General features: G+C 43.9%; 2 protein-coding genes across 4 annotated transcripts in view; one reads left to right on the top strand and one right to left on the bottom strand.

Moving 5' to 3' along the window:
* Positions 1-31,743, top strand: part of LOC117510473 (junction-mediating and -regulatory protein-like) — a 133,026-nt gene extending 101,283 nt beyond the window's left edge. The window contains exons 4-10 of the mRNA XM_034170196.1: positions 3,498-3,667; positions 3,883-4,048; positions 4,152-4,321; positions 14,194-14,268; positions 15,674-15,763; positions 15,860-16,400; positions 30,677-31,743. Coding sequence (XP_034026087.1) covers positions 3,498-3,667; positions 3,883-4,048; positions 4,152-4,321; positions 14,194-14,268; positions 15,674-15,763; positions 15,860-16,400; positions 30,677-30,984 — 1,520 coding nt within the window. The 3' untranslated portion in view covers positions 30,985-31,743. The remainder of the gene's footprint in view (positions 1-3,497; positions 3,668-3,882; positions 4,049-4,151; positions 4,322-14,193; positions 14,269-15,673; positions 15,764-15,859; positions 16,401-30,676) is intronic.
* Positions 31,744-36,383: 4,640 nt separating this feature from the next.
* On the bottom strand, positions 36,384-123,109 carry homer1b (homer scaffold protein 1b). Of its 3 annotated transcripts, XM_034170194.1 has the most exons (9): positions 123,009-123,108; positions 86,183-86,339; positions 76,311-76,442; positions 72,059-72,151; positions 53,150-53,298; positions 43,821-43,977; positions 43,572-43,682; positions 43,387-43,467; positions 36,384-38,841 (listed from the first exon to the last, which is right to left on the bottom strand). In XM_034170194.1, the coding sequence occupies exons 1-9, from the start codon at positions 123,011-123,013 to the stop codon at positions 38,650-38,652; spliced, it is 1,077 nt and encodes a 358-aa protein (XP_034026085.1). In that variant the 5' UTR covers positions 123,014-123,108; the 3' UTR covers positions 36,384-38,649. The 3 variants fall into 3 exon arrangements, with proteins under 3 accessions (XP_034026085.1, XP_034026084.1, XP_034026086.1); XM_034170193.1 differs by lacking the exon at positions 123,009-123,108 and having other exon boundaries at positions 86,183-86,497; XM_034170195.1 differs by lacking the exons at positions 36,384-38,841; positions 43,387-43,467; positions 43,572-43,682; positions 43,821-43,977 and adding an exon at positions 52,623-52,842 and having other exon boundaries at positions 123,009-123,109.
* Between the last annotated feature and the right edge of the window lie 21,070 nt (positions 123,110-144,179).

Here is a 144,179-nt window from a genome sequence, read left to right as displayed (position 1 = left end):
AGTCAACAGTCCTGAAAAGGTTTAACAAGTTTAGCTGGTTGTTCAGAATATAAATGCAGAGAATATTACCTCAGTCTTAGGCGATATCTCGGCACTGAGGTGGAGACGCCGTCCTCCAGATATACCTCTGTGCTGAGTGGAACAGCTGTGTCTGGTGATGGGTGACAGCTGTCACCCAGGCTACTCCCATAAGGCGGCAGCGCCCTCTGGTGCCTGGAGCCCGCACTCCAGGCAGGGCGCCCTCTGGTGGTGGTGGGCCAGCAGTACCTCCTCTTCAGCGGCCCACACAACAAAATTCATAGAATGGAAATATTTTTTCTCTCAATTTGGAGGTTCACATCATAGTCACTTTTACTTTCTATGTTCTACTAATATAAGAATATACAGGAATGTGATTAATTTCTCTATGATATGCTCTATATTCCAGTGAAGTGTTTTCATATTTCTTTTAACTTGGTCCAGAAATTATTGAATAATCTTACTTTCACCCTGGCTGGCGTGGCCGTTTCATTTTATTTATTTATATTTTCGCAGAGAAGCGCTCTGTAAAAGCGGCGCTGCAGGTGGGTTAAGAGTAGTCTTTAATATTAATATCTTTATTATGATGCGAGCGTGCAAAGCTCTTACTTTCACCCCTGATTATTTCCCATCTTTAATTTAACTTCATAATTAAATTAATTAAGGATCAGACTAGTATCTGGTGTTGTGGCAGACATAGTGTGTTTGACAAACTGATGGTATTATTTTCTATCTGGACTGGGACGAACAAATTCATTCAAGTCTGTTATACAAATCTGATCCTATTCTGTATTTGTTTTGATAAATATTGCCTGTACAAATGTGGGACTGAGTTTGAATAAATGTAACGGCACAGTAATAGCACGGAAAATATAGATTTATGGTGACACTCTCTTAAAAACACTGATCATGTCCACATTGATTTCTATTTATGTCTGGTTGTCAGACGCTAACCAAGATGGCGGCACTCTGGCAACAGCCAGCGAATGAGTGGATTGCCATGGTCCTCCATCTAGTGAGTAAATAGAAAACGATGTGTTTACTGCGCCGGTGTAATCGGCTAACGTTGGCTTAGCCTTAGCTGAACAATTAATGGGTCCCATGATTTACCCAGACGGACCCAGACTGACTGCAAATATGAGTAAATTAAGTACTTTTATTTAATATTATTAGTTATTTATTTATTTTGTGTCATTTTGTACATGCCAAAATGTGTTCCGCTGTACCCCTGTGAACAAATCAAGTGCGCCTCTCTTCTTCTATGGCGGATAATGTTAGCCGGGATCCTTATTGTTGCATTGCTGCCACCTTCTGCATCAGTCTGTTATAGCAGTACTAAATCCTCTCTGAGTCCAGTACCTTTCAAGTATTTAAAAAGCTAACACTTCCCCTCCTACTTGACCTTATGGCTAAAACTCTGCAGATCACCTAAAAAAAAAAAAAAATACTTATTACAATATTCCATCATACATACCCTTTACTTCACATTAAAAAAGAAATCAAACCAGATTGAGCCATCAAACCACTTTTAAAAATCATCTGTTGCATTAGTGTTTTTGGTTTTCCCTGATGGTCAGAAAAGCAAAACGCACCAGTAGTAGTACTTTCACATTAGTGAAATGGGTTCAACTACCTACAATGTCCTTGCTAAAAGCCAAAATATATGAAAACACAGTAATTATCAATCAAGCCACACATTTCACAACAAACCCAAATGTCCCAGACTCACATTGTCAATAACTACTGTATTCACATCCATATGTTTGTGCTTCATGTACACTAACTATTTATTCCTTCCTATATCTGTATGTGTGTGTATGTATGTCTGACAGTGTTGGATGAATGTTAATCTTTTTCTTAAAATATCTGTATTTGAGTGTCTTTTTGTATCTCAATGTCAACCATGTCTTAAGAAACATACACTTTGTCTGTTAAAAACTATGTAAGAGTAAGTACACCTCTTTGTACATCTCACCTTCAAACACAGCCTCATACGACCATCCATGAAAAATCTACTTAAGCTCCTGATTTTCTATAGAAATACAAACTTCTACTTAAGCTCCCAATTTTCTATAGGAATACAAAGTTCCTTCAGGCACTGCACTAGTAATAACAAAATAATATGTATTTGATGAGAAGTCCATACAGGGGGTTATGCCACAGGCAGGGATCATCCAGCAGTCCTCATGCCGTCAGTGGACCTGTTCCTGCATTAATCTCCATTTCAAATGCAGACTGCAGTGTGATATAGGTAAGGTATAATTCATCAGCAGTAAGTTGACAGGAAAGCAGAGAAAATACTAAGGTGATCACCAGCGGCTAGTCCTGAGCGTCACCTGTGAACTACTCATTATATTGTCATTTACTATATTGTCAGCATTTTTCTTGTAACCATATGTGGGAGACGGCTGCACTAGGGGCTTGTGTATTAAGGATATGTGCAATATGCATGAACCATCTGTGTGAGACTGCTGTGCTGAAGGGGTGTGTGCAGTAATGCTGTGTGTATTAAGTTATGTGCAACATGCATGAGTTATGTAATTATGCCATGGCAGCTTTATTTGTGGAGTCCAAGACAAATTTCCCAGAAGGGACAATAAATTGTATCGTATCATATCATATCGTATCATATCGTAACTACATGTGCTACTGGAGAATTCCACCAGGGGGTGTACTAGTGGGCACACCAAGGTCCTCAAACATGCATGCTGTACACAAACTTAAAATTTGACTGAACTCTTGCCAGGTGTTTTGACAAACATATTTGTTGCTGTGCAACACCAATGACGCATCGTGTAAATGTGGGAAATTGTGGTCTTGTTCACACAGATCCTTTTAAAAACTTTCTGCCATTGTCTGTTGCTGCTGATTATCTTGATACTGCCCCTACCGTTCATATGTATACTGCATTCATGCATATTTATTAATTTCTGAGGATGTGCACAATTAATTCACCAAATCGCTGCACAGTTCCAGCAACTCACGTGTACTTTAAAGCACATCTGTTTCCGTGCTTACATGACATATCCTGTCATCTGTGTAATTTATTGAATTCAAGACTTTCATTCATTAATTAATTCAAGACTTCATTTGCATGCATCTTTGTCAAACACATAGGGTGCTGCACTCACTGAGTGCCCATTCTTGTGTTATTAAGTGATCAGCTGTCTTTGTGCTGTTATTTAAAGTCAGTAACAGTGAAAAATGGATCAAAGCAACAAGAACATTGTCAAACCTGTTAGTGGGCATCTGCCTGTCGTGTGGTCCAGATTGTTTGCTCAGTGTGCAGAGCGTGTGGTCCTGCTGCTCTTCTGCAGCTCAAATGTGACCACAACAGTTTGCACGTGTTACATAGTACAGCCCCTGTGTCCTGTACGTGGCACGTCCCTTCACTGTGCCTGTCTGGGACTGTAACTCACTGTCACATGTGCATGTTTATGGAAGTTTGACTGTGGCGCTTCTTGTGTTTGTGTGCACAGGATTGTACGAGCGCATGAAAGTGGATCAGCGTAAGTTCGGAAAGGCGTCATGGACGGCGGCTGTGGAACGCATGGAGAGACTCCGTTACATGGTCACCAAGGAAACCCTACAGCTGCAGAGAGCCAGGGAAATTTGTCTGGAGCAGAGAAAGCACACACTTCGAGAAGAGGTGTGGTGGTAACACACATAATGCCACACACATACATCTTGTGTACACTTCACCATATTAAAATGTCAGTTCTTCTGGTCTGCTTTTCAGGATTTTAGAGACGAAACACCAAGCCAAAACTAAATTCATGTAATTAAAGTTAGCAGGAGCTCAGTGTTTGAGGGGTTGATTAGTGAATCTTTCAGTTAACAGGTTTGTTTTGTGCCTCCCCACAGATGCAGAGTCTGTACAGCAGCGACGATGCCATGGTCCTGTTAGACCACATGGAGGCGCAGTACTACGAGCTCCAGCTCCAACTCTATGACATCCAGGCGGACATCCTGCAGTGTGAGGAGCTGCTCCTCACCGCACAGCTGGACAGCATTCGGAGACAGATGACAGGTCTGACAGAGCTGCTTCGGTGGATGAAGACAGCATGTTCCTGCAGCAATACATGGAATGCGTGCACCTGCTTGTTCGTATGAATGTGTTTACGTGTTTTCAGAGCGGCAGGATGAGGTGGTTTATTACGACACATACGAAAGTCCAGATGCTATAACGGAGGACGATCCTGCAGACAGGGAGGAGGTGCGGAGACTTCAATCCAGTGCGCGGCAGCTAGAGGCCAGAAGAGGGCGCATCGCTGCCAAGCGCTCCTATCTGAGGAACAAGAGGGTGTGTATCTTCAGCAGATATTTTCACACTCAACTCTGGTGTTCATAATTTTGAAAGGGCAGCTGCGGGCAATTCTGTTTCCATGGCAACTGTCAGTGCAGGTCCCCTTTACTCGATACGCTTTGAAACGTACAATGGGGAATTAGTATAAGTGCGGTCTTATGAAGAACATGATAACAAATTTAGCTTTGATCATTTAAATCGGAGACCGATGTTCTTCCACAGCTTTTTGTAACCTCCATCTAGCCTGTTACATTTTTGCCTTTTATTTATTCTTTTATCATTTATTTTATTTTTATTTATTCTTTAATCTAAAAAAAATGATTGAAAATAATTTTACATAAGATGGTGAGCAGGTTGATCCAGTCAGGAACAGAAACCAGTAGATATTGGGTTAAATCATTAAAGGTCACAGAGCCACAAAATGTCAATTCGTGCGTTCATAAAATAACTGTTCATGGCATTTGTTGGACACAGTTTAGAGTAGAGCCACAGATTCATATGTTTTTATTCATGTTTTTATTATGTTGTATGACGCGCCTTGAGGCGATCTCATCTTGACTTGGCGCTATATAAATTAATAAATTTAAAATTTGAATTTGATGACTTCATGGGGAAAAAAAATCTCTCGGACCCACTCACCCATGTGCCATCTGTACATAAAACATCTCATTTTTTGGAAGAAAATCTGTCTCTGTTACACTCCATGATGCCACACATAAAAGGTGTTCTCCAGTCACAGCCTCAGCAGCCTATAATGCCTTCAGTGTTGGGTAGCGTATTTAAAAGAATAGTATTTAATTAAATCTTTAATTAAATACCTCGTAAGGGGCACCACCCATGATGAAAGTGGGAAAATACCAAATTGATCAGTCTTTAATTTGAAAGTCATAAGTTCTGAATATGAATGATTAAACATCCTGCTGTCCGGTCTGAGGTCCAGTCCGGTTTCCTGGTCAGCCGTTTGCTGGCCTCCCTTAACAACCTGTGTCAGGCTAACCTAGCGGGTCTCCCAGATGACTACAGGTGTGAATGTTTTCTCAGCAGGACCAAATGTTGGAATTCGGCAACTCGTTTGAAGTTAGAGGTTTGAGTCACCAGGCCAACCTGTCGGTGTTTACTGTCAATTATTTTGACAGCAAACCCCGATAGAAGGAAAATCAATCAATGTGTTTGTAAAAAAAAAAAAAAAATTAAAGTTAACTTAAAGCTTTTGGCATTGAGCAAAGAAGAATTTGGAATCTTGAAAATTTGCTCTTATTTTTAAAAACTCACCTAGGAAACTGACTTGAAAATGCAGATTACTTGACTTATACCATAAAGTTACTTGGAAAAATAAATTTAAACCCTCATGCCATTGAAGAAGAGTGAGGTAGTGCTTTTTTTATCATTTATCATTTTCTTCACCACCAGTAAGCAAATGTGAAGTAATTGAACTTAACTACTAATTTGAACTTAACTAACTTAACTGAACTTACTAAACTAATTCCAGATAGTTTATTGACATTAACGGCAACTCTGTCATTTTTACAAAGTGAAAATATCGCACATATCTTTTAAAAGTAACGGAGTGGCTATACGCCCAACTGTTGGTTCAATAAAGTAAATACACAAGCATATACGCCCAACCACAGCCGACCAATGAGCGCGCTTGTAAGCTTACTTCCGGTTTCAACGCGGGGGGGGGATTTTATCTTCGGCTGCGGGAGGGTTTGCAGTCCATGGAGGGGCTGTGATCTAAAGCGGTTCTGTTTGGCTCATCACACCCAAGGAACTGTGTCAAAGTAGCACCATGTTACAGGCAACAAGCAGCATTTTGTTCATCAAAACTGTTTTGTCGTCGTTAACAGGCTTCCGTTCAAAACACTTTGTCTGCTCTCATCCAATGCTGTTTTTTTTTCGCAGTAATTAAAGACGGCGCTGTTAAATGTGTCAAACGTACGCCGCTTTTCATGCCGCAATAGAGCCTTAAAAAGTGTAAAAAAAAAAAACGTAGATTAGATGCACAAAATGTGTCAAATACACGATTAAGGTTGGGCAAATAAGGTAAGACATTATATTTATCTGCCCAACGGTTGAGCAAATAGCCTTTGCCTTAAAGTAATGCGCTAATTCTGAAGGTTTGAGTGTTGACCGGCACATGAGCCAAAAGGCATGGCGCATGTGTCCACCACTGGTGTAAAGTAAATGGCACGTTTTTGCAGCAGCCCACAGCTGCCCCGCCCCCTTCTGCAGAGGGAGGGCTGAGCTCCTTGCAGCAGTCTGACTGTTGCAAGACACACAAAAGACAGGATTTTAGGGTTTACAAACATTTTTGACTGTTAAGCTTTACTCACTATGCCAGCAAAAAAAAAAAAAGTTAGCAGACAGAAAGTTATCCAAACTAAATTTTGCGAAGCTAATTGGTCCGCTAATGGTTTTCAAAGTTCGCTGAAAAGCTAATCCGCAAATGAAAAAGTTAGTTTTGCTAATTAGCGGTGAGTGAATTAGTGGAACTGTGCCCACCACTGCCCGTGTTGGTGCTCGGCGAGTCTCACAGTTCTTGCCGCTAAAAAAACATCCCCACAACATGATGCTGCCACCTCCATGCTTCACTGTAGGGATTGTACCTGGTTTCCTCCAAACATAACGTTCAATCTTTGTCTGATCAGACCAGAGAATTTTGTTTCTCGTGGTCTGAGAATCCTTTGGGTGCCTTTTGGCAAACTCCAGGTGGGCTGCCATGTGCCTTTTACTAAGGAGTGGCTTCCATCTGGCCACTCTACCATACAGGCCTGATTGGTGGATCGCTGCAGAGATGGTTGTCCTTCTAGAAGGTTCTTCTTCCTCCACAGAGGACTGCTGGAACTCTGACAGAGTAATCATTGGGTTCTTGGTCACCTCCGTGACTTAGGACCTTCTCCCACGATCGCTCAGTTTAGATGGGTGGCCAGCTCTAGGAAAAGTCCTGTTGGACCCAAACCTCTTCCATTTATGGATGATGGAGGTCACTGTGATCATTAGAACCGTCAAAGCAGCAGAAATGTTTCTGTACCCTGCCCCAGATTTGTGCCTCAAGACAGTTAACTGCATGCTTGGTTTGTGGGACCTTGTATGTAGACAGGTGTGTGCCTTTCCACGTCATGTCCAATCAACTGAATTTACCCCAGGTGGACTACAATTAAACTGTAGAAATAACACAAGGATGATCAGTTGCTGCAGAATGCACCTATTCTCACTTCTGAGCTTCATGGCAAAGGCTGTGAATACTTAAGTACGTGTGATTTCTTGTTTTTTTTTCTTGTTTTTTTTTTCTTGTTTTTGTTGTTGTTTTCTTTTTGTAAAAAAAAATTTGTTGAAAAATTATTCTGTTTAGAATTTTGTCCTTGGTCGAGAGCCACACCTCCTGCCCGGGCTGGTATGTGGGGGCCGGGGAACGCCGGCGGTCCGCATGGGTCTTGGCCCTCGTCCGGGCCTTTAACAGGGCAGAGCGGGCGGTCCGCCACACCCGGCGGCACCTCCTGAGGTGGGCCTGGACCGAGGGCACACCGACCTCTCCCTCCACCAGCGGGAACAATGGGGGCTGGTACCCCAAACATGCCTCAAAAGGGGAGAGGCCGGTAGCAGACGAGACTTGGCTGTTATAGGCATACTCGATCCAGGCCAGATGGTGACTCCAGGCCGCCGGGTGCGCGGAGGTGACGCAGCGAAGGGCCTGTTCCAACTCCTGGTTAGCCCGCTCTGCCTGGCCGTTTGTCTGGGGGTGGTACCCGGACGAGAGACTCACGGTGGCCCCCAGCTCCTTACAGAAACCCTTCCACACCTGCGAAGAGAACTGGGGACCACGATCTGATACAATGTCCGATGGTATCCCATGCAGCCGCATGACGTGGTGGACCAGGAGGTCTGCCGTCTCCTGGGCCGTCGGGAGCTTCGGGAGGGCCACGAAGTGGGCCGCCTTGGAGAACCGGTCCACTATCGTGAGAATAACGGTGTTGCCCTGGGACGGCGGGAGACCCGTGATGAAGTCCAGGCCGATGTGAGACCAGGGGCGATGAGGCACCGGCAGGGGTTGGAGGAGTCCCGAGGTCCTCCGATGGTCTGCCTTGCCCCTGGCGCAGATGGTACAGGCCTGGACGTAGTCCCGGACGTCGGTTTCCAGGGACGCCCACCAGAAGCGCTGCTGGACTACTGCCACAGTCCTACGCACTCCGGGATGACAGGACAGCTTGGACCCGTGACAGAAGTCCAATACGGCAGCTCTTGCTTCTGGTGGGACGTACAGTCTGTTCTTGGGGCCGGTCCCCGGGTCCGGGCTCCTTGCCAGGGCCTCCCGGACGGTCTTCTCCACGTCCCAGGTGAGGGAGGCCACGACAGTGAACTCAGGGATGATGGTCTCGGTGGGGTTCGACAGCCCCGCTTTGGCTTCTTCTTCGTGCACCCGGGACAATGCATCTGGTTTTTGATTTTTGGTCCCGGGGCAGTACGTGATCCGGAAGTCAAAGCGCCCGAAGAACAGAGACCAGCGGGCTTGCCTGGGGTTCAGCCGCTTGGCGGTCCGGATGTACTCCAGGTTCCGATGGTCCGTGAAAACCGTGAAAGGCAACGATGCCCCCTCCAGCAGGTGTCTCCACTCTTCAAGAGCCTCCTTCACCGCGAGGAGCTCCCGATTGCCGATGTCATAGTTCTGTTCAGCTGGGGTCAACCTGCGGGAAAAATAGGCACAAGGATGGAGAACCTTATCATCCTCCACACTCTGGGACAGCACGGCTCCTATCCCTGAGTCAGAGGCGTCCACTTCCACTATGTACTGGCGATCAGGATCAGGCTGCACCAGAACTGGTGCAGTCAAGAACCGGCGTTTCAACTCCTGGAACGCGGCTTCGCACCGATCCGACCAGGTGAAGGGGACCTTGGTGGAGGTCAGGGCAGTCAGGGGGCTAACTACCTGACTGTAGCCTTTAATGAACCTCCTGTAGAAATTTGCAAAGCCGAGGAACTGCTGCAATTTCTTGCGGCTTGTTGGTTGGGGCCAATCTCTCACCGCCGCAACCTTGGCCGGATCAGGGGCGACGGAGTTGGAGGAGATGATGAACCCCAGGAAGGACAAAGAAGTGCGGTGGAACTCACACTTCTCGCCCTTCACAAACAGCCGGTTCTCCAACAACCGCTGTAGGACCTAACGTACATGCTGGACATGGGTCTCAGGGTCCGGGGAAAAGATGAGTATATCGTCCAGATATACGAAGACGAACCGATGCAGGAAGTCCCGCAAGACGTCATTTACCAAAGCTTGGAACGTCGCGGGGGCGTTAGTGAGGCTGAACGGCATGACCAGGTACTCAAAGTGACCTAATGGGGTGTTAAATGCCGTCTTCCATTTGTCTCCCTTCCGGATCCGAACCAGGTGGTACGCATTTCTAAGATCCAATTTAGTGAAAATTTGGGCTCCATGCAGGGGCGTAAACACTGAATCCAACAGAGGTAACGGGTATCGGTTGCGAACCGTGATCTCGTTCAGCCCTCTGTAATCAATGCATGGATGGAGTCCGCCGTCCTTTTTGCCCACAAAAAAGAAACCAGCACCCATCGGGGAGGTGGAGTTCCGGATCAGCCCGGCAGCTAAAGAGTCCCGGATGTAGGTCTCCATTGATTCGCGTTCCGGACGTGAGAGGTTGTACAACCTACTGGACGGGTACTCAGCGCCCGGGACCAAATCGATGGCACAATCGTACGGTCGGTGCGGGGGAAGAGTGAGCGCCAGATCTTTGCTGAAAACGTCAGCAAGATCGTGGTACTCCTTCGGCACCGCCGATAGATTGGGGGGGACTTTAACCTTCTCATTAGCCGTCGTGCCGGGAGGAACCAAGGATCCTAAACACTCCCGGTGGCAGGTTTCGCTCCACTGCGTCACAACCCCAGACGGCCAATCTATCCGGGGATTGTGCTTCACCATCCATGGAAATCCCAAAATCACTCGGGAGGTAGAAGGTGTTACATGGAACACAATCTCCTCCCTGTGATTTCCAGACACAACCAAGGTCACTGGCTGTGTCTGATGTGTAATTAATGGAAGCAGGGTGCCATCTAGTGCTCGCACCTGCAATGGTGCCGGCAGAGCCACCAGGGGGAGCCCTACTTCCTTTGCCCATCCGCTATCCAGCAGATTCCCTTCTGACCCCGTGTCTACCAGTGCTGGGGCGTGAAGGGTTAAATCCCCACAAAGGATCGTTACTGGGATTCGTGCAGATTTGCGGGGTTTCCCCGCGTGCATGTTATGACCCACCCTTAGCCCAGTTTCTAAGGACGGGCGTTGTAGTTTGACCGTTTTGGGGCAGTCCTTCTGCATATGCTCACAAGAGCCGCAGACAAAACATTCCCCGCGGGCCAGCCTCCTTTGTCTGACGTTTGTTTTTATTTTGGCCCTGCTCGTGTCCATAGCCTCCTCAGCAGGGGGAGCTGTAGCCACACGGAGCTCTCTGGCAGTGAAGCGTGGGGACGACGTCACCCTTTCGGAACCGGAAGGGGGAGGGACGGCTCGTGCCCGGTCACGCCCCCCGGCCTGCTCCCGACGATGCTCATTCAAACGGTTGTCTAAGCGTATAACCAAATCGACAAGCCCGTCAAAATCCCGCGGTTCCTCCTTGGCCACCAGGTGCTCCTTCAGGACCAGAGACAGTCCATTTACGAAGGCGGCGCGGAGCGCAACGTTATTCCAGCCGGACCACGCTGCCGCGATGCGGAAGTCGACTGCATACTCGGCTGCGCTGCGGCGCCCCTGTCTCATTGACAGCAGCACGCTTGAAGCGGTCTCGCCTCTGTTGGGATGGTCAAAAACTTGTTTGAACTCCCGTATAAACTCAGCATAAGACGTTAGGAGCCGTGAATTCTGCTCCCAAAGCGCCGTAGCCCAGGCGCGTGCCTCTCCTCGAAGCAGACTAACATAAGCCACCCGGCTGGCGTCTGACTCGTACATGACAGGACGCTGTGAAAAGACGAGCGAACACTGCATGAGGAAGTCTGCGCACGTCTCAACACAGCCTCCGTACGGTTCCGGAGGGCTTATGTATGCTTCAGGGGACGGTGGGGGGGGGTCGTTGAACGACCAGTGGAACGTCTGTTACAGGCCCAGGACCAGCCAGAGGAGTGGCTGCAGCAGCGCCCTGATCGCGCGCTTCCACCCTGGCAGTGAGAGCCTCCACCCTCCGGTTAAGGAGAACATTCTGCTCGGCCACTAAATCCAGCCGAGCCGTGAAGGCGGTTAAGATTTGCTGCAGCTCACTCAACACGCCTCCCGCTGACGCCTGCGCTCCTGGCTCTTCCATTGGCCGTTCAAACTCGGGTTGACGCCCCTCGGAATCCATGACGATTGGCCGAGAAATCCTGTTGTGAAGGTGTCGTAGCACGGACCCACAACAGGGGGCGCAAATGAACTGACAATGAGTAAGCCAAAAAGTAACAATTTAATGTTGTGATAATACACAACTAAATTCACAGAATTTGCACAATTTGCATATGTTTTTGTATGTGTTATTAAAAACACACGGTGCCGTGTGTTATACACTGGCTGCTTACTACCTTGCAGATGAAGCAAAAGGACACGCACTTTAACTAAATCAAGTTTAACTATTCAAAAAAATTCCTTTTTTCAGATTCAGTCAGAGCTTTCATCAACTTGGTGATCAGCAGATTTATCGATGCGGCTTTTGCGGAAAAGCAGCACTCCACAGCTCAGTTTTCACAGACTGTGTACATGTTCACGTGCATCCTGACTGACAGGATTTCACAGACTGTCAGTGCTTACAGTCCAGGAGAGCTCGGAAACTCGTAACAACTTGTAACAACAAAGTGAACACCCTAAATTTGAAAATCTGCTTAGGGATATTGATATTGTTGTTTAAAAATGCAAAAGTAGTTTTTATGTGATTACTCAATTAATTGATAATAATTAATTATCAGGCAGATGGTGCAGATCAATCAAAACAAGGACAAATAGATTCAGAGACAGCTTTTACCCCACAGCAATAACCACACTTGATAAAGCCAAAATGTAATATTGCTGCTAGTCCAACTAAGCGATTGTGCAATTAATGTTGAATGTTTAGTTGAGTGTTTGCTGGTTTGTATTCCAGTTATTTATTTAGATATATTTATATATATTTTTTATGCGTTTATAGTTTTAGAGTCTTGTAGTTTTATATGACTTGAATGTTGTTGCATGTTGCACTGACTGGTCTAGTATTTTTAATTTACGAGGTCTATTAGAAAAGAAACCGACAGTTTTATTTTTTAAAAAAACTATATGGATTTGAATCACGTGTGACTACATCAGCCAAGCTTGAACCCTCGTGCGCATGCGTGAGTTTTTTCACGCCTGTCGGTGACGTCATTCGCCTGTGAGCACGTCTTGTGGAAGGAGTGGTCCAGCCCCCTCGTCGGATTTTCATTGTCTGAGAAGTTGCTGAGAGACTGGCGCTATGCTTGATCAAAATTTTTTCAGAAACTGTGAGGCACATCCGAGTGGATACCATTTGAGAAATTCAGCTGGTTTTCTGTGAAAATTTTAACGGCTGATGAGAGATTTTGGATTGTTTCTATCGCTGTAAGGACTTCCCACGGAGCGGGACGTCGCGCAGCGCTCCGAGGCGACGTCGTCATCCTGTTTCAAGCTGAAAACCTCCAAATTTAAGCCTCTGTTGACCCAGGACGTCGTGAGAGAACAGAGAACTTTCAGAAGAGGTCGGAATCAGCAGTTTATCCGGACATTCCACTGTTAAAAGAGATTTTTTTAATGAAAGATGTGCGGACGGATTGGCGCGTCAGCTCGCAGCCGGCGCGGCGCGCCCGCCACAGGAAGAACATCTCCGTGTTGATAACCATTTGTAAAATCCAGGCGGCTTTTGGTGGCTTTCAGTTGAGTGAGTATCTGAGAAATTGTTTAACAGCAGGGCATGTTCCAACTTGTCCTTAAGGCTTCCAACGGAGGTGCAAACTTAGACAAATTTCACAGCAGTACGACGGTGATTGTCTGGAGTCTGTTGTCGTGCCAAGAGCGCGACTGGCCACGAATTTCTAATTGCCATGCGAGCGGTGTTAGGTGTTCGTGCATGTCACCTAGAATTTGGCCAGCACCTGCCGCAAGAGGGTGCGATGGGTTCGCACAGCGCACACTTTGTCTTTCATTGTTACATGGGAAACAAGGTACCAGTAGATTCAGTAGATATTGTGAATACCCCTTTTTCTACTTTTCTTTTACTAATAGCCCAATTTCATAGCCTTAAGAGTGTGCATATCATGAATACTTGGTCTTGTTGGATTTGTGTGAAGGAGCCCTTCTAATCGATGGAATACTCTATTCCAAAAATATTTGATAGCTGCAGCTCTAATGTGTACCACTTTGTCACTTTCTTATTTGGTTCTTCTACAGAGCTGAAAACACACTTTATTACGACGGAGTTAATTTATCAAGTTATGCACTCAGGAGAATAAAAGCTATTGAGAAGGGATAAATTCCATCACAGTCTCAGTAGCTCTTCTGTTAGTTAGGTCAGTCAGAGAGACCTTTGATGCACCTTTGTTATTAAATTTGTGCTGACAGTGAGAGGGTGTTTGGCACTTTTTCATCATGAAACAGCTAAAACATGTATTCGATATTAAATTTGAAAATATGAGCTGCCTCTTGTTCTCTTATTGTTCAGAAAATGTCCCCTGAACTCTGCAGGCTCAGAGAATTATGGGACTGTTTTGACTGCCTTTGAATGTCACAGCACTGAATTAGTTCAGTGACTGTGACACTGCTCTGCTCTGCTCTACATCACATTGTTGCAGGACTTTAGCTGTAGAAGAATAATGCCTCGTGGATCCGAGTGTTGATGTGTTTTCTGTTCCTGCAGGAGATCTGTGTTTCCAGCCACGCTGAAAAACAGCACAAACGTCAACCCATGCAGGACTACCACAGAGTCTTGCAGGTAAAGGTTTTCAGTGTGATTGGGTATTTGTTATCTAGAAATGGACATATTTCTTATGTGGTGCACAAACTGGTTTCCAGAGGTGGAAACCCCTGGCTTTAGTGAGAAAAAGTTCTACCACATATTTGCTCCATCCAACCACTCAACCAGCTGATTGTAATTAGTTCAGCTCTTCAGGCAGGTAGATGAGCTACTCAGTGAAATCACCTGTTTCAGGTGCACAGATAGAACCAATACATGGGAGGACTTTTACTTACTGAAGCTGGACTTTTACACCTCCGTTGTTTTCCAAGCAGGTTTTTGGACAGATCATAGTGTCATTATTACCAAAAAAACAAAACCTTTTCCCTTCTGTATTTCATTGTGGATTGAAAGCTATTCAACTGTGATTCTTTACATTGTGTTAAAGGGGTGCCTGCACCCTTTTAACACATCAGGGTCCACAAAGGTGGTGCAGGGCTGCCGAAGCTGGTTGGTGAGTTGGTATGGTACTAATCTGGGTCCCGCTACACTGCAAGGTGTATGTGAAGATTATAAAACCCTGTCTTTTGAATGACTGTGGGGAAAATTACAGGGACTTCATGGAAAGATCTGTTGGGAAAGACTGCAAGCCAGGATCCTTTCATGGGCACGCAAGACCAACAGGCAAGTTAGGAACTTGGCCAGTTTCTGGGGTCTTTCTGCCTAGTTTACCTATGTTTGTTTCCCAGTAACACTAAACCTTTTTGGTTTTGTGCTGGTGGGGTCTTCTGTGTGCCTGCACTCTTGTAAGACATTTGGGTCCCCAAAGGTGCTGCAGGGCTTCTGAAGTTGGTGAGTGAGTTGGGATGGTACATTTTTGGATTCCATTGCTCTGCAATGTGTATTTAGAGGTTTGTCTTATCATTGTAAGAGTATCCTGTATCCACATTTTCTGTAGACTGAAATGGATAATGTCTCCAGTTTCTCCGGGATAACTTGCAAATTATCACAGGTTACTTTTCCAGCTAAAGCTGCTACCCATTAACTGCTGGGTGGACTGAGACAGTACAGATGAAGTGTCTCATCTAAGGATGCAGACAGCCACTCAACTCTTGAAAAGCCAATCAAAAAGCAACAACAAAAATCTTATTGTGCCTAACATGTTGAGATTAGCAATAGCTGTGATGTTAGCATCTCAGTTTTGTAAGCTCATGATGTTCTTGCTAAGATGTGTACCTCAAAATGCAAACATAGCACTTTTGGCTAAGGGGCGGGCGGGGGGTGCACATGCAGGTTTTGTTTACATATTTTGGTCCACCTTGAAGACTGTATGATGGGAACTTCCCGAGTCGATGACTGTCAAAACATTCTTTAAGACACACGTGGACAGGGGCAATGAGTCAGATCAGTGTCTGTGCTTCTCTAAATCCCAAACATTTTTCAGCTGAATGAAGAGGAAGATGAGGAGAGGCGGAACAGCAGAGTAAGTCAGGAAAGACAGAGAACTCTTGACAGACTGCGCACCTTCAAACAGGTATGTACACTATATGTTGTTAAATATATATTATGTTCTCGTCCTGCTGATCATCTCTCTCTCTCACTGTCTCTCTCTCCATCTGTCGTTCTTTAGCGGTATCCGGGTCAGGTGATTCTGAAGTCCACTCGACTGCGTGCAGGACACTTCCGACGAAGAGAGAGAGGGAAGAGTGTAGAAACGGGTGGCAGAAGAGAAAGAGAGGAACGTGCAGACTTTGTTTGCATCCAGCCGCTGGACAGACCACTATGTTCGAGTACCAGTGTGCAGACGGACCCCAGCACCACGCTCACCATGCAGCCCGTCGCGGCCCTCGCAGTGTCGCTTCCACCTCAGCCAGCGCCCACTACTGCTGAATCTTCATGCTCCCCCTGCTCCTTGTCATCGCTGCTGCCTTCCCCCATCACTCCTCCACCTCCGCCTCCACCTCCCCCACTCGTCAAAGGGGAGCTGTCCCCCTCTGGGAGCCCGGATCAGCAACGGCACAGGCAGATGGCAGAGAGGAAGAGTTCAGCAGAAGACCTCTGTCTGTCCCCTCTCAGCCCATTCATTCCTCGTTTCTTTGACAGCAGCCAGCTGGTGAGCGCGCGCAAAAAGTTGAGGAAGACCCCGGAGTTTGAGGCCAACAGCAGAAGAGGTAACGCAAGCCTTGATCAGAAGGGTGGATTTTTTTTTTCCACCAACATAACACTACTAAGACACTATTACTGCATTCAGGCTGAATCCACGACAGTGATCCATGGTTTTTATCTCATTTACACAGGATGTTACACAGTATGTAAAGTCTCCCATTTGTTCAGTATACTGCTGCTGATGTAGCTAAGGGCCCCTTCACACATAGCATGAATAAGGCCGAATGGCGCACAAAGGCGGAATCACATGCCATTCGTGAAAAATCTGATCTGCCTCTAATGCCTCATACCCTTGTCGCCACAACCATTCACGCACACCAGCGGCCGAAATACAGAGAGTGCCCCGTGACAGCCCATTCGATATACACAATCATCAGCTTTCAAACCCATGATACGGTACGTACATTTTTCCTTCATGAATTGCGGGTCATTTGAGCATCTTTTTCTGACTCCGTGTTGTAATGGCAAACGTAATTGATCCATGTCATCAGCATGCGCACTGTAAAAACGGAGGAGAGGAAGGAGTGAAAACGGAAAAGTGATGAATCACAGCTCTTTGCAGCCTCAGTCATTTAGCAGGTGCACATCAGGATCTGGGGAGGAGCCACACAGAGGGCTCTGATCTAAAGCTCTTTGGTTCACCACACACACAGGGATATGTGTGAAACTTAACACCATATTACAGTGCACGCAACAAGCAGCATTTTGTTAATAATCACTGGCCTTGAATAAAAGGCATGCCTCATTTAGGTGCCGGGTCTGAGCACTGTTTGAAAAAAAATGAATGGCCGGGCTTTTAATTAAGGAAAAACCGCTTTCCTCGAATCAGCGAGTGTCAGTGCTGAACTTCATTTCGTACTTCGTGTTACTGAGCACGTCCAGACTGCGCTGTCTGGTACATGCAAGGGGTTTTTAATGAAAATGCATTGCAGTTGAACAGGACATTTTGTCCATTGTGAGCGAAAATCCATTATATACGGTGTTTATTACATGGAAAACCATACAAAAGTATTGGGACTTTTGCTTTAGTCTAGTGAGTGTGAATATCTGGTTTATACGAGACAGTTTAGGCGAGTTTTACTGTATACAACCTATGGTATACGGACTGCATTTGTATCACACTTTTCCATCTGCATCAGAAGCTCAAAGCACTTTACAATTGTGCCTCACATTCACCCAGACACACTGACACCAGTACACACTGGGAGCAATTAGGGGATTAAGGACCTCGCCCAATTTCCTGGTCTGGTTGGGTATTGAACCAAGGATTCTCTAGTCTGAAGCCCAATGCTTAACCACTTATAGTTTCGAAAATACACTCAACAAAAATGTAAACGCAACACTTTTGGTTTTGCTCCTATTTTGTATGAGATGAACTCAAAGATCTAAAACTTTTTCCACATACACAATATCACCATTTCTCTCAAATATTGTCCACAAACCAGTCTAAATCTGTAATAGTGAGCACTTCTCCTTTGCTGAGATAATCCATCCAACCTCACAGGTGTGCCATACCAAGATGCTGATTAGACACCATGATTAGTGCACAGGTGTGCCTTAGACTGCCCACAATAAAAGGCCACTCTGAAAGGTGCAGTTTTATCACACAGCACAATGCCACAGATGTCGCAAGATTTGAGGGAGCGTGCAATTGGCATGCTGACAGCAGGAATGTCAACCAGAGCTGTTGCTTGTGTATTGAATGTTCATTTCTCTACCATAAGCCTTCTCCAAAGTCGTTTCAGAGAATTTGGCAGTACATCCAACCAGCCTCACAACCGCAGACCACGTGTAACCACACCAGCCCAGGACCTCCACATCCAGCATGTTCACCTCCAAGATCGTCTGAGACCAGCCACTCAGACAGCTGCTGAAACAATCGGTTTGCATAACCAAAGACTTTCTGCACAAACTGTCAGAAGCCGTCTCTGGGAAGCTCATCTGCATGCTCGTCGTCCTCATCGGGGTCTTGACCTGACTCCAGTTCGTCGTCGTAACCAACTTGAGTGGGCAAATGCTCACATTCGCTGGCGTTTGGCACGTTGGAGAGGTGTTCTCTTCACAGATGATGCGAAGGAGATGTGTTGCACTGCATGAGGCAAATGGTGGTCACACCAGATACTGACTGGTATCCCCCCCAATAAAACAAAACTGCACCTTTCAGAGTGGCCTTTTATTGTGGGCAGTCTAAGGCACACCTGTGCACTAATCATGGTGTCTAATCAGCATCTTGATATGGCACACCTGTGAGGTGGGATGGATTATCTTAGCAAAGGAGAAGTGCTCACTATCACAGATTTCGACTGGTTTCTGAACAATATTTGAGGGAAATGGTGATATTGTGTATGTGGAGAAACTTTTAGATCTTTGAGTTCATCTCATACAAAATGGGAGCAAAACCAAAAGTGTTGCGTTTATATTTTTGTTGAGTATATGTTCAGCTTTTTACCTTGGCTAAGGAGGTAATGTTTTCAGTGCTGTTTTTTTTTTCTGTCTTTTGTTATTTGACATATCCAGCTTATTCACCAAATTTTTCACAAGTCGGCATACTCTGGTTAAATTTTCAAGGTGTGACAGGCCTATTAGTGGGATTTCACAAAACCTACAGAACTGAAAATCAGTTCTGAAGTTCTTGGAGTATGGGCCAACATTATGCCTGTTTGCTCACAAAGTGTGTGGGGAAAAAAAAGAGTTGCAGGGTTCTCGGCTAAGAAGGCAAAAACTGACTGAGGATCAAATTAGATGCTAAACAGTTCACTGAATGCTTTAAGCATACATACATATGTACAATAAGTCTGCTGACTGGCTTTTCATTGAGGCCACGATGGGCCATGGTTTGGATAAATCTTTTCCAATCCAGCATTCCTCAAATGAACTCTTTGTACCACCTTCAGTTGTATTGTCAAGCCGAGTGGGCATAGACCATTTGTGTACTAAATCAAAAACACACTGCAACCACTCTAACATCAGCGTTCTAAGTCCTTTTCAAATCTTCCATTGAGTGTTGATTAATGTTGGTGATGAGTTCTTGAATCTGGAATATCAGTCCTTTATGATTTGAATTCAGTTCAAGAATATGGTTGTGTGTTTTTGGGTTTACCTGGAAAATAATTAAATGTCTTTTGTACAATACTCCTAGTCCATAGCTAACAAGAGAAGTAATTCTTAGGTAGGTCATAGATTTAGGATAAAAATATGTCTTCTATGTATAGATTGTGAATCCCCTTATTAAGCCATAACATCAATACAGGGTCTGTACGAGAGGGAATGAACATGTGCTTTGATTTAACCATCAAGAGCCCTAATGATGCTCTCCGGCATCTTGGTAATCTTTTAGTGACCATCCGATGATATACCGGGATTACTTTGTGCACTTCCGTGACCGGTTTCAAAGTATATGGCATTCGCAACAAACAGCAACGGAGACGTCTGAAAACAAAGTACTCGTGAGTACTCAAGTGTTTCTGACAAGTGACGTCGCAACTAGAAGCGTCACAGCATGCGCTTGAATGGAATGTAGCCGCTAACGTTAAGAATGGAGGTGCAGATTAATTCCAGAGTTGACATAAGTGTGATGTTGTGTTATGATGACTCATTTTTAAGTGATAACTATTCATTTTGATGGAGTCACGGTAAAAACTGCAGCTCCAGGGAAGTTTATGTGCACCTGCACGGACATGAGTCATAAACGCAGCCTGTCAATAACCATCTCTGCTCCAGGTTCAGCTTTGTGCACAATTAATTATTAGTGTTGTTATCAATAAAATCTAAAAAAAATATATATCTGCTGTCGGGGGAAAGGAGTGTCTTGTCAGCTGCACAGCGCACGCGCAGACACAGTGAGGTTCGTAGCACACATGCACACATTCCAGCACCAAATTTTCGCTCTCTCACAGTAAAAAAAAAAAAAATAGAAAGAAATGTAGCCACAAAACACAAAAGGGGAACATGCCACACTCACGGTTGTGTTGTGGATTAAGTAAACTTCCAACCTGGTCTGACGGCAAGTCGTGCTTCAGCAGCACAAAGGAGCGCATCCACAATTTATTCTTCAACTTTTGTCAAAGCTATTTAAAGATGTCAATCATGACTCCCGGGACTCTTGTCTGTTGTTGCCAGTGGTGGGCACAGATAACCAAAAAATTAACTTCGATAACAGATAATCAGATAACTGAAAAGTTATCTTCGATAAAGCTACAACAATAAACCACCCAAAAATGTATCGGAAGTTACAGATAACCGATAACAGATAAATTCCAATATTACCTCTGACACATCTACAACTAGTAGTAGAACAAATTTAATAGCTTATAATATTAAAAACAACAACAGACCCCAACAATGAGACCACACTTTTCTTTCAACATTTGGCCCCTGCTGGAAGCTCTTGTTTACTACAGCGCTCCCAGCACAGAGGCACTCCGAGAGCAGCCATAAAGCCAACTCTCTATCAATTACGACACTCCGGTCAGGCACAGGCCATAAGTCATGCTGACTTATGGTTTTGTGTTGTGTGGGCCGCTGAAGAGGAGGTACTGCTGGCCCACCACCAGAGGGCGCCCTGCCTGAAGTGCGGGCTTCAGGCACGAGAGGGCGCTGCCGCCTCAGGAACAAGCCGTGGTGACAGCTGTCACCCATCATCCGTGACAGCTGTCACTAATCATCACATCTGGTATAAAAGAAGGAAGACACCTCCACCAAACTGCCGAGATATCATCTTCATCTGGAAGTAATATCTTCAGCCTTTTGTGATATTTGTAAATCTGTTATTGTGAGTGTTTGCAGGAGTACCGGTCCGTTTAGTGGAGGCTGTGCAAGACAGCGCTCTTTTTCTTCTGAGGGACCGCTGCAAAATGTTGAGTGAGAGGTGGAGGTGGAATTCCCACCAGGATTGTTACTGGGTGTTCACACACCCACCCTTTGACTGTCTTTTGCTTTCTGCCAGCAGTACCAGATCCAACACGCCGGGAAGGTGGCCACCTGGGGACTCCGGGACTTGGCGGCTCCAGTATTCCTCGGGTTCGGTGGTGGTGGAAATCGTGTGGTTCCGGTTCGTTTCCAGACGGGCGTCTCCTATCGTCGAGCCTGCCCACACGACACCTTTATTAATTGACTGTTGCACATTCTGAATCTGCTGTGTTTGGTTGTGTCATTCACAACAGTAAAGTGTTATAATTTGACTCCTTCCATTGTCCGTTCATTTACGCCCCCTGTTGTGGGTCCGTGTCACTACACTTTCCCAACAGGATATCTCGGCCAGCGTCATGGACCCCGAGGGGCGTCACCAGGCTGTTGAATAACCAATGGGAGAGCAGGGAGCGCAGGCATCTGCAGGAGGCGTGATTGGTGAGCTACAGCATATTCTCACCGCCTTTACGGCTCGAATGGATCAAATAGCCGAGCAAAACATCCTCCTGAACCGCAGGGTGGAGGCTCTCTCCGCGCAAGTGGCGGCAAGCGCTCAGGGCGCTGCTGCAGCTCCTCCTCCTGTCGATCCTGTGCTAGATATTAATGTTCCAGTGGTGGTTCAACAACCCCTCCCACCATCCCCTGAAGCATACATAAGCCCTCCTGAGCCGTACGGAGGTTGTGTGGAGACGTGCGCGGACTTTCTTATGCAGTGTTCGCTCGTCTTCGCACAACGTCCCGTCATGTATGCGTCAGAAGCAAGCAAAATAGCTTATGTGATTACTCTGCTTCGGGGAGAGGCACGCGCTTGGGCTACGGCGCTTTGGGAGCAAAATTCACAGCTCCTTCACACATACACTGGGTTTGTGAGGGAGTTCAGAACTGTGTTTGATCACCCTAACAGGGGAGAGACCGCTTCAACCGTGCTGCTGTCGATGAGACAGGGGCGCTGAAGCGCAGCTGCTTATGCAGTCGACTTCCGCATCGCGGCTGCGAGGTCCGGCTGGAATAACGCTGCGCTCCGCGCCGCCTTTGTAAACGGACTGTCGTCGGTCCTAAAGGAGCACCTAGTGGCCAAGGATGAACCGCGGGAATTAGATGGGCTTATTGATCTCGTTATACTGCTAGACAATCGGTTGGAGGAACGCCGTCGGGAACGAGACGAAGGACGTGGCCGGGCGCGCGCCGTCCCTCTTCCTTCCGGGTCCGAGAAAGGTCCGCCCTTCCCACGCTCCCTGGCCTCTACGTCCCGTGGGGCGACAGCTCCCCCTGCTGACGAAGCTATGGACACGAGCAGGGCCACATTTAGACCACCTAATAGACAGAGGAGGTTTCCACGCGGGGCGTGTTTTGTTTGTGGCTCAATGGAGCATCAATTGAGCAATTGCCCCGAACGGTTAAACACCAACGCCCGCCCCTAGAGACTGGGCTTAGGGTGGGCCAAGAAATTCACGTGGGACACACACATATTGCCGCACGACTCCCAGTTACAATCCTTAGTGGGGATTTAACCCTTCAGGCCCCAGCACTGGTAGACACAGGGTCAGAAGGGAATCTGTTAGACAGCAGATGGGCCAGGGAGGTAGGGCTCCCTCTGGTGGCGCTACCTACACCATTGCAAGTGCGAGCACTAGATGGCACCCTACTCCCTTTAATCACACACAAGACACCACCAGTAACTCTGGTAGTGTCAGGGAATTATAGGGAGGAGATTGAGTTTTTTGTGACTCCTTCTACCTCCCGTGTGATTCTGGGGTTCCCCTGGATGATGAAACACAATCCCCGGATTTATTGGCCGTCCGGGGTGGTGGTACAGTGGAGCGAAACCTGCCATCGGATGTGTTTGGGATCCTCGGTTCCTCCCGGTTCCCAGGCTAAGGAGCAGGTCCAAGTTCCCCCCAGTCTGTCGGCGGTGCCGGTTGAGTACCACGATCTTGCTGACGTTTTTAGCAAGGATCGGGCACTCACTCTTCCCCCGCACCGTCCATATGATTGTGCCATCGATTTGTTGCCAGGCGTGGAGTTCCCGTCCAGCAGGCTGTACAACCTCTCCCGACCTGAGCGCGAATCAATGGAGACCTACATCCGGGACTCCTTAGCTGCCGGGCTGATCCGTAACTCCACCTCTCCGATGGGAGCAGGTTTCTTTTTTGTGGGCAAAAAAGATGGCGGTCTTCGTCCATGCATTGATTACCGGGGCCTGAACGAGATCACCGTTCGCAACCGATACCCGTTGCCTTTGTTGGATTCAGTGTTCACCCCCCTGCATGGAGCCAAAATCTTCACAAAGTTGGATCTTAGGAATGCATACCACCTAGTTCAGATCCAGAAGGGAGACGAATGGAAGACGGCATTTAACACCCCGTTAGGTCATTTTGAGTACCTGGTCATGCCGTTCAGCCTCACTAACGTCCCCGCGACATTCCAAGCTTTGGTTAATGACGTCTTGCGGGACTTCCTGCACCGATTCGTCTTCGTATATCTGGATGATATTCTCATCTTTTCTCCGGACCCTGAGACCCATGTACGGCATGTACGTCAGGTCCTGCAGCGGTTGTTGGAGAACCGGTTGTTTGTGAAGGGCGAGAAGTGTGAGTTTCACCGCACTTCTTTGTCCTTCCTGGGGTTTATCATCTCCTCCAACTCCGTCGCCCCGGATCCGGCCAAGGTCGCAGCGGTGAGAGACTGGCCCCAACCTACAAGCCGTAGGAAGCTGCAACAGTTCCTCGGCTTTGCAAATTTCTACAGGAGGTTCATTAAGGGGTATAGTCAGGTAGTTAGCCCCCTGACGGCCCTGACCTCACCAAAAGTTCCCTTCACCTGGTCGGATCGTTGCGAAGCCACGTTTAGGGAGTTGAAACGCCGGTTCTCGACTGCACCGGTCTTGGTGCAGCCCGATCCTGGTCGCCAGTTTGTGGTTGAAGTGGACGCCTCTGACTCAGGGATAGGAGCCGTGCTATCCCAGAGCGGAGAAACCGATAAGGTTCTTCACCCGTGTGCCTATTTTTCCCGCAGGTTGACCCCAACAGAGCGGAACTATGACGTGGGCAATCGAGAGCTCCTTGCGGTGAAAGAGGCTCTTGAGGAGTGGAGACACCTGCTGGAGGGAGCGTCAGTGCCTTTCACTTTTTTCACTGACCACCGGAACCTGGAGTATATCAGGACCGCCAAGCGGCTGAACCCCAGGCAAGCCCGCTGGTCACTGTTTTTTGGCCGTTTTGACTTCCGGATTACCTACCGCCCCGGGACCAAAAACCAAAGATCTGATGCCCTGTGCCGGGTGCATGAACAGGAAGTCAAGACCGAGCTGTCGGATCCACCGGAACCCATTCTCCCGGAGTCCACTATCGTGGCTGCTCTGACCTGGGACGTGGAGAAGACCGTCCGGGAGGCCCTGGCACGGAGCCCGGATCCCGGAACAGGGCCGAAGAACAGACTATACATCCCACCAGAAGCCAGAGCTGCTGTTCTGGACTTCTGTCACGGGTCCAAGCTCTCCTGCCACCCAGGGGTGCGTAGGACCGTGGCAGTAGTCCGGCAGCGCTTCTGGTGGGCGTCCCTGGAGACTGATGTCCGGGCTTACATCCAGGCCTGCACCACCTGCGCCAGGGGCAAGGCGGACCACCAGAAGGCACAGGGACTTCTACAGCCACTTCCTGTGCCTCACCGCCCCTGGTCCCACATCGGTCTGGATTTTGTCACGGGCCTCCCGCCGTCCTGGGGACACACTACCATACTCACGATAGTGGACTGTTTCTCCAAGGCGGCCCACTTCGTGGCCCTCCCGAAGCTCCCGTCGGCCCAGGAGACGGCGGATCTCCTTGTCCACCATGTCGTCCAGCTGCATGGGATACCAACAGACATCGTTTCGGATCGCGGTCCCCAGTTCTCCTCGCAGGTGTGGAGAAGTTTCTGCCGGGAACTGGGGGCCACTGTAAGCCTCTCGTCTGGGTATCACCCGCAGACTAACGGACAGGTCGAACGGGCCAACCAGGAGTTGGAGCAGGCCCTCAGGTGCACGACCTCCGCACACCCGACGGCTTGGAGTGAACATCTGGCCTGGATCGAGTACGCTCATAACAGCCAGGTGTCCTCTGCCACCGGCCTCTCCCCGTTCGAGGTGTGTCTGGGGTACCAACCCCCTTTGTTTCCTTTGGTGGAGGGAGAGGTCGGTGTGCCCTCGGTCCAGGCCCACCTGCGGAGATGCCGTCGGGTGTGGCGCACCGCCCGTTCGGCCTTGTTGAGGGCCCGGACGAGGGCTAAAGCCCATGCAGACCGTCGACGGTCCCCGGCCCCCACATACCAGCCTGGGCAGGAGGTGTGGCTTTCCACCAAGGACATTCCACTCCAGGTCGAGTCCCCCAAACTAAAAGACCGATTCATTGGACCCTTCCCCATCCTCAAGGTCCTCAGTCCTACCGCAGTGAGGCTCCAACTCCCGGCCTCACTGCGGATCCATCCGGTCTTTCATGTCTCCAGGATAAAACCGCATCACACCTCGCCCCTCTGTGCACCCGGTCCAGCGCCGCCTCCTGCCCGTATTATCGACGGGGAGCCGGCTTGGACAGTTCGCCGGCTCTTGGACGTCCGTCGAATGGGCCGGGGCTTTCAGTATTTGGTGGACTGGGAGGGGTATGGACCCGACGAACGCTCCTGGGTGAAGAGGAGCTTCATCCTGGACCCGGCCCTCCTGGCCGATTTCTATCGTCGCCACCCGGACAAGCCTGGTCGGGCGCCAGGAGGCGCCCGTTGAGGCGGGGGTCCTGTTGTGTGGGCCGCTGAAGAGGAGGTACTGCTGGCCCACCACCAGAGGGCGCCCTGCCTGAAGTGCGGGCTTCAGGCACGAGAGGGCGCTGCCGCCTCAGGAACAAGCCGTGGTGACAGCTGTCACCCATCATCCATGACAGCTGTCACTAATCATCACATCTGGTATAAAAGAAGGAAGACACCTCCACCAAACTGCCGAGATATCATCTTCATCTGGAAGTAATATCCTCAGCCTTTTGTGATATTTGTAAATCTGTTATTGTGAGTGTTTGCAGGAGTACCGGTCCGTTTAGTGGAGGCTGTGCAAGACGGCGCTCTTTTTCTTCTGAGGGACCGCTGCAAAGTGTTGAGTGAGAGGTGGAGGTGGAATTCCCACCAGGATTGTTACTGGGTGTTCACACACCCACCCTTTGACTGTCTTTTGCTTTCTGCCAGCAGTACCAGATCCGACACGCCGGGAAGGTGGCCACCTGGGGACTCCGGGACTTGGCGGCTCCAGTATTCCTCGGGTTCGGTGGTGGTGGAAATCGTGTGGTTCCGGTTCGTTTCCAGACGGGCGTCTCCTATCGTCGAGCCTGCCCACACGACACCTTTATTAATTGACTGTTGCACATTCTGAATCTGCTGTGTTTGGTTGTGTCATTCACAACAGTAAAGTGTTATAATTTGACTCCTTCCATTGTCCGTTCATTTACGCCCCCTGTTGTGGGTCCGTGTCACTACACTTTCCCAACAGTTTTGATTATAAATAACATTAATACCGATAGAATAACTCCATTAATGTCAATTATGTAATTTGTACAAAGTTAAAATATAACATATATCTTTTAATGTTGAATAATGCACTAATTCTGAGGTTTTGTAACAGACAGATCACAAAGGATTCTGGGTAAAAGTGCCTCTGCTAAACACTGGCTGAGTCTCTCTTTTTGGAGCGAGGCAGAGGGGAAGGCGAAGGGCTACAAATCCCTCCATTTGGAGGGGTAGGAGGAGCATACTGCTGTCTCTGAAAAAACAAACATGGTGCCGAAAGAGCCGCATAAATGAAGCGGATTTCATTACAAATTACGCTATTTAGAAAGTTATAACTTGCCAAAAAACTTTACAGGCAGTTGCCTATGACAGCAGCGTGTATGCTGCTGGATGCATGTTGGGTATGTTGTCGTTCTGAAGAATATCGTAACGTCGCTCGTGCGCTGCGTTATAATGCACATACACACGAACGCTATGATAAGACACTTTTATATCTCACAACGGAGAAAATCATGATAAAGTGTAAGCACGTTAATTTGTATGTTCATAAATCTTTGGATAATATCAATCCCTGCTGTTGGATTTCAAGGTCTGTAACGTGTGTGTATTTTGTAAACAAACGGAGCCCTGAACACACTCATCTAATAAGCTTTCAGGCAGAAAATGAAAAGTTTCATCAATGGGAATAAGTTGGAAAATATATACACACATGTGTATATGTGTAACACATAACCTGACGTCCTAATTGACTGATATTATTTGTCAAGGAAATTTCTAAAGGAAATAAGGCTGGATGCAAAAAATGGGAGAATTTGAAAAAGAAATAGAGTTGTAATTCCATTAAAGTGAAACTTGTATAATGTATACATTCATTGCACACAAAAAAGCCATTTGCAAAGCCAAAAAGTTGATTTGACAATCATCATCATCCTACCCAAAATGCATTGCGGGTCACAGGATGTGCTCACAAAACCTTAAAAATTAGCACATTACTTTAAAACTAAAACATATATCTGATATTTTCACTTAATAAAACTTCAGACATGACAGTAATTTTAAATAACTTGTCCAAAATTTGTTTGGTTAAAATTTGAACCATAAGTTAAAAATGTATGCCTCTGGATGACTTAGGTGATATCGCCAGCCTATTGGTATGGTGTTAAAGGAATTTTTTTTTTTTTCTTTTGGGGCTGTTTTTCCTTTGTCTGCAGAGGCTTGAGATGCTTTTTATACAAGTGGCTCTCTTCTGTTTGCAAAGGTTATAGCTGTGTGTCTGTCAGAAAAATTTTAACAGGTGAGTGCTAAACTAATTTTAAAAATGCTTGTCGCTGTTCAGCTTTGTTTATTTTGTTTATCGGTTTAAAAGTTAGGAGAACGCAGCTATGGGGAAAAGTTCTCCTGCAGCGTGGGTCTGGCTACAGGCGCGAGTTTTATAGGGGAGACTGGGGGTAACCTTCCCCGGAAAAGTTTTAAATTTATATCTCTCTGAAACGTTGCCTAATATTAATATATTGCATTAGTAGACAATCAGGTAACAGCTCAAAAAACAGTTTTAATAACACTAACCCAAATTGATATTGGATCGAATTGAAATAATCGATTCTGAATCTTAAGAATGAGAATCGAATCTTGAAATTTGAACTGATACTCAGCCCTAGATGAGAACTCCATCTGCAACCAGTCTTCATGCTGGAGCAACAAGGACAAACTGGATGTTTTATCTTTAACGAGTAGGAATAATGGATAAGTGAGATGGATTATTAAGACAAAAACTGGATGTATTTTATCTTTAATGAGGAGGAATAATGAGTTGCCTGGCTTTAAACAGGCAAACGTGAATTTCTGTGTTATTTCAGAAAGGAGCTATTTTATAACCTTCCAGAAAGTTAATTTTTTAAGCTGCCATCAGAGACAGGGTTTCCTGTTTTAATATAACGCCATGCAAAATGCTAAAAGTCTATCTTTCAATGAAATAAATGACTGTGCATGTCGTTATCAATGAAAAATGACAGTGCTTCACGTTGCCACCTGCAGTCTGTCTCTACGTGACAGAAATTCTGCTGTAACGACTGCTGCCAAGCAGAGAAAGAAGGTTGTTTGCTTGACTGAGCACTTTACTGGAGAAGACACTGGCCACACAGAGGTAGTGTGGAAGTTTGACGTCATGATCCCTGAGCTAGCCGGATTCAAATAACATTTGTGTTTAGACAGTGGTGATTCCCGCTCAAATCCGGCTCCACCCACCTAGAAAACAATCCGGCCTAATTCCAACTTCTGCCTTCCACATTCAGAAAAACCTATCTGACTTGAGCCAGAATCAGCCCAAATTCTGCTCAAGACAGATTGAAACCCCCAGTCTGAACGGTTTACATAGGGGAAACTTTCCAATTCAAGACCACCCCTACCCATTCTTCATGCAATGTGAAGTTGTGTCAGGAAAGGCACCCAGTGTAAAATCTGTGCCAAATCAACATGCAGATCTAGCTCACATCTGCTGTGGCAACCCTGAATGCAGAAGGGATTTATTTATTTTATTTAAATTCTTCCTTACCGCTGTTGCTCTGGGGGTTAGTAAGGTTAAACCTTACTTGTGTGAAGCGCCTTGAGGCAACTCTGTTGTGATTTGGCGCTGTATAAATCAAAATAAATTAAAATTGAAATTTATTTTCAGCTAGTGTTAATTTTGTCAGCCGAGACAAAACAAAATATATTCACCAATGACCTTTTTTTTGTGACTAAGGTGATACAATGACAAGACTGCGTCAGTGTTCCAAAACACTGACAAAGACAATATTAACATGCAGTATTGTTGATGAAAAAAGACGGGACTAAAATATTTAGCATGAAATGAAAATGGAAGTAAAATAATTTTTCATCATCTGATAAGCGCTTCAGAATGTTGCTGCAGCCACCCACAGGCAAACAGAATTTCCTGTGCTAATGCTGCCACCTTGTGGCTGTAACACAAAAACTACACGGAGGGAGCAGATCTTATGGAAGAAAACACTTGATATCTGGTCCCTTAAATATCATGCAACTCGCAAGAAAACCCAATGTCTAATTGCATCTGACAGGAAGCCTCGGAGATTTAACTCGTTTATGGCCAGATTCTTTTTTATAAGTGGAAAACGTTGCATTAGTACCTTTGAGATTTTTTTATTGTGAGTAGAAAATGACAGTGAAACAATTTGGCAGCAGTTGTTGCCAGCGAGGCAAAATGGGTTAAAACATTAGGGAAAAACACCACAAACCATCAATTATTCAACAAGTGTAAAGGTAATGATAACATTCATTATTTCAGATGTGTGAAACACTACATTGACCGAAATGGTAATCAGAAGTAATCTAATAGATTTGTTTTTTGTCAAACACTACAATGTCTTGATTGAAACTAGACTAAAATACATGTTGGTGAGTTATGTTTTGACTAAAACCAGACTAAGATAACTAGACTTTTAGTCAACTAAAACCTGACTAAAAGAAAATTATATGTGAATGACTAAATATGACTAAAAATAAAAGCACATTTGAGACAATACTAAGATTAAAAAAAAAAACAGGTGACAAAATTAACTAAATTAATTATCTAGTAGTTATTGGCACTCTGCTTCTGTTGCATCCTCTGTGGATCCACAAAAGCTCTTTGTCATCCATTTAGCCTTATATTTGTTTTTCCCAATACATTTTAAAGAACTGGTAGGTATGTTTACAAAGTTTGGGCTTTTCAAATCAACTTCTTCCATTTTATCAGGCAAACCAAAGTAGCACCAGTTGAGTATCTCAGAACTGTATTCCTTGAGTCTGTTACAGTGTCTAGTCACATTCCTTTCTCTTCTCCCCCTCCTGTTTGCAGTGAGTTCCCCCATGGATGAGGTCCTGGCTTCCTTGAAGAGAGGCAGCTTCCACCTGAGGAAGGTGGACCAACGCCCCCTGCCTCCTCCCTTGGGCGACGATGACCCCAATAGCATCCTGGCCCAGATTCGCAGAGGTGTCAAACTGAGGCGTGTTCCACGCAAAGAGAGAAAAGACCAGGGAGAGCTTCCAGTTTCCAAGGATCCCCTGACGAGGAGCATCCATGAGGTGCTGCGACGTATCAAGGAGGCCTCGCCAGAGTCTGACTCAGACGATGACGGACTCACTGGCCCCGATTGGGAAAATTAGGATTTAAAGCTGAAACACAACAAATAATCTACACAGATGCCTGCACCTTACAGGACTGCACATGATTTACTGTACTGTTCACACACTTAATCACACACAGGCAGTCACACGTACATCCATTGACAGTGCCTGGGCCTAACTCGAAGTATCACCAACTCACCAAATGCTTCAACGGTATGTGGTCAACCTGTTTGTTTACTCACACTATGTTCATCATCGTGATGACTATTGCTGTCCATCTCTACTGTATGTCACACTGTGGTCTTATTTCTATAATCAGGCTGTAATAATGCCATCGGTAACTTATTTTTTGCTGTTGAACATTTAAAGAGCTCTGCGCTGGTCCTCTGCAACCACTTCAATATTCAGAAACATCATACCAGATTTAAATTATAATGGACAAGTTCTCTTTTTACAGCCTGAGTCATATTAAAGCATTGTTAGTATTCAGGCCTCTGAGTGCTCTACTCACCTTTGACAATTACATCATATGAGATAAATCCCCTTTTTCAAAATTTGCTTTAAAAGAAATACATGATTATCAATAGGGCAACTGCAACAGAGCTCTAAATAAACTTGAACTATGTTATTCTGAGCCATTGCATAGTAGAGTTATGAAGGCATCCTTGCATTTTATGACTTCCACAGGGTTTACCGTTAACATCACGAAAATAAGTTACCACCAAAAGCAAAAAGGCACTCCTACTTCAAAGGCAAAACCTAAATATATGTCAGCTCAAAAGTAAAAGGTTGCAAGTCTAAAAATACTCCAATCTTAGGTTTCCAACGCATTAAGCTAAAGGTCAAAGGTCAGTCAAAGTCAAAACTGATTTAGCGATTACTCAAAAAAGGCTTGGAAGAGAGATGGATTACATCAAAACTCTCTGGCAAAGGTGTGAATGACAGCACACCTTGTAAAGAGCATGATTTAATCAGGGACGTGGTTACCGCTGGCACAGGATCCAAAGTTAGCCCCAGAAGAAGAGCTTCATGAGGTAGGTTTGCCTGTTGGAGCTCTCAGTAGAGGGAGGGTGAGGGGAAACCATTACAGTGTTCTCATCAGACAATCCAGAAGTGCAACAAATGGAGAGCAAAAGAGAAACCATTACATTGTTTTCCTCAACCAGAACAGAGAGCTGCGGCAGGCATTTACACCTGGGCAGACTCAGACTGTGCAGGTCAAGTGTCTTGTACAAGGACAAAGACAGGTTTACATAATCTGCAGTCAAACCGAGGTCTATATCTCAGCAGCCAAACTCCTTAGGTCACTGATCTGCACTGCAGCAGTAAATAAAATCATTGCAGAGTGAACTGGGACCAGCATCCAAGCAGGACAGATTATTTCAGCCTTTCCTGTACCACTATTGTGCCGGCGATTTAAAGGTAAGTTACAAATATTATATTGTTACGATTTTGAGTGATTTTATGTAACTTGGGGTGGATGCCTCTTTCATCATTGCTTCAGCAACTAATTTTTCATAAAAAAATTTTTCCTGAAAACACAGCAATTGTCAAAGTGAGTAGAGCTTACAATGTTTTGCTGTGGCCAGGGTTGTAAAAAAAAAAAATGTATCCATTAAATACTCTGCACTGACAGAAACCCATGACCTCAGAAACATATTTGTGCTGTGAGACTATGAAAATTGACCTTTATCTTAGCTGAGTTCATTGGACCCACAGTTCAAGGTGTTAACCCCGACTTTGTGACACCACGTTCCCCAGCATACTGTGACTAAGCAACACACAAAGAACACGGCCTTTTTTTAAAAAATATTTATATTGTTTTTTCTTATTTTCACACGTGGGTTTCTGTTATATTTAACTGCTCGTCTCATCTAACACTTTGCACAGTAAATCCTTCACTGTGTCAAACCACATTGAAGTCCCATCTTTTCCAAACCACAGCCACCTCCCACTCTCACGCTCTGCATGTTTCCAACTTTTTCATCATTTTTTGCCACGTGAGCAAATCTCTGAGCTGAAGTCGACTGCAGAAAGAGTGGATCACAGAGAGAGTGGCGGAGCAGTAGGGTGGAGGTCACCGTGCATGTGGGCATCCTGGTTTGGTAATTCTCCCAGTGAGAGTGTGGGATCGTCACGCTGATCTGAATGATGGATGGTACGTAGGAGGTGAGAATCTCTCTGCGCTGCAGGCAGTCACTGTGGGCTGATTGATGCCGGGTCTCCTGCCGTCTGAGTCACTTTGTCTCTATTGCTTCTTCGTGCACTCTGTAGGCAGTCTTACGTATAGTGCACATGGACTCACAGCCAACACGTGCACGCATATTCACGACAAAGTAAGTCTTCCCTCTCCACTAATAAATCTCCCACCACCCCCCTCCAAAAATAATTTCAGTACTTCATAAATTATGTAATTTTAAATCACTTTTGAGTATATTTTATTTGTTCTGAAGGCAAAATTGGACCCAACTGTGATGTAGAGACACAGGATGTGATTATATAAGCTCCATTATGAGTCAGAAAAGCCACAGCATGCACTGTTAAAAAACTTTAATACAAATATATATGCTTAAAAAACAAAGAAGCTGCTACATGATTGATAGCCTGTTCCCATTCATACATTTATCACCAAGCAGATACCGATGGAAAAAGAATAACTTTGGGCAAAATTGTCACATCATAGAGTTGGGAAACACTCAAGCTCAGAGCTAAAGAGAGTCTATTTTTTTTGGCACTGTCAGTGCAATGTTCTTTCATGTAGCGTCGGCCGAACCTGACATGACCTATGATACTAGTCATGACCTTACCTGGTCTGATAACGCTAGAACAGATCATGCAGTTTCACATTAGCTCTTCATAACTGTTTTTTGCTTCAGAGCAGAATCCGATGTGTGGCCACAGGGATCCCCTTCTCCTAACCACCTGGCCCCCATTGTTACTGAGGAGCATCATAAATTCCATTATTATTAAGAGTGATATGTGTGATGTCACCTCAATATGTAACTGGGATCCACTGTATATCCTAAATTTAACATTTGTATAAGCATCCCTGGTGTATGCGTCATTTCTACATCCTGTGTTCATTCTTGCGATTCCTACCTGTCTTTTAGCGCTATGAGTCCACTAATACACATCAGACGTGGCTATTTATCTCAGAGTTGCTACGTATAACCATTGGAGCAGTATATGAAGAAGACACTACTGGACTGTAACAACAAAAATGGTACAACATCTGTATTACCATTTCAGATATTGATATTGTTTTTCTTACATCAACTGTTTCAGATTATTCACTTATTAAGTTTACAGTTTCACTTGCCTGTCCACTGGAACGAGATATGTGTCACATCAGCTCCGCAAATGAACTTGGAGCCAGACTGCCTGATATCTTAGCACAATTTTGTGGACGTGATTAATGAGTAGATAGCTTTGTGAAAAGCTTAAATTCAGCATTCACAAGTGTACTGGACATGATTGCTGCACCTACAATACTTCACGGAGACAGCACTTACTAAAGTGTTGACTGACCTTCTGCTTGTGATGGGCACAAACACCACTACGGTGCTGCTGCTCAGTGCTGCGTTTGACATGGTGGATCATCTTATACTACTGGATAGGCTCGAGAAGTACTGTGCGATTACTGGTAATGTTCTCTGTGTGGCTGACATCTTACCTAACCAGTCACTCTCAGTATGTCCTGTACAGTAATGTCACATCAAATCTTGTTGCTATGAAGATTGGGGTTACACAAGGTTCCTTTTTAGTCCCCATACCATTCTCTTTTAATATAGCACTCCTTGGGCAGATGTTTTGCGACATTTTTGGATTACTTTTCATTGTTACGCTGACAATACTCAATTGTACCTGTCTAAAGCTACAGATATTTGCACACACACTAGAGGACTGTCTTGCTTCAGTGAAAAACTGGATCTCTAGTAACTTTTTACTGTTAAATTCTGACAAGACCGAAATGGTGGTCATTGGTCCTACAAGACACAGGCATCAGTTTAACCTTAGACTTGTGTGTTATATTTCACAGTGACTAAGTGAAATACCTTGGGCTGACCTTGGATACCACACTGTCATTTGACCAATACATTAGATAAACCACTAGGTCAGCTTTCTTCCACCTCCGTAATATTGCGAAGATTCATCCTATCCTATCTTATCTATGGCTGATGCAGAGACCGATCCATGCCTTTCTCTCTTCTAGATTGGTTTAGTGCAATTTCCTATTTCCTATTGTCTTACTGCAGTCCAACATTAGAGGTCTCCAACTTGCTCAAAACATTGCTGCTAGAATCTCGAGTAGGAGCAAAAGGTTTTACCATATATATATATATATATATATATATATATATATATATATATATATATATATATAATTGAATTAAATTCTATTCTCATTGAACTCATAAGCGAAAAACCAATAACATCACTAGTTACAGAAAGATGAGTGACCTCTGAGATGACTTTATATTCATTTATTCACATATGTAAATTTTTTATTTAAAAGAAAAAACTGGGCATGGCAAGGTGCAAACCAAAGAATGATTGCTTCAAAGAATCTCAAATGTAATTGTTTTTGATTTTTGTTTTTTTGTTTTTGACCTGCATAACCATTTATTTTTCTGAAAAAGTTGAAAATAAGTTTCATATAAAGAAAAATCCAGTGCATCCAAGCTTCTGTCAGAATTTTATGTCAGTTTACCACAAACGGGTGCACCATCGGTTGAGGAAAACCACGCAAATGTGATTGGTGTTAACTTATTTTTGTGGGGAGAGAGGTCACGTGGTTTGGTGTTGTGGGTTTGTGTGTATATATGTGTGTGGTAGGGGGCGGGTCACTGTTCACCCAGCTCTTGGATTTTTGGCCCTTCTTGTGCCCCTCATTTAAAAAAATTCTGGATCTGTCCCTGTCCACTAAACAATGCTTAGGTGTGAAACACTTTTGGTAAAGTCAGCTTGTGGCATTATTTCCATGTCCCATAAAACAAACATTGCTAATCTGTCAGCTGTGATTTGTATTGCATTTCATTACATTGATTGTGCCCTGTTTGTGCAAAGCATTTCCTTCTCAACCGTTGTGTGATGTTTGCTTCTGAATTTGTAGACCTGCTACACCCCACACACTGTAGTGCAATGTCACATATAGACAGAAAAAAAAATCAAAACAGTTTAATTCAAGATTCAGTACCTAATGTTATGGAATCTATAAATAATAGCTATTTTTGCAAATAAATGTAAAATCAGACACATTGTTCTGAGAAGTCTTTTCTGCCTTCAACCCTACTGTTTACATTTATTTTAATTTTGCTATCCCACCTCTGCATTTGAATAAAAACCTCCTGAAGCAAATTTTGAGTTTGTTCGCTTCATTGATAAATATGAGTTAATAATGTGTTCTTAAAAAGAATAAAAGCAACATGCACACAATGACTTCTGCTGTCACTGTATTTGAATATAAAACAGCATTTGTCATTTCACAGAGGTTAAGCCTGCTGACTTTGAGTTCAACAAAGGATTTAGTTTAGCTGAAGCACCAACAGGTGTCTCCTGAACATTTTCACCAGTATTTGGTAAATCCTTTCACCTGCAAACACTCATCTCACCAATCTTCTAACATCGTTTGCCTGAGGTACCTCTTAAATATGAGTTCAAAATTACTTTAAATTGTCAAAAAATATTGCCAGTCTTCTCATACCTCTAAATACAATAATAATCATAATACCTACATTAAATACCATAAGTTACAAAACAGGAGAATGAAAAGCATCTTATCCACTACTGTACAAAGGCATCCATTAACAATAGCATTAAGGTATTCCATCTGGTTTCCTGCTCTTCCAAGTTAAACCGCAAAGAACAAAAGGGGCGTCGCTCTTCAATTTACCCAGGTCTTATTCCAGTGTATTAACCTCTGTCACTATCTACAAAAAATATTCTAAGTACATTAACTATACTGTGCTACTATTTAATGCATATTTCATAATTATATCATGTAGTTACAATGTAATAACACAGTGCAAACAGAGTTGTAATGTAGGATTAGTGATTTAAGAATTTTTGTGATGCTGGGCTCTGTGAAAGTGCTTTTTTTCTTTCTTTTTAGTCTACATTGTGTTGTTTCACGTTCTAATGAACTTTTAGGAGATTTACCTTGTTTAACTACAGATTATATAGTCTATATAATATCTATGTAATACTACTCCATGGGTTAATACACAACAATAAGCCACTGTGTAGGGCATCACTGCATTTGAGTCTTCTTACCCTTCATTTACAAATGCCATCATGAGGAGAAAGTTGTGTGTGTACATTTCTAGAACAGCATCATCGCTGTTGTATCTTGTGTTGGGGGAAAAAACACAACAGAAAGAGTTCTGTATTCACCCGTCAGGAGTGAGAGTGTGGAGATACATAGACGACATTCAAAGCCCTTCACTATGCACTACTTCGACCATACAACGGGTTGCCACACAGGTTCGCGGTCAAAAGTAGTACACGTTCTGTCGGACGTTTGACCTATCTGCTTGAGTCCACTGAGTGGAGTACCTGATAATGTTAGAGAGGTGCTGTACTGAGCCTATCTGGTATTGTTCAGTGTGTGTGTGTGTGTGTGTGTGTGTGCGTCTTAATGTCCAAAACAGGGCGTTTCTCCCGCAGCACATAATGCACACATACTATATACAAACACGTCCACTTAGGTGTGCTTTGAAGGCAGACGTTATGTCGAAGGTCAGGCCTTGTTTGGACACACACAGCACACTGAGTTTGGCAGGAAGACAGCTCAGATGTCTGTGGAAGAAGCCTGGATACGGGGATTCTCAATTCAAATCAAACATTAAGCCTGTGGAAGAGTCAGTCCTGTGGATGCAAGGCAATCAGTTATTTCAACTGGAGAAGTCAGTTTGTGTCAAGACGAACTCCATTTCCCAGCAGCCCCGTGTATCCAGGCAAGGGAGCAGCAGTGATGTCACAACCGGCTAATACGCGACTGGTTCATTGAGAGCTGTCATTTACTTCCCTGACACTCCGTTAGCAAGCTGAGAACATCTACAGGACTGTTCTTCTGTATTCAGCACTTCTGCGGACAGTCACTTTGGATCAAAGCATCTGCTAGTTACACCACAATAATTCGGAGGGATTTGGCAGCTTTGGAGCAGATCTCTGAGTCCTGACAGCAATTATTTCCAACATTCGTCTTCGGGGAAGGGTTAGAGAGGAAGAAAAGGGAGACATTGTAGAACCATAGGTGATACCGCAGGTTGTGTTGTAGCTCTCCAAGTCAGACAGCAGATGGCGCTGAGGCACAGTTCTCAAGTTATCTCTGCATGAACGGGCGTTTGAGTGTCTGGAGGTTGAGGGGCAGTTGCAGTGTGCTACAACAGGCATCTGTGTGACTGCAGAGATCAATTCAGCCGAGGTTACGCCCACACCAGCCAATCAGAAGACAAGATGAGGTAGTCCCTGTGTTGTGTTGAACAACAGGAGTGCCAGCAGTCGGTTGGATTTGGATGCCTGCGAGTTAACAACAGGGGGTTTAGCTGCCCTTTTTAAGCAAGGTCATAAGTGGGGCAGTGCGGTGTCTCAGGTCTAATGTGTCTGCGGTACAGGAGGAGGACGGGGCATGGAAGGGTGGGTGGGGGCGTCTTGCTGTAATTTTAATATGGCTCTGTCTGTGTAGTTTAGGCAGCACTGTCTCTAGCTGGCCTCCTCTATGAGCCGGGCCAGGGTGTCTCTGAGCTCGGTCAGCTCAAAGATCTTGCCGTCCAGCAGCTCCAGCAGTGTTCGCAGGCTCTTCCTGAAATTCTCCTGCTCCTCCTGGTTCTCCTCCAGCCGCTGCTCAGCCCCGGCCAGCTGCTCCTCCAGCACCCGACTGCGCAGCTCCGTCTCCTGGAAAGGAAGCGATGCATTTATTGGTACAAATATGAAGAGATGCAGCAGAAGGGACCAGCCAAAGTGTTATTTTAGCAGAAAATCTTAGGGCCCAATTTCAATTGAATTAAATCATTGACATCAACGGATTTGCTTGCTTCCTGAGATACCTGCTTGTGACATTCAGGTTGAATTGAACTTTGACCCTTGACTTACAGCTCCATTACTCAGTTCTTCAATTACAAACTGAAATGACTCACTGGTCAATATTTGATAGCATGTCACATATAGTGGGTTACATTCTGTATATACTTAAAGTATACAGTGGGGAAAATAAGTATTTGACCCCCTGTCAGTTTTGCAGGTTTTCCCACCTACAAAGAATGGAGATGTCTGTAATTTTATCGTAGGTACACTTCAACTGTGAGAGACAGAATCTAAAAAAAAAAAAATCAGAAAATCACATTGTATGATTTTTAAATAATTAATTAGCATTTTATTGCATGAAATAAGTATTTGATCCCCTAGAAAAACAGCTTAACAATTGGTACAGAAACATTTGTCTGCCATTACAGAGGTCAGACATTTCCTGTAGTTCTTGACCAAGTTTTCACACACTGCAACAGGGATTTTGGTCCACTCCTCCATACAGATCTTCTCCAAATCTTTCAGGTTTAGATTTTCAGCTCCCTCCAAAGATTTTCTATTGAGTTCAGGTCTGGAGACTGGCCAGGCCACTCCAGGACCTTAAAATGCTTCTTACGGAGCCCCTCCTTAGTTGCCCTGGCTGTGTGTTTGGGGTCATTGTCATACTGGAAGACCCAGCCATAACCCATCTTCAATGCTCTTACTGAGGGAAGGAGGTTGTTTGCCAGAATCTTGCAATACATGACCCCATCCATCCTCCCTTCAATACGGTGCAGTCGTCCTGTCCCCTTTGCAGAAGAGCACCCCCAGAGTATGATGTTTCCATCCCCATACTTCACGGTTGGGATGGCTTTCTTGGGGTTGTTCTCATCCTCTAAACATGGTAAGTGGAGTTGATTCCAAAAAGCTCTATTCTGGTCTCATCTGACCACATGACCTTCTCCCATGCCTCCTCTGGATCATCCAGATGGTCACTGGTGAACTTCAAACGGGCCTGGACATGTATTAGCTTGAGCAGGGGGACCTTGCTGCCCTGCAGGATTTTAAACCATGACAGCATCATGTGTTACTAATGTAATCTTTGTGACTGTGGTCCCAGCTCTCTTCAGGTCATTGACCAGGTCCTCCTGTGTAGTTCTGAGCTTTCTCAGAATCAGCCTTACCCCACAAAGTGAGATCTTGCATGGAATCCCAGACCGAGGGAGATTGACAGTCATCTTGTGTTTCTTCCACTTTCTAATAAATAATCATAACAGTTATTGTCTTCTACCAAGCTGCTTGCCTGTTGTCCTGTAGTCCATCCCAGCCTTGTGCAGGTCTACAGTTTTGTCCCTGGTTTGGTCTTGGCTATGGTGGACAGGTTGGAGTGTGATTGACTGAGTGTGTGAACAGGTGTCTTTTATACAGGTAACAAGTTCAAACAGGTGCAATTAATACAAGTAGAGTGCAGAATAAGAGGGCATCTTAAAGAAAAATTAACAGGTCTGTGTGAGCCAGAATTCTTGCTGGTTGGTAGGGGATCAAATACTTATTTCATGCAATAAAATGCAAATTAATTATTTAAAAATCATACAATGTGATTTTCTGGATTTTTTTTTTCCGATTCTCTCTCTCACAGTTGAAGTGTACCTATGATAAAAATTACAGATGTCTCCGTTCTTTGTAGGTGGGAAAACCTGCAAAACTGACAGGGGGTCAAATTCTTATTTTACCCGCTGTAAATTATTGTTTGCACTCAGCTTTAAGACAGAGTGAATAGTACAATTATATTTTCTTCAACTAACTTCTTTTTTTATCCAAGTAGTGACCAAGCTAGCTAGATAAGCTCAGTAGTATTAAAAGCTTGTCAAACCAGCTAGCTGGGCATATAGCTGGGGTGTGCTGACAGTCTACAAAGAGTTTTTCAAAAGTTCTAATTTGTTACATGCTGACTGACAACATGTTGATCTCTGCAAGACCTCAGTGACACTGCTCAAAATTGATGAGGAGGTAACATTTTGGAGGAATCTTCACTCGGCTGAATTCTGTTTGGTCTTTCCTCAGGGCCCCATTTCACACATAGTGCAAATACATACAACTCAGGGCGACTCACGGCGGTAGAGCTCGTATGAGCGCACCACAAAACATCACGCCAACGGGCAGGCGTACGCGATGCTGGTGCAACGGTTCATGCACATGACAGAGTCTTTCGAGCAGGAACACAGTGTGAGCTGCTGCAGATGCTCGCAATGTGTTCCATGTGACGAGCTGCACCACATCACGCTGCTGATGTGGAGGAAAATAAAATAAAAACCAACTGTATAATTAGTGAATATCACAGGGTTGATATAAATAATACATAAAGGGGGACACAATACAGAAGCCTGCGGTTAAATAACCCTGGTTAAATAAAAAAAATACCACTCAAAGGCTTTGAACCCACACGCTCTGATTACCAGACAGAAACTTTACCACTGCACTATAATCACTGTCTTAACAGTAGTGTGAAATGGCTAAAATCAACAAGCAGATAAATGTATTTTCTAAACAAGAAAAAAAGCGCTGTGATAACTGACCAAACGGCATTTGGTATGGCATATTTCTGCTGATACGTGACTGAAAGTGGCGTATTTGTCACACTGTTGGGTTGTCCTGGTTCTGCAGTGCACCGCTCACAGCCCTCACGGCCCGTGTCCTGTCAGACGTGACATTCAGATCACCTGCTGTGTGTCCAAAGGGACTGACGGTTTGTTTTTATATTTTTATACATTTCCACACTAACACACACACGCGTCTGTCAAAACACGGGACATGTGCGGCAGCTGTGTCGTCCAGAACCGGAGATGTCTCAACACCTGTGGGCAGCCAGCCACGCCCCCTGTCCTATCAGCGCACAGACCAAGATCTCACTGTGATCAGATGAGAGATGTCTCGCCTGCAGGGGGGGTGCGAACCAAATGGCCACACATTTTCTAACTGCCAAACGAGCGATGTTAGATGTTAGTGTGTGTCAGCTGGAATTTGGCTGACACCTGCTGCAAGAGGGGTCGATGGGCTCGCACAGCGAACACTCTGTCTTTCAGCCACTGGTGTGTGCAAATAGTTGTAACAACAGGTGTACAAGGCAGCTACGATTTTACATGTTTTGCACACGATTCCTGCTTCATGCACACTTTATGCGCAAATCGACCAAATTCGCACTATGTGTGAAGGGGCCCTTAGTTATGTTCAAACTAGCCACACCAGATGTACTACGAAGCAACAATAGAGTCATAAAGGTACAGTATGTTCCACCCGAAGCCTCAATAGTCAGGGAAAAGAAGGTGGCTGTTTCATTCTGGCTAATTCAAAGTGGTAATTTTTACCACAAACTAAACCTGGTCCAGAGGAGGGTATGTTCAGAATTTCCTTTTAAATCACCTGTATAAGGCATCACACTTCCACTAAACTCCTCTGAGTTGGACAAGATGATCTTCAGAGAGAGCAGTGTATTTTCAAGAGTATAAGGCGCACTTTTTTCTTGAATGTGGAACTTTTTCACACAGCATTTCCCTGGAAGGGTGGGGTGTAAAAATGGATTGGAATTCAGTAGCACATATGCACACCACAGCATGTACCATTACTTAGCATAACAACTTAAATAAGCAATGCTGACAAATAAATGTTTGTTGAACAGCTGGATGTACTGGATGTTATTTGATGGAGTCTGGACAAAAGGAATCATCAAATGGACACAGATGGAGATGTATAGATTTATGCAGGAAGCCGGGTCAAAATCTTGTCAACAGGTCAGATTAAAATCTTGTTCATATTTCAGTTGTGACAAGTAATGCTATGTTGACCATAGTAATCTGTGAGGCCAAAATGTCAGCCTTTGTATGAGGCTATCAGGCTTGTTAGAAAAACAACACAGAGCAGCTAATGTAGTGTAGCTAATGCTATTTATCCCTGCAGCTATGGGTTGCCACGGAGTCACATCACTTCCTGCGAAGTGCCCAATCCGAAGGCGAGAATTCATACTTCCGCAACTGGCTGCCCGATGAACTCAAGCTCGGGCTGCATTGATTGTCTACTGAAATCAGCTGGTTTTGTTTTGTCTCTAACTTGCTTCTAACAGCCAGCTAACAGTTATCACTACCTGGAACGATGAGATTTATCCAGCAAGCTGACCTGAAATGAACCATTGTACATTAAAATTACTTTATGGACGATTCTGACCCCTTTGAAAAGTGACCAAATTACATGTATTTGTATTGAGCTTGGCGATGTTTTCATCGGCCAAAAATGGCCACCAGAGGGCGCTCGATGTAAAGTCTGCAGCAACCCATAACAGTATTTAGTGCAGCACCACCAAGAGTTCTGGAGTAGTAAACGTTTGACCAGAAACATGCACACACTTCTGTTTTGTGAATACATCTTTGTTACACTGTCTCTTACCTCTAGTTTCTGGGTTAGAGTGTTTTTCTGTTCCATTAGATCATTCATGTGTTCCAATTCTTCTTTCAACTTCTCCATTTCCTGATGGATACAAAAACTGATTAAGACACTATATAACACTACTGTAGTCAGCTGATGCATTAGCTATTATTCTCTCTCTTTATCTTTCTTTCAACCTCTCTCACCTCTTCTTTATCTCTTAGCGTGTTCTCCAGTTCCTCTATGGTTTGGTTGAGTTCAGTCTTCTGGGACTTGATGGCTGGAGACTGGTTGCTCTGACACTCAAGTTCTGTCACCTGTGGATCATGATGGAGATCACATTGTTGGTTTCTGTCTCACTACTTTTCTACTATTTCATCTCTTATCTTGTCCCTGCTCCAAATGATCTCTGCTATATAAGCTCAATAAGTGGATGGCGTGTCTCTTTCTCTCACCCGCTTGTGTAGTCTCTCTGCCTCCTCCTGGTATGCAGCCAGCTGTTGTTTCCACTGTTTGACGTTGGCCGTGGACTCCAGCAGAGCTGCCGTCAGTTTGGCATTGTTCCCCTTTAGTGCCTCCAGCTCAGCCTCCCAGTGTTTAGTCATGGCAGGGCTGCAGGACACAGGGACATACAGTATAGACCATCATCTGACACCAGAGCCAGTCATTGCAACACCAGTCATTAGAGTTTACACCTTTACCACAGGCCACAAATCTGAGATTTAGGGTTCTTTTGGTCTTTATCGGGAGCTCGACCAAACTGCAATCATATAAAACCAGTGGCGGAACAAGCAAATTCCATTTAAAAAACAAAAATCAGGATATGTCTTCAAAGTATTCACCAGAATGTTCAAAAACATTTTCTGCTATTTTAAACTTGATAACATATTATCAGGTAAGGCTGGCGTGCCCAACCAGTTGATCGATTGCGGGCTGAGTTCCACTCGATCGCATGACACTGGTGCTGTAACGGACAGTGCTGCTATAATGGACTGATGCAGAAGGTGGCAGCAATGCACCAATAAGAACACCAGCTGCCTATATATGACATAAAAGAAGAAGAGGGCTCCTCCTCCTCCTCCTCCCCCTCTTCCTCCTCCTCTTCTTCTTCTTCTTCTAAAACGAAAATGAGAAAAGCTTTTTTTGAAGCAACATAACACCTTAAAGAGCCGAAATAAGTTACACTATGGACAAAAAACAGTATGTAAACAGCTCAAAAGTCATTATTTTTGTTTATTTATCTTTCGTGCATTTGTTGTGTTGGTGAACGCAAATACGGGTGAGCCTTTAGCAGCGATAAACTGACTATTAATTCTGTGATTTACTGCTTTTGTTAAAGATGATGACGCTGTTTGGGATTTTATTGTTTATTTACGAGGTCTGTCCAAAAAGTATAGGTCCTTTTTATTTTTTTCAAAAACTATATGGATTTCATTCATATGTTTTTACGTCAAACATGCTTGAACCCTCGTGCGCATGCGTGAGTTTTTCCACGCCTGTCGGTGACGTCATTCGTCTGTGAGCACTCCTTGTGGGAGGAGTCGTCCAGCCCCTCGTCGGAATTCCTTTGTCTGAGAAGTTGCTGAGAGACTGGCGCTTTGTTTGATCAAAAATTTTTTCTAAACCTGTGAGACACATCGAAGTGGACATGGTTCGAAAAATTAAGCTGGTTTTCGGTAAAAATTTTAACAGCTGATGAGAGATTTTGAGGTGATACTGTCGCTTTAAGGACTTCCCACGGTGCGAGACGTCGCGCAGCGCTCTCAGGCGCCGTCGTCAGCCTGTTTCAAGCTTAAAACCTCCACATTTCAGGCTCTATTGATCCAGGACATCGTGAGAGAACAGAGAAGTTTCAGAAGAAGTCGGTTTCAGCATTTTATCCGGATATTCCACTGTTAAAGGAGATTGTTTTAATGAAAGACGTGCGGACGGGTCCGCGCGTCGGGACGCAGCCGACGCGGTGCGGCGGCACAGGAAAAACACCTCCGTGTTGATAACCATTTGTAAAATCCAGGCGGCTTTTGATGGCTTTCAGTGGAGTGAGTATATGAGAAATTGTTTAACAGCTGGACATGTTCCAACTTGTCCTTAAGGCTTCCAACAGAGGTGTTTTTCCTGTGGCGGAGCGTTGCGGCGGCTGCGAGCCGATGCTGCAATCCGCCCGCACGTCTTTCATTAAAAAAATCTCCTTTAACAGTGGAATATCTGGATAAAATGCTGAAACCGACTTCTTCTGAAACTTCTCTGTTCTCTCACGACGTCCTGGATCAATAGAGCCTGAAATGTGGAGGTTTTCAGCTTGAAACAGGCTGACGACGGCGCCTGAGAGCGTTGCGCGACGTCTCGCACCGTGGGAAGTCCTTAAAGCGACAGTATCACCTCAAAATCTCTCATCAGCTGTTAAAATTTTTACCGAAAACCAGCTTAATTTTTCGAACCGTGTCCACTTCGATGTGTCTCACAGGTTTAGAAAAAATTTTGATCAAACAAAGCGCCAGTCTCTCAGCAACTTCTCAGACAAAGGAATTCCGACGAGGGGCTGGACGACTCCTCCCACAAGGAGTGCTCACAGGTGAATGACGTCACCGACAGGCATGGAAAAACTCACGCATGCGCACGAGGGTTCAAGCATGTCTGACATAAAAACATATGAATGAAATCCATATAGTTTTTGAAAAAAATAAAAAGGACCTATACTTTATTGACAGCCCTCGTATTTTTGTGTGCTTTTGTTTTGTGTAAGGTTTACAAATGCAACATGGGTTAGGTGTTCCTAACAGATTATAAATATAACACAGAGATAAACTGTGTTTTATTCTCTGTGTTTATCATCTGACTCTCCCTTAGTAACTATTCATTTGGCACAAAGTCATTTCAATTGTCCCTATGGGTCCTCGAAGAGACCTATTACCAAAGACATCTCTTTATTGCCTCAGGTGATTGGTTAGGGTCCATGTCTCACAGGGATACAGTAAGACAGGAAGCACTCGGACCCTAAAAACTTGGACTGTCATTCTCCTACAAAAATATTAGCACCGGCAAACACCTCTGTCAGTATCAAAGGCCAAGGCTCCAGATACAAGAACATCACTGGATAGCAGATAGCATATTATGGAATACTGTATATCTTGATTCTGCATTCAGAAATTCACCATAATTGGGACTTTCCTTGTACAACAGGTAATATTTCCACCCAGGTTTTCTAATGACTGGTTAATTAGAATTCATGTGGTGGAGGTATTAAGAGATGATGACTGTAGGCTTTGCATATGTAATAGCTGATGATGTCATGCAAATTTCAAAAAATGAAGCACAATATGATTTTTTTTGCATGAACACGGCATAATCCCAGTAACAAATCCAACTATAAAAGCAGTAATTATAGACAAATTCTCTAACAAGACCAAAAACACCACATCAAATAACTTGATACTCTCAGCCTTGTTTTAAGGAGTATAAATATAATTTTATGCAAATAATTGTAGACTACAGTGGTCCCACTTAGAAAACCTGAGGTAATAAACCTCAACTCACACCCTAGGTTATCTTAGTATGTGTAGCTCTATTATTTTTGGGCTGCACACTCGTGTTCATTTGCATATGGAGCTGTGAGTGGTCCTGCTCTAATTTGTGATGCAGCATATCAAGCCTGTCCATGCTTATGAGAAACTCACACCACAGCAGAAGACAAGCAGAAAAAACCCTACTATAGTAATAAATCGTGGACAAACATCAGTGCATATAGTAAAACTGACACATCACTGAAGATGTAGTAACCATGATAAAAAAAAAAAACATTTTTGAAATTTTCATCACTCCATCCGTCCATTTAGAATCACATCAACATTTAATAGTCTCTCTTCTAGGCCCAGTCTTTTAACTGCGTTTTGTGGAAAATGACTCAAGTTTTACGTGATCCCGTTACCAACAAACAGACACAAGAAAAACAGTCGTTCTGGTAAACACATGAAGTTTTCCATCTATCATCCATCTGTGCATCTGTCCTTCTCTCCACCCATCCATCCATCCATATAGCTCCATCTCCTCCTTCTTCTTTAAATTTAATTACTAAATGTCTACAACACAGTCAGTGAATGAAAAGAGAACAGGAAATCATCTGTGCCTTTTTGTAATTGCAGAAACAAAATAATCAATAGCATCAGGTCAGGCCTGAGAGCATGTGCTGGGGCCACATGCCACCACATCCACCACATATGGCAACCACCAAAATAGATCTTTCCCCACCTCTCAATAGTGACAATCTATCTGCCATGGCCAAGTGAAACGTGGGCATCCTCTTGTTCTTCTCCAGCCTCTGGGGTCATCAACACTGTGGTGCTATAGTGTGGCATCACCAGGCTGTACCCTGCCTCTCACCCAGTGACCACTAGGATTGGCTCCAGGGCTTGCGCACCCTTCCCTGTGACTCTTATTTGGGAGTCTTAATTGGAATGAGTGAATAAATGTATGTATCAAATTCATGTAACATTTATTTTTGGCCCATGGCCCTGTACCCAGATTAATTTATGGCCCATGATTAAATAACCTGAAACTGAATTAAATGAGTGGTGTGAACAGTCACTGCTAATATAATTGAATCTCTCTATAAGTACCTCTCTTACAATATAAAAATGTGATAATAGTATTATTATTATTGTTGTTGTTGTTAGTATAACACACCAGGGGTGTTCAGTCAAACTATTTAACCACTATTGTGAAAAATATAACACAATGCTAAAAATATAAAAATAGGAAACAGAATGTGACCTTTTGACCTTTATAAATAGGTCAAGGTTCTCTTTGAACTTATCTAAGGTCTGTGTCCCAAGAATGCTCCCTGTGAATTTGAAGACCCTGGCAGTAATAGGACTGGACTTATGCTGAGCACAGACAGACAGATGGACAAAGTCCTCGCAATACCCGATGGCCATATTTTGGTCTCGGGTAATAATATTAATCAAATATCAATTTGCTCTCCATCTATGGCTGCAGTGTGTTCTCACGTTAGCTCTTGTCAGCCAGTTTCTGTGAGAGCAGCTGTCTGCCTCATGGACAGTAATCTGAGATTATAACCTCAGACTGTCTGGAGCCTTATCGGTTACAGCTATTCACGGAGAAAAAAACAAAAAACTAAAATAAGAAGAAAAAGAAGAGTGATTGCTCCTCCTGTTTCTCACATACCGGTTGATTCAGACAGAAGATGTATGTGTGAGACCCTAAATGTTGTCATTAACTCTCACATGCTCACAGCAGCAAAGCAACGGCCGCAAACACACAAAAAAAAGAGTTTTACTTGTTTAAGAAGTGATGAAATAGTGTATTTTCTTCGTAATGTCCACTGTGTGAAGTGTAAGAGAGAGAAAACCCACAGCTAATTCACGCCGGCGTCCCACAGCACCACCGCTTATTGCACAACAGCCACCCCCGCTCAGTGTGTCCGCGTGAGTGACGCATAGGAGGGAGACCACACTTCATCCTACACATGCACACATGCACTGACACGCACGAGCCTCTGCCATGCTGTCACCACGGCGATGTATAAACCCCACACACCAAACTGTGAGAGCAGGAGAGAGCAGGCGAGATATCAAGAAGGGAAGATGCAGACGGATGGAAGTGGCGGTAGAGAGAAGAGAATGTGATGTTTTGACGCCGGTGTTCGTCTTGATTAAGTGAACAGAGCTCAGAGACTTCAGAGGGCACCAGAGCGCACGTACAGCTGAGGACAGCACAACTAAAGATGTGTTGAGGTGAAGGGTGAGTTAGATGCTGCTGGATCACTGCTGATACAAGAACAACCTGATTGTCTTACTAACACTTCTACCTGGAGACAAGTGGGTCTTGCAATTATTTGATGTTTTTGCATCGTATTGAATTTACTAAGAGACATCTGTAGCTGTTTTGTTAAACTTAACTTGGTAGATTTTGAGAAATATTAAACAAATGCAGTTCTATTTGTGCTTTCCACTGAAGGAGAATGTTTCACTGTGAGATTTTAGTTGCTTTTATTGTATTTCAAAAAATCTCCCTGTTGCTGTGGTTAATTTTGGACATAATCTGTATTATGCTTTGTGCATACATGCTGTAGCTGCTGAATAAAACATCAACAGTCTCTTTGGTGTTTTACTGCTTCATAACCATAACTGTCCTCCACCGAGCACATAAATCTGAACCGCACTCAAGGTTTCTTGCAGCTCTCGTGTCCGGTATAGCTTCCTAATTCTCACCGAGATCTTCGCGAAGCAAGGAGCCAAAGCAGTTGCCATGGCAGCGTCAGAGGAACGAAGGCACCCGTGGCACCCTGATGTACAGTACTGCATCGACACCGTCAGACCCACCGATAGACACCCACATCCTCCAACACACAACACCACGCACATAAACCCGAGGCAGTCCGAGAAGTAAAGGTCCGCTAATATTCAGAACATGCCTTCATGTGAGTCCACTGCAGACCTGCCAAGCCCGCCTACATCCTCAGATATTAAAAAAATCCTCCTCTCACACCCAGCTGTCTCTCATCCTCCTCGCTCTTCATCTGCCCTCTGCACTCGCACACAGAGCCGCCCACATGGCAGCAATGCCGTGTAATATGTTAGAGACAAATGGAGAAATGAATCAAGACCATCACCAGTGCAAAAAACACTCCAGAATAAACACATTCAGAAGACACTATATGAATGTTTTCAGTGTTTTTCTTCAGAACCTCATCTGCAGGCGAAATGCATCACACAGAAAATACACCCCAGTGGCGCATGCCGCAGGTTGAAGCACACGGCAGACCTGGGCTGACAAAGCTACAGGGAAAGGTAGTAGATGTGTGAAATAATAATGTTACATAGGATAAGTCCCATGTATAGGCTGAATTGATTAAGTGTACATGTGTGAGTGTGGGGAAAAAATATGAAAAAAGAATTACATGAAAAAACTTCCCTGCTTGCACAGTCCTCTGAGAACAAGACAGAATGAGCTGTACTTGTTAGAGCCATGGTTTCCATCAGGCGTGCAGAGAGCCGACCCGGTCTCCCACGCATGCGGCATTAATAGCCGCCACAGCAGCCAGGCTGCAGCAGGCACTGGATGTCCTCCACTAACAGCGCTCACTGCCAAGATCTGTGGAGCCTCAAACGCTTCAACGTGTTTTTATGTAACTACACGTCCCATTCTCATGGCTTCACACATTTTAACATGCTCAGAAAAACATCCAGTTCAATTGCAAAAAGAATCTCACATCTTAAACAAAATAGGAACAATTGCTGTAAATGTGTTCTTGTGTTAAAAAAAATTTAAATAGTTGATTTTTTTTTTATTGCATTTTTGCAAGCAATACCTGTGTACAGACCTGACTAATTCAATCACCCAAGTAAACCAACATAAACAAGGACAAATACAAAACAGTAAGTAAATCCCTTCGGCTGCTCCTTCTTTCGTTTGCACTTGGTCGCCACAACAAATCCGAGCTGGATCTGCCTGTTGAACTGGCATAAGTTTTATGTCAGATGCAACTCCACACTATTTGGTGAAATGTGGCAGGGGTGGGCTTTACATGACCAAGTGCACTAACCACTTGGTCATGTAAATTTGTATATAAAGCTACATATAAAGGACTATATGCCTGTCAACTTGTGTAATCTTTGTTGGACTTTATACCACATTGAAATACTGGTCATATGGGCTTAATTTTGGCATTAACATATTAGCAAAACACAAGTTTTTATAGGTTCTGATAAACCTGGTTGTCAGACACGAAAGCGTTACCATGGTAATGACCAGAAATATCATAATCCACTCATTACTGAAATATCAGTAACAACTGAGGCTAGAGAGGAACAGAGCTTGGGCTTGGGTTGATATTACATAACCAATGAAATCACCCCTGTGTGATATTTAGAAACCAGTGGTACTTGGGACTAGAAAACAAAGTCTGGTCTTAAATTACTCATAGAACCCACGTTTGTATTTGATTTCTTTCAGTTAATGAAAATGGACTACAAATGTCTGTTTTGACCTTTGACCATGATGAAATAGCCCTTACTTTCATTGAAGAATTACAGTGGTCATGATTTGAAAACTTTATTTTATTTATTTATTTATTTATTTTTTTAATTAACACTATTTGAATGAGACCAAATAACCTCACAATACAGAGTTGAATCAACTGTATTAGCACTGATACGCTGTTCTTTGGGTGCATTTGGTCCCATTCCACTTGAATACTGTTAATGTATCACTGCAAAATGTACTATATTTGTTGCTGGGATTTCATGTTAAACATCCTCAAAGTCCAACAAATCTGTGACTGTGCATGTAGAAAGCCCTGCTCAAAGCAAAATTAAAGACTTTTTTTGTAGCTTTGTGTGACAAATATGTTACTTTTTTATTGTTTTACAACAGATATTAGATATTTTTTTTTCAGTTAGAAGGACATGTGAAGAAAAGTGACCACATCAAATGTTTCTGTGACAAAAAAAATCTCATCTAACTTCCTCTCTCAGGCACCAAAAAAGAAAAAAAAAGAAAACATTCAGCAACTGATTAACATTTTTAATTAATAATCATCCCAGAGCAGAATAATGAGTACCACAAGATTACATTTTTGTTTTCTTTTACAGTACAAAAATCTCTGTATACAGTTGACTGCAGGTTACATATGATTAAAAAAAAAAAAACTTTCTCACAACCAAAAGGCTCACATGCAGACCTCTGTGATAACTATATTTTTTTCATGCATGCATCTGTAGCGGGTGCATGTTTAGGTGTGAGTGACTCATTTATGGTCCTCGGCACTACCCCCGTCATTCTCTCTCTCTCTCTCTGTCTTCTCCTTTCTTTGCCTCCCACTGCCCACAGTATGTTATATAAGTCTTACATAAATGCTTCATCAACACCTTTTTTGGGTGATGGACCTCTCAGAGACGGGACCTTTTCAGAGAGAGGAACAGAGCAAAACCACTGACACAGCACTTTGACCTCTTTATCTTACACATTCTGTCTGCTAACAGGACACAAAGACAGCAGGAAGGTATAAAACAACAGCGGTATGTGCACAGGGAGGACAGTGTCACAGTAAATCCACAAACATATGATTGATTTGAATCAAAAAGCTCTTATTGCATTGCAGTAGGCAAACATACAACTACAAACCAAAACGCATGCTTAGACCGAACACCTTATATTAATAATTCCTCATTCCTGAAAAATGGTGTAAGTTTCAGCTGGTCCGTGTGAAGTGGCAGTGAGAGCGACTCACTCCTTTTTATAATTCCTTGCGCTCATGTTCCTCCTCTCTGGAGACGTGGCATGTTGCAGTTATTTGCTAGTAAGGAGTGCAGTGCATCAGGTTTTGTGAGGGAGACCCTCAGTGTGCCAATTTGTGCCTGAATATTGAGTCATTTTGTGTAGTTATGATGTTGCAGTAGTCGGGACTTGTAATGACACCCATATCTGAAAGATCAGACCCGACAAGTCCTACACTGCTCCCTAGAGAGGAAAAACACCAGAGAACAGATGGAGTGAAGTACCATGATGACTGGATAAGAAAAATGACTGAGAGGAAAATAATACAATGGACGAGATGTGTGCGCCTCACACACACACACACACACACACACACACACACACACACACACACACACACACACACACACACACACACACACACACACACACACAGGTGATTGGTAACGGGTGCATATTAAATATGCCTGAGTGCTTACACTCAGATTTTGCAGTCTGAGTTGCAGATAAACACTAAAGGACAGTGAACACATCACGATGCGGGACGCACCTGTGTGCAAAAGACAGTGCGTTCTGCGTCGGCTCTGGACGGGTGTCTGAGTTGGGAGTCGTGTTGCACAATTCGTCTGTTCCGTTGATGTTTTCCATCGGCGGAGTCACTGGGGTCAAAGGTGACGAGAGTTCACCCGCTGGAGACTCCTAAATGTGAGAAAAAGTTGTTTAGCTGTGATTAAATAATCAAACATTTTTTTACCCAAGGTCATCAAATATGGCCATCGGGTATCCGCCCTCTTCAGGTTTCAAATCCCGCAAAACCTCAGAGAGGTCGCTGCGCTGTGAGATCTCGGTAACATTGAGAACTGCATTGAGACGCTCTGATCATGCTGCACTTTAACCACTGCACACGGACAACAGCATTAACATCGCAACATAAAACTATTTTTATATTGTGCCTAAAACTCTCACGAATATATTCTCTGGGTTTATAGATGTTGTTATTGCATTTGTTTTATGTAAACATGTGAGAATCACAGGCTGTCTCTCCGTTATTTTCAATGTTAGCTGCTGTGAGCTACGCTCACTTCCTGATCATGTCGTTTTGGGGGAAAGTGAAGTTTGCTTTTTAACGTCTTGATTATTGTTCTTTACAACACTGTTTGTCCTCTTTGTTCCAGACTAATATATATAATATGTCTGAAATTTGGTTTGCGTTTATTAAATTCCACGCAGATTAAACATAGCAGACACGGATTATTTGTCATAATTGTTTTAGCAAGTTTTCAGGGTATCATGCAGCAGTCTCTTATTAACGTGATGAAAAGCATAAAAAATACATTTTTGTAGTATAATATTCATTTACAATTGTCATCATGTGGATTCTCTATGTTGTTTTGACTGCAGTGACTCTCTGGCGCGCAAGGTATTATGGGATACGTGAAAACCCTGGATGGCGAAGGCTTTTCATCCGTCCATCGGTCTGTCTGTGCTCAGCATGAGTCCAGTTGTATTACTGCCAGACTCTTGAAATTCACATGGAACACTCTTGGGACACAGACCTTAGACAAGTTCAAAGATGGCTAACCTTGACATATTTTAAGAGGTATTTTAAGAGTGTTTTAAGGGCGACAGCCAATCAAAATAGAACTGCGGCGGGACATTAGTGGCAGGTCTGTCTAAAATTGCTTCATTTATGTGCTTATATAACATGTTTCTCATATATTATATAAAAGCTAGCGAGAAATAAACACTTCTAAAACTGAAAACACTGTTTTTGGAACCTAGTAACACATCTGAAGTGATTTAGAAGGCATTTCACCGACGTTAGTGTGATTACATCAGAGGCTGGTTTAGCTAGCTGCAAAACTCTGTTTCATTTGTCTGTTAATATAACCTCTTTGTCATTTATTATGTAAAAGCTAGCAAGAAATAAACACTTATAAAACTGAAAACGCTGTTTTTAGACCTAATAACACCTCTGGAGCAAAATCACGGATGTTATTGTGCAAGCTAACTTTCACTAACTCAAAGCTAACTTCCTATGAAGTTAAATTTGTCTCATTAATACCTGCAAATGCACAGAGGGTGATCTACAAATATTCCTTGATTTGCACAACTTCCGCTCTTGTCAAAAGCTCATGTACATCCACATGGAAAGCCTCATGCAGACGCCATTAAAACGTAAATATTGTTTTTGATTGATTGATAGAGGAGCTTTATTGAACATGTACAAATTGTACGTAAGACAATAGGATCTTAATAATTAATTAAACAAGTGTAAATGATAAAGAACATAATGCTCATACAGCCGAGGGTATTTTAGCATTGCGTTATTTTTATTATTTTGTCTCTGTGAACCACCACAGCGGTGTTGAAATTAAATGATCAAGATGTGCTTGTAGCCTTTTAGCTTTAATTCAAGGGTTTAACAAAAGTATTGCATTAACCATTAATGAGTTACAGCCATTTTTATACATGGCCCCTCCATTTTCAGAGGCCATAAGCAGAAGTAACTGGATAAACTACATATACAGATTCTTGCTAATAAAAATCATCACTTTTATAGCCAGGTTTCATGTAGTCAGAACATGTATACATGAACATTTCTAAGTCACTGAATATGTTTTGGACCTCATCTGCATCAGCTGTTTAGAAATATAACAATATAAAATAACAGTATAGTACTATATGTAAATCTACCTGGAGTATGAATTCTCAAAAAACTGAGTGGTCATGCAGGGAGACAAGTGAGGGAAGCCACCAAGACACCCATTACAACTCTGAAGGACTTATAGGCAGTTCCCTATGCCAGTCTCTCATGAAGCCCTACAGTTTTTGAATGAGAAGTACTTGCATAAGTGACGATTTGTATTGACAATAATCCTTATATTAAGTTTGTCCAATTACTTATGGCCTCTGACATCACCAGGACTGCGTACAGAAATGACTGTAATTCCTAAATGGTTAATGTAAGATTTTTTTTTTTTTTTTTTGTAAACTCATTGCAATAAAGCTAAAAGGCTACACTATAAGAATATCTCAATTGTTTAATTTTGACTCTACTGTGGTGTACAGAGTGAAAATTACAAAATTTCTCAATGTCTGACTGAAAATTCTTATATCTGATACCTTTTGGGATCAGTTGTGCCAGAAAAGCAGCTTCCAATTTGAGTCAAGGTGTGCACATTGTGGGTTTTGTAGCCCTATGTTAACAACAACAACCACGTAATGGACTTGCACAGAGGGTGCAAGTCCATTTGTTCCAGTGCATTTTCCTGTTTTAATGGTGGGAAATACCGAAGCGTTGGATTTACCATGTTCATTATTCATACAGATACAGATTCTTTATTGTCACTGTAACAGGTACAAGGAAAGTTAAGGATATCGCACAAAAACAAATATTGCACTCATTTCAACTGTGGCATGTGACATGGCTATTTGGTTCCAGTGGCATTCATACCACTAACAGCAGTTGGGTAGAAACTGTTTTTCAATCTATTTGTACTTGCTTTAATGGCCCTGTACCATCTGCCTGATGGGTGTAGCTCAAACAGAGAGTGACCAGGGTGGGATGAGTCCTTTAGGATAGCGTTGGCTCTCTTGAGACAATAAGAGCCATGAACCAGGGTGTTTCACAGTCCAAACATGATAACCAATCAGAGTGGCACCTGTCTTGCTTAAACTGGAGTGCACCAGGCACACGGAGTTGTGGTACCGAGGAAGCGAACGCAAGTAAAACGATTTCAGGGTCACTAACCAATCCAGTCCAACCTGTGACAGCACATAGTGACCACCAAAGCTCCCTGACCTCCAGCATTTCAGAGAGAGAGAGAGAGAGAGAGAGAGAGAGAGAGAGAGAGAGAGAGAGAGAGAAAGAGAGAGAGCACAATACCCTGTCATATTGTACTGGTGCAGGTGGCTGGTGATGATATGTGCAGGCAGAGTGCACGTGTCTTGTGAAAGTTTCTATAGTGTTGAACAGTGCTGGAGTTAACACTGGGGTTTTGGTGATCTGAGGTGCAAATGGTGACAGGAGATATCAATGCACAAGCTCTTCACCCAACTGCACCTAATTTTTGGACCAACATGCCCCCGAGAGCACCAGTGGCTAGTTAAACTAGTACTGACACTCGTACTTTGCACTAGGTGTACAACAGGACCTGAAATGATTTAATATATTGAATTCAATAATGATTTTGAGGTTTGCTACATTTTCAGGCTAAGACCCTGGCTCACTTGTGTCTGAAAAGAGAATGACAGATGACATTCTCATCCTGATACATATTTTTCACACTGCGCCCTCCTTTGCCTTCACATTTCACACCACATAAATAGTAATGCAGGTTTGGATATGCCTTATATGCACTTGCACTATGCACTGTAGATGGTGTGCCATCAATCATCAAAATAGGGTGCAAAGTCTTACACCAAAAGTCAAATACATTGGAAAAACTTCCAGCAGCTGCCAACAACACCCCACTGCCACCTCAATCTGATCCTCAAAAATGATAACCTGTTTTTTTTGCCAATACTCACTTTATAGTCACCCTTTCTTGACTTCAATGAACATAAATACTTGTTTGTAAACAAAATAAAGACATCTTTTTTGACCTCATATGTAACTGTTGACAGCACTGTAACAGTAAACTTACAATTTATAATCTACATTGTTTATAAATGTAGCTATTAAATTCTTTTTAACATTTTTCTAACATTTAAATTCTTTCTCAACATTTTAATTGTTAAAATTATTATTATATTATTATTATTATTATTAGTAGTAGTAGTAGTAGTAGTAGTAGTAGTAGTAGTAGTATGAACTACAGACATTTGTCACAAAATGTGCCGTGCACAGTACTATTTTCCATGTAAAGTGCAGTAATATGTACATGTGTGGGGTAGGTATTTGGTTGAATACTCATGTGTTTGACATAAACTGGGATACACAGTGGAAAAAATGGAGATTGACATTATATTTATTCAGAGGATGTGGCCAACAGTGACCATAAAAAGTCAGTAGCCTTCGAACAAATGCAACTATTGGTAATTTTTTAAAAGTAGGTCAAGGTCACTGGCCTTCGAACTCATGCGAAGTACTCCTCCAAGGCACAAATTTGAAGTTTTTGCATGCAATAGGTGGCAAGGTACATTGCGGCGAACAAATTTCAGGCGAAGGATTTGACAGTTGTGACCACTGGTGACCTTGAAAAGTAGGTCAAGGTCACCAGCCTTCAAACCCATGCAAAGTACTCCTCCAAGGCATGTACCCACCAAATATGAAGTTTTTGCAAGCAATAGGTGCCGAGCTATGTTGCGACGAACGAATTGCGGCCGGATAGATGGACGGACGGACAGACAGATGGACAGATGGAAGGAGGGACAACCCGAATGCTATATGCCCCTCCTCACGGCGCAAACACGGGGCATAAAAATTGTCTTCAAAAGTGGACCTTTAGTTGGGGGGGGGGTTCCGCCTGGATTTGCTCCTGGATGGCAAATCCAGGGGCAAATCCAGGCGGAAGGCAGGAAGAGTTGACAATGTGTATTATGGAAAAAGCACAACCAGATTGACAAGTAGGAATTTTTTTTTTTTTTTTTTTTTTACATTTTTCTGCATTTTTTCACATCATGTCATCACCAGAAAGAGACTTTAGGCACATTTGGGTGGAAAAAAACTGCAGAAAACAGATGAAAAGCTCAAAGCAACAAATGCTTCATGGGCGAGGTGGGCAGTTCAGTTAAACCACGACCTCCACCTGCTGCGATCGACCCACAATACAAAAATAACAGTAACGCACAGTGACTTGGAGAAGTAACTTTAATCAGATTACTGATTTGGAAAGATTAACGCGTTAGTTACTCATTGCTGAAAAAGTGGTCAGATTAGAGTAACACGGCATCACTGGTCACGAGTCATTCAGCTGGCATCACATCTCTATAGAGGGGCTCAAAACTTTTCATCCAAACCTTGTATGTACTGTATCTTTTTAGTGGATTGTACATTTGGACGAAGAGGTTTTCGGGGGTTCACACTGATAAACCTCTCTGTGCTGTGGTGCTAAAACAAGGTGTGCAACTCAGCTTTACAACTTAACTCAAAGTTGAGTTGTAAAGTTGAGCTCAACATCCAAAATTTGTAAGAGATCTTTATGTTAAATGATCTTTGTGTGTGTGTGTGTGTGTGTGTGTGTGTGTGTGTGTGTGTGTGTGTGTGTGTGTGTGTGTGTGTGTGTGTGTGTGTGTGTGTGTGTGTGTGTGTGTGTGTGTGTGTGTGTGTGTGTGTGTGCTGGTCCATGTCTACAGACTATTAAAATGCTCACTATAGTCATGGTAAATTGCAGAATTACAGAGTAGTTTTTAATCTTTACTTCCAAGCACAAATTTATATGAGACAGCTCATTTAGCGGCTGCACACACATCAACAAAGCTGCAAAAACTTAAATCTTCAGCACAATGAAGTTGCACAATGACAGCTCCTGTGCATTCTAAACAGACAAGAAGGTCATGGCAGATACGGGGAAGATTACAGCCGGTGTTACATTTGCACGTTAATCACCAACTGAACGTGATGCAGCTCCACGAGGTGGTCTGCTCTACTGACTTCAACGTAATGCATTTATTGCTGTGTTTTCTTTTTTGTTTCAGTCAATTAAGTGTTTCTTATTGTATGATAGATGGGATGATGATGAAGAAAGGACAGCATGTATGTGGGTAAAATCCTGATCCCAGACTTTAGTAGACCACTGCAGGAGGGCTGCTGTCTTCTCAGTTTTGTCATGGTCAGCCCACATGCAGTTCTCAGCTCTTGATCAGACCAACGTTGTCTACTTGGCTTCATTAAAAACATGGTCTCATGAGAAGCACAAGGTCCTGTAGTTTACTGATCCAGAAATATACAGTGGGGGAGGCTGCTCCTCTCGCCTCCGAAAGAACAGATGAAGACATTAATCTTAACAGCCTTTAGACAGGGGTGAAAGTAAGATTTGATTCTTGCGGGAACCGTGCCACTCAAAAAAAAACAAACATTTTTTTGATTATGATATTAAAGACATTGTTGGCTACTGTAGCTGACTGCAAATGATAACGTTTGTCCAGCGTGCTAAAATTTACTTCAACACGTCACGGGCAGCACATTCTGTTGATTTTTTTCATGTATTCATCAAATTTACATTAATTTTGGAGAAAATTTCTCCGACACCACAGTGGTGGACCTCATCTCCGAGGTCCGGCAGCTAATCGGATGGTGCAGGGAGAATAACCTGCTCCTCAACAGCTCAAAAACCAAGGAGCTGATAACAGACTTCAGGAAGAAAAAACAGACATTACACCACTGATTATCAGCGGAGACTGTGTGGAGAGGGTGGCAGACTTCCACTTCCTGGGAGTCCACATTGAGGAGAATGTGTCCTGGAGCATAAACACCTCTGAGCTGCTGAAAAAGGCCCAGCAGAGACGGCACTTCCTGAGGGTGCTCAGAAAGAACAACATCACACAGTGACTGCTGGTGTCCTTTTACCAGTGCGCCATAGAGAGCATACTGACATATTGTATATGTGTGTGGTACACCAGCTGCACAGTGGCTCAGAGGAAAGCGCTCCAGAGGGTCATCAACACGGCCCAGAAGATCATTGGCTCCACTCTCCTCACTCTGGAAGAACTGCACTGTTCCCGCTGCCTCAAAAAAAGCCAAGAACATTATGAAGGACATCTCACACCCTGGTCACTCCCTGTTTGAACTGTTACCATCAGAGAGATGGAGCAGATCAGTCAAAACAAGGACAAATAGATTCAGAGACAACCAGTACGTAATTTGTAAAGTGGGAGGTCCTGGAGCGCAGTAGGTTGGGTGGCTCCGGTGCAAAAAAAAAAAAGAGAAGGGCGGGGGGGGACTTGCGAACAATGCTGTGCGTCACACTTAAAATAAACTGCACACCACACAAATGCACACACACCTTCACAAATGACACTAACACCCTGCCTTTTACTCAAAAATTACTACATTTATGTTTGCTGTCTGTCTCTGTACTTTTCTGTCGCTTTTGCGCACTTTTTCATACTTTTCCCTCGTTTCAAAAGTCACCGAACGCACTTTACCATAATATATGCAACATATAGCATACTGTTGGAAACCACGGGTTCTTGGCTTGCTGTCAGTGTTGAAGTTTTTCAGATTGAGGGCTTACATGAGAATCAGCGGCGCACTAGTGTGAAACGTCTGTGTTTTTCCTCTGCGTTATGACATCACAGGCTATGTTTACCGTAATACACCATATATCATTGGAAAGCCCTTGGTGTTAGCTTTACAATGCACTTTGAATCATTCGGATTGGACAAACTATGGCGGAGTTACGGTAAAAAAATATGCATATGGTAAATATGGCGTAGGCGCCATCGCCGTAGATAAAGGGACGCGCGCTCCGGCTTGCTCCCCCTCAAATTAAGCCCTGGAGACAGCTTTTATCTCACAGCAATGACCACACTCAGTAAAGCCAAAATGTAATACTGTTGCAAGTCCAACTAAGCGATTGTGCAATTAATGTTGAATTTTTGGTTGAGTGTTTGCTGGTTTGTATTATAATTACTTATTTAGATATATTTAGATATATTTTTTATGCTTTTATAGTTTTAGAGTCTTGTAGTTTTATATGACTTGAATGTTGCTGCATGTTGCACTGACTGGTATAGATTTTTTAATTTCGTTGTACATATTACAATGACAATAAAGATTCTATTCTATTCTATTCATCTTGTGAAAACATGCCTTAGATCCACCATGAACAACAAGAGATCAAACAGAACACTGAGTCTAGGAGGGCAAAAGCATTGAGTCTTGACTTATTTTATTGATCAGTTTGCCAGAAATCACCAAAACCACAGAATACAGTTGCTGTAATATATTACATGGGTGATTCTTAGACTACAGGCACTTATTATGTCCTTTGATCATATTGTATGAAAAACAGAAAAAAGGGGAAATTTCACACTTTTATAGTTATCTTTACAATGAAAGTGTGTTAAGAAATTTGTTCTAGTAGTCTATGATGACTTTTTCACCTTTTTTCAGCATCATTATATGCAAATGTTGCCGTTTTGTGCTTGTCCTACACCCAAACTTTTGATCTTCAATGATAAAAATGAATGGTAAAGAAACATTTTTTCTAATGTTTTAAAATATCTCTGAATAAAATATCAATAAAATAATCAAAACATAATTGGGGTATTCAATGTCATACAACTGTTGTGATTTTTTTAAACAAAATGTAGTTGTCCCACACTATTGCCGTAATTTCCACCACAACACTGTAATGTCCCTTTAAACAGTTTGTATGAAAGATTGTTTGGGTAGTTTCCTTGGAGATAAACAGTGATATCAGAGCACATGTATATAGCGCCAAATCACAACAAACAGTTGCCCCAAGGCGCTTTATATTGTAAGGCAATGGTGTGGTGGAAATTACATTTACAAGGCCAATAGTGCCCGTAGTTAAATAATCACCCACACACACACACACACACACACACACACACACATATATATATATATATATATATATATATATATATATATATATATATATATATATATATATATATATATTAGTATATCAATACAAAATGATACTCAACAAAAATATAAACGCAACACTTTTGGTTTTGCTCCCATTTTGTATGAGATGAACTCAAAGATCTAAAACTTTTTCCACATATACAATATCACCTTTTCTCTCAAATATTGTTCACAAACCAGTCTAAATCTGTGATAGTGAGCACTTCTTTGCTGAGATAATCCATCCCACCTCACAGGTGTGCCATATCAAGATACTGATTAGACACCATGATTAGTGCACAGGTGTGCCTTAGACTGCCCACAATAAAAGGCCACTCTGAAAGGTGCAGTTTTATCACACAGCACAATGCCACAGATGTCGCAAGATTAGAAGGAGCGTGCAATTGGCATGCTGACAGCAGGAATGTCAACCAGAACTGTTGCTCTTGTATTGAATGTTCATTTCTCTACCATAAGCCATCTCCAAAGGCGTTTCAGAGAATTTGGCAGTACATCCAACCAGCCTCACAACCGCAGACCACGTGTAACCACACCAGCCCAGGACCTCCACATCCAGCATGTTCACCTCCAAGATCGTCTGAGACCAGCCACTCGGACAGCTGCTGGAACAATCAGTTTTCATAACCAAAGAATTTCTGCACAAACTGTCAGAAACTGTCTCAGGGAAGCTCATCTGCATGCTCGTCGTCCTCATCGGGGCCTCCGACCTGACTCCAGTTCGTCGTCGTAACCGATTTGAGTGGGCAAATGCTCACATTCGCTGCCGTTTGGCACGTTGGAGAGGTGTTCTCTTCACGGATGATGCGAAGGAGATGTGTTGCACTGCATGAGGCAAATGGTGGTCACACCAGATACTGACTGGTATCCCCCCAATAAAACAAAACTGCACCTTTCAGAGTGGCCTTTTATTGTGGGCAGTCTAAGGCACACCTGTGCACTAATCATGGTGTCTAATCAGCATCTTGGTATGGCACACCTGTGAGGTGGGATGGATTATCTCAGCAAAGGAGAAGTGCTCACTATCACAGATTTAGACTGGTTTGTGCACAGTATTTGAGGGAAATGGTGATATTGTGTATGTGGAAAAAGTTTTAGATCGTTGAGTTAATCTCATACAAAATGGGAGCAAAACCAAAAGTGTTGCGTTTATATTTTTGTTGAGTATACATTGGCTGTTCGACTATAGTCAAACAGCCAATGTATTTATATCATTTTGCACTATATATAAATATATATATATATATATACAGTGGTCCCTCGCTATATCGCGGTTCACCTTTCGTGGCCTCGCAGTTTCGCAGATTTTTTTTTTTGGAACAATTTTGCATGCTTCTCTTTTTTTTTTTTTTAACAGCGCATTGTGTTCTGCGTCCTCATCAGGCGGACCAGTCGGCATCACCGCGATTGTTCTCACTGCCTCCGATGCACTTACCGAGTCTGCTGTGTTGTGTGGGCCGCCAGAAGAGGTACTGCTGGCCCACCACCAAAGGGCGCCCTGCCTGAAGTGCGGGCTTCAGGCACGAGAGGGCGCTGCCGCCACGGACACAGCCGGGAGGGACAGCTGTCACTCATTAATTCCTGACAGCTGTCACACATTCTTCATCATCACACTCCATAAGACCAGACGTCATCTCCACCTCGTTGCCGAGATACGTACTCATTGTAGGTAATATCCTCAGCCTTTTTGTGTTTATCTGTATCTGTACATTGTGAGTGTTTGCAGGCGTACCGGTTCCTTGTTTGTGGAAGCTGAGTGAGTGCAGGACGGCACTCTTTTTCTCTGAGGGATCACTGCAAACACATCAGCATATTGAGTGGAGAGGTGGAGGTGGCCATTACCACCGTTATTGTTAATGGGTGTACACACACCCCACACTTGACTGTCTTTGTTCTCGCCAGCAGTACCAGATCCGGACAGTCTGGGGACGGTGATCACCTGGGAATTCGGGACTTTGGGCGGACTCCAGTATTCTCTGGGTTCGGTTGGCGGTAGGAAATCGGTGTGTTTCGGTTTCATCTCAGGAAAGCCGTCTTCTATCCTCCGAGCCTGCCCACACGTCACCTTTGTGATTTGACTGTAATTATTATCTGAGGTTGTCTGTATATTCATTGTGCACGTTTCACACACTTAAAATTGTTACTTTTGGCTCATCTATTGGCCGTTCATTTGCGCCCCCTGTTTGTGGTCCATGTCACTACACTTTCACAACAGGATATCTCGGCAGCGTCATGGACTCTGAGGGGTGTCACCCGGTGTGTTGAACGACCAATGGAGAGCAGGGAGCGCAGGCGTCTGCAGGAGACGTGATTGGTGAGCTGCAGCACATTCTCAACCGCCTTACGGCTCGGTTGGATCAAATGATCCGAGCAAAACATCCTCCTGAAACCCAGAGTGGAGGCTCTCTCCGCACAGATGGCGGCGAGCGCTCAGGGCGCTGCTGCAGCTCGTCCTCCTGCCGACCCTGTGCAGGATATAAATGTTCCAGTGGTGGTTCAACAACCCCTCCCACCATCCCCTGAAGCATACATAAGCCCTCCTGAGCCATACGGAGGTTGTGTGGAGACGTGCGCGGACTTTCTTATGCAGTGTTCGCTCGTCTTCGCACAACGTCCCGTCATGTACGCGTCAGATGCTAGTAAAATAGTTATGTGATTGCTCTGCTTCGGGGTAAAGCACGCGCCTGGGCTACGGCGCTCTAGGAACAGAACTCACGGTTGTTATCAGCATACACTGGGTTTGTGGGGGAGTTCAGAACTGTGTTTGATCACCCTAACAGAGGAAAGACTGCTTCAACAGTGCTGCTGTCAATGAGACAGGGACGCAAGAGCGCAGCCGCTTATGCAGTCGACTTCCGCATCGCGGCTGCGAGGTCCGGCTGGAATAACGTTGCGCTTCGCGCCGCCTTCATAAACGGACTGTCGTTGCTTCTGAAGGAGCAGCTGGTAGCTAAGGAAAAACCACGGGATTTAGATGGGCTTATCGATCTCGTTATACGGTTAGACAATCGGTTGGAGGAACGCCGTCGGGAGCGAGGCGAAGGACGTGACCAGATACGCGCCGCCCCTCTCCCTTCCGGGTTCGAAAAGGCGCCGCCCTCCCCACGCTCCACAGCCACAGCGTTCCGTGGGGCAACAGCTCCCCCTGCTGACGTTGTTAGAGAAACGCACAGGGCCAAAATGAGGAGGCTGATCCGTGGAGAGTGTTTTCTCTGCAGCTCAACTGAGCACACACAGAAAAACTGGCCCCAAACGGCCAAACAACAACACTCGCCCTTAGAGACTGGGCTAAGGGGGGGGTCATAACATTCAAGTGAGACACACACAGATTGCCATCACAGACTCCAGTTACAATCCTGAGCGGGGATTTAACCCTTCAAGCCCCAGCACTGGTGGGACACGGGGTCAGAAGGGAGTCTGCTAGACAGCAGATGGGCAAGGGAGGTAGGGTTCCCTCTGGTGGCGCTTCCTTCGCCAGTGCAGGTGCGGGCACTAGATGGCACCCTCCCCCTTTAATCACACACAAGACACAACCAGTAACTCTGGTGGTGTCCTGGAAACCATCGGGAGGAGATTGAGTTGTTTTTGTAACTCCTTCTACCTTCCGCGTGATTTGGGGCTTCCCATGGAATGTTGAAGCACAATCCCCGGATTGATTGGCCATCTGGGGTGGTGGTTCAGTGGAGCGAAACCTGCCATCGGGTGTGTTTAGGATCTCGGTTCCCCCCGGTTTATCAGGCTAAGATGAGGTCAAAGTCCCTCCCAATCTGACGGCAGTGCCGGTTGAGTACCACGATCTTGCTGACGTCTTCAGCAAGGATCTGGCACTCACCCTTCCCCCGCACCATCCGTACGATTGTGCCATTGATTTGTTCCAGGCGCTGAGTTTCCGTCCAGCAGGCTGTACAACCTCTCACGACCTGAGCGCGAATCAATGGAGACCTACATCCGGACTCATTAGCGCCGGGCTGATCCGGAACTCCACCTCCCTGATGGGGCAGGTTTCTTTTTTGGGCAAGAAAGATGGCGGACTCGTCCCATGCATTGATTTCAGGGGGGCGGAATGAGATTATGGTTCGCAACCGATACCCGTTGCCATTGTTGGATTCCGTGTTCACCCCCCTGCATGGAGCCAAACCTCTTTACTAAGCGGATCTAGAAATGCGTATCACCTGGTTTGGATCCGGAAGGGAGACAAATGGAAGACGGCATTTAACACCCCGTTAGGTCACTTTGAGTACCTGGTCATTGCCGTTCGGCCTCACCAACGCCCCGCGACGTTCCAAGCCTTGGTTAACGACGTCTTGCGGGACTTCCTGCACCGATTCGTCATTCGTATATCTGGACATATCTCATCTTTTCTCCGGACCCGAGACCCATGTCCAGCGTGTACATCAGGTGCCTGCAGCGGTTATTAGAGAAACGCTGTTTGTGAAGGGCGAGAAGTGCGAGTTTCACCGCACGTCTTTGTCCTTCCTGGGGTTTATCTACTCCTCTAACTCCGTCGCCCTGATCCGGCCAAGGTTGCGGCGGTGAGAGATTGCCCCAACCAACAAGCCGTAGGAAGCTGCAACAGTTCCTCGGCTTCGCTAATTTCTATAGGAGGTTCATTAAGGGCTACAGTCAGGTAGTTAGCCCCCTGACAGCCCTGACCTCTCCAAAAGTCCCCTTCACCTGGTCGGATCAGTGCGAAGCCGCGTTCAAGGAGTTGAAACGACGGTTCTCTACTGCGCCAGTTTTGGTGCAGCCCGACCCTAGCCGCCAGTTCGTGGTTGAAGTGGACGCCTCTGACTCAGGGATAGGAGCTGTGCTATCCCAGAGCGGAGAGACCAATAAGGTTCTTCACCCGTGTGCCTACTTTTCTCGCAGGTTGACCCCAGCTGAACGGAACTATGATGTCGGCAATCAAGAACTCCTTGCAGTGAAAGAGGCTCTTGAGGAGTGGAGACACCTGTTGGAGGGAGCGTCTGTGCCATTCACGGTTTTCACTGACCATCAGAACCTGGAGTATATCAGGACCGCCAAGCGGCTGAACCCCAGGCAAGCCCGCTGGTCACTGTTCTTCGGACGTTTTGACTTCCAGATCACCTATCGCCCCGGGACCAAGAACCAGAGATCGGATGCCTTGTCCCGGGTACACGAAGACGAAGTCAAAACGGTGCTGTCGGATCCACCGGTGCCCATCATCCCGGAGTCCCACTATCGTGGCCACCCTCACCTGGGACGTGGAGAAGACCGTCCGGGAGGCCCTGGCACGGAGCCTGACCCCGGAACCGGTACGAAGAACCATTTGTACTTCCCACCAGAGGCCAGAGCTGCAGTCTTGGACTTCTGTCACGGTTCCAAGCTCTCCTGTCATCCAGGGGTGCGAAGGACCGTGGCAGTTGTCCGCAGCGCTTCTGGTGGCGTCTATGGAGGCCGACGTCCGGGAATATATCCAGGCCTGCACCACCTGTGCCAGGGGCAAGGCAGACCATAAAAGGTCCCAAGGACTTCTTCAGCCGTTACCCGTGCCTCATCGCCCCTGGTCCACATCGGCCTGGATTTCGTCACGGGCCTCCCGCCGTCCCAGGGCAACACCACCATCTTCACGATAGTGGACCGATTCTCCAAGGCGGCCCACTTTGTGGCCCCTCCCGAAGCTCCCAACAGCCCAGGAGACAGCAGACCTCCCTGGTCCACCACGTCGTCCGTCTGCATGGGATACCCACCGACATCGTCTCAGATCGTGGTCCCCAGTTCTCCTCACCCGTCTGGAGGAGCTTCTGCAGGGAACTGGGGGCCACCGTGAGCCTCTTGTCCGGGTACCATCCACAGACGAATGGACAGGCAGAGCGGGCCACCAAGACTGGAACAGACCCTCCGCTGCGTAACATCCACGCACCCGACGGCCTGGGAGTAACCATCTGGCCTGGATCGAGTATGCGCATAACACCAGGTGTCTTCTGCCACCGGCCTCTCCCATTTGAGGTGTGTTTGGGGTACCAGCCCCCATTATTTCCCGTGGTGGAGGGAGAGGTCGGTGTGCCCTCGGTCGGGCCCACCTTCGGAGGTGCCGTCGGGTGTGGCGCACCCCCGTTCTGCCTTGTTGAAGGCCCGGACGAGGGCCAAGACCCATGCAGACCGCCGGCGGTCCCCGGCCCCTGCATACCAGCCGGGCAGGAGGTGTGGTTGTCGACGAAGGACATCCCTCTACAAGTACAGTCACCAAAACTGATGGACAGGTTCATTGGACCCTTCAAAATCCTCAAGGTCCTCAGCCCTGCCGCAGTGAAGCTCCAGCTCCCGGCTTCACTGCGGATCCACCCGGTGTTCCATGTTTCCAGGATCAAGCCTCACCACACCTCACCCCTCTGTGCTCCCGTTCCGGCGCCGCCTCCTGCCCGGATCATTGACGGGGAGCCGGCTTGGACTGTGCGCCGGCTCCTGGACGTCCGTCGAATGGGCCGGGGTTCCAATATCTGGTGGACTGGGAAGGGTATGGACCCGAAGAACGCTCCTGGGTGAAGAGGAGCTTCATCCTGGATCCGGCCCTCCTGGCCGACTTCTACCGCCGACACCCCGACAAACCTGGTCGGAGCGCCAGGAGGCGCCCGTTGAGGGGGGGTCCTGTTGTGTGGGCCGCCAGAAGAGGTACTTGCTGGCCCCACCACAAAGGGCGCCCTGCCTGAAGTGTGGGCTTCAGGCACGAGAGGGCGCTGCCGCCACGGACACAGCCGGGGCAGTGACAGCTGTCACTCATTAATTCCTGACAGCTGTCACACATTCTTCATCATCACACTCCATAAAGACCAGACGTCATCTCCACCTCATTGCCGAGATATCGTACTTCATTGTAGGTAATATCCTCAGCCTTTTTGTGTTTATCTGTAATCTGTACATTGTGAGTGTTTGCAGGCGTACCGGTTCCTGTTTTGTGGAAGCTGAGTGAGTGCAGGACGGCACTCTTTTTCTCTGAGGGATCACTGCAAACACATCAGCATATTGAGTGAGAGGTGGAGGTGGCATTCCCACCGTTATTGTTAATGGGTGTACACACACCCACACTTGACTGTCTTTGTTCTCGCCAGCAGTACCAGATCCGACAGTCGGGGACGGTGATCACCTGGGAATTCGGGACTTGGCGGCTCCAGTATTCTCTGGGTTCGGTTGGCGGAGGAAATCGTGTGTGGTTCTGGTTCATCGTCAGACAGACGTCTTCTATCCTCGAGCCTGTCCACACGTCACCTTTGTAATTTGACTGTAATTATATTCTGAGGTTGTCTGTATATTCGTTGTGCACGTTTCACAACATTAAATTGTTACTTTTTGGCTCATCTATTGGCCGTTCATTTGCGCCCCCTGTTGTGGGTCCGTGTCACTACACTTTCACAACATGCTGGCTCGGTAAGCGCTGCAGGTAAGCGCTCACACCGCCCCACCGTCTGCTGTGTGGAGTTTCAGCCAAAGTCTGGCAACAGATCCAGAGACTACGCTCGCTGTTTTGATGCAGACGCGCTCCGCAGCCCGCAAGGATAGAATTCAGCAGCGCCTGCATTCATCTCGGTAACCGCAGCCACAGAGTTCTGTGGCCACTGAGAGAACTTTGTATCTTTTTAATGACTTGGATTCTTTGCGGGTCCCGCATCCATCCTGCAACGGTAACACCGGAGGCAGTGAGCGAAGGGAGAGCACGCTCATTGTGTTCTGCGTGTGTCTGTTTATAAGAATCTTCTCGCCCAGAAGAAAAAAAGAGTGCCAACAACTACCCATAACTGTGTTCTTCACTCGGAAAAGACACCTGCACCGAGGTGTGACTCGGCGCCAGGATAAAGAGGCGCGATCAGAGGAACTGTGAAATACTGGTCAGTCACTATTAATAATTTCTTATGTGTCCAACCTCGTAGGTTGATCGTTAAAATTAAATTTGTTAGTTCTAAAAGCCATCATAATTATTTATAGGAAAACGTTCTATTTTTATTTCTCAAACAAATGTTTGGGCCTGAAAACATGTTTTGATCTTTTGTTTCATTCTATAATACTGGTCTTATTTTTCTACTAAGGTTTGAACTTTGAGAGTGTTTACACAGGAGAGAAAAGTGAGAAAATGTGTGTAGTGAGGGGTTTTACAGCCTTAAAACATCTATAATAATTGTAAAAAATAACGCTGACTACTTCGCGGATTTCACCTATCGCAGGCTATTTTTAGAACGTAACTCCCGCGATAAACGAGGGACCACTGTATATATATATATATATATATATATATATATATATATATATATATACGAGGGGTGTCCATAAAGTATAGGTCCTTTTTATTTTTCAAAAACTATATGGATTTCATTCATATGTTTTTACGTCAGACATGCTTGAACCCTCGTGCGCATGCGTGAGTTAAAACAGGGGTAACACGGTCAGTTATTTTCATATATATATATATATGTATGTATTTTCATATGTTTAAATGTGTGTATATATATATATATATATATATATATATATATATATATATATATATATATATATATATATATATATATATACGAGGTCTGTTAGAAAATCACTCAGCTCTCTGTAGCCTAATTCCAGAAAACATGATTCCAAAAATGATCCGGGTGAGGTCGCACTAGACACTATTAAAGTGATACAGTGGCTCAAAAAAAACAAAACAACATACAGTCTGGATCTGGAAGATACAAGTTCTTGCATGAAAAACAACAACAACAAAAAACCCTCACTAACCTTCCAAAATCTTTATACTTTTGCTCCTGAAATGTTAAAGATGAGAACAGTACGGTTTGCTTCTTTAAAAAAAAAAAAAAACTGGAACCATTCCGATGTGGCAACAATGATCCTGGTGCACAGTCCTTCAGGTGTTCAATATCTTTTTTACCTTTTTGGTTTTTTTATATGTGTGTATTATTTGGGCTGTGACTGGCATCTGGTGAAAATTTTATGTCAATAGCACCTTTAAAAATATAGAAAATGGTGACGGGTTAAATACTTACGTATTTTACCCGCTGTAAAGGCTGCAGTAGTGCAGTAGCATGTACGTTGCTTGTTTTTGTTCAAAATTATTTAACACATTTATTAAATTTTTTTTTTACATGGTTATATGATCCACCTCAAATTGAAACATCATCTACTGCAGGACCGATTAAACTTTTTCAATACTTTTAATGAATATCAATTATATTATTAGTTCAATTTAGTCATGCTTTTGAGCAGGTAAACTCAAAAGGATATGAGCGCTTTTCATTGAAAGTGGGTGCAAATGTAGGCCTTGGCTCAAAGACGTATCCATTAAACTTTAGTATAACTGTAAAAACTCCTGATCCTGCCTTTGAGCTATAATATTTGATCTCGGGTTCAAATTCTTTTGATCCTGATCACAATATCAAAGCAAGAAATAAACAGCCATCAAGACTTAAGCTTTGTGATCAGGATCAAATGTCAGGATCAGTACATGATCCTGATTCCATTCATTCTGTAATCAACATCAAAGCAGTCAACAACTAGGACCTACGTTTCCCAATCAGAGGGGAGTGGTCAGGGTCCAGGACAAATCAAAGAGGAGTGACTGAGCTCAAAGATCAGCAATAAGGATCAAAACTCTGTGATCATTATTGAAGGTTAATGTTCAGGATGCCAGAATCATAGATTGTCATAGATTTACTTTGGACCACACCCAGTTATTGATTCAGATCTGGTTGACAATATCACATCTTTAGGGAGGGGCGATCTACTGAAGTGGATTAAGGACTGGAATTTGGTTTTGTGGTTTAATTTAAATTAAAGTGTACTCTTTGGTTGTACTATTCCCTCTATCATTCTAGTTGGAGTTGTTATTAATCCTGTAAACAAATTAACCAATAAACAGATACAGGTAAAGAGGACAGTGAGGACTGAATTTACCTGAGAAGGAGAAGTGGCCATCTCCATCTTTTCTTGACTTTTTTCTTTAGCAAGACGTGCTGCTTCTTTATACTCTGCAAACTTCTCTGCAAACTGGACACAGAGGACATCCATCAGAACAAACTGTAAATTATAAAATAGAGGCTGCAATCACTTCTGTCACATGTGGATGCTCACACACATACAGATCTGTGTGTAACAGATCAAGGAGGTGAGGACCTGCGGATGACCCATGAAATTAAGGCCCTTACCCATAATGCCTTTAATAGAAACATGAGACAACTCATGGAGATCTCTGCACCACATACAGTGCATCCGGAAACTATTCACAGCACTTCACCTTTTCCACATGTTGTTACGTGTTGTGTTTATTATTCAAAAATGGAGTAAAGTCATTTTTCCCATCAAACTTCTACTCACAACACCCCATAATGACAACATGAAAAAAGTTTTTTTTTAATTTTTGAAAATTTATTAAAAATAAAAACTAAGGAAACACATGTACATACGTATCCACACCCTTTCTTCAATAATTTGTTGATGCACCTTTGGCAGCAATTACAGCCTCAAGGCTTCTTGAATATGGTGCCACAACCTTGGCACACCTATCTTTGGGCAGTTTTGCCCATTTCTCTTTGCAGCACCTCTCACGCTCCATCAGGTTGGATAGGGAGTGTCGGTGCACAGCCATTTTCAGTTCTCTCCAGAGATGTTCAGTCAGATTCAAGTCTGGATTCTGGCTGGGCCACTCAAGGACATTCACAGAGTTGTCCTGAAGCCACTCCTTTGATATCTTGGCTGTGTGCTCAGGGTGACTGTCCTGCTGAAAGATCTGAGGTCAAGAGCACTCTGGAGCAGGTTTTCATTCAGGGTGTCTCTGTACACTGTTGCATTCATCTTTCCCTCAATCCTTACTAGTCTCCCAGTTCCTGCCACTGAAAAAACATCCACCACGTTTCACTGTAGGGATGATGCCTGGTTTCCTACAAACATGATGCCTGGCATTCACACCAAAGAGTTCAATCTTTGTCTCATCAGACCACAGAATTTTGTTTCTCGTGGTCTAAGAGTCCTTCAGGTGCCTTTTACCGAGGAGTGTCCATTCTGCCATACAGCTCTAGGAAGAGTCTTAGTGGTCTTCCATTTATGGATGATGGAGGCCACTGTGCTCACTGGGACCTTGAAAGAAGCAGAAATGTTTCTGTACCCTTCTGCAGATTCAACCCAGTCTCACGTTTTTTATTTTTTCGTGCGCCCGTCACGAAATGAGTAAAATTTTAGTGACAGAGTTTTTAAAACTCACTATTATTAACCCTACTTTTACCCCAAACCCTAACCTTAACCATAACCTAATCCTACGCCTTCCCTGCAACCCTAACCAACCCCCCCCGCTTCACTTTTAATTTCATGCGTCCATCACAGAATGAATTAGAATGAATTTGTGCTGTCGTGATGAAAATGAGGTGCTTTTCGTCACAATATCAAGAACCAGTAGATTAATGTAGATTTCTTGCTGCTGAATCACGACTTGCCGTGAGAACGGGTTGGGTATTGTGAAAAAAAAGGAATTTCATCCATTATGGAATAAGACTGTAACATAACAAAATGTGGAAAAAGTGAGACGCTGTGAATACTTTCTGGATGCATTGAACATGTACACTGTGCAGTAGAAACACACATCCAGACTGTGTTGTTGTACTTTTCTTCATTCAAAGGCTACAGTTATTTATTGTAGAGCAAAAGTTCCAGTGAGCCAGGAAAAAGTAATCTGAGAGTCATACAGGCAATTAGGGCGTGGTTCATCACCCACACCGCTCCCACAACGTTGTGGAGTCATTTACACAGTACTGCAGAAAGCTGAGCGGTGAGGAAATCAAATTGACATCACTGCTGGAGCTGGACTTGTGTCTGCCATTTGCGGAGGTTCACAGTGTAACTCGATATTGTTTCACTTCAGTGCAACTTAATAGTTCTTATACAGTAATCTAAGTGCATCAGGAGAGTCAGAGTCATAGTTATGTAAGTGCAAAATCTGATTGTTTTATATTTACTGTGTATGGAGGCTAAAGAAAACTCTTAATTCTGACGGGCAGCGAGCTTTCTGATAAACTGTATTTCAGTACATCCTACTGAAGGTCACTCAAAGTTATAAATCAGCTGAACTAAAAGGACGTTGAATTAGCCATTATGTTTTGGAAAACATAAAACACTTAAAAATGACTGACTGATAATTTTCATTTTTCTCAGTTTGATTATCCTGGTGAATGGCTATAATATTCGTACCTTATGATGTGATAAAGGAATACATAAACCTTCTGTCTTATGATGTCATAAAGTTAAACCTACTTCCTACTTGTGGCCCTGTCTTACAATTGATTCATGGGCCAAAAACAAAAACCAGAACCTTTATATTTTATAATGTTCCAGAACAGCAATGATTATATGACATAATAGTAACTGGTTAATAACTTGCTTCTTTTATTACAAAGTAAAATATTTGCTGCTTGCAATAACTTGGTGCCAACTTCACGTCCTGTCATCTTCTGAATGTCATGCATGCCCTTGAAACGGCAAATGTGTCATCTCCCTGTTTCCAGCCAGAGGAGGAAATATTGTGCTATGTACCTTATAAATATTGGTCTTATCCCAGCTTCATTATTGTTTGATGAACAGGCTAAAGAGAAAGATAAATAATGCTGCAACTGGATATCTAGCACCAGTTAGGCTAAACAATATGAAATAAATGATACATCGTGTATTGTGATAACTACATCGTGGCACCTGTATTGAATTATATATTTTTTTAATTGAGTTGATATCGTGAAAAGTCAATGATTGCATGGATGAAACAATTCAACTCATCCAGAAGCATAATAAATGATTTATAAAATATTTTTTCATATTTTTTTCATGTACACTAATTGCTACATAATTACTATGAACAGTGATATGATTATGTATATGATCCAGTATGTATTATGTATCAGTATGTATCTAGTATTAGCTAGAATGTATAGTAAAATACAGCCTTTAACAATAGACGTTTTTATAAAGTCTGACAGATACATACCGTAATGATAGCCGAGTCTCATGCTTTTTTTTTCATACCTTCATGAAATGTGTCACATTTTCGTGACACAGTCAAGTTAACTATTTTTAACCCTACCCTAACCATAACCATTACCCCCCCAACACCGGCATCACTTCATATTTCCTGATGCCATCACAAATTAATTTTGTGGTACGTCACAAAAATGTGATGCATTTTGTGATCGTATCAATTAAATCATTTTTCGTGATGCCATCACGAACTGTTGTGAGATCAGGTTGGTAATGACATGCAACCTTACATGGAATGTTATTAAACAGTGTTTTAATTGGTACTAAGCATTTCAGGGAATGATCCTATTAAGGTGGAAGCCAAAGCTGATAATTTTAAAATACAGACTGTCTTCAGAAGTATAAACAGACTGAAAAAAGTTTTTGGTTTGAAGCCCTCATTGTGATATCATAGAGGCAACTTTCAAACGTATTGCTAACTTTATTCATGTCACAAATACTGTACAGCTTCTTTAGTGACACACATTGTGTTGATTTTGGTGATGATATCAAAAAATAGTGAAAAAAAAAACAAGATAATGGTCTTTGCTAACCACTGTTGAGTTTAAATAAATCAACAAGGTTGGGTAGGATTACATTGAAATAATACATGTGGATTACATGTATGTATGTACATACATTTGGATTACTTGTAATCTGATTACTTTTGGATTACATTTCAAAGTAATCCTACACAACCTTGTAAATCAATTGGGCAATTCTATGGTAACGGAATTACAACAGCAGCAAAATCTGGACATATGGCATCTTAACCACGACAGATTAGCTCAGATTGTAATTCCGTTACTGTAGAATTGCCCATTTATGATATTTGATAGTTTCAGGTGTAATGTAATGAACAGTGTAAGTGAGCATAGTCAGTTCTTATTTTTATTGCAGTGATAATAAGCAACTGCTCAATCATAAGTGAACACAAATATACATACATATGAAACACGAACACATGCACAAAAAGTCTCATTAGACCACGCAGAGACAGAGAGAAACTACAGCCAGTACAGTGAAAAGAAAGTTGAAATGTCATCCTCCCTCAGAGGCTGCCGCAGACAGAAGCCACGCAGTGACTGAGGCTAAAAGGTTTGTAGTAGATAGTGTGTGTGTCTGGGTGTTGGTGGGTGGATAGCAGTGGTACCTTGGATAGATGATGCTCTGTGGAGAATCCCAGGCCGTATACGGTGTTAGCTCGACTGTCCGCCCACTGGCCAAACTTGTGCGAGGTCTTTGTGAACGTCATGTTGGGACTGATGGTGCTGTTGATTATTGCCTGCAGGACAAAGGCAACACACTTAATATGTATCAGATTAACTTTACTACTGCAGTGTGTGTTTCTACAGGTGCAGATGAGTGTGTGTGTATGTGTGTGTGTGGCAGGGTCGGGCTGGAATCTGGAGAAGATGGAGGGACAAATTTAAAACATGGATGTACTATGTTGATTTTAGCTCTTGAAGTGAAATTTATTGGCATTGTTATTTATGATAAATTAAGTTGGAAAACTCACATAAATGATGTTAAATCCAAACTTTAAAAAGTTATTTAAATGTTGTATAAAGCACAATGCAGCTGACATGACAACATTCGTTGGTCACACTGTATCATTCATTACTTGTCCCATATATGACCTATTGAGGTTTGGAAAAACACATATAAAACAAAAAACAAATTCAGTTTTTCTGTTATGAAAGAAAGCTATATGAGTTATAAGTAAAAAAAAAAAACATATTACGAACCAATGAAGTAATTGTTTGCATATCTATGTATTTTGAAATTTCAAGATTTGGTGGATTATTTTACAATACAGACCATGTACAAAGTTAAAAATAATCTTTTTCTACATATCCAGGAGTTGTTTAAAATGAGGGAATCCAGTTACCATTTGCGAGGAACACTGATATTTGAAAGAAGAAAGATTTGACCTACTGTTAAAAGTCATTGTGTTTCTGTAAAAGGTGTTAGAATTTGGAATAATTGTTCTGATAGTATTAAATCATGTGGTTCATTGATAGGTGTTAAAAGGCTCTATAAAAACAATGCAGTTTCTTTTTATAGTATATTAGGCTGATTATTTTTATGGTTCTTTTTTGTTTATTTGCACATCATATTATTGATTGTTCTGTTAAGTTACGCTATTTTCTGATTGTTACCTTGTTCTGAGTGTATTTAAATGTGTATAGTAACTGGTGTAGGGGTGGGCATTTATAAGCTTTTGCTTCAGCCCATGCCCTTTCAGCTGCACCCAATTGGGAAATCGTTTGAGTTATTGTTGTATTTTCTTCTGGGGGTTTTTTTTTTGGGGGGGGGGGGGGGGGGGGGGATTTGTTTTGTTAGTAATAGATTCTTATGTTGGTATTTTGTTTATGTGTGTGCTGAATAAAACTTATTCATTCATTCATTCATATTCATTCATTCAAATGGTAGTTCAACACTCTTGATGTTGAGTCTTCTAAAGTGTTGGAGGTGTTTCTCAGAGCTGATCAAATCAGTGTTGATCCACCTCAATTGAGCATAGCGTTAGCTCTGGCAGCCAAGGAAGTCAAGTTCAGCCCACATCATCTGACAGCTCAGCTGACTCCCTTTTAATGGGCACATCCGGACCCTCATACAGCGCTCTATTTAACTGCCACAGCTGGCACAGCTGCTCCCTACGCATGCTGAATTGCCACCCACCACCGCGCCAACTCCTCCTGTTTCTCCTGTTTGTCATCCAGCTTATATGGTATCATTTTGATGTGTCTCCTGCCTGTTCTGTTCTACATGCTTGGTTGTCTCTGCTGTAGTCTTTCCATGTAGGTGCATGGAGGGACAGGAAGGTGCTCTTTCTGCCTATTGGCTTTTCCACATAGGCACGTAGGAGAGTAGGGAGGTCCCAGAACAGAGACGCAGTGCCAAAGATAACTTACTGCAATGAAATAAAGCTTTCCTTTTGACTAAAAGGTCCAAACTGAACTATAATTGTGTTTTAACTCTCTAATTGTGTCATTTCAACTCTGTTCAGGTGTTGTGCAAAAATAAAAAAAATAAAAATTCTTGCGGCACATGTTTTGAGTATTTCGATGGTGATGCTAGAACAGTGAAACTGTCTCATAGTTTGTAGCTTGTGGGATCAAACTCAATATGGTGAAGTGCTGTTCCCACATGTGGTGTTAACATTACTCTAAAACTGACATAAAACAAGGCTTGGTCTTTGTCCTGGTCATCAACTGTAAATGTGTTTATCATGGATTATAAAGTGATAAGTTCATCTCTGGTCAATAGTCTTTCAAGCCATTGTGATGTAATAAACATGATAGAGTGTTCTCTTAAAGGTGAAAGATCTCACATTTCTGTCTGATGCCTCCAACTCCATTCATCAGTTTCTTATACCCCATTTACACCGAGCATTAAAATGTATTTTTGGGGATCATATTCCAAATGGATTGTTCTCAACCACATGAAAGTGTTATTATGTCCAACATGCCCCACTGAGGACAGACTGTGATCTAAATTGCAAAACCACCTCAGGAGGTGGTCACGGTTGTAATGTGGCCACACTGAACAGCAAATTCAAAGCAAATGCACAGTGCACATTCAACAACTATGTGGGTCCAAATGGTCACTGCAATGATTCATTCATTTATTTATTTATTAAGTGACAATTCTTAAAAAAAAACCTTCTGTAAATTAAAAAAAGGCAAAAAAGTCCTCCTGATAGAAACCTCTTTTTGTGTTGTTTGTACTGCTGTTGTGTTGTGGCTATCTGCAGTGTGTCTATGTTTTTGTGTGATTAAAATTTTTGCATATACTCCTGATTATATTTGTTTGTGTTCTCTGTGTTTGCAAGAATTTTCTCAACTTTTAAGATGATTGTTGATGAATCTACATGTTGTAGAATTGATTTACCGTAGGTGTTTTTTTAAAAAGTGTTTTTCTGTATTTGGTAGTATTGCATTAATTTGGAAGCATCGTGGTCTGTCTTAATATTGTTTAATCCAGAGTGAGAAAATTGGTGAAGACAAAGTTGTTCAGGTTAAGAAATAATGGCAGCACTAAATGTTACATAATGTGCTTCCTTTTGTTAAATAACGCTAATGGAGAACAAATTAATAGTGATCAATAGGTTGTCTTGTGTAATGGCTGATATAGAAGAACGAAACGATACGTAGCAATGATTTGGCGAAAACAGTGAGTGTTGGAGATGTTACATAATAGTTAAGTGTAGTCATAATCAATTATTTTTCGAACGCTGTGTGATACAATCTGCTCAACTGTCAGGTCCATTTATAGAACTGGATTCAAAGATGCTTGAGGTTGAGGTTCTCTTATTTAAGGTGGGTAACCAACGAAAGTCTCAATGAAGGACTTAGTTCCAGAAGGGCCCACGGCACGTGTCTCTCACTCCTCCCCAGCACTGATGTTAAGAGTGCCAGTTGGGAGCGTGGCTGCGATCGAGAAGCGAACCCGAGTCGCTGGCGTCCCAGTCCAATGTGCAAGCTGTTACACCACCACCTCCCTCCCTTTGTTCCAATATCAGTCGTGCACATTTTTCCTATCTGCATTCTCACCTCATTTCACGTGTTTCTGTCTGTGCCGCTCTAATTATTCTACTCTGTCATCTGTTCCTCTCATTAAAGCCACCCCTGCTCTCTGCAGGGTGACTGGACATGTGTCCTTATGAAGAGCTCGGCTCTGCCTGCAGTCACACCAGTCTCCGTCACAGCACGCCCAGCAGAAATATCCCAACTGGAACTCCAACAGGAATATTCTCAGAAAGGAAAGTGGTCACTGGGAGGAGCAGGCTTATGTACACATAAAAAACTCCCTAACAAACTTAGAATAATTTATTATCTACACCACAGGTTGTGTATTCTCCATTTGTTTGTCTCTCTGTTTGCAGGATTTTTCAAAATGATTGCTCAGCTGATCTCCATACAAAGTAATGGAATTATCATTCTTATCAAGTGGAAAACACTGTTCCATTTTACCATTGATAACAATTCACTAATATAAACACTATGCAAAATGTTTCAGTGAAGTAAATTATTGTCTGTGTGGTTAACAATGAAAACTGACTGTGCACGTCATATCACTTTTTTTTTTTTGTGCCAGACAGAAAGTTGGTTAAATGCCCACTCACTCACTCACTCACTCACTCACTCACTCACTCACTCACTCACTCACTCACTCACTCACTCACTCACTCACTCACTCACTCACTCACTCATCTACAACTACTTACCTGGGGTCGGGTCGCAGGGACAACAGCTCCAGTAGGGGACACATACTTCCCTTTCCGACCCAGAATTAAATTATTATTTTTAAATTAAAATTTATTAAACACCCACCTAAAATAAATTAATTCTACAACCCCCGGAATATTGTAGAAAGCAAAAAACAATGAGTTTTCATGGTGTTTTGTGATGATTTCATACCAGAGTTTTCTGCCTTAATATAAACACAAAATGTTTCAGTGACGTAAATTATTGTTTGTGTGGTTAACACTGACAACTGACCGTGCACGTCATGTCACGTCACTTTTTTTTTCCTGCACCAGACATCAGCTGACAAGGAACACATTTAATAAATGGGAAATAGAATAGGGGAAAATCCAGACACACACAGGTGATTATTCTTTATTTGTGAGGAAATCAGATATTTTATTGAAATGGGCGATCCAACAAACATAATATTTGGTTGACTTTGTGCAAACACCCATTTCAAGCAGAATTTTACACGGAAAGCCCAGGGTGCTCAGATACTGGAATATGGTATACATGAACATCATTTCTGAAACACTGAAAAAACACTGAAAAATATTGTAAAAAACTGTGTAAGCAAAAGATCAACTGACTATGAAGATTTAGACATGATGACTGTAAAAAGTATAATAGAAACTGTTATTGAACCATTCACTTACATTTGTAATCTGTCTCTGTCAACAGGAATTTTCCCAGACGAAATGAAAATTGCCAATGTAGTCCCATTATATAAAAATGGAGACAAACATAACGTTTCAAATTACAGGCCAGTGTCATTGCTTCCACAGTTTTCTAAAATTATGGAAAACGTTTTTGTGACAAGGTTGGATAAATTCATTGAGAAACATCATATTTTAAATAATGCTCAGTATGGATTCTCAACAAAACACTCGACAGCTATGGCAATTATGGAATTAACAGAGAAAATATCAACAGCAATAGATAATAAGGATTATTTTGTAAGTGTTTTTATTGACCTGAAAAAAGCTTTTGATGTTATCGATCATTCAAGATTGCTTCACAAGTTACAACAATATGGAATAAGAGGGACTGCACATCAGTGGGTAAAAAGCTACTTAGAAAATAGAAAACAGTTTGTTCAGATAAATAATACTAAATCAGAATTGTCTAACATTATGTGTAGAGTACCACAAGGGTTGGTACTTGGACCCAAACTGTTTATTTTGTATATCAATGATTTTGTGAATGTATCTAATGTACTTGGTAGCATTTTATTTGCTGAAGATACAACATTATTTTACTCTGGATCAGAGATACAGGAAGTAGCACAAGTGATAAATACAGAGTTGGAAAAAGTTAAATATTGGTTTGATATAAACAGACTGTCATTTAATCTTAATAAAACAAATTTCATATTGTTTAATGACAGAGTAAAAAAAATGATGTGTCATTAAAAATAGATGGAATGGACATTCAAAGGGTAAAAGAAACGAAATTTTTAGGAGTTATGATTGATGAAGATTTTACATGGAAGTCACACATAAATTACATAAAAGGAAAAATAGCAAAAGCTTTTGCTGTTTTGCATAAAGTTAAATATTCATTAAATAGTTATGGATTATTAACATTGTACAATTCATTGATTGTTCCATATTTGACTTATTGTGTAGAAATCTGGGGATCAACATGTACAACTTATACGCAACCTTTATTTATTTTGCAGAAAAGAGCTTTAAAGTGATTGGCAACAGTCGTTTTAGAGACCCATCTAGTCCATTGTTCATTAAGTATAGGGTACTTAAATTTCATGATTTAGCTGATTTGAAATTATTACAAACAATGTACCAAGCAAATAACAATACCTTACCAATAAACATTCAAAATATGTTTGAAAAAAGATTAAGTAGTTATAATTTGAAAGGCATAGAAGTCTTTAAAAAACCAAGATTCAGAACCAAGACAAAGGAATGGAGTATCGCAGTGAATGGTGTAAAATTATGGAACAACCTCAACAAAGAAATCAAAGAATCAAGGTCGCTTAAATTATAAAACAAACGTATTAAACTAGATGTATTTCGTAAGTATGAAACTATGAAATAAGTCAGTGGGCTGTGACAAAGCCAAAAATGTAATCTGTTAATAATGTTTAGAATGTCTGAAGTTTAAAATGTAATCTGTTAGGGATGTAATCTTATAAATAATGGTTAAAATTATGAAATAAGTCGGTGGCATGTGACAAAGTCATAGAAATGTAATCTGTTAAATTATGTTGATTAATGATGCTTGATATTGTAAGATTGTATTGTAAAAAAGGGGCAGAAAATTGTTCTTCCAATCTGCTCCTTTTCATTCAAGGGTTTGTAAAGTTTTATTTCTGATATTCTGTTTTTTTTTCTTTTAAATGAATGAAATAAATATTAAATAAAATAAAAAATAAAAAAAAGACACAAAGCCAAAACATTTGTTGTCGGTATATGTGTGTGTGTGTGTGTGTGTGTGTGTGTGTGTGTGTGTGTGTGTGTGTGTGTGTGTGTGTGTGTGTGTGTGTGTGTGTGTGTGTGTGTGTGCGTGCATTTGCTTTAACTTTTGCTGTGGACACCAAAGTATGAAGCAAATGACATATTTTCCCTGCAATTAGGATTAGCGGAGTCCCTGAGTTGGTGTGCACCCCCCCCCCCCCCCAAAAAAAAAAAAACAACAATTTGCATATTCAGCTCTTGGACTTTGGTTCTGTTATGTAATCATCAGTGAACCTCCTATTTCAGCCATATTGGTAGGTTTAAACATAATAATTGCCAGTGATTCTTTTAAATAATAGTTTAAATAGGAACGCTGGCAAGGTGTGACATGTCTGAGCTTATTCAGGCAAATATCAAATCAAATCAAATCAAATTAATTTTATTTATATAGCGCCAAATCACAACAAACAGTTGCCCCAAGGCGCTTTATATTGTAAGGCAAGGCCATACAATAATTACGGAAAAACCCCAACGGTCAAAACGACCCCCTGTGAGCAAGCAGTTGGCGACAGTGGGAAGGAAAAACTCCCTTTTAACAGGAAGAAACCTCCAGCAGAACCAGGCTCAGGGAGGGGCAGTCTTCTGCTGGGACTGGTTGGGGCTGAGGGAGAGAACCAGGAAAAAGACATGCTGTGGAGGGGAGCAGAGATCAATCACTAATGATTAAATGCAGAGTGGTGTATAAAGTATAAGTAGACCACTTTACTACTAGGTCTACTTTATGTAAATATAAAGTAGACCTTTTGTTTGCATGTGATTTATGAGACCTCATGATCATCAGTGGCCACTAAGGTCAATGTTAGTTAGTTTGGGGGTAGGCCATGGGACATGTAATGAATATATGCCTGATTTTTCGTGCAATAATGGTGGGGAAAACCTAAAACTGGTATTTTGTAGGAAATTTGTCCCTGATCAGGAATGTCAATACCCCCCACCCCCCGTCAAGTGCTCATGAGTTCATGATGTGCAGCTGGTGAAAACGTGTTTTCCTATGGTACATCAAGTGTATTGTGGTGAATGTTTTAAACAGATCATCAGATTGATGATTAAAATTGATTGAGAACATTATCCAAACAATTCTGAAGTACTATAAAGTCTTTTCTGAAGGGGTGGGGTGGGAAAGGGGGCAAATTTATACCATATATTTGATGAAAAATTATCAATAGCAGGTAATCTAATGATATCTCATCTTATATTTTTGGAGGGGTAAAGTAAAGCAGAGCATGTTGGAAAATAATTATAGATTACAATGTACTTATAGATTACAATGTACTAATATAAAAAAACCCTCAATGGTAACACTTAAAACAAGCCAGAGTGTTGCTGGGGTGGGGTCAATTATTGTCATATACCTCCATTTTATGAAATATGAGGTCCACAGATTTTGCAGTATTAAGCCCCCATCACACATAGCAAGAATGTGCCGGAGCCAAGCCCGACACAGCAAATATCGCCATAATCCGACGCAGTCGGGAGGAAAAGAGGCGTGGTCAGCTCTGTCAGAATGAAGACAGACTGCCTCGTCCACACCTGTCAGATCGCATCCAAAACATATGTAGATGACACAGACTGCTGTCAGATGGCCACAAAAGGCGCTGCAGACTGCCCAATCTCCAAATGTCTGGATGGCAAACATGGGACCGGAGTGGCAGCGCTGTGTTCCTCCCTTTGCACAGGACCTGTACTGGACATCAAAGAACAAAGTATGGACCGGACTCACGCCATATGTGTCCATCCCTGCGGTCACCCACTGCCATTCAATCACTCCTTCGCTCCTCTTTTTCCCAGGCTCAATGACCTCACGTGCATGTGTGTGCATAAAAGTGCTGACATGAGGAAATGACCGCTCAGTGTTTGTGTGTTTTCATAATAAGCCGCTACATGCCAGCAGGCTTTACCAGGCCCGATCCATCTTGAGGTTCCCTCATACGCACTCAAATTGTTTCGGATCCTGTTTATGCCACCTTCAGAATACAGCATGTAAACTGCGGTCCGATGAGGTTCAGACCGCCATCGGACAGGTGTCGGATCTCGACGGTGTCCGCAGAGTTTTGAACATGTGTGTCACACTCGGGGCTACCAGCCAATTTTGACCAACTGTGTGGACTTCTGCAAATGGCTATCAGAATGTACTACACCATTGTGTATAATAATGATATCGCAGACTGTTTGGGCGATAGCCTTGGCCGCAAAGTGAAAATTATTGCAGAAATTACTCATTTTCACACTTTTTAAGCAGCTTTTTGATGTAGGGATATAGATTTTCTGAACAACAATAATATTTTCCATTCAAGAATAAAGTTGCCTCCCTATGTGTTGCACGAAACAGAGCTTTAGCCTCCTAGGGCCTGGCATCCACATATGTGGACATGACATTTTTGGCTGTCTAGACCATAATACTAAGTTTTGTTTCATGAGAACCTCCGGGTCTTAGGAGGCTAAATGAGCATGTATTGTGGCCTAAGGAGTCTTTTTTAAATATAACATATATTAAACAACATGCAGATCTCTTTTTTTAAACTGATCTTTTGTTGACTTGTTTAGAGATAATGCACCGGGTGATAACAGTACTGCAGGAATTAATAGTGACACAATAGTATTTTGAACATACATATTTGAATAGACAAAAAAAGGAAAAGCAACAGGGCTATTGGTCAGTGGAAGGATCCTGATGTTAGCAACTGTCATGATTGGGTCTGTGGGGGGGTTATTGTTTTTTGCTTTGGGTATGCATTTAGTTTTGCACTGGGGTTTTGGTGGCTGGATTTCTTTTGTGTTGTTTGGTGTTGGGCGTTTCCCTCCTGTCTGCCCTTCCTGTGGCCACGCCTCTTTCTGGATCTTTCCTCTCACACCTGAGGTGCATTTACCCTGATCACATCCCCTTTATTAGTCAAACCTGCTTCCTCTCTCACTTGCGAGATTGTTGTGTCTTCAGAGTTTTCACAGTCCTGTTTTTGCTTTATCGTATATCGACCTGTCTGCCTGTTTCTGGATTCTGTCTCTGCCAAATGCTTCGGTTACTGTTGATATTTTTGGACTGTCTTTTTGTGTACCGACTCACGCAAGTCCTGACACTGAACTCTGTGAAGCTGAGACCTGAATCCTGCATTTGTGTCCGATCACTTGGTGCCGTCTGGCCCGTCAGCAACAAACCTCCAAAACGTCTGGCACTGTAGCACTGACAGCATGCCTGATGCATGTAGCCAACCAGAACATCTTAATAAAACCGTTAAATAACAACATAACAGTTACAATATTGCAAAGCTAGGACAGTAAAATTCAGACAGCCTTACCTTGGTGCCGTCCAGGCTGATAATTCGATACACATTCCGTGTGCTGTCATAGAAGTAGGAGACTGTGACAGCGTGCTTACTGGTTGGCAGCCAGTTCTTCTTGGTGTTGGGATCAATCTGGAAGACGTGGGCCCGTGTGCTGTAGATGGGCTGCTCCCTGAAAGGTACAAAGAAGAAGTGGTGAACCTCTTTGTGACGTAGCACCAAAGTCTCGCCAAACCCATCACCAGCACTAAAAGTCCCCGTCTCCAGTGGGTCGGATTGTGTGGGCAACCGAAGCACCAGCTCACCACTCTCCATAGTTACACCAAGAGCTGAGCGGCGGTCACAGACCTACACAGTGAATACTCCACATATGTTTTGTGCATGGAAACATACATGCAGTATTGTCTCTATATGCAAATCAATACGCGACTTGTATCCAACTGTCCCAGTCTCTCTCTCCTGCTTTTCAGCTGTGCAAAGCAGAGCTGACTCACCCTGCTCTGATATGGGAATGCCTGTAGCATAGAGCGATGGTCACACAGGGGAGCAGAGAGGGGGAAAAGAGAGGATTTGAGGATATATATAGATGGTAGGCCATGGTTGCCTACTAAAGACACACCCCACAGGACTTCATGTCACACTCAGCCATGCACATAACACCATATATACAGGTGCCAGGGAATATTACTATTACACTAGTTATGAGTACAGCTTTGATTTAAGCTTAATGGACTCATTGGATATTCAAAGGCATCGGACAACTTGGCATGATTTATTACAATAAGCCTAAATTGGCCACAGTGTAGTTAATGGTAGTGTTTCAGCAGTAACCCAATCTTACCACGCTGTAGTTATTCGTAACGATTATGTGGTAGACTGGGTTACTGCTCAAACACTACCATTAACTACACTGACAACATTCTAACATGGCCAAAGTCAATTTTTTTTTTCACCTCCTGTATAGGGCAATTTTTTTCTTTGTCTTTTAAGTTATTGATATTTTTCATTTATAAATCACCACACAACCAGAAATGTATACTACTGTGCAGTTTTATTAGTTGTTTTGCCTTGTCAGAATGTATTCAGAATTGCAGACTGTATGGTCTGCATTTTATCGTCTAACTGAAGGGTTCAGATGCAAAACCCAGTATCTCTAAAATGACAAATTTTTAATTGAAGCCAACATGCACTTGGCTGCTTAGTTAACTTTCAGAATTCTACTAGCTTAAAGGGAACACTATTAAAACCTTAGTTTGATCATATTACCCTGATTTTGATTTATCACACCAGTTTTGGCATCCTTCCACTGGCTTCTTTTCCATTCAAGATCAGATTTTAAGATTTGTTATTAACATACAAAATCCTTCATGGACTAGTGCCTCCTTATCTGGCTGATCTAATTTTTGCTCTTTTTGTCCGAGCTGTTGTTGTCCAAGAGACTGTTGGATCAACATTGCTGATTGCTGTTTGTTGATAAAGATCATTGCAGTGTCCATCTATCAGTCTCCCCTGGATCCACATCACATGACACTGAACTGTGGGTCATGATGCACACCTGACTTTTTTATCTGGACGCTTACTTCCATCATCTCCTTTTTGCATGTTTGGCAATTCTTTGTTGCATTTAGATTATTTCATCTTTGTTAATGTTAGAATGACCAAAGTCTGGTCTGCTTGAGGTTTCTTCCTCAAAAATGCTTGAGGGACTTTTTTCTTGCCACTGTTGTCTATGTGCTGCTCAAATGGGTTGGTTAGGTTAGACCTTACCCTTGTGAAGTGCATTGGGGCAACCTATGATGCACATTGGTGCTATATAAATAAACTGACTTGAATTAGTGACAGACCAAAACATCACAATTCACCCACTACCATGGGTCATGCACTATAAAATATACCCTGTTTCATTGCAAAAGACGTAAAATAAACATTAGTTTTTGACAACCAATAGAAATATTAAATTTAGTTCATTTAAACCATTTTTCCATTGGGTTGGAAACATTTAGACAGTTAAAAAAATCTTTACACTATGAAAATGGTACAAAGCAGTTGAAACTTAAATCACTATATCCTTAATTCGTAGCAATTTAAATCCAGGTAAACCCAATGACCATGCCAAAGACATCCTCCCAACCTCAACCTGACAAAATGTCAGCAAGAATCACCAAGAATTACCACATACGTCAAAACTAAAAGCATTGTGAATATGTTAGAGAGCAAGAATGGCACGCCACGATGTAGAAATACTTTGACAAGATTCCACCATGAATTGCATAATGACAATATTAAACATGATGCCAATATGACTCCCAACAACATGTAAATAAATTGATGTTGCTGCGGCACAGCCATAAATTGCATGCTACGTGGTGAAAGCACACTAAAATCTCATATCAGTGTTGGGCACGGTGTATTTTCATGATTCTGAGACATTAAAAAATGGTTATGAAGGACAGAAGCTGCTGCAGGCTGCAGCTGAAGAGGAAGAATGTCTGCCATCATGTGATCTTGACCGCATCGGGGTTGTTGCTTCTGGATGGTGTCTGCTGCACTTTGTGCTACATTTATGGGCTTTACGTTGTCTTCATGGGTTTTGTGTTGTGTTCATGACAGCATCTTGCTGGTTTATTGTAACCAACCACCACACACACACACACACACATCGCAAAGAACACTCATGGCTCAGCAAGATGATGTCACAAAGTTGCTAAGACATCAAGAAGATGCACCAATGCATGTCGTAAACATGACAGAAAACTTTTGAACACTTCAAAAATGTTGCTGTGCATCGTGATTGATGTGTCACAATCAGTGGTGGGCACAGTTCAGCTAATCCAATAGCACATAATTATCGAAGCTAATGTTTTTGCTATCGGATTAGCTTTTCAGATAAGTTTTAAACCCATCATCGGCCCAATTATCTTCTGATAAATTTAGTTTGGATAACTTTCAGCCCGATAACATTTTCTTTGCTGGTAAAGTTTAACGGTCAAAAACGTTAGTGAACCCTAAAATCAAACATTTTAGTCCGTTTATGGTGTGTTTATAGCCACTGAGCAGACTAGCTGCCTGTCGCTTGCTGATGACGTCATCATTAAGTGCAAAGCATGATTGGCCGGTCGACGCGGGGAGCATTGTGGGTAGTGTAGTTCACTTTAGATGTTACAGTGACTTGTCCACTCGACACAAAAACAAAACAGACTATTAACATTATTTTATTTAAATTCTTTGTGGCTGTAATTTAATCGCCAAGACTCAGTGAGGGAGAGGAGCTCTCATGGCGCAGTTGTGTGTACAGAGGGAGGGACTGTTCTTCACGTTTCCACACTGTTTTGGGTTTTTAAAAAAGGATGCTTTATGTGGATTATTTATTCAGATGAATCCCACTGAGACTAACAGGTAAGAATTTATATCTACTACATGTATTTTACTCTGTTAATCAATGCATTAATGGATGTATTTCAGTTGTTTAAGCGGTAGGGTTCAAAGCGTGTGAAAAAAGCAGCAGCTTTTAGTTCATAAATGACAGTGTATCTAATACTGAGATAAACTGTGACTTCTAATACTGTGTTTTACTGCTTTTGAAAGATGATGACAGTGTTTGGGGTTTTATTTATTTTCATTTTTCGTGCATTCTTTGTGATCCTTGAATTTACCCAGCAGCCCCTGCGGCGCTTAAAGTGAAACTGGTTTATCAAAAGCCGTAATCTGATGTGGCCGCGTCCAAATCAATACTAATAGTTATTGATTATCAGTTATCTGTAATAAAGATAAATTTTTATTGCAGTTTATCAGTTTATCGTCATAAAAGATAACTTTTCAGTTATCTCATTAATGGTTATTGAAGCTAACTTTTTGGTTAGCTGTGCCCACCACTGATCACAATGTACCATGATGTGATACCTGACATCAGCAGGCATCGTGGCAGGTCATCTTGTGAACATGTTCTGTACACGTAGTGTTATGTGTTGTGAAGGTGGAAACCATCCTTGAAATGGATCAAATCCTTACACGCCAGAAACAGGAATAAGTTACAATTCTACATTATGCTTTTTTGTTGAGGCAAAATGAAAAAGCAGATTATTTTTCATTTGATGATGATTAAGTGTTGTAGGTACTGATTATGTCAGAGTTGGGGTTACATCAGTGTCCCCGTTAGATTTATTTATTATTCATTTATTTATCTCGCCCCATTATTTGTGACTTCACCCTGAACCCAACAGCTCCTTGTGTGGTTGAGTATTCTTGGGGTTTGTTGGGTCATATCTACAGTCTGTACATGCTTCCGGAGAGGGGTGCAGACTGAGATATTCTGGGCTGGCACTGCTGGCAGAGCAGCAGATAGAGAAGTGCTTACACTGCACTGAGGGGGTGATGGGTGACATCAAAGGCATGCTGAATATTAAAATTCACCAGCAGAAACCCCGCTGTGTGTGATTCGCTAAGACTGGCAAAGAAGGAAAAACATGGCGGGGGAGAAGAAGGGGACCTCAGTCAGAAAGAAAAAGAAGGGGAACGGAGCGAGTACGGAAAGCAAAGGGCTGAATGTGAGATGATTACTGCTGCTCCACACAGCAGTAGCCTGCGTGAGAATTATCATAATCATCGACAGCAGTGTAAGTGGCAGAACTGTGAGTCATTGCAACTCTCTTCCCGTGCACATCGCACAGCCCCAACGTGCAATCTGCGCTTGCCTTCTGGCAAATGTCATTGCGCTTCATTGCATAACTGTTGGGAGCTTCTAAAGCTTTTGTTTGGACACAAATGGAACACGGTTAAAGTTTATATATATATATATATATATATATATATATATATATATATAGGAGGTCTATTAGAAAAGTATCCGACATTATTATTTTTTTCAAAAACCATATGGATTTGAATCACGTGTGATTGCGTCAGACAAGCTTGAACCCTCGTGCGCATGCGTGAGTTTTTTCACACCTGTCAGTTGCGTCATTCGCCTGTGGGCAGGCTTTGTGTGAGCACTGGTCCACCCCTCCCGTCGGAATTCCTTTGTCTGACTTCTTGCTGAGAGACTGGCGCTTTGCTTGATCAAAAATTTTTCAGAAACTGTAAGGCACATCCAAGTGGACATCATTCGAGAAATTCAGACGGTTTTCGGTGAAAATTTTAACGGCTGATGAGAGATTAAGGAGTGTTACTATCGCTTTAAGGACAGCCCACGGCACCGGACGGCGCACCGCGCCCCGAGCCGCCATCGTCAGCCTGTTTTTTCGAGCTGAAAACTTCCAAATTTAAGCCTCTGTTGACCCAGGACGTCGTGAGAGAACAGAGAAGTTTCAGAAGAGGTCGGGATCAGCAGTTTATCCGGACATTCCACTGTTAAAGGAGATTTTGTAATGAAAGACATGCGGACGGATTCGCACGTTGCCACCCAGCCGCTCATCGCGTGGCTCCACTGCAAAACACCTCCGTTGGAAGTATTACAGGACAAGTTTGAACATGTCCAGCTGTTAAACAATTTCTCGGATACTCACTCGACTGAAAGCCATCGAAAACCGCCTGAATCTTACGAATGGTTATCAACACGGAGGTGTTTTGCTGTGGCGCCACGCCATGAGTGGCTGGGTGCCAACACGCGAATCCGTCCACACGTCTTTCATTACAAAATGTCCTTTAACAGTGGAATGTCCGGATAAACTGCTTATCCCAACCTCTTCTGAAACTTCTCTGTTCTCTCACGACGTCCTGGGTCAACAGAGGATAAATTTGGAAGTTTTCAGCTCAAAACAGGCTGACGACGGCGGCTCGGGGCGCGGCGCGCCATCCGGCGCCGTGGGCTGTCCTTAAAGCGATAGTAACACTCCTTAATCTCTCATCAGCCGTTAAAATTTTCACCGAAAACTGTCTGAATTTCTCAAATGGTGTCCCCTTGGATGTGCCTTACAGTTTCTGAAAAAATTTTGATGAAGCAAAGCGCCAGTCTCTCAGCAAGAAGTCAGACAAAGGAATTCCGACGGGAGGGGTGGACCAGTGCATGCGCACGAGGGTTCAAGCTTGTCTGACGCAATCACACGTGATTCAAATCCATATAGTTTTTGAAAAAAATAAAAAGGTCGGTTTCTTTTCTAATAGACCTCGTATATATGCATATATATATATATATATACTCAACAAAAATATAAACGCAACATTTTTGGTTTTGCTCCCATTTTGTATGAGATGAACTCAAAGATCTAAAACTTTTTCCACATACACAATATCACCATTTCCCTCAAATATTGTTCACAAACCAGTCTAAATCTGTGATAGTGAGCACTTTTCCGTTGCTGAGATAATCCATCCCACCTCACAGGTGTGCCATATCAAGATGCTGATTAGACACCATGATTAGTGCACAGGTGTGCCTTAGACTGCCCACAATAAAAGGCCACTCTGAAAGGTGCAGTTTTGTTTTACTGGGGGGGGATACTAGTCAGTATCTGGTGTGACCACCATTTGCCTCATGCAGTGCAACACATCTCCTTCGCATCATCCGTGAAGAGAACACCTCTCCAACGTGCCAAACACCAGCGAATGTGAGCATTTGCCCACTCAAGTCGGTTACAACGACGAACTGGAGTCAGGTCGAGACCCCGATGAGGACGAGGAGCATGCAGATGAGCTTCCCTGAGACGGTTTCTGACAGTTTGTGCAGAAATTCTTTGGTTATGCAAACCGATTGTTTCAGCAGCTGTCCGAGTGGCTGGTCTCAGACGATCTTGGAGGTGAACATGCTGGATGTGGAGGTCCTGGGCTGGTGTGGTTACACGTGGTCTGCGGTTGTGAGGCTGGTTGGATGTACTGCCAAATTCTCTGAAACGACTTTGGAGACGGCTTATGGTAGAGAAATGAACATTCAATACACGAGCAACAGCTCTGGTTGACATTCCTGCTGTCAGCATGCCAACTGCATGCTCCCTCAAATCTTGCGACATCTGTGGCATTGTGCTGTGTGATAAAACTGCACCTTTCAGAGTGGCCTTTTATTGTGGGCAGTCTAAGGCACACCTGTGCACTAATCATGGTGTCTAATCAGCATCTTGATATGGCACACCTGTGAGGTGGGATGGATTATTTCAGCAAAGGAGAAGTGCTCACTATCACAGATTTAGACTGGTTTGTGAACAATATTTGAGGGAAATGGTGATATTGTGTATGTGGAAAAAGTTTTAGATCTTTGAGTTCATCTCATACAAAATGGGAGCAAAACCAAAAGTGTTGCGTTTATATTTTTGTTGAGTGCATATATATATGTGTGTGTGTGTGTGTGTGTGTGTGTGTGTGTGTGTGTGTGTGTGTGTGTGTGTGTGTGTGTGTGTGTGTACGTGTGTGTGTCAGAATGGTTTCTGTGTTATTTTTTCTTCTTTAAAAACAAGCCTTATCATTGTGTTGTGAGCATTTTTCAAAGTGATTCTCTGATCAGACCAGAAGAACTGGAATACGCAAAGGTCCATTTAGGGTTTCTGAACTTTTTTGGTTCCTGTCCTCAGTTTACTGCTGGGACAGGCTCCAGCCCCCCCCCCCCGCCTCCAGTGACCCTTAAATGGAGTAACTGGGTATAGATAGATGGGAATGGGGATGGATGGATGAATGTCCCCAATTTAACCCTCTGGGGCCGACGCCGTCGTATACGACGGCTAAGACCAAGCTTTACTAAATTATAAATAACTTTTTAATGATATGAGATAGAAACTTACTTTTTTTTTGATGAAAAGTTAACTCCATGGACTTTCGAGCCAGCCATCGGCCATCTTTGTACTCCTCATAGAAGCTGTGTGATGACGTGTGCAATGTGAGTGTCCAATCGGAATTGCTTCACCGTCACATGGTTTTCCAAAATCCAATCGTAGGGCAGATTTACCTCACGTGAAAAGCCAAAGATCGTTTTCAGGAGTGATGTGTTACTAGTTGGCCCATTTGAATAGCCCCCTGGGTGCTCCAATGAGTACATACTATTAGTACATACTCAGTGTGCCCTGCGCCATTACGCACAGCGATCAGTGAAAGCAGGAGCAGACGGAGAGCCTCTGATGACAATCTCATGTGAAAGCTGCTTTAGGAGCAGCACAGAACAGTCCAAAACAGAGTAGAAGTTTGTGTTGTAACCTTTGTGTAATAGCAGACAGAAATTGCTTTAAGATGAAGACAAAAAAACAAAAAAAACAACACATAGATCATTTTGTATATATTGTTCAAAATGTGCATTTGTGTTTATTGTTTGAACCTTTTTGTTGTACAGTCTTTCACACAAGACTTCAAATGGCCTTTATAAAGTGTCAAGACAGTTGTTTATTATAGTTTGCTGTGTGTTTTGAATAAATGTGTGTGGAAAATTATTTTCTGCTTCCTTTTTTTCTTTCTTATTTTTGTTTGTAAACCTTTATTACACTTGTAAAACACAAAAAACCATATATATTCTGAAAGCACAGGTTGTCCTGAAAAAAAGAGACATAAAACTTGATTGTGGGATGCAGGGAGAGCTGTTAACAGCAATAATACAACATTTATGCCAGGCGAGTGAACTGTCCAAAAAATGCCCTCGGACCCCAGAGGGTCAACAGTGAAAATTTTTCACAGTCCCAGCTGGTTGAAATATGGTCACTTCTTTGAGTTACTGAGACCTTTGTTCATATTAATGGATGGTGTGACAGGTGTAGGGATGGGTATCGAGAACCGGTTCCTTTCGGGTATCGTTAAGAAATGATTCGATCCACCGACATCAATAAGCTTTGTGCTTAACGATTCTGTTATCGGTCCTTCAGAGTGGCCGCTGTTTTGGCGGGTGTTTGTCAGGAAAATGATCATTTCTCTACATTGTTTACAGACCCTGCAGCGGGTCCTTAATCAACTTTTCTGCAGCGCGGCTTTGCTTTGAACCTTGAACCAATCGAAGCAGTGGTTCGCAGATTGAAGCAATACTTCGATCGATTGCTTCGTTTATTTCTTTCTTTCGCTTAATTTTCCCCCGCTAAAACCCTAAAGAGCATACGTCTGTGAGTATTATTTACCTTTTCTATGTTAAACCGACCTGTTATGGTCTTCTGAAACAGTTGATAGATGTATTTTATAACTTAAAAACGGGAGCTATGCTAATGCGTTAGCATGTCTATGGCATTGCAGACGTCATCACATTCGGGTGCATTTGTTTTCAAATTGTACTATTCCTTAAATTTATTTTTGCTAATATATTAATAATCTAATGATTGTTATATACAATTTTAGAGAAAGAGACAAAAAGAACCTGAATAGAAACACAACAGAAAATATATAATAGCAACTAACAATGAATATAAATAAATACATAAATAAATACATACATGTAGATCTTCAATTTTCAATTTAATTAAATTTTCAATTTATTTTCATTTATATAACACCAAATCACAACAAAGTTGCCTCAAGGTGCTTAACACAAGTAAGATCTAACCTTGCCAACCCCAGAGCAAGCACACAGGTGACAGTGGTAAGGAAAAAACTCAAGAAACCTCAAGCAGACCAGACTCAAAGAGGTGACCCACTGCTTGGGCCATCTTCTGCATCATCTTAAGGTGCCTTGACAGTTGCATAAATTTCATCCATGCACTGGTACACAATCTGCCGTGCCAGCGAGAAAACTCTTTGTAAACTGTGGTAAACTGTGTGCGGCTTTGTGCAAATGCACAAAGAAAATTGTGAAATGTTTAAAATCTCTGGCACACATTAATTATGTGAACTTCATGTGAACATTGTGCAAACAATTCAAAAACAGTGAGTCGGTGCGAGTCACTGCATCAGCACAGAGCATCGCAACAAGATGTTACTAAATCTATCATAAACATAATTTTACAGATACTGATAAGAAGGAATGGAAATGCAACTGTTTCACCAAGCCATTACAATATAAATATTACAAATGATTACCTTTTAGACCATTCCAAATGTGTTCTCCACATCACGAAGCGCAGGAAAGAGAGAGAGGGAAACAAAGCTGCAGCTGTAGAAAATTCCTCTGTGATTCCGGAAGAGAATCACAGAGGTGGTTTCATCAGCCAAACTGAGAGCAAATGATTAACCGCTACGAAATAATTATTTTATATAACGCAGCATCCAGCGGCACAAAGCCTAGCATCCAGCCAAACACAGCGGGTCGCATTGGCACAACGAATTGCATGTCAGCGCGGGCTGAATGCATGCAAGTGTCAAGGTGCCTTTATCCTGACTTCTGAACAAGGCCCCAAGATATTTTAAATAAACATATTTTACATAATATTACCGCTATTCACTTGTATATCAGGTGGCGTCTAAATGGGATTGCGAGCCTAATATTGGGAAACAGTGCATTAAATTCTCCTGCACTGCAGCAATGAACTCCATCAACACTATGTAGGCTGCATGGCAGCTCCACAAATTTAGCAACCGGGAGACACAATACAATAAGCACTGAATGCTGTAACAAGCTGTCTTCCTTCAGTCATGAACACGAAACCATGTCTTAAATACAGAAAACGTGTCGATGTGAAACAGAAGTTGGGCTAATTTGTTGCCCACCCCACTTACAAATGTCTGTAGGAGACAGAAGAAAGGCGTTGGAGAAGAAAGTGAGAGAAGAAGTTTAAGCGAGGAAGTAATTGCAGTGGGTGGAGGAGGTGTTCAGCATGCGGAGCGTAAAACATGACACAAGGGCAGGTGATGAAACGTGAATGTTAAAATGTAAAGAAGAGGAAAGGCCGAGTGAGGGAGACAGGAAGGGCAGAGTGATGAAGTGAGAAAAAAGAGGGACGAGGAAGACGTGGAGGACGAATGGGTGGATTAAGGCCTGATGAATCCACGTATCTCTGAGGAGAACATGGAGATGGTGGGCAGCTCGGGCCTGCCGTGGGCCGTAAACCGTCACAAGGCTGTTTCTGAACCTTTAGGAAAGTGGGTGGAACATCAGCAGTGGGAAACCACACAGGTTCACAGCGGAGGTGAATAAATCAAGTAACGCAGTCATGCAGCGGTGTCACTCACAAAGTACCTGGGACCACATGTACAATCACAGAATCAAATACTGAGATGCCACAAAACCAATCCAAAATATTGATATTAGGATTAAATACAATGGCTCACATTTACTTCAAAAAAATCTGCTGAATTTCCAAAGATACAAGTGATCTGTCCTGAATGAGCGCTGATGCTGCAGAGGAGATGGACAGGGCATGCACTGACACCTGAATCTTGAACCGAAAAAGTAGCTCATGGTCACCGCCCTCTGAAATCACACCAGAGAGCAGTGACATATTGCAAATACCTTTGTCTGTGATAATTTGGTGATGAGCAATTGCACGGCAAAGGCCACAGATACACACAAGACTGGTGCCCGTTTCTAGCGTGGTCACAGAGTCGGAGCTAAAAGGGTTTGATTGCCTGTAAATAACCAATTTTATTCCTAGTTTTCTTCAGAGAAGTCAGGGGATGGATACATGAACATTTCCAAGCCACTGAATGTCTTAGACTTTATTTACATGAATTATGAAGAAATACAAACAATATGACACTCTGTGGTAAATCTGCATGGAGTAGACAGTTCTCAAAAACTGAGTGACTGTGCAAGAAGAAGAGTGAGGAAAGCCACTAAGACACCCAGAAAACCCAGAAAAAGTTATAAGCTTCTGTGGCTTTGATTGGAGAAATTGTGCATAGTGCATTTTTGCATTTTGCATCCCCAGTTATACAGCTTCATGATGAAGTAGTGTGGAGGAGGATTTTCTTCCACCAAAACATCAAATCTAGGCTTCCATCTCAGATGTACCTTCTAGCAATTTGTAGCTAAACTTTCAGGTCTTCTTTTTAAGAAAATCCTCCTTTATACAATTTCGGTTAACATATGTGTCTGCTGCCTTATGATAGCAATGCACCAGCACTGAGCCTGACTGCACCTCATTTTAAGACCACATGTGTGCACAGAAGAATTGAGTATATTTGTTCTTTAAACAATGTGGTTGCTGGACAGAAAAATGTCAACTGTGTTGAGTAAAACTAGGAATGACACTCCTGGCGTGCTTTGCACTTCTTTGCTCTCACAGAAAGATAGGACTCTGAGTCTATAAAACAGACGTTTGTAAAAAAGGAGAAATAAAATTTAGGTACAACTTCAGCAGAAGGCACATGCAAGACTCTTGCCTAGATTTCCTCTGTTTTGATGTATTAAAATCCTTCTCTGTTCCACTCCACCATGAAGCTGTATAAGTGGTGATGCAGCAGCTGAACAGCCCCCAGTTTCTTCAAACAAAGAATACTATAACTTTTTCAGTTATCATAAGTGTCTTGGTGGCTTCCCTCACTTATCTCTATGTGTGATTACACAGTTTTTATAATTGCTTCCTCCAGATATAGAATACCAGGCAGTTTGTATTGCTTAATGATAAGTTCAACACATAGTGACTTATAAATGCTCACGTATCCACCTCCTGAATTGTCTGAAGAAAACTGGCTGAAAAATAAGATGATTTGCATGAACAATGATATTATATTACATTTGTCTAATTACTTATGGGCTCTGAAGGTGGAGGGACTACGAGGTCTGTCCATAAAGTATAGGTCCTTTTAATTTTTTTCAAAAACTTCCCACGGTGCGAGACGTCGCGCAACGCTCTCAGGCGCCGTCGTCAGCCTGTTTCAAGCTGAAAACCTCCACATTTCAGGCTCTATTGATCCAGGACATCGTGAGAGAACAGAGAAGTTTCAGAAGAAGTCGGTTTCAGCATTTTATCCAGATATTCCACTGTTAAAGGAGATTTTTTTAATGAAAGACGTGCGGGCGGATTGCAGCGTCGGCTCGCAGCCGTCGCGACGCTCCGCCACAGGAAAAACACCTCTGTTGGAAGCCTTAAGGACAAGTTGGAACATGTCCAGCTGTTAAACAATTTCTCATATACTCACTCCACTGAAAGCCATCAAAAGCCAGCTGAACACAGAACACATACTTACATATATTATGTAAACGCTAGAGAGAGAGAGAAAAAAACACTTCTAAAGCTGAAAACGCTGTTTTTGGAAACCTGATAACACCTATGGAGTGATTTACAACTCCAATTCCAATGAAGTTGGGACGTTGTGTAAAATGTAAATAAAAACAGAATACAATGATTTGCAAATACTCTTCAACATATATTCAACTGAATACACCACAAAGACAAGATATTTTAATGTCAAACTAATATTTGCTCATTTTGAAATGGATGCCTGCAGCACATTTCAAAAAAGCTGGGACAGGGGCAACAAAAGACTGGGAAAGTTGATGAATGCTCAAGAACACCTGTTGTGTGGGCCGCCAGAAGAGGAGGTACTGCTGGCCCACCACCAGAGGGCGCCCTGCCTGAAGTGCGGGCTTCAGGCACGAGAGGGCGCTGCCGCCATGGACACAGCCGGGAGTGACAGCTGTCACTCATTCTTCATCATCGCACTCCATAAAACCCAGACGTCATCTTCACCTCATCGCCGAGATATCGTACTTCTTTGGAGGTAATAGACTCAGCCGTTTGTGTTTTACAATATAATCTGTATATTGTGAGTGTTTGCAGGAGTACCGGTCCCTCTGTCTGTGGAAGCTGAGTGAGTGCTGGACGGCACTCTTTTCCCCTGAGGAATCACTGCAGTACTCTGCAGAATATTGAGTGAGAGGTGGAGGTGGCATTCCCACCGTTGTTGTTACGGGGTGTACACACACCCACACTTGACTGTCTTTGTTCTTCGCCAGCAGTACCAGATCCGACAGTCGGGGACGGTGATCACCTGGGAATTCGGGACTTGGCGGCTCCAGTATTCACCAGGTTCGGTGGCGGCGGAAATCGTGTGGTTCCGGCTCTTCTCAGGACAGACGTCTTCTATCTTCGAGCCTGCCCACACGTCACCTTTGTGGATTGACTGTAATCATATTCTGAGATTGTCTGTATGTTCGTTGTGCACCTTCACAACATTAAATTGTTACTTTTTGGCTCATCTATTGACCGTTCATTTGCGCCCCCTGTTGTGGGTCCGTGTCACTACACTTTCACAACACTAACTGGAAACAGGTGAGTGTCATGATTGGGTATAAAAGGAGCATCCCCAAAAGTCTCAGCCGTTCACAAGTAAAGATGGGGCGAGGATCACCACTTTGTGAACAACTGTGTGAAAAAAATAGTCCAACAGTTTAAAGAACAATATTTCTCAACATTCAATTGCAAAGAATTTAGGGATTCCATCAGAGAATCTGGAGAACTTTCTACACGTAAGCGTCTAGGCCAAAAAAAACACTTGAATGCCCGTGACCTTCGGGCCCTCAGGCAGCACTCCATTAAAAACCAACATCATTGTGTAAAGGATCTTACCGTGTGGGCTCAGGAACACTTCAGAAAACCATTGTCAGTTCACACAGTTCGTCGCTACATCTACAAGTGCAAGTTAAAACTCTACCATGCAAAGCGAAAGCCATACATCAACAACATCCAGAAATGCCGCCGCCTTCTCTGGGCCCAAGCTCATTTGAAATGGACAGACGCAAAGTGGAAAAGTGTGCTGTGGTCCGATGAGTCCACATTTCAAATTGTTTTTGGAAATGATCTACGTCGTGTCGTCCAGACAAAAGAGGGAAAAGACCATCCAGATTGTTACCAGTGCAAAGTTTAAAAGCCAGCATCTGTGATGGTATGGGGTGTGTTAGTGCCCATGGCATGGGCAACTTACACATCTGTGATGGCACCATCAATGCTGAAAGGTACATCCAGGTTTTCGAGCAACACATGCTGCCATCCAAGCAACGTCTTTTTCAGGGATGTCCCTGCTTATTTCAGCAAGACGATGCCAAGCCACAGTCTACACGTGTTACAACAGCGTGGCTTCGTAGTAAAAGAGTGCAGGTACTACACTGGCCTGCCTGCAGTCCAGACCTGTCGCCCATTGAAAATGTGTGGCGCATTATGAAGCGCAAACTACGACAACGGAGACCCCAGACTGTTGAACAACTGAAGTCGTACATCAAGCAAGAATGGGAAAGAATTCCATCTACAAAGCTTCAAGAATTAGTGTCTTCTGTTCCAAAACACTTACTGAGTGTTGTTAGAAGGAAAGGTGATGTAACACAGATGTAACAATACCACTGTCCCAGCTTTTTGAAATGTGTTGCAGGCATCCATTTCAAAATTAGCAAATATTTACACAAAAACAATAGTTTATCAGTTTGAACATTAAATATCTTGTCTTTGTGGTGTATTCAACTAAATATAGGTTGAAGAGGATTTGCAAATCATTTTATTCTGTTTTTATTTACATTACACATGACGTCCCAACTTCATTAGAATTGGGGTTGTACAAGATATTTCCCATTAGTCTGGTGATGTCACTGGCTGGTCTAGCTAGCTGCTAACTCAGTTTCATTTGTGTATGTTATGTGCAGACGCAGGTTGAGGAGCGGACCAACGTCTGACCGAACCCAGCGCTAAATAACCAGAAAGCCGTTCCACAAACAAAACTATTTTATTTCCCGTCCAGTGCAATAATTAGTGTACAACATAAACATTTGGTTTGTCTGGCGGAGTGAAGGACGGCGCGCTCTCCAGCGCCCAAAAGGATTGAAGCCTCGGCGCTTCTGGACTCAGATTCACCGCCAAACACCCCACAGGTGGACACGACAAACTGACTCTGTGAGGATGGAAAAGGTGAGGTAAGTCAACAGAGCTACAGCAAATATCTTTCAGAGGCACACACTATCAGCAACACATTCAGGTCTGAATTTAAGCTTTATGTAAATGAGCAGCTTCTCACAACAGGTGGAGGATCATCAGTCCGTACGCCACGGCAGTGAGAAGCAAACTGCACAATTCTCATCAATGTTCAAATATACTGCGTAACAAAATGCCAAATTACTATTAACGATCATTCAGACAATAATCACCTCTGATGTGTGCTGACAGCATGTGTCCCTCACCCGTCCTCCTTCACATGTTGTGAAAGTGTAGTGACACGGACCCACAAAAGGGGGCACAAATGAACGGACAATGAAAGAGTCAAGTATGAACACTTTACTGTTGTGAATGAGCACAACACAGAGGAATGTGAAATTTAACAGACAGTCAATCACAAGGGTGACGTGTGGGCAGACTCGACGATAGAAGACGTCTGTCCTGGGATGAACCGGAACCACACGATTTCCTCCGCCACCGAACCCGGAGAACACTGCAGCCGCCAAGTCCCGAGTCCCCAGGTGGCCACCGTCTTCGAAGGTCGGATCTGGTACTGCTGGCAGGGAGCAGAGACAATAAGATATGGGTGTGTGCACACCCAGTAGCAACAACGGTGGGAATGCCACCTCCGCCTCTAACACACACTCGTGCAGCTCCTGTCTACCCACTTATCTGGTAGAGGTGTGCAGCGGAGCCGTTGCTGGACACACCGAACGCCGGTCACACAAACACGGAACACCACAGGAAAGCGGCTGCAAAAAAGAGTTCAGACTAATACACAGTTCCCTTTCAAGGCTGAGAATACTACCTGAACGGTTTGACGATATCTCGGCGATGAGGTGGAGATGACGTCCGGGTTTTATGGAGTGAGATGATGAAGCCTGAATGAGTGACAGCTGTCACCCCCGGCTGTGTCCGTGGCGGCAGCGCCCTCTTGTGCCTGAAGCCCGCACTTCAGGCAGGGCGCCCTCTGGTGGTGGGCCAGCAGTACCTCCTCTTCTGGCGGCCCACACAACAGGACCCTCCCCTCAACGGGCGCCTCCTGGCGCCCGACCAGGCTTATCGGGGTGTCGATGGTAGAAATCGGCCAGGAGGGCCGGGTCCAGGATGAAGCTCCTCTTCACCCAGGAGCGTTCTTCGGGTCCATACCCCTCCCAGTCCACCAGATATTGGAACCCCCGGCCTATTCGACGGACGTCCAGGAGCCGGCGCACTGTCCAAGCCGGCTCCCCGTCAATGATCCGGGCAGGAGGCGGCGCCGGACCAGGAGCACAGAGGGGTGAGGTGCGGTGCGGTTTGATCCTGGAGATGTGGAACACCGGGTGGATCCGCAGTGAAGCTCCAGGGTCCGATGAACCTGTCCATTAGTTTCGGTGACTGTACCTGAAGCGGGATGTCCTTTGTCGACAACCACACCTCCTGCCCGATCTGATATGCAGGGGCCCGGGACCACCGGCGGTCTGCATGGGTCTTGACCCTCATCCGGGCCTTCAACAAGGCAGAACGGGCGGTGCGCCACACCCGACAGCACCTCCGAAGGTGGGCCCGGACCGAGGGCACACCGACCTCTCCCTCAACCACAGGAAACAATGGGGGCTGGTACCCCAAACACACCTCAAACGGGGAGACGCCGGTGGCAGAAGACACCTGGCTGTTATGCGCATACTCGATCCTGGCCAAGGTGGTTGCTCCAGGCCGTTGGGTGCGCGGATGTCACACAGCAGAGGGTCTGCTCCAACTCCTGGTTGGCCCGTTCTGCCTGTCCGTTCGTCTGTGGATGGTACCCGGATGAGAGGCTCACGGTGGCCCCCAGTTCCCTGCAGAAACTCCTCCAGATGTGAGAGGAAAACTGGGGACCACGATCCGAGACTACGTCAGTAGGGATCCCATGCAGATGGACGATGTGGTGGACCAGGAGGTCCGCTGTCTCCTGGGCCATAGGGAGCTTCGGGAGGGTCACGAAGTGGGCCGCCTTGGAGAATCGGTCCACTATCGTGAGGATGGTGGTGTTGCCCTGGGACGGTGGGAGGCCCATGACAAAATCCAGGCCGATGTGAGACCAGGGGCGATGAGGCACAGGAAGCGGTTGGAGCAGTCCTTGGGACTTCCTGTGGTCAGCCTTGCCCCTGGCGCAGGTGGTGCAGGCCTGGATGTACTCCCGGACGTCGGCCTCCATAGACGCCCACCAGAAGCGCTGCCGGACAACTGCCACGGTCCTTCGCACCCCTGGATGACAGGAGAGCTTGGAACCGTGACAGAAGTCTAGGACCGCAGCCCTGGCCTCTGGTGGGACGTATAGTTTGTCTTTTGGTCCAGTTCCTGGGTCCGGGCTTCGTGCCAGGGCCTCCCGGACGATCTTCTCCACGTCCCAGGTGAGGGTGGCCACGATAGTGGACTCAGGTAGGATGGGCTCCGGTGGATCCGACAGCGCAGTTTTGACCTCCTCTTCGTGTACCCGGGACAAGGCATCCGATCTCTGGTTCTTGGTCCAGGGGCGATAGGTGATCCGGAAGTCAAAACGCCCGAAGAACAGTGACCAGCGGGCTTGCCTGGGGTTCAGCCGCCTGGCGGTCCTGATATACTCCAGGTTCCGATGGTCAGTGAAAACCATGAATGGCACAGACGCTCCCTCCAACAGGTGTCTCCACTCCTCAAGAGCCTCTTTCACCGCAAGGAGTTCTCGATTGCCGACGTCATAGTTCCGTTCAGCCGGGGTCAACCTGCGAGAAAAGTAGGCACACGGGTGAAGAACCTTATCAGTCTCTCCGCTCTGGGATAGCACGGCTCCTATCCCTGAGTCAGAGGCATCCACTTCAACCACAAACTGGCGGCTAGGGTCGGGCTGCACCAAAACTGGCGCAGTAGAGAACCGTCGTTTCAACTCCTTGAACGCGGCTTCGCACCGATCCGACCAGGTGAAGGGGACTTTTGGAGGTCAGGGCTGTCAGGGGGCTAACTAACTGACTGTAGCCCTTAATGAACCTCCTATAGAAATTAGCGAAGCCGAGGAACTGTTGCAGCTTCCTACGGCTTGTTGGTTGGGGCTAATCTCTCACCGCCGCAACCTTGGCCGGATCAGGGGCGACAGAGTTACAGGAGATGATAAACCCCAGGAAGGACAAAGAAGTGCGGTGAAACTCACTTCTCGCCCTTCACAAACAGTCGGTTCTCTAACAACCGCTGCAGGACCTGACGTACATGCTGGACATGGGTCTCAGGATCCAGAGAAAAGATGAGAATATCGTCCAGATATACGAAGACGAATCGGTGCAGGAAGTCCCGCAAGATGTCGTTAACCAAGGCTTGGAACGTCGCGGGGGCGTTGGTGAGGCCAAACGGCATGACCAGGTACTCAAAGTGACCTAACAGGGTGTTAAATGCCGTCTTCCATTCGTCTCCCTTCCGGATCCGAACCAGGTGATACGCATTCCTAAGATCCAGCTTAGTAAAGATTTTGGCTCCATGCAGGGGGTGAATACGGAATCCAACAACGGCAACGTGTATCGGTTGCGAACCGTAATCTCATTCAGCCCCCTGTAAACAATGCATGGACGGAGTCCGCCATCCTTCTTGCCCACAAAAAAGAAACCTGCACCCATCGGGGAGGTGGAGTTCCGGATCAGCCCGGCAGCTAATGAGTCCCGGATGTAGGTCTCCATTGATTCGCGCTCAGGTCGTGAGAGGTTGTACAGCCTGCTGGATGGGAACTCAACGCCTGGAATCAGATCAATGGCACAATCGTACGGACGGTGCGGGGGAAGGGCGAGTGCCAGATCCTTGCTGAAGACATCAGCAAGATCGTGGTACTCAACCAGCACCGCCGTCAGATTGGGATGGACTTTGACCTCCTCCTTAGCATGTAAACCGGGAGGAACCGAGGATCCTAAACACGCCCGATGGCAGGTTTCGCTCCACTGAACCACCACCCCAGACGGCCAATCAATCCGGGGATTGTGTTTCAACATCCACGGGAAACCCAAAATCACGCGGGAGGTAGAAGGAGTCACAAAAAACTCGATCTCCTCCCGATGATTCCCAGACACCACCAGAGTTACAGGTTGTGTCTTGTGCGTGATTAAAGGGAGAAGGGTGCCATCTAGTGCCCGCACCTGCAATGGCGAAGGAAGCGCCACCAGAGGGAGCCCTACCTCCCTTGCCCATCTGCTATCCAGCAGATTCCCTTCTGACCCCGTGTCCACCAGTGCTGGGGCTTGAAGGGTTAAATCCCCGCTCAGGATTGTAACTGGGAGTCGTGTGGCAATATGTGTGTGTCCCACGTGAATGTTATGACCCCCCCTTAGCCCAGTCTCTAAGGGCGGGTGTTGTTGTTTTGGCCGTTTGGGGCAGTTTCTCTGTATGTGCTCTTTTGAGCTGCAGAGAAAACACTCCCCGCGGACCAGCCTCCTCATTCTGTCAGCTGTTCTCATTTTGGCCCTGTGCGTTTCCCTAGCAACGTCAGCAGGGGGAGCTGTTTCCCCACGGAGTGCTGCGGCTGTGGAGCGTGGGGAGGGCGGAACTTTTTCGAACCCGGAAGGGAGAGGGACGGCGCGTGCCCGGCCACGTCCTTCGTCTTGCTCCCGACGGCGTTCCTCCAACCGACTGTCTAACCGTATAACGAGATCGAAAAGCCCATCTAAATCCTGCGGTTCTTCCTTAGCTACCAGGTGCTCCTTCAGGACCAACGACAGTCCGTTTATGAAGGCGGCGCGGAGCGCAACGTTATTCCAGCCAGACCTCGCAGCCGCGATGCGGAAGTCGACTGAATATTCGGCTGCGCGCCGGCGCCCCTGTCGCATTGACAGCAGCACTGTTGAAGCGGTCTCTCCTCTGTTAGGGTGATCAAACACTGTTCTGAACTCCCTCACAAACCCAGTATAAGAGGTAAGGAGCCGTGAGTTGTGCTCCCAAAGCGCTGTAGCCCAAGCGTGTGCCTCACCACGAAGCAAGTTAATAACATAAGCCACCTTGCTGGCGTCAGACGCGTACATCACGGGTCGTTGTGCAAAGACGAGCGAACACTGCATCAGAAAGTCCGCGCACGTCTCCACACAACCCCCGTATGGCTCTGGGGGACTTATGTATGCTTCAGGGGATGGTGGGGGGGTTCGTTGAACGACCAGTGGAACATTAATATCGGGCACAGGGTCAGCAGGAGGAGGAGCCACAGCAGCGCTCTGATCGCGCGCTTCCACCTGTGCGGTGAGAGCCTCCATCCTGCGATTAAGGATGACGTTTTGCTCGGTCATCAAATCCAGTCGAGCGGTAAAGGCAGTGAGGATTTGCTGCAACTCACCGAGCACGCCTCCTGCAGACGCCTGTGCACCCTGCTCTTCCATTGGCTGTCCAACAGATGGGTGACGCCCCTCGGGATCCATGACGCTGGCCGAGACATCCTGTTGTGAAAGTGTAGTGACACGGACCCACAACAGGGGGAGCAAATGAATGGACAATGAAAGAGTCAAATATGAACACTTTACTGTTGTGAATGAGCACAACACAGAGGAATGTGAAATTTAACAGACAGTCAATTACAAGGGTGACGTGTGGGCAGGCTCGAGGATAGAAGACGTCTGTCCTGAGATGAACCGGAACCACACGATTTCCTCCGCCACCGAACCCGGAGAATACTGGAGCCGCCAAGTCCCGAGTCCCCAGGTGGCCACCGTCTTCGAAGGTCGGATCTGGTACTGCTGGCAGGGAGCAGAGACAATAAGATATGGGTGTGTGCACACCCAGTAGCAACAACGGTGGGAATGCCACCTCCACCTCTAACACACACTCGTGCAGCTCCTGTCTACCCACTTATCTGGTAGAGGTGTGCAGCGGAGCCGTTGCTGGACACACCGAACGCCGGTCACACAGACACGGAACACCACAGGAAAGCGGCTGCAAAAAAGAGTTCAGACTGATACACAGTTCCCTTTCAAGGCTGAGAATACTACCTGAACGGTTTGACGATATCTCGGCGATGAGGTGGAGATGACGTCCGGGTTTTATGGAGTGAGATGATGAAGCCTGAATGAGTGACAGCTGTCAGGAGATAATGAGTGACAGCTGTCACCCCCAGCTGTGTCCGTGGCGGCAGCGCCCTCTTGTGCCTGAAGCCCGCACTTCAGGCAGGGCACCCTCTGGTGGTGGGCCAGCAGTACCTCCTCTTCTGGCGGCCCACACAACATCACAGGCACGATGTGTCAAACCCTGGCGCGGTCCTCAGCGTCTCACAAACGAACGTCACAAGGTCGAGTTCCCGGCAATTCTGCTTGAACCACTCATGGCTTAAATGCAGAACGCCATCTCATTATCTGCTTCAGCTGAAAGTCTTTAAGTTTACACGTGAGCATCATCCACAGGTGCTGCGAGTCAGTAGGCCTGCACGTGAACATCCTCCACAGGTGCAGCTAATAATGCTGATGAGGGTGAATGACTCTTCTGCCAGCACCGTCTCCACAGACAAAAACCAGTTTGCATACCACCTGGAGAGCAAAGAAAAGAAAACAACACAAAAACATCCAGCCAAACCCCCCAACACACAACAGTGTAAATGATAAATGGTAAATGGACTGCATTTATATAGCGCTTTTCCATCTGAATCAGACGCTCAAAGCGCTTTACAATTATGCCTCACATTCACCCCGATGTCAGGGTGCTGCCATACAAGGCGCTCACTACACACCGGTAGCAATAGGGGATTAAAGGCCCAAGGGCCCTTAGTGATTTTCCAGTCAGGCGGGGATTTGAACCCGTGATCTTCTGGACTCAAGCCCAACACCTTAACCACTAGACCATCACCTCCTTGCACCTGTTTGTGTGTAAATATAACATCTTTCTCACATATTATGTAAAAGCTACCAATAATTTAACACTTCTAAAACTGAAAACACTGTTTTTGTAACCTGATAACAACTCTGGAGTCATTTACAAGACATCTCACAGACTTCAGCGTGCATGCTAACCTCCGCTAACTGAAAGCTAACTTCCGTGCTTGTCAAAAGCTCATGTATGAACACACACACGCCCTCCTGCAGATGCCGTTAAAACATAAATAAAATATTGTTTATGACTGACGAGTTTATTCTGCAACATCAATATAAACATACAGAGGTGAATGTATCAATGATACACGGATAATACAATAAAGCATAAATGGTTATTTCCATTGTGGTCCTTGTGAAGTTGTGACAAATTGTAAATAAGACAATAGGATCTGAATAATTAATAAGATCTGAAGTATATAGGTTGCACTGAGATACCAATTAAACAACTGCAAATTATGAAGAGGACAATGCTCATACAGTCAAGGGTATTTTAGCATTACATTTTTTTGTTAAACACCTTGATTTAAAGCTAAAAGTAGACACTGCAAACACATCTTGTTTCAATTGAACTTCATAGTGGTGGTGCACAGAAGCAAAATCACACACCAAAAATGTCACTGTCCAAATAAGTCACACACAAGCATACAACCGAATAGTTCAGGATCAGTTTTTACATGCACAAGCATACAACTGTAGGAGTTTGAGGATGTTTAGTTAAAAAAAAAAAATCATATTTAACTCTAAGAAATGAATAAAAACTGATTTACACAACAGGTGCTAATGCCTACAGCACCTCTTGTGCTCAAGGACTGGATGCACAGATGTAAACCTGCTGTATGCAGCCAGTCTGCCATCACACGCACCTAATTTATATCACAAAACAATGCATTTTAGTTTCTACTTTAACTATGAAGCTGTCTGTCGTTTCTGCAGATACTGAATCAGAGCTACAACCTCGAGAGAGCTTCACTCTCCCATCATCCCCCACCGTCTCTGCACTGGAAGTTGTCACTCCCCCCCCCCCCAGATATTATTTAATAGAGAGCTCAGCAGACATTAATGAGAAAGTTCCTTCTCTGCTGGGACTCCCTCGGTTAACCTGAGTTCTTTCCCTCTCACCCTACCGTGATCATACCTGTAACATACCTAATGGGTAATTCAGAGGTTCCAAACCTTTGGGGAGGTGGACCCAGTGGAGTTGCATGCAATCGTTGTCGGGAGCTAAAAAGTGAATTCTAACAAATTTGCATTTTATGTGGGAACCCAAAGAAAAATGCTGCAAGGCTGTTAAAGTTTGCAAGATTGATTTAGACAGAAAAACACAAAATACAGTGTCAGTGTTGTGAGAACATTGTGTGTGAGTATAAAAAATATCAGTGTGTCGTGGGAGATTTGTACGGAACCCAGGAGAGGTCACTTAAAGTGATATTTTTTTCTGGCCATGATGATTTGTGAGCATGTTTTCCTTTAATTGAGCCCTCAACACATTATAGGCATTACAGTTATACACATTACAGTTCGTATTGGTAAGTGATGATAACCGTAGGCAGTTATCTAAAGCCTTTTTAGTTTTCACCATTAGCAAACTTCTACTCTTTGTAGCAGGGTCACCTGCAGTTAGGAGATTGAGATCTCGAATATACTATAATGTGCACATGATTACATATGTCAAGATAATATTGAGTGCACATTTTACTAATTGTGGCCACGTTTAAGTAGATCGTGCACACAGTGTTCCATAAAGGTGCTCACTAAATTGTGCTCTCAATATACTAAATCGTCCCCTCATTTTACTAAATAGTTTTTTTACAATGCTTAAGACAAAAACACAATAAGGTAAATTGTGCACACAGTATAGTAAAACGAGAGCACAAATCAGTGAAACAAGCACACAATTTACTGAAATGAGTATGCAATGTTGTAAAAGAGCGTACGAAGGAGGAATTGCATGCCATTCGTGAAAAATCTGAGCCGACTCTAATCCCTCGTACACCTGTCGCTACAACCATTTGCACACTGCAGCGGCCGAAAGACAGCGAGTGCCCTGCGAGTGCTCATTTGATCCCTCTCTCAGCAGGTGTTGGCCAAATTCCAGGTGTCACACACAAATATTCAATACCACTCGTGGAGCACTTAGGAAATGTGTGGCCATTCGCGCAGTCAGCACAAAAACAGAGAGCAGGCGACCACTTTCAAGTTGGATGTGAAATTTGTCTTAAGTGCCCCACGAGTGTGGCGTTGGCATGCAACACACATGTGGCTTGCCAGAGTGTTGGCTCCCCCCTCAAGACATGTGGCGTGCGCGTGTATCGCACGTGTGTCACGCCCCGACCCCTGCTTCCTCCAACAACACATGTGGCATGCGGGGGGGGGCACACACTTGCATGAAATGGTGATATGTATGTACAGACATGATCACATGGGGGCTGGCCAGCCATGTCTGAGGGCACACAGAACAGCAAGGCATCAGCTAATCACCACACACTGACAGCTCAGTATACACGACGTGTAAAATTACATGAGATGTGTGTCTGTGCCTGCTGTCCTCACGCAGAAATACATAAAACATCATTCGCCTTTGCACCAGCCTGCAGCAGCTGCACATAGCGCACCTCGCCATGCTGCTCCATGGGAAACAGACTGTCAGATTATGTGAACATGCAGCAGGTGATCTGAATCTCACGTCACCCACGTGAGCTATGTTTCACACGACGCGGTGCCTGTCCTGCGCTGCACCACTCACAGGACACGCGTGTCAGACCAGACATGCATGACATTCAGATTGCCTGCTGCATGTTCACGTGATCTGACGGTCCATTTCACATGTAGCAGCCTGCCGAGGTGTGCTGTGCATGGCTGCTGCAGCCCGGCGCAAAGGCAAAAGATAATTTGTTTATTTCCATGTGAGGAAATACATAAGTGCGTGTGCATAAAAGCGTCGCAGTGGGATCATTCATGCCTGTCCGACCATGTGTCCCTCTCGATGTCGGCTCGATGTTTTTGGGATTCACTCATTCGGGCTGTTTCGCTGTGATTCGTCCTGATTTGTTCTTATTCATGCTATATGTGAAGGGGTCCTAAGAAGTGAAGGAGTCAAACAGACAAAATCGGCAAAACTATGTTCACTGTCAAATAAATATAACATAGTGGAATGGGGCTGTGCAAGGTATAGTACCTTTCAGTGCAAGGATAATCTTGTAGCAGATAACCCCTTTCTTGGAGGTTGGTGGCGTGATTGACATTTCAGTCACTTTAAAACACTCTGCAAAGCTGACTCCAGAAAAGATCTGTTGTTTCTTCACTCCACTGGAGTAAGTCTTGTGCTGTCTTCCATTGGAGGGTGGTACGCATTTTATAAGGGGATGGGGGAAAGCATGTTGTGTGGGCCGCTGAAGAGGAGGTACTGCTGGCTCACCACCACCGGATGGCGCCCTGCTTGGAGTGCGGGCTTCAAGCACAAGAGGGCGCCAGAACCACTGGGAGTGACAGCCGTCAATCATCCTCAACACCAGCTGTCACTCATCATCTCATCATCACCATCACCATAAAGGCCGGGTGGCGACTCCACCTCCTCGCCGAGAAATCCTCCTACGATACAAGGTAATCTCTCTGCTGACTTATACGTCAAATAATAACCTGATCTGTTTTGCAGCTGTTTTTTCCTGGTGGTATTTCCTTGACTGGATTTTCGGAGCTGCACGTGTGTATGATTGGAGGTGGAGGCTCTCCCTCCACAAGAATCAATAATCAAGGTTGCTGGGTGTGAGGATTCACACTCACTACCTTCTGTTTTTTCTGCCAGCAGTACCAGGGCCGACAACGGAGGACAGAGACCACCTGGGGACTCGGGGCTTGGCGGCTTCGGTGTTCTTCAGGCCGTTGGTGGTAGAAGCGGTGTGGGTCCCGGCTCTTCGTTCATCTGAGGTCTCCTATCTTCGAGCCTGCCCGCAATCCTCTTGTGTGTGATTGGCAGTACCTTTGTTTATTTTACGTTGTGTTCTTGTGCAACATTAAATTGTTACTCCTTCCCTTATCCATTGTCCGTTCATTAGCGCCCCCTGTTGTGGGTCCGTGTTACGACACCTTCCCAACAAAGCAGTTTGGAAGCTCATTTCTGGAAAAGATGAAACAACAGGAAAGCACCAAAGGTGGTGTCTTGGGCAGGTAGTGTACTGTTGCGGGATCTTCTACTGCACAGTGCCACCCAATTCCAGACCTGCGGAAGCTCATGTGGGCGTAAAAACTTCCACACAAAATTGCTCCAAACAACCGAAAACACTGTAGTACATATGGCAGGCCTGTATGTAGCGCTGTAACGCTTCCACAAAAAATGAAGAAGAAGATGTGGCACATGCGCATAGCCAGTGTAAGGAGATACTCAATGTAACAGCAAAAGACTATAACGTTACAAAGTGGCACAGACAGTGAATATAAAATCTTTGAATCTGACCTGTTGCGTCCTTTCAGCGGGATTCATCATCACAGCCTGATGGAAATTGTTCTCCACATAAGAAGCTTTTTAAAATGATGTTTGGAAATACTTGAATTCCTTATTGTGGAAATTACTTGTGAATAAATGCAGTGTTTCTAAAGCATTTCCTCTATGTTTGCTCCGGGTGTGTTTCTCAGCCTGAGGCAGACGATGCCGGTGCTTTGTCCCACCACCACCAACAAATAGAAAAAAAAAACTTATTTTAAAAGCTGAAAGTCCTTTTAGCAATTATTTTATCAGGGCCCTGTCACACCTTGATAATTTAGCCAGTGTATACTAACTGTATTATAAATGCTGGCATACGCTGGTGTACGTCTGATGAGTTATATAGCTGTCACACCTTGATGTTTTAGCCAGCTTATGCTGACAGCCCCATTTCCACTGAGTGGTTCAGGTTGGTACTGCACAGCATGGTATGGGTTGGTGTGCATTTCCACCACTGGCAGAACCCTTTTGTTTGATGGTGGGACAGATGCAACACTGCAACACTGGCATCCTCAGGTTCAGGCAGAGAAACGCAAGGGGAGCTGAGAAACCAAAGAGGGTCTTGCTTTAAAACACTATGTTTCAGCCACAACAAGGAATTAAAGTCTTTTCTGATGTCATTTTCCAAAATCAGGACACTTTATGTGGATACGTTTTCGTCAGGCTGTGATGATGAATCCAACTGAAACGAAATAACGGGTAAGCTTAAGACTTTATATTTACTCTACGTTTGAATGGTTTTAATATTTGAAACAGTCTGCTCACATGAGGACTGCAGCTTTCAGCCAATCAATGGACAGCATTAATGAACATATTTCAATGTATATCTGCATGCCTCAACGTGCTCTTAACTGATACAAAACTTACCCATAATTTATTAGATGTACACCAGTATATGACAGCGTTTTTAATACAGTCAGCATACGGTGGCTAAATTGTCAAGGTGTGACAGGGGTGTCAGCATCACAGCGCTCCATTTATTTACAATCAACATTCACTACAGCCATCTGTTGTTTCTTCAGCATTATGCTCACAACAAAAATAAATCCCATTAAGGATCCACCAATAGAAAAAAAAACTAAAAGATGTTAAATTACACTGTTAACAACAACAACAACAACATGTCATCCATTATGAGCAACTGATGTTAGGGATATGGGGCTATGACATCATCATTTCAGAAAAGTCAAGGAGGCGTTTTCAGATTTATTTACCCCGGGAGCTGTTTTCAAACAGTATCGTTTTCAGCCAAATGTGGATGAAATGGCAATACGACACAAAACTCATGTGGATACACCTCCATTTGGACGGGGCTCAGCCATGGTGAGTAATATCTCAATAAGGGGGAGACCCTTTACTCGCAATTCTCAATCACCTTAAACTCAGAAGAAGAAGAAGAAGAAGAGCCTTTATTGTCATTGTACATATATACATACAGACAACGAAACCTCCTCTGCATTTAACCCATCCTGATTACAGTTAGACACAATCCAACCATTAGGAGTGGTGGGCTGCTACAGTCTGGCGCCCAGGGACCAACTCCAGATGTAGAGACACTACCTTGGTCAGAGGCAGAGAAAGGGGCAAACCCTAAATAAGCATATTTTGATTTGCATTAGTGATTAACAGTTGCCACAGAGGTGACACTCCATTAGTCACGTGAACATAAATAAAAACATATATCACTGTGACGATGGCTGCAGCGAGCAAAAGCGCGCACAGCGGCATTTGTCTTAAGTGGCAGGACAAGTGCCAGCCGATGTGGACATGAAGAGACGAGCGCACTGCTCCATTCATGTCATGTCATGACTGTGACCTGTCTGACCTGTCACCTCTCTGTGACATGTCTGTGACCATGGGTCATCTACAGAAGAACAGATGGATATTTGTATTGTCCACTTGATTAGACGCCGCGTCGTGCATTCAAACCATATAATGCACGTCTTCGAGTTGTTTAATCCGCTTATACCATGGTCCCACACAGTGAGCTAACACACAAATATTTATTTAAGTTAACAGAACTTGATAAAAATGTGTGAGTATTTGGGACTATTTTATGTTTTGTCTCCGATGCGCTTACTGTCCGCTCACACTTCTTCGTCCATAACAGACGCCTGCCCATACCATAACCCCACCGCCACCATGGGCTACTCAATCCACAACACTGACATCAGAAAACCGCTCACCCACACGACGCCACACACGCTGTCTGCCATCTGCCCTGGACAGTGTGAACCGGGATTCATCTGTGAAGAGAACACCTCTCCAACGTGCCAAACGCCAGCGAATGTGAGCATTTGCCCACTCAAGTCGGTTACGACGACGAACTGGAGTCAGGTCGAGACCCCGATGAGGACGACGAGCATGCAGATGAGCTTCCCTGAGATGGTTTCTGACAGTTTGTGCAGAAATTCTTTGGTTATGCAAACCGATTGTTTCAGCAGCTGTCCGAGTGGCTGGTCTCAGACGATCTTGGAGGTGAACATGCTGGATGTGGAGGTCCTGGGCTGGTGTGGTTACACATGGTCTGTGGTTGTAAGGCTGGTTGGATGTACTGCCAAATTCTCTGAAACGCCTTTGGAGACGGCTTATGGTAGAGAAATGAACATTCAATACACGAGCAACAGCTCTGGTTGACATTCCTGCTGTCAGCATGCCAATTGCACGCTCCCTCAAATCTTGCGACATCTGTGGCATTGTGCTGTGTGATAAAACTGCACCTTTCAGAGTGGCCTTTTATTGTGGGCAGTCTAAGGCACACCTGTGCACTAATCATGGTGTCTAATCAGCATCTTGATATGGCACACCTGTGAGGTAGGGCAGAGAAAGGAACACACCCTAAATAAGCATGTTTTGATTGTGGGAGGAAAGGGAGTGCCTGGAGGAAACCCACACAGACAAGGTGAGAACATGCAAACTCCACACAGAAAGTTAGGGAATCGATTCCATGACCTTCTTGCTGTGAGGCACCAGTGTTAACCACTAAGACACCAATAGTGTCCTTTAGTGTGTTTTCCACAATTTGGGCTGGAATATGGACAGGATTTGGACAGAATAGGATTTCTGTGCCTACTCCCAAAAATTTAGGGCTGCTTTTTAGTCAATTTGTGAGTTTTTTTTTTCTTTTCTTTTTACAATTCATTACTCTGTCGGTATTTCACAGGCTGCAAGTTTTAAAAACAGGAACAACAAAAAAAAAAAACAAATAACAAAATGCAGTTGCTCATCGCTTTTTGCAGAGAAAACAGCCCCAAATCTGCCAAAAGAACCATAACCCTTACCAAAAACAAAGCATTAACGTTAAACAATCCTGATGAAAGCCAGTTCTTGCATTCTAAGTAGGAGCTGTGTCCCATCAGTACGAGCGTGCAGTTTTTTTTTTGCCCCGTCGAACATGATGACTGAAAAGTACTCTGTCTTTGGCTTCGAGGTGAGAAAACATTGATGGCATCGTCACTTCTTGTCCAACACTTACTGTGTGTCATTACCATTTGAGCTGTAAGTGGTTTGGTGCGGAGCCATGAGGCCGGAAGTGAAATATGACTCCGTCGGCCTCCGCCATTACCGCCAGACAACAGCTCTGTGCCTATATGTTCTTCAGTCACAGTATACAGTTTATTCTGTTATGGATCAATTGAATCATTGAGCGAGTTGCATAACAACTTAGTCACAGACCACCAGAGCCCAGCGGAGACCTGAGGCTGAGTGGGAGACCGCTGAATGATGTGCTGCCCACACAGTAGCACGGCAGAGTGGGTGCCTGGGATGACTCCAGTGTACTGTAAATAGGTAATGCAGGTGTTTTTGGCTGATGCCTTCGAAATGCACCATGCCCTTGCCATATTGCTAACCTCCTGCTGAGCAGTTAATCACAATAACCTGCAGGGAACAGCTGTTTAGGGAACAACGCAAGGGGGAAAAGGGAGAAATGTGCTGCTCATGTGCTCGGGGTTAAGGGACATACATATATATATATATATATATATATATATATATATATATATATATATATATATATATATATATATATATATATATATATGAGGTCTCTTAGATAATAAACCGACCCTTTTATTTATTTTTTTAACTATATGGATTTGAATGACGTGCGATTACACCAATTGTTTAACAGCTTAGGCATGTTCCATCTTGCCCGTTAAGGTTTCCAACGGAGGTGTTTTTCCTGTCGTGACCCCCTGCAGTCGAGTCCGGCCCGACATGCGACTCTGCCCGCATGTTCTTTCATTACAAACTGTCCGTTAACAATGGAATGTCCGAATAAACTCCTCATGCCGACTTCTTCTGAAAGTTCTCTGTTCTCTGATGACTTACTGGGTCAACAGAGCCTGAAATGTGGAAGTTTTCAACTTGAAACAGCGAGATGCTGCTGCCTCGAAACGCAGATCGCCGTCAGGCGCCGTGGGCCGTCCTTACGGCGACACTACCAGACCAAAATCTCTCATCAGCCGTTAAAATTTTTACTGAAAACCAACTGAATTTATTGAATGGTGTCCACTCAGTTGTGCCTTACAGTTTTGAAAAAATTTTGATCAAACAAAGCAGCAGTCTCTGAGCCATTCCTAAACAATGAAAAAATCGACGAGAGGGTGGGCCACTCCTCACTCAAAGACTTCCCACAGGTGAATGACGTAACCGACAGGTGTGAAAAAACTCTTGCATGCCTACAAGGGTTTTTGAAAAAAATAATAAGGTCAGATACTTTTCTAATAGACCTCGTATATAGATAGATAGATAGATAGATAGACAGATAGATAGATAGATAGATAGATAGATAGTACATATATGCATGTACGTATCTACCATATCTCACGGCATATCGTGATTCAGCAGCACAAAATATACATTAATCTATTGGTTTGTGATATTGTCACGAAAAGCACCACATTTTCGTAACGGGAGCAGAAATGAATTCGGTGATGGCTGCATGAAATTAAAAGTGAAGCAGGGGGTTGGGGTGGTTATGGTTAGGGCTGGGGGAAGGAGAAGGGTTAGTAATAGTGAGTTTACAAAAACCTGTCATGAAAATTTGAATAATTTCGTGACAGGAGCATGAAGAAAAACGTGAGACTGGGTTGATACTGTATATATTAGGGGTGGGCAAACATAAAAAATCTTAATCGCATTAACTCAATGACTTTCTGTGATTAATCATGATTAATCGCATGGTATATGTGAAACCCAAAAATGAATTCAGAAGCCACTTAAAAGCACAGTTTTATTTGAAAATGTAAATGAACACTGCATAAATTTGAAAATGTAAATTTCAACTGAAACACACTAATGAAATCAAATACAAAACCACTGGCAGGTCATTTGTTATCCTGTTTCATATCAAAATAACAATATTCATGTCCATGACTAAATGTACTAAAACAAATACGTCACAATTGTACACATACCACAATTTGATATGTGTACAATTGTGATGTATTTGTTTTAGTATATTTAGATTTTGTTGTGATTTGGCACTTTATAAGCCGATTAACTTGAATTGAAATGTAACATTTTATTGAGTCTTAAAGTAAATAAATATGAATTTGGTCACTGGATCAACTTTGTACATAATGAACTCTACTTGGTGAATCCTTGATCTCTGGACATAAATAGGAATAAACAAAATCTGTAGTTTTTGTCAAAAGCATTTCCTTTTAGACATTGGCATGAATGTGTTTCCATATATCTGAGCTGAGTTTACAGCTACTGTGCTTCACTTCAGGATGTAATTTGAAAAGAAAACACAGCACGTTTCATTTTGGGAGGAAAAAAAAGTTTTAGTCGATTGTAGTTTCTTGTCTGTATTACATTTGGAAAGAGGTGTCATTTTATTTAAAGTGGCGATTCATTTTGAAGTTATTAATTCCGACCGGACTCTGTCTCAGCCGCGCAGCGTTTCGAGCTGTGTGAACGGAACGGAGGACGATTCTCATTTCTTGACAGCAACAAGACAAGAGTCCCAGTTAGTGACTTTAATCCACACAAAAGTGCCTGACGATATTTTAATGGCTTTGCGAGGAGTTAAGAAGCGGCTTTCCGTTTCTGAAGAGCAGTGAATCAAAGAACCAACGAGCTACTGGATCGAAGCATGCCTTCAATGGTTCATGGTTTCAAAGTGGAGCCGCGCTGCAGAAATAGTTTATTACAGACCAAACCCTTAATATCCGACTTTATTTGTACGTCCGTATGACTCTGAAACTCGGAAAAATCCGTATAATTTACGGACTATAGGTTGACATGAAAACCACCGAAAAGCTGTGTTCACCGCGGGGACACGTTCGGCTATTCGAGATTATTCAAGATTTTTTTTTTTACCGATGACGAATGATGCGTAAAAAAAAATTTGACCGATGCAGCTGCATCGGTCCAAACCGGTCTGGATCCGGGCCTGATCCTGTAGAACTTTGTACCGAAAATGTCCATTCAAAAGTTCGGCGTCTTTCTGCATTTTGTTTTGTTGTGCATTGCATAGCCTGTACTTTTCTCGATCCTCGTGTCGTTTTCTGTGTGAACTCAGCTATCAGCAGGAAGCAGCAGCATAAGCTCGCCCCCGACTGACGCTTTCAAAATAAAAGGCAACGAGCAACAGTCATAAAAGGCTAAAAAAAAACCGCAGCGTTAAGTGGAGGAACAAAATTGTTGGCGATAATGACCTCAACAATTAACGCAACGTTAGCGCGTTAACGTTACCCAGCCCTAGTATATATATATATATATAGGAAAAAGAAAGTCTCTTATTTGTTTTGTCTCCATGGTGACTTGACCTACAGGATCCGTGACACGTGTCTCACACACAATGCTGTTCCTTTTCTATCTATCTATCTATCTATCTATGTGTGTATATATATATATATATATATATATATATATCAATCAATCAATCAATTTTTTTATATAGCGCCAAATCACAACAAACAGTTGCCCCAAGGCGCTTTATATTGTAAGGCAAGGCCATACAATAATTATGTAAAACCCCAACGGTCAAAACGACCCCCTGTGAGCAAGCACTTGGCTACAGTGGGAAGGAAAAACTCCCTTTTAACAGGAAGAAACCTCCAGCAGAACCAGGCTCAGGGAGGGGCAGTCTTCTGCTGGGACTGGTTGGGGCTGAGGGAGAGAACCAGGAAAAAGACATGCTGTGGAGGGGAGCAGAGATCGATCACTAATGATTAAATGCAGAGTGGTGCATACAGAGCAAAAAGAGAAAGAAACAGTGCATCATGGGAACCCCCCAGCAGTCTACGTCTATAGCAGCATAACTAAGGGATGGTTCAGGGTCACCTGATCCAGCCCTAACCATAAGCTTTAGCAAAAAGGAAAGTTTTAAGCCTAATCTTAAAAGTATATATATATATATATATATATATATATATAAGGAACAGCATTGTGTGTGTATATAATACAAATAATGGATGGTAAGGAGTCCAACATAGAGAAATATTCGATGAAGAAAAGTTATATTGGTCCAATATAACTTATATATCCTTACCATCCATCAGTTGTTATGTTCTCCACCCCCCTCCCAAATTAAGCAAACAACAAAGAGTCAAGTAAAGTAGATCAATTTATTTTGTTGTGAACAGCATATGAATGCTTCTAAAACGTCAGTAGCGTGCTTGTCTACCTTCTTAGTGTTTTTGGCATCCTTGGAGTTCAATATTTCCACCAGTTCCTCCTCTGTGAACTCAGCAATCCTCGCTGGCAGACGATTTTCTGCTGTTGTTGACATGTTTGTTGCCATTTTTTCAACCAGCATCTGTCAGCTAGTTCCTGACCTTCGTATGCCGCGCTCTGATTGGCTAGCTGTTGGCAGTAAGCTCTAACGCTATTGGTCAGTGGGAACCGATCCAATATAACTTTTGGTCCTAGCCTTTTTGGATCCAACATAACTTTCTGGCGCCAAGCATGCCAAAATACAGGTAAATGATGGACAGAAAGGCTAATCTGTGATTGGCTATTGCAATCTGAGTGGAGAACATACATATATATATATATATATATATATATATATATATATATATATATATATATATATATATATATATATATATATATATATATATATATATATATATATATATAAAAGGAACAGCATTGTGTGTGAGACACGTTTCACTGATCCAGTAGGTCAAGTCACCATGGAGACAAAAAAAAATAAGAGACTTTCTTTTTCCTATAACAGTCTGTTTCTAACATTGTACAACTTTTCATTAAAGTGCCTCCAACAGAGTTGGACGGCTGAGAATATTTTACTGTGGGGAGTTGGGGGGTGCACTGTGCACATCTGATTATTATCATGGTCTCTCAAAGAAGTCAGATCCACTTACCATTTCTTTAAAGTTTCTTTTAAAGTTTAGGTCAAAGTGTTTCAAAAACTAACACAAACTGTTCAATACTCAACAGTTACTCAGGCAATAATAATAAAAAACAAAAACCATCCAGGTGTCAAGAAAGCCTCTTTTACACATGCATTGTTATAATGAAGTCAACAACCTCCTAGACTTGTCCAGGCACTCTATGCCAGAATGCACATCTGAATCAGTTCCACATTCGACAGACTTTAACCCACCAACTCCACAAGTATAAAGTCCATGTAACGTCTGACTGAGACCACTTGTCAAGAGTATAACTTATTGACTACGAGCGAGTGGCCAAGTTCATGACATTTATACCAAGCAATTGCAAAACCAGAAGGACACAAACACCCAAAAAGTAAAGATGTGCCAACTATTAACACAAACATAGTAACGGAAATGTCTAACTAGAAACACAATGAGATTTTAAGGGCTAATGTCAAAACCTTCAGACAAATTCAAGTCACATCAAGATTTCCGTAGCACATTTTTTGTGACCGACCCTCCCCCTTACCAAAACTAAACTTCCAGCCAATGAGAAGGCACCTGCCACACACAATCTCCTGATGTGTGTTGTAGTGTGTGTATGATAGATGTGTTGCACCGAGTACAAACTGTCTCAGCTGGTACGTCTCCAAGAGTGACATATGTCACAGAAGTCTAAAACGAGCTGTTTGAGGCCTAAATGTTGCTTACTGCAAAGTATCTCCTATGTGCACGCTTGTTGAAGTGTGGGACTTTGAGGGGGAAATACCAACCAGATTTAAAGGTAGATTCCAAACTGATTTTACAAGACCCCCTTTAAACACCCAACTTTCAAGGTGACACTGTCAGTTGCAGTTAGTCAGAGATGAATAAAGTCCACTTGGTATCCTTTATATGTACTTCTCTCTAAAGCATCTGTAGGACTGCAGTCCCTCCTGGCCTGCAAAGGCAAATGCAAGTCATACTGCTCTCTGGCATTTCAAACCTCAGGACCAAGAATGGACATAAATCATTAATTTACTGACTAATTCTGATGGAGCAGGTCAGAGTTGCCCTTAGCCCTTGTTTGAAGTCGAACTGGAATGCAGACTTACATAATGTTGATTGGACGTAAATGTTGCAGACTGAGAAAACGATTCCACTGTTATTTTCTTACGGCTTTAGTTTTGTGCAATAACAGGGCTTAAAGTTTTAGTTCATTTTGCACAACCGCAAAAAACAAGCTACTCCTTTGAGAACCAGCAACCTGTTTTGATCCCATAAAACTTTTGTTAAACGGCGAAATTCTGCAGATGTGCACAAATGTGTTAATCAACAGCCTGACAGTTTGCACAGAAAAGTAATAAATAAATAGCTTCATTTTCTGCTTCAGTGTGTGAGTGTGTGTGTGTGTGTGTGCGTGCGTGCATCATCATCAGGCCTCCAGAAGATCAGCTCTGTCACAAATGTGTGCGTGCAGAAAGGAGGGAAAAGCAGCGAGGCGTCCTGCGGGTTAATAATCACACTTACCCCATTGTTGTGGTCGAGATGACACCTGATCACCGAGGCTTTTCGTTTGGCAATTTAGAAGAAAAAAAATGCGAGCAAGAAAAGAGGGGGTAAAGGGATTAAAGTGGGACTGTGCCGGCTGGGTGTCTGCGTATGAAGGTCTTCTCTCTACTCGGTGGCCATCTGCGCTTCACCGTCGGTGTGTCTGTGGAAATTCGATGTCAGCTGCTCCATCCTCTTCAACTGTCACCCCCGCACGGAATCACGCATACATGTCGCAGCGCACATGGCACGGCGCTGGCGTCGGGCTGACGCGTGTGTGTGCGCTGCGCGCGTCTGGAGACGGACCGGCTGGAGAGGTTTAAAACGGTAAATCCAACGGCTGAAGGGCGGAGAGGTCCTGCTGCCTCAGCTGGAAAAGACTACCGTCATTTAACGCACAGCATCTCTCTCTCTCTCTCTCTCTCTCTCTCTCTCTCTCTCTCTCTCTCTCTCTCTCTCTCTCTCTCTCTCTCTCTCTCTCTCTCTCTGGCTACACCCCCACTCTCTCACGGCTATTCTACTCACTGCATCTATTTAAAAAAAAAACAAAAAACTGGTGACTTTTTTTTTCCTTTTGTAACTTTATGTGTGTTCATGTGGCCATTTCCTGATTTTCTTGGAAATATTAAAATAATCCAGCAGTTTCTATGATGCATGTGCGCGCCCCCTTTCCTCACGCCCAAACCCTTCCACATCTGGCTGATGCCTCCGCTTTTGTGTTGCCAGATCTCAAAACAAGCACCCGTGTGCGTATGTGTGCATGCGTGTGTGCGTGTGTGTGTGTGGGGGGGGGCGCACATCTTTACTTCTTCTTCTTCTTCTTTTTCTTCTTCTTCTTCTTATTGTTATTATTATTATTAAGAATTATCACTAATAAGCTATATCATGAGCCAACAAATCCTTTACTTGCTTTTTACACATTGGGACTTGTTGATTACATCAAGGGGCGGCACAGTGGCATAGTGGTTAGCACTGTTGCCTCACAGCGAGAAGGTCATGGGTTCAATTCCCGCCGGTGACCTTTCTGTGTGGAGTTTGCATGTTCTCCCCATGTGTGCGTGGGTTTCCTCCGGGTGCTCCGGTTTCCTCCCACATCCAAAGACATGCGGGTTAGGTGGATTGGAATCATTAAATTGTCCATAGGTGTGTCTGTGGGTGTGTATGTGTTTGTTTGTCTGTTTGTGGCTCTGCGACAGACTAGCGTCCTGTCCTGGGTGTACCCCACCTCACGCTCTATGACTGCTGGGATAGGCTCCAGCCCCCTGCAACCCTTAATTGGACTATGCGGTTGAAGATGAGAGTGAGTGATTACATCACAATACAAATTATGTATAAAGTCAAAAATAAACTTTTGCCTCAACATGTCCAGGATCTCTTTAAAATGAGGGACTCCAGCTACAATTTGAGAGGGACACTGTTTGAGAAAATAAAGTTCCGAACTACTCTAAAAAGTCATTGTGCTTCCGTTAAAGGTGTTAATATTTGGAATAATTGTCCTGATAATATTAAGTTACTTGGTACCTTAGTTGTCTTTAAAAGGTTTTACAAAAATAATGTACTTACCCGTTATAGCTTGAAGAATTAGGTTTACCATTCTTGTTGTTGTGCTTGGGTTTGTGCACTGTTGCTCGTTTGGTTGTGTTTTGAAATTCTGGTGCATTGATTGAGTTGCATTGTTTATGCACATTTCTTTTGTATTGTTGTTATGAGTATATATATTTATATATATGTATACATTATTTTTTACAAGCTTTGCTTCTGTCTTCACCCTTTCAGCCACACAGGTTCATTGTACATTGTTCTTTTGATAAGTTTTGTTATTGTCTGTGTTGTTGTTCTGTTTGCGAAATAAATAAAAATTAATTCATTCAAAATGTATTCTTCTTATTATTCTTCTTCTTATTATTATTATTATTCTTATTATTATTATTATTATTACGGGGCGGCACAGTGGTGTAGTGGTTAGCACTGTTGCCTCACGGCAAGAAGGTGGCCTGGTCCTTTCTGTGTGGAGTTTGCATGTTCTGCTCGTGTTCCTGTGGGTTCCTCCAGGTGCTCTGGCTTCCTCCCACTTCCAAAGACATGCCAGCTAGGTGAACTGGAAACTTTAAATTGACCATAGGTGTGTATGCAAGTGTGAATGACTCTGTCTGTCTGTATGTGGCTCTGCAACAGACTGGTCTCCTGTCCAGGGTGCACCCTACCTCTCAATCAATCAATCAATCAATTTTTTTTTATATAGCGCCAAATCACAACAAACAGTTGCCCCAAGGCGCTTTATATTGTAAGGCAAGGCCATACAATAATTATGTAAAACCCCAACGGTCAAAACGACCCCCTGTGAGCAAGCACTTGGCTACAGTGGGAAGGAAAAACTCCCTTTTAACAGGAAGAAACCTCCAGCAGAACCAGGCTCAGGGAGGGGCAGTCTTCTGCTGGACTGGTTGGGGCTGAGGGAGAGAACCAGGAAAAAGACATGCTGTGGAGGGGAGCAGAGATCGATCACTAATGATTAAATGCAGAGTGGTGCATACAGAGCAAAAAGAGAAAGAAACAGTGCATCATGGGAACCCCCCAGCAGTCTACGTCTATAGCAGCATAACTAAGGGATGGTTCAGGGTCACCCGATCCAGCCCTAACTATAAGCTTTAGCAAAAAGGAAAGTTTTAAGCCTAATCTTAAAAGTAGAGAGGGTGTCTGTCTCCCTGATCTGAATTGGGAGCTGGTTCCACAGGAGAGGAGCCTGAAAGCTGAAGGCTCTGCCTCCCATTCTACTCTTACAAACCCTAGGAACTACAAGTAAGCCTGCAGTCTGAGAGCGAAGCGCTCTATTGGGGTGATATGGTACTACGAGGTCCCTAAGATAAGATGGGACCTGATTATTCAAAACCTTATAAGTAAGAAGAAGAATTTTAAATTCTATTCTAGAATTAACAGGAAGCCAATGAAGAGAGGCCAATATGGGTGAGATATGCTCTCTCCTTCTAGTCCCCGTCAGTACTCTAGCTGCAGCATTTTGAATTAACTGAAGGCTTTTTAGGGAACTTTTAGGACAACCTGATAATAATGAATTACAATAGTCCAGCCTAGAGGAAATAAATGCATGAATTAGTTTTTCAGCATCACTCTGAGACAAGACCTTTCTGATTTTAGAGATATTGCGTAAATGCAAAAAAGCAGTCCTACATATTTGTTTAATATGCGCTTTGAATGACATATCCTGATCAAAAATGACTCCAAGATTTCTCACAGTATTACTAGAGGCCAGGGCAATGCCATCCAGAGTAAGGATCTGGTTAGACACCATGTTTCTAAGATTTGTGGGGCCAAGTACAATAACTTCAGTTTTATCTGAGTTTAAAAGCAGGAAATTAGAGGTCATCCATGTCTTTATGTCTGTAAGACAATCCTGCAGTTTAGCTAATTGGTGTGTGTCCTCTGGCTTCATGGATAGATAAAGCTGGGTATCACCTGCGTAACAATGAAAATTTAAGCAATACCGTCTAATAATACTACCTAAGGGAAGCATGTATAAAGTGAATAAAATTGGTCCTAGCACAGAACCTTGTGGAACTCCATAATTAACCCTAGTCTGTGAAGAAGATTCCCCATGTACATGAACAAATTGTAATCTATTAGACAAATATGATTCAAACCACCGCAGCGCAGTGCCTTTAATACCTATGGCATGCTCTAATCTCTGTAATAAAATTTTATGGTCAACAGTATCAAAAGCAGCACTGAGGTCTAACAGAACAAGCACAGAGATGAGTCCACTGTCCGAGGCCATAAGAAGATCATTTGTAACCTTCACTAATGCTGTTTCTGTACTATGATGAATTCTAAAACCTGACTGAAACTCTTCAAATAGACCATTCCTCTGCAGATGATCAGTTAGCTGTTTTACAACTACCCTTTCAAGAATTTTTGAGAGAAAAGGAAGGTTGGAGATTGGTCTATAATTAGCTAAGATAGCTGGGTCAAGTGATGGCTTTTTAAGTAATGGTTTAATTACTGCCACCTTAAAAGCCTGTGGTACATAGCCAACTAACAAAGATAGATTGATCATATTTAAGATCGAAGCATTAAATAATGGTAGGGCTTCCTTGAGCAGCCTGGTAGGAATGGGGTCTAATAAACATGTTGATGGTTTGGATGAAGTAACTAATGAAAATAACTCAGACAGAACAATCGGAGAGAATGAGTCTAACCAAATACCGGCATCACTGAAAGCAGCCAAAGATAACGATACGTCTTTGGGATGGTTCTGAGTAATTTTTTCTCTAATAGTTAAAATTTTGTTAGCAAAGAAAGTCATGAAGTCATTACTAGTTAAAGTTAATGGAATACTCAGCTCAATAGAGCTCTGACTCTTTGTCAGCCTGGCTAAAGTGCTGAAAAGAAACCTGGGGTTGTTCTTATTTTCTTCAATTAGTGATGAGTAGAAAGATGTCCTAGCTTTACGGAGGGCTTTTTTATAGAGCAACAGACTCTTTTTCCAGGCTAAGTGAAGATCTTCTAAATTAGTGAGACGCCATTTCCTCTCCAACTTACGGGTTATCTGCTTTAAGCTACGAGTTTGTGAGTTATACCACAGAGTCAGGCACTTCTGATTTAAAGCTCTCTTTTTCAGAGGAGCTACAGCATCCAAAGCTGTCTTCAATGAGGATGTAAAACTATTGACGAGATACTCTATCTCACTTACAGAGTTTAGGTAGCTACTCTGCACTGTGTTGGTATATGGCATTAGAGAACATAAAGAAGGAATCATATCCTTAAACCTAGTTACAGCGCTTTCTGAAAGACTTCTAGTGTAATGAAACTTATTCCCCACTGCTGGGTAGTCCATCAGAGTAAATGTAAATGTTATTAAGAAATGATCAGACAGCAGGGAGTTTTCAGGGAATACTGTTAAGTCTTCTATTTCCATACCATAAGTCAGAACAAGATCTAAGATATGATTAAAGTGGTGGGTGGACTCATTTACTTTTTGAGCAAAGCCAATAGAGTCTAATAATAGATTAAATGCAGTGTTGAGGCTGTCATTCTCAGCATCTGTGTGGATGTTAAAATCGCCCACTATAATTATCTTATCTAAGCACTAAGTCAGACAAAAGGTCTGAAAATTCACAGAGAAACTCACAGTAACGACCAGGTGGACGATAGATAATAACAAATAAAACTGGTTTTTGGGACTTCCAATTTGGATGGACAAGACTAAGAGTCAAGCTTTCAAATGAATTAAAGCTCTGTCTGGGTTTTTGATTAATTAATAAGCTGGAATGGAAGATTGCTGCTAATCCTCCACCCCGGCCCGTGCTACGAGCATTCTGACAGTTAGTGTGACTCGGGGGTGTTGACTCATTTAAACTAACATATTCATCCTGCTGTAACCAGGTTTCTGTTAGGCAGAATAAATCAATATGTTGATCAATTATTATATCATTTACCAACAGGGACTTAGAAGAGAGAGACCTAATGTTTAATAGACCACATTTAACTGTTTTAGTCTGTGGTACAGTTGAAGGTGCTATATTATTTTTTCTTTTTGAATTTTTATGCTTAAAGATTTTTGCTGGTTATTGGTGGTCTGGGAGCAGGCACCGTCTCTACGGGGATGGGGTAATGAGGGGATGGCAGGGGGAGAGAAGCTGCAGAGAGGTGTGTAAGACTACAACTCTGCTTCCTGGTCCCAACCCTGGATAGTCACGGTTTGGAGGATTTAAGAAAATTGGCCAGATTTCTAGAAATGAGAGCTGCTCCATCCAAAGTGGGATGGATGCCGTCTCTTCTAACAAGACCAGGTTTTCCCCAGAAGCTTTGCCAATTACCTATGAAGCCCACCCCATTTTTTGGACACAACTCAGACAGCCAGCAATTCAAGGAGAACATGCGGCTAAACATGTCACTCCCGGTCCGATTGGGGAGGGGCCCAGAGAAAACTAGAGTCCGACATTGTTTTTGCAAAGTTACACACCGATTCAATGTTACTTTTAGTGACCTCCGATTGGCGTAACCGGGTGTCATTACTGCCGACGTGAATTACAATCTTACCAAATTTACGCTTAGCCTTAGCCAGCAGTTTCAAATTTCCTTCAATGTCGCCTGCTCTGGCCCCCGGAAGACAATTGACTATGGTTGCTGGTGTCGCTAACTTCACATTTCTCAAAACAGAGTCGCCAATAACCAGAGTTTGATCCTCGGCGGGTGTGTCGCCGAGTGGGGAAAAACGGTTAGAAATGTGAACGGGTTGGCGGTGTACACGGGGCTTCTGTTTAGAACTACGCTTCCTCCTCACAGTCACCCAGTCGGCCTGCTTTCCCGGCTGCTCGGGATCTGCCAGGGGGGTAACTAACGGCGGCTAAGCTACCTTGGTCCGCACCGACTACAGAGGCCTGGCTAGCTGTAGAATTTTCCACGGTGCGGAGCCGAGTCTCCAATTCGCCCAGCCTGGCCTCCAAAGCTACGAATAAGCTACACTTATTACAAGTACCATTACTGCTAAAGGAGGCCGAGGAATAACTAAACATTTCACACCCAGAGCAGAAAAGTGCGGGAGAGACAGGAGAAGCCGCCATGCTAAATCTGCTAAGAGCTAGTAGCTGCGCTAAGCTAGCGGATTCCTAAAAACACACAAAGTGTATAATGTGTAAATAATTTAGAGGTGATTCAGCAGAAGGAGTGCTTTAGTTAAGGCACGTAAAGATTACACTGGGAAACAAATCATAATCTAGATAACTAGATCAATCTAACTGCGCAGATTAAACAGCTAACAGATACAGAAAAACACCGCTGTGCTCCGGAACCGCACTGAGAGCCAACCACCAGTTTCACCCTAAGACTGCTGGGATAGCATCCCATGAACCTTGATTGGAGTAAGCAGGTATAGGAAATAAATGAATGATTATTAGGACTAGTAGAAAAGCCCCTTGGTTAGAATGCATAATGCAAAAGATTAAAAAAAAACATACAGATCCAGTGACTATATTATATAAGTCAGAAAAGGATTTGTTTGAAAAAGACTGTAAATACTGGTCATAAGTGCTATCATTTTGGGGGGCAAACAATGGTTATTGTTATCATCTTTGAACATACTGTTGCTTAGTATTCTGCTAAAGTAAATTGAAGAAATGATAACATCTTAAATCAAAAGTCAGTGATGCAATGTAATTTGTATTCATTGTCTTTCAGACATCATCATTGGCCTCACTTTGCTACAAATCCCAATTTTCCTACCACATTATGAGTCTGCTTTGAGTGACAGCTCATGTGTTCATGCTTTTTTGTTTGTTTGTTTTTAGTTGGTATGTTTACACTGTGGCAGCACAGGGTCTTAGAACTGTTTCCTCACAGCAAAAAGGTCACAGGATCACTTCCCATCTGTTCTCCCTGTGTTCGCGTGGGTTTGCTCCAGGTGCTCCAGCTTCCTCCCACATCTAAAAGACGTGCAGGTTAGGTGAATTGGAAACTTTAAATTGACTGTAGGTGTGCATGATGAACCTCTGTGTTGGGTTTCCCTTCTTGGGGTGTAAACTCCCCAAGAGGCAGGCACTCTAACCACGTGGGCCCTACCGCCTGTCACCAGAGTGTCTTTTGACGTTGGGCAGTGAGGTTTTCTGACCATATATGAACAGCACTCCAGCTTGCTTCCATCACATGTGCATGTGTGAATATGTTTTGTTTGTCTATGTGACCCTGTGATAGACTGGCGTCCTGTCCAGGGTGTACCCCACCTCAAGCCCCAAGGATAGGCTCCAGTTGCTCCCCCCAGTTGCTCCCAGTGTGTACTGAGCGCCGTGCATGGCAGCACCATGAGTGCGTCTGGGTGAATGTAAGGCATAATTGTAAAGTGCTTTGAGCTTCTGATGCAGATGAAAAAGTGCTATATACATGCAGTTAATTTACCACTTCATTATCATGTGAAAAGACGTAACAGCAGGCGGTGGTTCACCAATCAGTCGCCAACCCAAGGCCTTGTCTTTACGTCTTTCCAGTTTTGACCAAGTTAGCACACGGCTTAAACATGACATAATCTTTTTAATCACACACATGCCTCTCAATTACTACTAGCCAACAGAAAATCTGGGTCCACCCATTGTCTCCAACTGTCTAAAATATTTCTGTAATCTGTGTTTGTGGTCCTTTTTTGGATGGAGCTCCTGCAGGAGCTTTGTCCATTGGGGAACCACATGAAATCCAATAAATTGTTCTTTTGTAATAATAACAATCTTTTTGCTCCAGGATAGATCCAAAAGTTCCAGGGTTTAACAACCCGAAACTCGTCAGTGTTCAAGTTTCATTTGTCCTGCCAGGTCATACACGGCCATACCCATGCTTCACGTCTTTAACCATGTATGGGCTGCGGACTCCCCACCCCCACCCCCACCACCACCACTACACACACACACACACACACACACACACACACACACACACACACACACACACACACACACACACACACACACACACACACGGGGAGACAAACAGACATGTTAGGCTCTTTATATATAGAATTATTATTATTATTATTATTATTATTATTATTATTATTATTATAGCAATGACATGAGTTTTTCTTTTAGATCTGTCTATGCATGTTTGTATTTTGGTTATGTAAAAACAACATAAATTTCAATTCATTCATTAAATTAAATAGGCATTAGGTTAAGGGAGACTTGATTAAAACTTTGTTTTTTTATCTTTTCTATCTAATCCTGAATTCTATCTGACCCTATGAGCAGGATTGCTGATTATTCCAGCAATCAGTATCAATCAGTCAATCCATCAATATTATTATTACTGTTATTATTATTATATCCATTAAGAAATATTTTTAGGTTTCCTGTTTAATTTTAATGTATTCCTACTTTGGTAAAACAGCGCCCCCAAATGGACATCAACCCATTTAAAACAGAAGAACGTCGGATCTTCCCTTTAACAGGCTCTATGTATGACCTTTGTTACTTAATAATAATAATAATAATAACAACAACAACAATAATAATAATAATCTGTCCTTTCTCTAATCACTAAGCACTGACTATTTCCTCAAGAAAATGTATGATTGTGGGAACTGCATGATTCATTCAAAGAGTAAAACATATTTTCACCAAAAGGAACTTGGGTGAGCCCGAAGTTCCTTGTGATGTCATAAATCTTGGTTTTGCAAACCTACAGAAGCACTAAAAGAATAAGGAAAGAGATACAAGAACAGATCTGCCTGAAATCTGGCTCTTCCAGAAACCAAGGGGCATCTCTTCACAGAGCTTCATCCAAACCCATCTTCTGCTTTCTTTTTTTTACCATGTGGCAGGTAGTAGGTGGTGCTCACATAACTGTTGTATGGCTGGGGGGCCTGGCTGCCTTTTTGTTTGTCTTTTGTTTTTCCTTCCAGGTGGCTTGCATTTGGGACTGAGTGGCTGTGTTGCTGAGGTTATCAGGACCTCACCCTGATCACCTGCGGCTCGTCAGGACTCACAGCTGTGGTGCATCTATATGGATTGGAACATGGTGGCATTTAAGACTGGAGTATACAGTGTGTATTTGCCAGAGACCCGACCTTGTGACCAGACGGGTGAGATCGTCGTCTCGGGAGCCATCTCATCATCAGTGGATGCAGAGAACGTCCAGGGTTTGATGCACGGTCTGTGAAAGAGGAGGGGGTGAGGTCTCGCGCTCGTCAGCACACTTCCTGAGGTACGTTAGATTTTGTGACTAACATTTATACAGTCAGTAAATGTGGTGTCCCTCACACCTTTTTATATTGAGCTGTATGTTAGTCATGTATCGGCTTCCACTGCAGTGGAGTTTTGTGAACTGGATGTTCCATGCCTGCAGGTTGGGAAGCTGATTAGTAATCAAGCCAGGAAGTGTTTGCTGTTTGTACACCTTTAAGTGTTCTCTCTGTGTGTAGAGTGTGGACTCACATAATGGTTCCTTCTTTCACAGACTCGGTTTGTTGCGGCCACCTGGGGGGTGTCGGCGGGGTCCTTGGGTCCGAACAGCTTCTGGCTCCGGACCGTTAGCGCTGCTGGGAGCGCACCACGCCAGACCGCACTTTCTTTTGTTATTTTTTGTATCACTGTTATGTATTAAATTCAGTTAGCCTTTGTACCGTGCTCTGCTTATTTCATACTGGGTCCTTCAAACGCTGGTCGGTTCTCCGAGCTGCGTCCGACACATAACAATAACCTCCTGTCAGTTGCCAGAGGAAATGGTATTTACACAGTCTATGTATGTTCCATGCTGTTTTCATGTAGCAGTGCCGGCAGCCTAAAAGTTCTCTTCACAGCCTTATCCTCCACCTACTCCGAGAGGCTCCAAGGTCTTCTCGGGCCAGATGGAATATCTGTTCCTGCCACTGTATTCTGGATCTATTGCACTGGATGTGTCATGAAAAGCTATTCAGCGTGAATCCTATCTGATGCACAAACCAGCTCAGGTTACTTCTTTCTATATGAGCAAAGATTGTTTAATGCAACTTTGCAAATGTATTTTTGTTTGTTTTAATCTCCACAAATTTGCAGTGCCTTCATTGTTCATTTTGCAAGGCCATGGTCCTGTCCAGAAAGATGGCTCCATCCTGTCCAGAACCGACTTCACCGAACAGATGGATATCCTGGGACTCTGCATCAACAAGAAACTACTATGGACCAACCACCTGTCAGACATCTGTAAACGTGCTGGCCAATGTCTTGGGGCACTGCGGAAGCTGACCAACAAGCTTAATGCCAAAGGCAGGGCCAACATCTACAAGACCCAGGTCAGGAGTGTCATGGAGTACTCCTGCCTTGCCTGGATGAACGCCTCACAGACCACTCTTGGGCAGTTAGACAACATCCAGAAAAAGGCCCTGAAAATCATCGGTGTGGATGAGGACACTGCCCAAAGCAATCATGCCATCAGCAAGTGGAGCCACCGCAGAACAGTCGCAGCAACAACCGTATTATACAAGATCCACACTCTGAACTGTCCAGAACATCTCACAACATTGCTACCCCCAGCTGACCTCCCAAGCCGAACTGGGCGGTTCAGCTTGGAAGCTACGCCTTGAAAACCCCCAAGTCCCACACTAAATGCCTTGACAGAAGCTTTCTTCATTCCACAATTATCAGTTGGAGATATAACATCAAACAATGTTCAAGCCTTCAAGAAGAGAATGAACAAACATCTCCTCAACATGAGACTGTAATCTCCCCATTGCTTAAGGACACTCAAATTTACACCCACATCAGGGATTTTTTGACTCCTGAGTTGCAGCAGATCAGTGATAGGCTCTCGGAATGTGATTTTTAAAGCCTGTATCTGCATAAGCTTAATAAAAAAAAAAAAAAATTCGATGTTAAAAATGAATAAATAAAAATCTAACAAAATACCTACTGGTAACTGAATGATTGACTGTATTGCATAATGGGGTATTTAATAATTTAGCAGAAGCTGTGTCAGTATTAAATGGTTGTAGGTAAGAAGTCCAAATAAGTAGCTACATTTCGGAATCAAGACCGAAGTGCCTTTACCAAAACATGCCCATACTCGCTTGTAATAAGCAAACCTGGCAACACGAGTCCGCTTCCCTCCTACTCAGATTCTCGTCAGTATTGAGCTGCAAACGTCACCACACCATCCTCCGCAGTGACGTCATTCGGTGCTCAAGAGACCGATGCCATTTAAAGCTTAGGTATTTCATAAGAACTTTTAAAAGAAACCGTTAAAAAATGCATAAAGTTGGACTGTATCATTTTGAAAGAAACATATATTTTTTCTTTTTAATCTAAACTACTATGTTCAGTAGCTTCGGGTATTTCTAACCGTTTGGCTGCTTCTCACAATGAAACAGCCTCTTTGGCGCCATGTGTTACAGATTGTCTTTAACTGTCTATCTGTGAGCAGTACCATCTTGAGAATCATTTCCTCTGAACCTGTCAGATGGTTTGGTTTGAATAAGTTTTAGAACAAAGGGAGTTAATGTGAACCAAGCCATTTCCCCCCCAGTTTATGACATCACAACCCTTCAGCTTTTATTTTTCTCTCACCTTAGAAACACCCATTCTTGAATCCAGGGCACTCAGAGTGTACATGTTTTTGTCAATGTAACAATGGCTGGCCAGTAATACCTCTGCCAACTAACAGAAGAGGAGCTTTATATTTGATTTGAAAGGCTGTTGTAACATTCTGAAAATTTGCAGACTCCCCAACAAGTTGTTGGACGTCATAACTGACCTATAGGCGCTGTGAATGCTGTGTGGACCAGGGGCAGAACCTCTGACTTCTTCTCAGTAAGTGTTAGTGTTCATCAGGGATGTGTTCTGGCTCATACATAGTTTAAAGCTTGCTTCGACTGGGTGTTTGGTAAGGTCTTAGGGCCTCATGTACAGAGTGCGCTTACACACAAAAACCTGGCGTACGCCCGTCTCCACGTCCATGTGCAAATGTATCAAAAGTGACATGAGCGTGGAAATGTGCGGTGTGTCACGCAAAAATCCAGGCTGGCGTACGCACGTTTCTGCAGCTATTGTTCCATTGTGGCCATGTACGAGGTCTATTAGAAAAGTATCCGACCTTATTATTTTTTTCAAAAACCATATGGATTTGAATCACGTGTGATTACATCAGACATGCTTGAACCCTCGTGGGCATGCAAGAGTTTTTTCACACCTGTCGGTTACGTCATTCGCCTGTGGGCAGTCTTTGAGTGAGGAGTGGCCCACCCTCTCGTCGATTTTTTTCATTGTTTAGGAATGGCTCAGAGACTGCTGCTTTGTTTGATAAAATTTTTTTCAAAGTTGTAAGGCACAACTGAGTGGACACCATTCGATAAATTCAGCTGGTTTTCGGTAAAAATTTTAACGGCTGATGAGAGATTTTGGTCTGGTAGTGTCGCCGTAAGGACGGCCCACGGCGCCTGACGGCGATCTGCGCTTCGAGGCGGCAGCGTCTCGCCGTTTCAAGTTGAAAACTTCCACATTTCAAGCTCTGTTGACCCAGTAAGTCGTCAGAGAACAGAGAACTTTCAGAAGAAGTCGGCATGAGGAGTTTATTCGGACATTCCATTGTTAACGGACATTTTGTAATGAAAGAACGTGCGGGCAGAGTCGCATGTCGGGTCGGACCTGACCGCGGGGGGTCGCGACAGGAAAAACACCTCCGTGTTGGAAACCTTAACGGGCAAGTTGGAACATGCCCAAGCTGTTAAACAATTTCTCAGTTACTCACTTGTTGAAAGCCATCAAAAGCCGCCTGAATTTTACAAATGGTTTTCAACACGGAGGTGTTTTTCCTGTCGCGGCGTACACAGATTCGCCGAGTCATTTCCGTGACGACTCGGCGCACACGTCTTTCATTAAAAAATGTCCTTAAACAGTGGAATGTCCGCATAAAGTCCTCATGCCGGCCTCTTCTGAATCTTCTCTGTTCTCTCACGACGTCCTGGGTGAATTAAGCGTCCCGCTCCATGGGAAGTCCTTACAGCGACAGAAACACCCCATAATCTCTCATCAGCCGTTAAACTTTTCACCGAAAACCAGCTCAATTTCTCGAATAGTGTCCACTCGAATATTCCTCACAGGTCCAGAAAAATTTTTGATAAAGCAACGCGCGCCGTCTGGAGCAGCATGTGAAACAAAGGAATTCAGCCGAGAGGGCGGGACCACATCTCACTCAAGGCCTGCCCACAGGGAAATGACGTGACCGACACGCATGAAAAAACTCACGCATGCGCACGAGGGTTCAAGCATGATTGGTGTAATCGCACGTCATTCAAATCCCTATAGTTAAAAAAATAAATAAAAGGGTCGGTTTATTGTCTAATAGACCTTGTAAAAGTGATGTTGGGGACCGTTAATAATGTGAAAACATGAAGTCAGCAGAGTGATGTGCACATCAGAGACACACTGATGAACATTTAACACACCCACGTGTTTATTTGGATGGATATAAAAGCATGTGCAAAGTGATGTGTAAAATGGCACTAACAGTGGCGTTGTCCAAGGACCTTGCAAATGGTGCAATCTGACGTGAACGTGTATTCTGAGAATGTGAGGATTTACTTCCAAATGAGGATAACTGGCTCATAAACTGTTTTCGATTACCACAGCCACTGTGATTGGAGATGCGCACAGAACTGCGGTCAGCCTAGAGCGCAATACGGTGACAATCCAGGGGTTGTCTGTGCGCACACAGGTGTTGACCACGCTGGGCGTCCTGGCATCAGGGGCATTCCAGTGTGACCTGGCTGATCGGTCAAGCGAGTGGCAGTCAACCTTGGGCCGAGCCACAGTCATCCAAATGTCATCAGGTACATTCCAACATTACAGCACATTTTGCAGCGAGAGCCGGTGTCGCAGACGGAACGGTCCCCCTAAAAATCGCTACCCCCGATCACCTCGTTTCTGCTTCAAACTGCACTCCAGTCATCTATCTCAGCGACACATATCTGAAGCTTTAGTACAACAATCATTTCCACATAAATTCAGCATTATTTCATCATAAAAGGCAGCAGAAGTGATCAGAGCGCCATGGCTAAATGAGCTGTTAGCTGATGCATTCACTGTGCGTCGGACATTTCAAAGCATCACGGAATTTCGCCTTGTTTCTGCTTAAAACTGACTTTAGAATTATTTCAGAGGTTTTTACCTTTATCATCTGATGGTTAATAATCCCATTAATCCATTTGATTCCTTTGGCTTTGACTATGTCTCAGACATGACTCATGCGCAGATGAAAAAGGCGGACCGAGTTTTAGGGGCGGAGCGTTCGGTCTGCGACACCTACACCGGTTTCCCAAATGTAATCGGAGCTGTTAACTGCACACATATTGCTATAAAGGTGCCATCACATGATGAGTTTGTTTCTGTTAATAGGAAACTTTTTCATTCCTTCAATGTTCAAATCACATGTGGAAGCAGCACAGTGCGTGTTTAAATATTTTATTTGTGTAACTGTTCCGAACGAAAACCAGTGCGGGCACATTGGGGGATGTGCACATTCAAATATGTTTTTATTATTATTATTGTCTTTTTTATTTTTGCTTGATGGTGAGCTGCGGAGCTTCTTAACAGGCTTCCGGTGTTCAGTATTTATCAATAAACGCGTGTATAAATTATGAATGTCACACTGTCAGTGAAGGCGCACCTCACCTTTTAAACGTCAGTGTGTGCGCACTGTTCTGCGTGTGTGTGTGCGACCTCACACACACTCACGCTCTGTAGCTTCCACAAACATTTTTCCAGTTTAATGATTGTTTCCAGTCATCTATAGTATAATGTATTTGTGTTCATGTTATTTAATGTGTCGTTGTGGGGAATCCCTGTTCCAAGGGCCTATTTACATAAAATTGCATATTTAAATGGGGCGTGGCCAGGGAGGAGTTTGGTTCCATGCTCAGTTCCACATTCAGTGGGATGTACAATTGGAATGTGCTTGAATTCATGCCTACACACACTTTCATACATCTGAATATAATTGTGCTTACGTCAGATTCAGGGTTTTGGCGTACGCCATGTTTTAGTAGAAAGTCCAAGCAAGTCTTTGTACATGAGGCCCCTGGAGTCCAGGAACTTAAGTACCGTTGTCAGTGAGGAACCATTCACTTACCTTGAAACTGTAGACAATTCTGTGATCTCTGTGGAATCAGTGGAGACTCTGGTTGTTGCACTTGAAAAGTTGAGTGAGGAATCTGAGCGCATGCGATTGAGATGGCCTTGGATCAAGACATCCTGGACTCTGCCCTTTGCATGCAGTATTGAACTTGTAGAGACATTCACTTATCATAGGTGGTGGGGTTCATGTCTCTGGGTTCTCAGACCCCCGTTAAGATGCAGACATGAGGTCACTGGACACAGGTCCATGTTGTGGCCAGCCTTTTGTCTGCCTCTCTTCCCTCCCTTTCTCTCCTCTCGTGTGTTGTTTGTCTGTTTTCCCTCCAGGTGGTGTGCTGCAGAGCCAAGAAACACCTGCAACTCATCATCTCCTCACACCTGACGCTCATGAGCTTCTGATCAGGAGCGGGTTACTTAAACCCCGGGTTTGAGTTCAGTCTTTGCCAGAATCTACATTGACATGGACATTGACATTCATCCATGACTTTGATCCATGACCTTGTCTACGCTGTTGCTTCCATGCGCTTCGACGTCTGAGCTTCCCGCAACTCATCTCAAGGTAACTTGTCTCCTCTATTTTCCGTAATAGAGCTCTTTCCATGCCGCTACCAGCACTATCTCACTTTGGAACTTGCTGCTGTGCCATAGTTCATCTGCACTCAGCCTCAGAGCATGCTGCTCTGCCCTGTCCAGCTTAGTTCCTGCAGACTCTGAGTTTGTGAGATTCCGCCTCTCACCCTGCTCCTGTTTGTGACTGTGCATTACCAAGAACTGTTACCAAGAACTGTATGAACTGTTATGCAAAACTACTAAGAATTTCCAAGTCGATTCTGAAACCAAGTCCGGCTTAATTGAACTGTGTCATAAGACGTGCTGCTGCTGGATCTGACCTCTGTGAACAATTCCTGAACTGTGAACAATTCCTGTATTAAGCCTACTGTGAACATTCTGTTGTAAAAGGCTTCCAGTGTTATGAGTGCATTCACTCACCTTTGTTCTCAATGTCCTACTAGAACGTTTCTCGTCCATGGCTCTGTGTGTTCCACCTGGCTCCAGTTCCAGTCCCAATATCCAGGATTCCAACTCACTCTCTAACTCCCAAGCCTGGCTCTGTGTGCACTGCAGCTCCTGGATATCTCTTTTTGTTCACAACCCGTTCTCATCCTTGCTCCCAGCATTTGAGTCCATAGCCTGTAACGGTCCAGTCCCGTCCGGACCCCTATCTACAACAGAAGATTCTGGCCATAAATATGGACCCAGCGGGAGCAGACCAGTTCCATCAAGCCCTCAGCCTTCATGGTCGGATCCTGGGAGACCTTCAGCATTCCATGGGTTCTGTCAGTGCCCAGGTACAGAAGCTCTCAGCCCAGGTTAATCACTCAGACACTCTCTTTGCACAGCTCACAGCTCAGGTCACTCTCTTAGACACTCACATCACTCAGCTCGCTGATCAACTCACATAACTCGCAGCCTCCTCAGCTTCAGTCTCGTCTCCTCCCATGCAGGCTGTCTCTACCTTTGTGTCAGTTACTGAAACTCCTGAACCATTTATTTGTCATCCTGAACCGTATTCCGGTTGTGTTGAAACAAGCTTTTTTGATGCAGTGTTCTCTCGTTTTTTTCCCCAAAGACCCTCGTAGTACTTCTCCGACAGTAGTCTTGTAGCATATGTGACAAATCTGCTCCAAGGTGATGTGCGGGGTTGGGCTACAGCTCTCTGGAACACCGGGTGTTACACACTGTGTTAAACATTTATTCTGAGTTCTCCCATGAACTCCGTCTGGTTTTTGTTCACCCAGTGAAAGTTCACTCCGCTGCTCAGCGTTTGCTCTCGTTAAAACAGGAGCATTGGAGCACCGCAGAGTTTTCTGTCAACTTCCGCATTCTAGCTGTGGAGGTTGGATGGAATGCCCCGGCGCTACGAAGCATCTTTGTCAGGGGTCTAAATGATCCGCTCAAGGATGCGGTTCGTGATGAACCGGAGGATTTCGATAAGCTAATTTCTCTGGTCATTCATTTAGACTGCTGTCTTACAGAGACACACCGTGAGAGAAACCGAGGGTCTGATCGGGTCGTCTCCCTTCAGGCTTCTCCCCGTCAACGTCCAGCTCCATCCTTCCCCAGCTCCACATGTCCTGTGAGGCTTCATCACGGCGTTTCTTTGCGCCATGCAGCTCCGCCGCGACGCGAGGTGGAGCCGCTTCTCTTTCCATGACAAAAACTCCTGTAACAGTGAAATGTTCCGTTCATTTTTAAACTGGACACTGTCTTGATCCGGTATGTCATCTGACTAGCACAGGAATTGTGAAAAGACGTGGACATCAGCACTTTTTCGGCACATTAAGACAGACGTGTGGAGGAGTTCCGCGCGTCGCGGCGGAGCTGCATGGCGCAAAGAAACGCCGTGATGAAGCCTCACAGGACATGTTTGGGCATGTCCAGCTCATGCACAATCACCATCGGATATTCACACGACTGGAAAGCAACTGGAATCCATCTGAAATCCACCTGAAAGCCGTCCTGTGAGACCAACACGGAGGTGGTTTTGTGCCACGTAATGAACGGCTCCGTGGCACGTCCCTCCACTTCTTTTTCCATGAAAAAAACTCCTGTAATGGTGGAATGTGCCGAAAAAGTGCTGATGTCCACATCTTCTGCCTTTTTGTGAAAGTCAGACGAGGTCCCGGATCAACAAAGCTTTCACGTTGGAAATGATCTGGTTGTTCCAGCGGGGTGTCAGCCTGTCGATGGGGGCTGGGAGTGCGCCGCGCTCTCAGGAGTTGTGGGCAGTCCTTAAAGCAGCAGTAGCACTCCTTAATCTGTATAATCCCCATAAAATCAACCCTGAAAGCCATATTAATTTTTCGAACGGTGTCCACCTGGAGGTCTCTCACAGTTTCTGGAAAAAAATTGATGCAGCAAAGCTCCAAATCGTTCAGACATTTATTCGCAATAAAAAATAGACGAGAGGGGTGGACCACACCTCACTCAAAGCCTACTCACAGGCGAATGATGCAACCGACAGGCATGAAAAAACTCACGCATGCGCACGAGGGTTCAAGCTTGTCTGATGCAATCACACGTGATTCAAATCCATATGGTTTTTTTTTAAATAATAAGGTCGGATACTTTTCTAATAGACATCGTATATCAGATCAGTAAGATGTCACAACTCCTGGCAAGCCAGGTGGGCACTATTCTTTGGTCGGTTCCAGTTTTCCATTACTTACCGCCCAGGGAAGAGGAATGGAAAACCCGATGCCCTTTCCAGGGGTTTCCACTCACCAACCCCTTCTGAGAGCCTGGACCTCATTCTCCCTCGCTACACAGTTGTGGGGGGCCCTAAGTTGAGAAGACTGTTCAGGAAGCTCTGGCTCGCCATCCTGATCCTGGCAGGGGACCTCCTGGAGGAACCTTCATCCCACCAGAAGCCCAGTCCACAGTAATCCAGTTTTTCCATGCGTCCAAGCTAGCCTGTCATCCTGGGGTCCATTGGCCTTGGACCTCATCTGCTGGTGCCTCTGGTGGCCCTGCAGTCAAGCTGATGTACAAGAATATATTCAAGCCTGTAGAACCTGTGCCAGATGCATGACTCCGCATCATCCTCCTGTCGGACTCCTCCGGCCCCTTCCTGTTCCGGGATGCTCGTGCCTCCAGCCTGCCTCCGTCCCTACGGAGCATTCCTGTTTTCTGTGTGTCCAGACTCCAGCCTGGACACACAAGTGATCTCTATCCACCCAGACCCTTGCCTCCTCCTGCTCGGATCTACTGCAGATCGCCGGGAGGCTCCCATTGGGGGGTATTGTTGTGGCCAGCCTTTTGTCTGCCTCTCTCCCCTCCCTTTCTCTCCTCTCATATGCTCTTTGTCTGTTTTCCCTTCAGGTGCCGCGCTGCAGAACCGAGAAACACCTGCAACTCATCATCTCCTTGCACCTGACGCTCATGAGCTCCTGATCAGGAGCAGGTTACTTAAACCCTGGCTTTGAGCTCAGTCTTTGCCAGAATCTACATTGACATTGATCCACAACTTTGATTCATGTCCTCTACGCTGTCACTTCCATGCGCTTTGACATCTGAGCTTCTTGCAGCTCATCTCAAGGTAACCTGGTTCCTCTATTTTCCGTAATAGAGCTCTTTGACCTTTTGGTGTTTCCAGATGCTTTCCTCCACGGCTTCCATGCTGCACTGCTCCTGGCTTCCACTGCACTACCAGCACTACGTCACTTTGGAACTCGCTGCTCTGCCGCACTCTGAGTTTGTGAGATTCTGCTTCTTACCCTGCTCCTGTTTGTGACTGTGCATTACCAAGAACTGTTACCAAGAACTGTATGAACTGTTATGCAGAACTACTAAGAACTTCCAAGTCGATTCTGAAGCCAAGTCCAGCTTAATTGAACTGCGTCATAAGACACGCTGCTCTTGACCTCTGTGAACAATTCCTGAACTGTGAACAATTCCTGTATTAAGCCTACCATGAATATTCTGTTGTTAAAGGCTTCCAGTGTTATGAGTGCATTCACTCACCTTTGTTCTCCTCATCCTCCTAGAACGTTCCTCGTCCTCGGCTCTGTGTGTTCCACCTGGTTCCAGTTCCAGTCCCAATATCCAGGATTCCAACTCACTAACTCCCAAGCCTGGCTCTATGTGCACTGCAGCTCCCGTATTTCCACCACTACAAGCGACGCCCTGTCTTGGCTCTGCAGGCACCATCTCCAGTTCAGCACTTTAATTCTTCAGTTATTCATTATTGTAAATAAATCTCTTTTTGTTCAAAACCCATTCTCGTCCTTGCTCCCAGCATTTGAGTCCATCGCCTTTAACAGTCCGGTCCTGTCCAGACGTCTAACCACAACAGTCCAAGTCTTTAGGGTCTTGGTGCTTCCAGTCTTATGTGTGGTTGTGAGATTCAGACAAGAACTACTGATCCAAGGGGGTGACTGGAAGTCTTTTGTACTAGGTTTGTGTATCAATTAATGATGCATGGCACCAGTGCATGGTCACAGACCTGTCCTGTTGTTGTGACATCATATGTATAAAGGTTTGTGATGTCGTCATGTCCATGGATCTTGAAATAAACAAAACATATTGAAGAAAACATTTTATTTTTTGCAAAAACCTGATGGATTTGAATCACGTGTGCTTGCATCAGCCAACCTTGAACCTTCGTGCGCATGCGTGAATTTTTTCACACCTGTCGATTGCGTCATTTGGTGGTAAGCAGCCTTTGTGTGAGGACGTGTAGTGTGCTCGGCGGATTTCATTTCAAGGAAAAAGACGGAATGACTGGAGCAGCACCGCATCAAATTTTGCCAGAAACTGGGTGACAGCCAGGTGGAAACCATTCGCAAGATTCAGACGGCTTTCGGTGACAATGCTATGGGCATCACACAGATTAAGGAGCGGTACAACCGGTTTAAAGATGTCCGCACAACGGTGGAGAGCGTGCCACGCTCCGGTCAGCCATCAACATGCTGAAATGATCAGGTCATTTCCAAAGTGAACGATGTGGTGATGTGGGACTGTCGTGTGACTATACGAGAAATTGTGGAAG

Source organism: Thalassophryne amazonica, chromosome 5, assembly GCF_902500255.1.
Source record: "Thalassophryne amazonica chromosome 5, fThaAma1.1, whole genome shotgun sequence".
In the NCBI taxonomy this organism is placed as follows: domain Eukaryota; kingdom Metazoa; phylum Chordata; class Actinopteri; order Batrachoidiformes; family Batrachoididae; genus Thalassophryne; species Thalassophryne amazonica.
The sequence above is the reverse complement of the archived record's forward strand: the minus strand, read 5'-3'. Positions and strand labels throughout refer to the sequence as shown.

Bases quoted from the DNA above. Each gene is read 5' to 3' on its own strand.
- homer1b (XM_034170193.1), bottom strand. From the start codon at position 86,482: ATGGAGAGTGGTGAGCTGGTGCTTCGGTTGCCCACACAATCCGACCCA. The intron at 43,468-43,571 runs GTGAGAGAGGTT...TGTATCCATCAG, and splicing joins CGCTAAGAGATAAAGAAGAG to GAAATGGAGAAGTTGAAAGA. The intron at 38,842-43,386 runs GTAAGAGACAGT...CTTCCTTTCCAG, and splicing joins CTCTAACCCAGAAACTAGAG to GAGACGGAGCTGCGCAGTCG.